Consider the following 136,602-nt stretch of genomic DNA (forward strand, 5'->3'; position numbering starts at 1 on the left):
ATGGGAGTCACAAAAGGCACAGTTTAAATTTAGATCATCAGATCTAAGATGGCGCCGCGGACGGTCGCCTCGGAGTTTCTCTCCACCCTGTGGACTATCTTTTTTGTAGTTTTTGTTAGTTTTCCGGTAGTTTTCTCATTTCAATACACCAGAGAAGAACTCTTGAGCATAAGAGATACATCTCTACCCAATTTTCCACCACTTTTCCACAATTCTGGAAGTTTTCCGGGGTTTTTGGTCAGAGGCGCAGCGGCTCTCTATGGAATTACGCGGAGATGGAGACGCCGTCGGGGGAAGCGCGCAGGAGCGCTCGTTAGGCTGAGGCAGCGGGGGTTACGCACGGCGCTCCCGTCTATTCACCTGGCAAATGTTCGCTCCCTGGCAAACAAAATGGACGAACTGCTGCTTCTAATCTCCAAAAACTCCGACTTTAGGAACTCCGCCGCTCTGTGTTTCACTGAAACCTGGCTCAGCGAACACATCCCGGACGCTTCTCTCCAGCTGCCCGGCTTCCGGCTCTTCCGTGCGGACCGCAACTCAGAGCTCTCTGGAAAGAAGAGGGGAGGTGGAACGTGCTTTTTTGTCAACAAAGGTTGGTGTGAAGATGTCACAGTGTTAAGGAAATCATGCAGTCCTCATCTTGAGTCTTTATTCATAAACTGTAAACCATTTTATTCACCGCGGGAGTTCTCCTCGTTCATCCTGGTCAGTGTTTACATTCCACCTCAGGCATGTGTAACGGAGGCGTTACAACATCTAGCTGACCAGGTATCAGACATGGAGGCTAAACATCCAGACTCCCTGCTCATCATTCTTGGGGATTTTAACAGAGCAAACCTCAGCCAAGAACTCCCAAAATACAGACAACAGATAAAGTGTCCCACCAGGGATGCTAACACACTGGACCACTGTTATACTGTTTTAAAGGACTCCTATCGCTCTGTTTCCCGTGCTGCTTTGGGACTCTCTGACCACTGCATGGTCCATCTCATCCCAACCTACAGGCAGAAGTTAAAATCAGCAAAGCCTGTAGTGAGGACAATTAAGAGATGGACAGCTGAGTCAAAGCTGGAGTTACAGGCCTGCTTTGACTGCACTGACTGGAGTGTCTTCGAGGCTGCTGCCACAGACCTGGACGAACTGACTGACACTGTGACATCCTACATCAGTTTTTGTGAGGACTCATGTGTGCAGACCAAAACCTTCTGCACATACAACAACAACAAACCATGGTTCACCAATAAACTCAGGAAGCTGCGCCAGGCTGAGGAGGAGGCCCACAGAAGTGGGGACAGGGTCCTGTACAAGCAGGCCAGGAACACACTGACGAGGGAGATCAGAGCTGCAAAGAGGTGCTACTCTGAGAAGCTGAAAAACAGGTTTTCAGCCAACGACCCTACTTCAGTGTGGAAAGGCCTGAGAGACATCACCAACTACAGGAGCCCATCCCCCCACCCTGTGGGTAACAAGGGACTGGCAGAGGAGCTGAACAGCTTCTACTGCCGCTTTTCACACCCTTCTCCCACCCCATCCACAACACTCAACCTCTGTGCCATACCTGACACCTCCCCCTCCCCCCTCAACTCAGACCTCCTACCAGCACTGAAGGTCAATGTGGAGGAGGTGCATCGGCTCTTCCAGCGGCAGAAGACCAGGAAGGCTCCAGGACCTGACGGGGTGTCCCCCTCCTGCCTGAGAATCTGCGCTGACCAGCTGGCACCCATCTTCACCCAGATCTTCAACAGATCTCTGGAGCTGTGTGAAGTACCCTCCTGCTTCAAACGTTCCACCATCATCCCAGTCCCCAAAAAACCCACCATCACGGGGTTGAATGACTACAGACCCGTCGCCCTGACGTCTGTGGTCATGAAATCCTTTGAGAGGCTGGTGCTGAACCACCTGAAGTTCATCACAGGCCCCCGGCTTGACCCCCTGCAGTTTGCCTACCGGGCAAACCGGTCGGTGGATGACGCAGTCAACATGGGACTGCACTTCATCCTCCATCACCTCGACACCCCAGGGACATATGCCAGGATCCTGTTTGTGGACTTCAGCTCTGCATTCAACACCATCATCCCAGAAATCCTCCGCCAGAAGCTCTCACAGCTCACAGTGCCGACCTCCACCTCTCAGTGGATCTACAACTTCCTCACTGACAGGAGGCAGCAGGTGAGGCTGGGGAGCATCACCTCCAGCACCAGAACCATCAGTACCGGCGCCCCCCAGGGGTGTGTTCTTTCCCCGCTGCTCTTCTCCCTATACACTAACGACTGCTCCTCAGGGGACCCGTCCGTAAAACTACTTAAGTTTGCGGACGACACTGCCTACAGACGTGAAGTAGACCAGCTGGTCCTCTGGTGTGGTCAGAACAACCTGGAGCTTAACCCGCTCAAGACTGTGGAGATGACAGTGGACTTTAGGAAGAACCCACCCACCTTACCTCCTCTTCCCATTTTCAACAACACAGTGTCTACTGTGGACTCCTTTAAGTTCCTGGGAACTACAATCGCCCGGGATCTCAAGTGGAAGTCCCACGTAGACCTAATCAGGAAAAAGGCCCAGCAGAGGTTGTATTTTCTGCGACAGCTGAAAAAGTTCAACCTGCCTCAGGAGCTGCTGACCATCTTCTACACCTCCATTGTCCAGTCTGTTCTCTGCACTTCCATCACTGTCTGGTTTGGATCGGCCACCAAACAGGACAGAAACAGACTGCAACGGACAATCAGGTCTGCAGAAAAAAATCATCGGGGCCGACCTGCCCTCCACCCAGGACTTATACCAGTCCAGGGTCAAAAAACGGGCAGGAAGCATCACTGCAGACCCCTCTCACCCTGCACACAAACTATTTGATCTGCTTCCCTCTGGTAGGCGTTACAGAGCTCTGTATGCCAAGACTACCAGACACAAAAACAGTTTCTTTCCCCAGGCTGTCTCCCTGATCTCCCCGTAAACCACCTGCCATTGTGTGAACCATCACACTGTTTGCACTACCTCATTCCACTGTTTGCACTATATATATATATATATATATATATATATATATTTTTTTTTTTTTTTTCTCTTGTAAATATTTTATTCTTCTTTTTATTATTATTATTGCTATTTTGTATTTTGTATGGTGCACAGGACAGAGAAAAATCCGGAGTCAAATTCCTTGTATGGTCACACATACTTGGCAAATAAAGCTGATTCTGATTCTGATTCTGATTCTGATATTTGAATTTGATAAAAAAGGATTTAACTGGGTAACACAGATGAATAATTTTAAATGACACTTCTTTCACTTTATTAATCACAAAGAATTTTTGAGGCAGGGACCAGATTTTAGTTAAGTTATTTACATGACTATTCCAATAAGATATTCCATGTGAAATAGAAACAATATTACTTTGGAAAAGAGCACAGATCTTACGGTTATTCTTACAACTAGATGGATTGCAGCATACTTTACCAACTGGTGAGTCAGTTAGAGCTGTAAAAGGGACATCAGGCATAGAAACAGACATATTATTCTTGAATAACATAAGAACACCAGATGGAATAGCATCGAAGACTATAGCATACTGTTTAGGTGTTACAGGTATCCCATAGTGTTGAAGGAACTCTTGATAAGAAAATAAAACACCATTGCTGTTGAATTAAGAAGAATTAAGAATTAAGAATCACTTTATATTATTTTTACATACACACACTGAATTTGTCTTCTGCATTTGACCCATCCTGAGTTGAACACACATGCAACACCAGGCAAATTACATGCAGTGAAACACACACAGGAGCAGTGGACTGCATCAAGCACCCGGGTAGCATATTGGGGGTTAAGTGCCTTGCTCAAGGGCACATCAGCCGGCTAATGGAGGGGGGGAGCAATTTTTTCACATTAATCACTCCACCACACTCAAATTTTTCCTGCCCGTCCGGTGGGGGAATCGAACCAGTGACCCTCCGATCACAAGCCGTTTCTCCAACCTGTAGGCCACGGCTGCCCCGTAATATAGTTGTTTTACCCAGGTAAAATTATTGTTAAACCATTCCTCAAAGAAAAAGGATCTGTTTTGGTAAAGCAAATCTTTGTTATTCCAAACAGAGTAACAGTGCGGTGAGTTCATTTGATTAACAGTAAGAACCGCTCTTTAATTTCAATTCAATTCATTTTATTTATATAGCGCCAATTCACAACAAAAGTTATCTCATGACACTTTCCAATTTGAGCAGGTCTAGACCAAACTCTTTAATTAAACTGTAAATACAGAGAGCCCAACATTCCCCTTTGAGCAAGCACTTGGTGACAGTGGCAAGGACAAAACGCCTTTTAGAAGGCAGAAGCCTCGGAGCAGACCCCGGCTCAAGATGGGTGGCCATCTGCCTTGACCGGTTGGGTTGAGAGAGAAGGAGAGAGAGGGAGGGAGAGAGAGAGAGAGCAAGGGAGAGAGGGAGAGGGGGTGGGGTGTGAGAGAAGGAGCACACAAGCAGAGATGCATAGCAGCAGTAATAATACCAGAAGTATCGGAAATGTAGATAATGATAATGACAATGAAGTATACAGAAGGTATTATGGTGATTTTGATAACAGTAGTAGTAACAATAGTATAGCTATGGAGTAGTAACAATAATGGTAATAGCTGTACAGAGTCGTAACAGAATTGAATCAGATTATGACTAAAACAGTAATAATCGCAGTTTTCGAGCAGGACGACAGCAGGGGCCGCAGCAGGAGGTCCAATCATGATCGATAGGAATCAGCGGGACAAGAAAGCACAAGGACTCAAATCAAGGAATCAAATCAACCATCACCTGCCTCAATGACCACCGACCTGTCGCTCTGACCCCGGTTATTATGAAGTGCTTCGAGAGGATCCTCCTGAGATACATCAAGGACGCCATCCCCGTTGGCCTGGACAGTCTGCAGTTCGCCTACAGGGAGAACCGTTCTACGGAGGATGCCGTCTCGCTAGCACTTCACATGGCCCTGACTCACCTGCAGCATCCTAACACCTATGTTAGGATGCTATTTGCGGACTTCAGCTTTTAACACCGTCCCCCCGGATATGTTGGCCCTGAAACTCCACAACCTGGGTTTGTCAGAATCACTCTGCTCCTGGATCAGGGACTTCCTCACCAACAGGCCCCAGGTGGTGAGGATAGGGGAGTCTACATCAGCCCCACTGATCCTCAACACTGGCACGCCGCAGGGTTGTGTACTCAGCCCTGCCTTATTCACACTCTACACACACGACTGCTCTGCTATCCACCCCACAAACATGGTCGTTAAGTTTGTGGACGACACCACTGTGGTGGGTCTCATATCTACCAATGATGAGACCCACTACAGAGACGAGGTCCAGAACTTGACACAGTGGTGTTTCAGGAACAACCTCATCCTGAACATCAGCAAAACCAAGGAGGTCATAGTGGACTACAGGAGGTCCAGGAAGACTGATCACGCTCCCGTCTGTATACTTGGGGAGGCGGTTGAGCGGGTGGACAGCATTAAGTTCCTGGGCATCCACATCTCCTCTGACCTCTCCTGGTCAGTGAACACCTCACACCTGGTGAAAAAGGCCCAACAACGGCTTTTCTTTCTCAGGAAGTTGAAACGGACTGGACTGTCTACTCAGCTGCTCATGAACTTTTACAGAGCCACCATCGAAAACATCCTGTGCCTCAGTGTGACTGTGTGGTATGGCAGTTGCACAGTACAGGACAGAAAGGATTTAGCCCGGGTGTTGAGGACAGCACAGGGGATTGTGGGCTGCAGTCCACCAGATCTGGACTCAGTTTACACTGCCCGAGTCCAGAAGAAGGCAAGACACATTGCCACAGACCCCACCCACCCGGGCAACGAACTGTTTGTACCGCTTCCATCAGGAAAGCGCTGTTTGTACCGCTTCCATCAGGAAAGCGGTACAGGAACATTAAAACCAGCACCAACAGACTCAGGGACAGCTTCTTCCCCAGAGCTGTTAAAGCAATAACCCCCCTACAGTGAAACACTCACGTCCCACCCCATACAGGACTTCACACATACACCCTCCCCTGTCTATCTGCATACACACACACAGCATACACATAGTCTGGCACTAAGTGCACTTTGTTTTTATCTACCTCATTTTGTATTTTGTATTTTATATTTTTATATTTTTTTCTTAAGTGTGCAATTTTAATTTTCTCTGACTATTTATAAGTGTGTTTTTAAGCTGAGAATCTGCACAAAATTTCGTTATGCTTGCATAATGACAATAAAGACTCTTGAAGGACTGGACAGGAAAGTTTTCTACTCTTAAATATAGAGAGGGTGTCCGCCTCCCGGGCCGAAACTGGAAGATGGTTCCATAGTAGAGGAGCTTGACAACTAAAGTGTCATGCCTGGTGGTTTTTGGTTATGCTTTGTCTTTTGATTTCTGTCCATGTGTCATGTTCCATGTTGTCTTGTGCTTCCATGTATTATGTTAAAGGTTTTTGTCATGTCCTGTTTTATTTTGAAAGTGTCTCTTCCCCTGTGTGCCCTGTTTTCGTGTAGCTTTGCTTTAGTTTTCTTGATTGCTTTCTCCCTCCTGATGTGTGTCACCTGTGTCTCATTGTCATGTCTATTTAGTCCTTGTCTTCCCAGTCACCTTTGTCTGAGCGTTGAATGTCATTTGTATCATGCCAGGAGTTTTTTGCCTTGTGCTTCCATGCCATGCCAGGAGTTTTTGTCCCACAGTCACAGTAAGTGTGAGTTTGTTTTAGTTAGGTTTTTGTTTTCTAAATAAAGACAATTGTTTTTTGGACCTCCACCACGCCTGTCAGCTCCTTTTTGACTCTGCATCGGGGTTCAGCTAATTTCTGCGTCAGCGACGCCGACTTATCGTGACAGAACGCTCAGACCACATTGAACCCCGCAGAGTCTCCGTTTTGGGGCACCAGACTGGCAATCAGGCCCCCTCCCAGTCTGGGCCACCTCTGGAAGGTGCACATGTACCGCTTGAGGTCCAGGGGAGGCCTGCACCCAGCGACAGGCTCCTGCTCCGCGGACCGAGCCGCCTGCCGCCGCGGAGGTCACAGATCCTGTCCCTGCTCCGCGAACCAGGCCGCCTGCCGCCGCGGAGATCTTCGTTCCTGTCCCTGTTCCTGCTCCACGGGCCGGGCCGCCTGCCGCCGCGGAGGTCTCCGTTCCTGTACCTGCTCCGCGGACCAGGCTGCCTGCCGCCGCGGAGATCTTCGTTCCTGTCCCTGTTCCTGCTCCGCGGACCAGGCCGCCTGCTGCCGCGGAGGTCACAGATCCTGTCCCTGCTCCGCGAACCAGGCCGCCTGCCGCCGCGGAGATCTTCGTTCCTGTCCCTGTTCCTGCTCCGCAGACCAGGCCGCCTGCCGCCGCGGAGATCTTCGTTCCTGTCCCTGTTCCTGCTCCGCGGACCAGGCCGCCTGCCGTTGCGGAGGTCTCCGTTCCTGTTCCTGCTCCGCGGACCAGGCCGCCTGCCGCTGCGGAGGTCACAGTTCCTGTCCCTGTTCCTGCGCCGCAAACCAAGCCGCCTGCCGCCGCGGAGGTCAAAGTCCCTGTCCCTACTCCGCGGACCAGGCCGCCTGCTGCCGCGGAGGTCTCCGTTCCTGTCCCTGCTCCGCGGACCAGGCCGCCTGCAGCCGCAGAGGTCACAGTTCCTGTCCCTGCCCCATGGACCAGGCCACCCGCCGTCTCAGGACGCCATGTTTCAGCTGAAGGACCGCAGCCCACTGTTCCAGGTCTGGGTCCACCAGCACCCCAAGCTACGCCAGGACTCCATGCTTCAGCTGATGGCCCGCAGCCCACTGTTCCAGGTCTGGGTCCACCAGCACCCCAAGCTACGCCAGGACTCCATGCTTCAGCTGATGGACCGCAGCCCACTGTTCCAGGTCTGGGTCCACCAGCACCCCAAGCCTTGCCAGGTCTTCACACTTCACACCCATCTTCGTCGAAGTGTAAGTTAAGACTGATAAAAGACTTCATCTGTACTTCATTGCCTGCTTCTTTCGACCCCCTCCAGTTCGCCTACCGCACGAACAGGAGCACCGACGACGCCATCAATCACGTCCTCCACTCCACCCTCACCCACCTGGACAGCGGTCTGGGGAACTATGTGCGGCTGCTGTTCATCGACTACAGCTCCGCATTCAACACCATAGTTCCCCACAGACTGGTTTCTAAGCTCAGGGACCTGGGGCTGAACTCCTCACTCTGCTCCTGGGTCCAGAGCTTTTTGACTGACAGGTCACAGGTAGTGAGGATTGGTAAACACACCTCCAGCCCACGCACCCTCAACATCGGCGCCCCCCAAGGCTGCGTCCTGAGTCCTCTGCTTTACTCCCTCTACACCCATGACTGTAAAGCCATGTACCCCTCCAACATCATTGTAAAGTTCGCCGACGATACAGTGGTGGTAGGTCTGATCTCCAATAACAGGATAACGGCCTACACGGAGGAGGTGGATGCTCTGGCATCATGGTGTCGTACGAACAATCTAGACATGAACGTCCACAAAACCAAGAGGTTGATTGTGGACTTCAGGAGGGAGAAGCAGAGGAGCCATCATACCCCTCTCAGGATTTATGGGACACTGGTGGAGAGAGTCAGCAGCTACAGGTACCTCGGCGTCCACATCTCCGAGGACCTGACATGGACCACCCACATTTCCACCCTGGTGAAGAAGGCGAGGCAGCGGCTGTATTACCTCAGGCGACTGAGGAAATTCAGGGTCTCCACAGCGCTGCAGAGAACCTTCTTCACTGCAGCCATACAGTCTGTGCTCACTGGGAGCATCACTGCCTGGTATGGCAACTGTACGGTACAGGACAGGAAAGCTCTGCACAGAGTGATCCGCTGTGCTGAACGGACTACCAGGACAGCATTGCCCTCCATGCAAGAGGTGTATGCCAGCAGGTGTACATCCAGTGCACAGAGGATTTTGAAAGACACAAACCACCCGCACAATAGACTCTTTCAGTGGCTGCCATCGGGGAAACGTCTCCGGTCCCGCGTGGCCAAAACTGAAAGACTGAGGAAGAGTTTCTTCCCCCAGGCCATCAGGACACTGAACTCTCTTTCCCCCACTTAACTCACCCCCCCATACACACACATGCATACTTGTATACTATGTATACGATATGTATATTTATGTATATTTACATTCCCTCTGCCACTGAGGTTTAGATCTCTATATATACTTTATATTTTGTATTTTTTATTTTATTCTATTCTATTCTATTTTTTAACTTTTTATCTTTTATCTCATGTAAATTGTATTTTTTATTACTTTTGCACAGTTGTAAAAAGGAGTGTTGTTTTTTCATTTCACTGTGGATGCACATCCACATGTGACAAATAAAGAATTCTGATTCTGCAGTGGACGGGCCGCAGCTCACCGTCTCCGGGCTGGGTCTACCTGCCTCACCACGTCTTGTCGCCAAATCTCCACGTCTCGTCACCAGGTCTTCACGTCAGATCGTCAGGTCTCCACGTCTCGTCAGGTCTCCATGCCTCGTCGGGTCGCCACAGAGGCGGCTCATGGCTCAGCCCTCGGTCCCGGCCCAGCATTCAGGTAGACCGCCTGAGGCCTCACGTTGTGTCCTGGCCCAGCATTTGGGCAGACCCCCTGACTTATCAAGCCCCACCTGGGTGTTGAACTGGGGCCGCCCGCCCGAGATTGCAGGTTGGGCCACTGCCCTACACCAGGGCTGAATCCCTGACTTTGTTTTTTCTTGGTTTCATGCCTCTTTGGTTTTCCCCCCCTCCAGCCACCCAGCCTGTGTTAGACCTGTGTTTTCTTTTTTTAAGGGACATCTGGGATCTGTCCCTTAAGGGGGGGTTCTGTCATGCCTGGTGGTTTTTGGTTATGCTTTGTCTTTTGGTTTCTGTCCATGTGTCATGTTCCATGTTGTCTTGTGCTTCCATGTATTATGTTGAAGGTTTTTGTCATGTCCTGTTTTATTTTGAAAGTGTCTCTTCCCCTATGTGCCCTGTTTTCATGTAGCTTTGCTTTAGTTTTCTTGATTGCTTTCTCCCTCCTGATGTGTGTCACCTGTGTCTCATTGTCATGTCTATTTAGTCCTTGTCTTCCCAGTCACCTTTGTCTGAGCGTTGAATGTCGTATCATGCCAGGAGTTTTTTGCCTTGTGCTTCCATGCCATGCCAGGAGTTTTTGTCCCACAGTCACAGTAAGTGTGAGTTTCTTTTAGTTAGGTTTTTGTTTTCTAAATAAAGACAATTGTTTTTTGGACCTCCACCACGCCTGTCAGCTCCTTTTTGACTCTGCATCGGGGTTCAGCTAATTTCTGCGTCAGCGACGCCGACTTATCATGACATAAAGGCTCTGGATCCCAATCTACTTTTGAGGACTCTAGGAAACACAAATATCCCTGCATTTTGGGAATGCAAAGCTCTGGTGGGATAATAGGGTACTATTAACTCTTTAAGATAGGATGGTGCCTGACCGTTCAGGGCTTTATATGTGAGGAGAGTTTTAAAATCTATCCTGAATTTTACAGGTAGCCAATGTAGAGAAGCCAGAACAGGAGAAATATGATCTCTCATGCTGGTTCTTGTCAGTAGTTGTGCAGCAGCGTTCTGGATTAGCTGGAGAGTTTTTATAGATTTATTGGGAAAGCCTGATAGAGTTACAGTAATGAAGTTACAGCAATCCAGTCTAGAGCATGAATGCATGGACTAATTTTTCTGCATCTTTCTGACTCAGGATGTGCCTAATCTTTGCGATATTGCGGAGGTGAAAGAATGCAGTCTTTGAAATATTTGTTATGTGCGAGTTAAAGGACATGTCCTGGTCAAAGATAACTCCTAAATTTCTTACAGTGGAGCTTGAGGCCACGGCTAAGCCATCTATCAATGCAATATCACTGCATAATTTATTTCTAAGGTGTTCAGGGCCCAGAACAATAACTTCGGTTTTGTCTGAATTTAGAAGTAGGAAGTTGCTGGTCATCCAGGTTTTTATGTCTTTAAGACATGCCTGAAGCTTGACTAGCTGATTTGTTTCATCTGGCTTCATTGATAAGTACAATTGTGTGTCATCCGCATAACAATGAAAATGTATGGAGTGTTTCCTAATAATATCACCAATGGGGAGTATATACATAATATTGGCCCAAGGACAGAACCTTGGGGAACTCCATGACTAGCTTTTGTGAGTGTGGATGATGTATCATTAACATGAACAAATTGAAATCGATCTGATAAATAAGACTGAAACCAGCTTAATGCACTTCCTTTGATGCCAATTAGGTGTTCCAGTCTGTGCAGTAATATAGAGTGGTCAATGGTGTCAAATGCAGCACTAAGGTCTAACAGTACAAGGACAGAGATAAATCCCTTGTCTGATGCCAGGAGGAGGTCATTTGTGACTTTGACCAATGCTGTTTCTGTGCTATGATGAGCTCTAAAGCCAGATTGAAAATTTTCAAGTAAGTTATTATTTTGAAGAAAGTCACATAACTGATTGGCAACTGTTCTTTCAAGGATCTTGGAAAGAAAAGGGAGGTTAGGTATTGGTCTGTAGTTGCTTAAAACCTCTGGGTCAAGTGTGTGTTTTTTAAGGAGAGGTTTGACTACAGGTACTTTAAAGGACTGGGGTACATAGCCTGTTATCAGGGACAGATTCATCATGTCTAATAGACAGGTGATAAGTAAGGGTAAAGCTTCTTTGAGGATGGGGTCTAAGAGGCATGTTGTTGGCTTGGATAAATATATGAGGGAGTATAGCTGATGGGGATTAATAGGTGAAAAGCAGTTAAAATGATTATCTGTTTCTGCTGTTGGTTCTAAGACATTAGTGTTTGATGTTAGATCAGTACCAGCTGAGGGCAGTAGGTGCTGAATTTTGTCTCTAATGTTTAAGATCTTGTCGTTAAAAAAGGTTATAAAGTCGTTGCTGCTAAGGGTCACAGGGATGCAAGGCTCGATAGCACTATGGCTCTCTGTCAGCCTGGCTACAGTGCTGAAGAGAAACCTGAGATTATGCTTGTTATCCTCAATTAATTTCGAGTAATAGGCTGCTCTGGCAGTCCATAGGGCCTTCCTATATAATCTGAGACTGTCTTGCCAGATTGAGCGAGATTCAATAAGTTTGGAGGAATGCCATTTCCTCTCAAGTTTTTGCACGTTTTGCTTTAATTTGCGAACCTCTGTATTATACCAGGGTGCAAGTTTCTTTTTCTTTATGAGTTTCTTTTTTAGCGGAGCAGCAGAGTCTAAAGTTGTCCTTAGTAAGCTTGCAGCATTGTCCACGAAATGGTCTTTAAATGACATGGACAAAAATTTCAGTAGTAGCTTGCCATATGTTCAATGTTAATAATAATAATGATAATAATATGCTTAAATAATAACTTCTAATGAAGATTGAAGAGAATTTGTTGAGCAGTTGAAAGAAAATGGAGTAAACGAAGCTCATAGTTCACAATATATATACAAGGAACCTATGGCTGTCTATAACAAAGCAATACGTCTGACAAGAAAGGACTGCTTTTCCAAGATTATTACAGAGAATGCTGGAATAAGAGGTGGGCATTCTATGGTAAGTATGTGATCTCACTTCCTGTTGTTATGTGTTACTGGTAGCATACTTTGTTGTTCTATAGCTTGGTTTTATTCTCCACTATATTCATGAATTACCTGCTATATTATTGAACTACCATGTAAAAATGTATTTTTTTACATTTTCCTCTGTCTCTTTTCATGACACATATACTTACTTACATGTACATATTTGCCACTTTGGAGGCAAGGCTAATGGAAATATGGCTCTACACCACACAAACTACAGGAGCTCATGATTTAGCTGCAATAGTTAGCCCACCCCCAGTAGCAGGTGCTGACTGACCTGTGGTCTCGGTGCACCTTATTAGCTCCAGAGCACCCAGAAAATGAGGAAGAATTTTTTGCAAATTTATTAATATATATATATATATATATATATATCATGTACATCGGTATTCACACCCTGTGATCAATACTTTGTTGAAGCCCCCTTGGCAGCAATTACAGCCTCAAGTCTTTTTGAGTATGAGCCTATGACCCTTGGCACACTTATTTTTTGGGCAGTTTCTCCCACTCTTCAGTGCAGAACCTGTCAAGCTCCATCAGGTTGAATGGGGCACGCAGTGCATAGCCATTTTCAGTTCTCTGCAGAGGTGCTCAATAGGGTTCAAGTCTGGAATCTGGCTGGGCCACTCAAGGGCATCCACAAAGTTGTCCTGAAGCCACTCCTTTGTGACGTTGGCTATGCTGAGGGTCGTTGTCCTGTTGGAAGATAAAGCTGTGCCCCAGTCTGAGGTCCAGTGACCTCTGGAGCAGGTTGTCAGCATGGATGTCTTTGTACATAGCTGCAGTCATCTTTCCCTCGACCCTTATTAGTCTCCCTGTTCCTGTGCCGCAAAACATCCCCACAGCATGATGCTACCACCACCATGCTTCATAGTAGGAATGGTATTGGCCATGTGATGAGCAGTGCCTGGTTTTATCCAAACATCATGCTTGTCATTCATGTCAAAGATTTCAGTCTTTGTTTCATCAGACCAGAGAATTTTGTTTCTTATGGTCTGAGAGTCCTTCAGGTGCCTTTGGTGGTTCCAGACTTCATCCACTTGCAGATTATGGAGGCCACTGTGCTCCTCGGGACCTTTAATGCAGCATAAATCTTTCTGTACCCTCTGTATCTGTGCCTCGACACAATGCAAAATGCACACAATGCAAAACTGTACAGACAATTTCTTTGACTTCATGGCTTGGTTTGTGCTCTGACATGCACTGTCAACTGTGAGGGCTTTATATAGACAGGTATGTGCCTTTCCAAATCATGCTCATCAACTGAATTTACCACAGGTGGACTCAACTCAAGTTGTAGAAACCTCTGAAGGATGATCAATGGAAACAGGAAGCACCTTGGTTCAATTTTGAGTAGCAAAAGGTGTGAATACTTACAAACATGTTTCATTTTTTGTTTTTCATTTTTAATAAAAAAAAAAGTTCAAGCAAACCTGTTTCACTTTGTCATTATGAGGTATTTTGTGTAGAATTTTGAGGGAAAAAATTAATTTAATCCATTTTGGAATGAGATTGTAACATAACAAAATGTGGAAAAAGCGAAGCGGTGTGAATACTTTCCGGTGGCACTGTATCTATGGGAGCAGAGCGGGTGACACTGAATCAAACTTAAAACTTCTGGCTGAGGATAACAAAAATACAGTAAGAATGTAATACATCAAGTCAAGTTAAGTGGGTTTTATTATCATCTCAGACAAGACAGTCTATGTAATCTAAATATACACATTTAGGACACGGAGAAAGGAGAAGACTAATAATAGAACTGGGTTTTTTGGGGGGGTTTTTTGTAGAGTAAGTTCGATAACTAGCAGCAGATTATATACATAGCAGCAGGATATATAAATAGCGGCAGAGAGTATATATAAGTATATGAATATGAATAGCAACAGAGGTGAATATACTATATGCAGAGTATATACATTATATGTAAAGTATATATAAATGTATAAATAGCAGCAGGGAGAAATATATGCAGAGTTGTATATGCAGAGTATTTAGCAGTATATGCAGTATATAAAAATATACAGATATATAAATAGCAGCAGAGTATTATGTAGAGAAGGGGACAGTTCAGTACAGTCTAATGTTTGTCCATGTTGAGAGACAGGTTGTTGTTACTACATCAGTCGCTGAGTTGTACCACCTCTCTGTACAGGGCCCATTATCACTGCTGATCAAACCACGGTCGTATCATCCGCAAACTTGATAATGTGGTTTGAGCTGTGTGTTGCCACACAGTCATGGGAGAGAAGCTCATGCAGAGATTGAGCACCCAGCCTTGAGGGGCTCCAGTGTTCAGCACAGTTGTGCTGGAAGTCCTGTCCCTTAGTCTGACTGCCTGTGGTCTCCCCACCAGGAAGTCTTGGATCCAGTTGCAGAGGGTGGAGTTTAGGCCGAGCTTTGCCAGTTTCCTTACAAGCTGCTGGGGGATGATGGTGTTCAGTGCTGAACTGAAGTCGAAAAACAGCTTTCTGACATAGGTGTCCTTTCTGTCCAAGGGTGTGAGAACCAGGTGAATGGTGGTGGTGGTGATGGCATCGTCTTTGGACCGGCTGGGACGATACACAAACAGCATTGGGTCCAGTGTGGCAGGTAACTGTGCCTTGATGTGTTTCATGACTAGCCTCTCAAAGCACTTCATGATGGTGGATGTAAGTGTGACTAGGCGGTAATCGTTCAGGCAAGTCTCAGTGGATTTCTTTGGTAAGTGGATGATGGTGGTGGTCTTGAAACAGTTAGAGATGACAGTGGTGCTTGAAGAGATGTTGAAGATATCGGTCAGGACATCTGCCAGTTGGTCTGCACATTCTTTCAGCACATGGCCTGGTATTAGGACTGGTCCAGCAGCTTTCTGTGGGTTGACTCTGAGCAGAGCCTTCCTCACATCATAGTTAGACAGGCAGAGGACTCATTAGGAGGAGGGATGTCTAGAAGGGCCCCCTAGAGAAGCTGGGAGAATCCAGGACAAACAAATGGTTAGATGGACCATTACCTGAATCAGCCTGTTGGGTCTGGGCCTGTTCTACAGTGACTCAGTATCCCATGTGACATCAGAAACAAAACAGATGGGTCTGTTATTTGGTGAAGGTTAGAGTGAAATTTAAACTGCAGAGAAAATAGAAAATAATTCATTAGTTTAGCAGATTGGAGGTCGTGAGGGCTTGTGGTTTGTCCATACCGGGAAGGATTTAGCGAGTGTACTTTCAAAGTGGGTCAGTAAATTTAGTCCGGGCCAAGAGAAAAGGGACATACTCCTTTTAACTGTGGTCTGCTGAGCTGCAAGAGCTGCCGGGAACTCATTAACTGGACAGTTCAATTTGATAAAGGCTTCACACTATCCCCATATAATGTCTCAACTTGTGCATAAAATCAGCTTTAATTTTTCTTCAATGGCAGCTACAAGCAATTAAAAAAAACTGGGGAGCAACTCCAGAGTATCTAATTGACTATGGGCTCTGCTAGAGTTGGACAACTTCAACCTCTCCATCACCATGCAGTCACCCCTATCTCCCCTCCCCTGATGGAGGAACTGGAAGACATTTTGCTGGGTGCACACTCGGGAGTCTCTACTATCATCTTCCTCTCTACAACTACCCTGCCAGAGACAGGTTGTTTTCTCTGGGTTCGCATGGAGATCATCAAGAAGGTGACTCACCTATAAAGAACTCACTGTTCCACCATAAAAAAAAATAGCTGTTACCTCAAATGATATGGCTGGAATTTTTCCCCTTGAACCTAAGAATGTGAAAGCACCTTTAAAGGCAACGGCAGCAGCAAATAGCATTTTGTCACTTGCTTTTTTTTTCTTTTTTTTTTGCTGATGAAGCTAACTGCTCAGTCAGCTATTCTGCCTCCTGAACAAGTATCAGAGATCAGCAGCTTGGCATACTGTTTTATTATGCCAACTTAAACTTTCTCTCATCCTCTCTCCTCCTGTGACACAGAAATTATTGAAAACAGGACTGTTACACCCATTTCCACTTTTATTTAAATACAAGTAATTTTGCTGCCTCAACAGTTTTTTCTCAATTTTTTATTTTGCTGCCAACTACAAATACTGGGCTCTCTGCACATCTTTATGGAGCAAGAGCACACTGCTCTACACGCACATACACATACACACATATATACAGATTTTATCACACACAGAGGAATGTCTGTAGAAGAAATTCATTTCTTGGTCTTCCCCTCCTTTTGTCATTGTTTTAATCTAACTGCTGCCTCCTGTCTCTCACTCACTCTCCACTGAGTTTCTGTCAGAGTAATTAATATTTGAGGAGTCCGCTGATGCTGTCCATACCTTTTCATGCATAAGGAGCTGCCTTTCTTTCCTACACTGCCAGGTTAGAAACTGCATTATTCTCACTCTAATGAGCAAACTGAATGCATAAAAGTGACCTCAGATCAGTTCTGGTGAATACACATGCAGCAGTATTTTGGATTATCTGAAGAGTCTTTAGAGACTTCTTGAGGCAGCCTGTAATAGAGTTGCAACAATCCAGCCTGAAAGTGAAGCATCTTTCTGAGGCAGGATGTCAAGACAAAAGATACAAAATAAAATTTGATCTTTAGCATTATTAGCACTATTAGACTAGGCAAATCCACAACATATTAATAATAGTCAATAATATATAATGTAAAATGTAAAATAGAAGAGAGCACAAAAAGGAGATGTCTCTGGCAGTCATATCATGGGGAGGATGTCTATGAGTGTAACGTCACATACATTTTTATTGGATTTAATTAAAAGTTCTTTACAAACTAAAAGTGAAGTATTTCAGTGCTGGTAAGATGGTCTTCTTAAGAAACTGGTCTGTCTGAGCAGTAGAAGGAAGAAAATGCACTGCACCGTACCAAAAATGCTCTGGTTGGTGGGTGTCATACTGTTAGGCTGTGCTTGGTTTTGACCTGCCTGAATGGCAGTCAGCTGCTAACAAACAACAATGCAAACACAATTAACTATGTACATTTTTTGTCATTACCTGAGTTTACTCTGATGACTTGCACTGAATGCAATCATCCAGGGATGCATAGTCCGGACAGTAGCTGCTGACAGCCGGCCTCAAGCACACTTCCTAATGTTCATCAGTCATGGTGGAACGGTACTTGGACTTAATAATCTTCATGTGGGAAAAGGCTGACTCACATAAATAAGTGGAGCCGAATAATGCAGTCAGGGAGGTAGCACATTTCCTCATGTTGGGGTACTTCACCTCTGTGAGTAAGTTCCAGAACTGTCTATGAGCTCTGGACTTCAGCTCAATGTCAGCTTGCAGTGTCAAAAACTCATCTTCCACTTGAGAAGAGTTCAGGTTCACCTGGAACGACGCTTCAGTGGCGGCTTTCGCTTTTGAAGTATGTTGTGAGAGAAATGACTGCTGTCCGGACAACTGGCATTTTAGTTCCTTCACCTTTCTCTTTCTCATCTCGCTTTTCGGCGGGAAGTCGGTGGTGTACGTTTCTATGTACAGTCCGAAAATGCCGCTTCACATTTCCCTTCTTTGGTATTGCGATCGTAGACTGGCAGATGAGGCAAACGCACTTCGAAAATGTCATCAAAACTCCTCCTCCCATTCCATATGAAAGTGATAAGTTTTTATTTTATTTACTTGGTCCAGATTCCCCACTCATTTTTATACCCTTTTAAGTTTAAGAGGAAAAAACGAGGGCTAAAAACTCGAGGTAACTCGCTAGCTAGCATGTTACACAGCTGTGGAAGAGAACACAGCAGGTGTTACTCTAGTTCTGGGTAACATAAAAGCACTGCTCATATATGTGGCAGGCAAGTCCACGACAGAAGAAAACGAGACAGAGTGGTAGCAGGAAACATGGCTAACAGTGTGAGGTTCAATGGCTTTCTAATGTGGTGTGGGCAGAGCTGAGGAAACAATTTCCAGAGAAGATGGACCCCTCTAAATCAGAGGGAGAAGATAAGATAATCCTTTATTAGTCCCATAACTGGGAAATTACAATATTATAGCAGCAAACAGGATATAGAGGGTGCAAAGCATGCAAGAATAAGGGAAGGATGTGCATTCAAAAAGAATAAATACACAGGAAACAAGTACCTGCATTCAAAAAGAATAAGTGTGCATTCAGAAAGTACAACAAGTACCTGCAACTGCACACTATACAGAAAAGAAAAAAGACTATTTACACCAGAGTCCCTCAAGTTATGATTAGTGGATTGATTAATTATTGTACAGATTTGTTTCAGGGACTAAGTAAGTAGGTACTGATCCTTGTAGTAGTGTTACATGAGTAAGGATTATTGCACAATTATTACTACACATGTATTATTGCACAGGTCTGGTGTGACCATTTTCTCCCATTATTGCACGATTTATTGTCCAGTTAACACATTCATTATGCTTAAATGTCCAGTCTATCAGCTGTGAATGTTCAAGATTCAAGATTCAAGAGTCTTTATTGTCATTATGCAAGCATAACGAAATTTTGTGCAGATTCTCAGCTTAAAAACACACTTATAAATAGTCAGAGAAAATTAAAATTGCACACTTAAGAAAAAAATATAAAAATATAAAATACAAAATACAAAATGAGGTAGATGTTGTGGAGTCTGACAGCAGTGGGCAGGAAGGAGCGCCGGTACCCCTCCTTCACACAGCGCAGGTGGAGCAGTCTGTCACTGAAGGAGCTGCTCAGTGCTGTCAGAGTGACCTGCATGGGACGGGAGGGGGTCTCTGGGAATGGATGACAGTTTGACTATCGTCCTCCTGTCACCCACCTTAGCTAGCCGTAGCACCTTTTCCCCTCTCTGATCCTCCTCCTAAGCTGGCGTTGCACAGACTTCAGCTCCTCTCTATTCCATGACACGAAGGCCCTCTTCTTCTCCTTCAGGAGAGCCTTGATGTCGGGGTAATCCAGGGTTTGTTGCTGGAGAAGAACCGTACGGTCCTGGTGGGTATGGTGTTCTCCACGCAGAGGTTGATGTAGTCTGTAACCATATGAGTCAGGCTGTCGATGTCCTCTCCCCGTGGGCATCACTGAAGACTTCCCACACAGTGGAACTTTGCTGTAAAGCCTCCTCAGCTTCATCAGACCATTTCTTCACTGTGCGGGTCACAGCTTGCTGCCTGTGTACCAGAGGTTGGTACACAGGCTTTAGGAGCACCAGGCTGTGGTCAGCTCTGCCCAGCGGGGGGAGGGGAAGTGATGTCAAGTCAAGTCAAGTCAACTTTATTTGTATAGTCCATTTTTACAAGCAGTTTGTCTCAAAGGGCTTAACATAACATCAGCAACATCCTCTGCCCTTCAACCCTCACATCGACTAAGGAAAAACTCCCAGAAAAACCTTTAACAGGAAAAAATGGAAGAAACCTCAGGGTGAGCAACAGAGGAGGGATCCCTCACCCAGGACGGGCAGACGTGCAATGGATGTTGTACAGGCAGGAAAGCAGTTAACAACATGAGAATGACATTACTAAAAAGACAAGTAAAACAAAATCTCAACTGTTTAGTTTCACTTTTGCTACCACCTCAATATGATTTTAACATTTCACAAGACTGAAATTATAATAATGAAATTATAATGAACTGCTGTAACATTCATGTATTTTTTATGTGCTGTTGAAAATCACTATCCTATCAGTTCAATTTCGGCCCGCAGGGAGAACCACCCCGCCGATAGTCGGTGCACAGAAGAATGACAGGCAGATGTCAACAGTAGACATTGGGTTGGTCATAGAGCTACAGTTCAACTTGAAGATCTGGATGAAGAGATACCTGCAGAAAGATATATATATATAGAGAGAGAGAGAGAAAGGGAGGGAGAGACACAAAACTACGAGGAGAACTGGACACACAGTTAGTGACATAAAATAATGAATTTTATGTTAATCTGACGAAGGGAGAGGATAGAAGAGGAAAAGGAGGAGGGGAAACTGCTTGGTGGATCATGTTTGTGTCCCCAAGCAGCATAGGCCTATAGCAGCATAGCAATGATAGAGATTTAAAGATTAACAGTTAGACAGACCTATTCTACCTGTGGCTATATATCATGAGGTGAGTGTAACTATGCCTACCAGTCCTACACACTTTATTTGGGGCTAACTATATGCATTACTAAACAGAAAGGTTTTAAGTTTAGTCTTAAAAGTGGTATCTGCCTGTCGAACCCAGATTGGCAACTGGTTCCACAGCAGGGTTGCCTGATAGCTAAAGGCTCGTCCTCCCGTTCTACTGTTATGAATTCTGGGAACTGCAAGTAAACCTGCACTCTGTGATCTGAGTGATCTATTGGGAATATATGGGACTATTAGATCCTGCAGGTATGACGGGGCTAGTCCATTTAGGGCCTTATATGTAAGTAGGAGAATTTTAAAGTCTATTCTGAATTTTACCGGAAGCCAGTGGAGAGAAGCTAAGATGGGGGAGATATGATCCCTTTTACTCATTCCTGTTAAGACTCTAGCTGCTGCATTCTGGATCAGCCGCGGGCTATTAACAGAGTAATTTGGACATCCTGACAATAGTGAGTTGCAGTAGTCCAACCTAGAAGTAACGAAAGCATGGACAAGTTTTTCAGCATCACTCTGAGAGAGGACGCTCCTAATCTTAGCAATATTACGGAGGTGAAAGAAGGCGGTCTTAGAGGTCTGTTTAATGTGATGGATAAATGACATGTCCTGATCAAAGATAACGCCGAGGTTCCTCGCAGTCGTACTGGGGGCCAACGTAATGCCGTCCAGAGAGACAATATTATCAACTATTCTAGTTCTAAGATGTTTGGGGCCTAGAACAATGATCTCAGTTTTGTCTGAGTTTAATAATAAAAAATTGGAGGTCATCCAGGCCTTTATGTCCTTAAGACATGTCTGGAGTCTGGCTAACGGCTCTGTTTCTTCAGACTTTAAGGATAAGTACAGCTGAGTGTCATCAGCATAACAATGAAAGTTTATGCCATGTTTCTGAATAATATTTCCTAGAGGAAGCATGTATAAGGTGAACAGGATCGGCCCAAGCACTGAACCTTGTGGAACACCAAGGCTAACCCTTACATATGAAGAGGAAACATTATTAACGTGAACAAAGTGAAATCTATCTGTTAAATAATAATATTTGAACCAGCGTAGCGCAGTCCCTGTGATCCTAGTGTCATGTTCTAATCTGTGTAATAAAATGCTGTGATCTACAGTGTCGAAAGCAGCACTGAGATCCAGTAAAACGAGTATGGAGACAAGCCCGCAGTCTGATGCCATGAGGAGGTCATTTGTGACTTTAACCAGTGCTGTTTCTGTGCTGTGATGAGCCCTGAAACCAGACTGAAACATTTCAAAGAGACTGTTCCTGTGTAGATGATCAATTAACTGATTTGCAACCACTCTTTCAAGTATTTTAGATAAAAACGGGAGGTTGGATATCGGCCTATAGTTTGCTAAGATGTCTGGGTCAAGTGCAGGTTTTTTAAGTAAAGGTCTAATGACAGTGGTTTTAAACGCCTGTGGTACATAACCTGTTGTTAAAGATAAGTTGATCTGATCTAAGAAGGAAACGTCAATCAAGGGAAAGACGTCCTTGAGGAGCTAAGTTGGGATGGGGTCTAAGAGACATGTAGTTGGGTAAGATTTGTTAATGCTGGGGGAGGTCTATGGGCAGGAACCTGTCCAGAGATGGAGTAGGATTAAAAGAGATTTCTAGAGATGGCACTATATCGGCTATTCTGGGGAGATCTTTATTGATTTTTTCTCTAATGTTATTGATTTTATTGGTGAAGAAACTCATGAAGTCTTCACTACTAAGAGCTGCAGGAATACAAGTGTTGGGATCTCTGGCCATGCGCTCTGGAGAACAATAGAGCGGCCTACATGTAACCCATAAAGCCTGAGTTAGAGTGACCAACTGTTAGAGCCCCCACTCATGATGTGCAACTAGTCATAAATTCCTGAGTTTAAACTCAGAACCAGCACGGACATTGGCTGCGTGCCAGCCACCTCCACGGGGGTCCGAAGTGACGTCACTCAGGTAATAAAAGGTCACTGCGACCATCAGCATGCGCTTTTTCCCCGTGCGTGCTGTGACAGTGAGAGCTTCTCCAGGCTCTCCAAATGTCCAAACCGCCAAAAGGGAGCAACAATCAAACGTTTTGATTAACATCATTTTAGATCCCGGGTCACAGTTCTGCAACTCGCAGGCCGAGAAACAGACTGCTGTATTTTCTCCGTAACTTTTCCTTTTTTCCTTTTACCGACGTGGATCGCTGGGCAATCAGCTGATCGCACGTTAACGAGCCACGCGCCGACTTTGTTAAGGACGAAACAAAGTTTGTTAACTTTTCATCGGTGATTTTCTCCGCTGCCGCCGAGAGATCAACACTCCGCATCATCAGAATAACGGACCGCCAGCATCCCGCCGAGGACGACGCTGCGAACGTTTAAGCGGATCATCATTTCAAACTCCGAATGATCGGAGCAACGCAACGTAAGAGGCTTATGTCTGGGCAGAGATAGTGTAACGTAGGGTTGTTTACACATGCTTTCTGTAACTTTTAAGTGCTGCATTCATTGATTTTGTTTTCCGGTCGGTCATTTCCGCCGTTTCAGCGAGACCGCGCGTCACCAGTTAAAGGGCCAATAGCTGAGCAGATAAGCTCCGGTTTACTGACTCCGCTATTGTGTGGTGACACGCGAGTTTCTAAAGAATTAGAGTGAATTCTTTTATTGGGTTGTGTTTCTTGTATTTTTCATTTCTATCTTTCCTCACACTGTTCTTTCTGAACGGTGAGGCGAAAGTCCGAGCACGCGATCACGAACCGTAACCAAGGGGTACGTGGCGCTCAAAGGCTTCCGCCCATCGTTCTCTTCTGTGACCACATAAGCAACATCACATTGGTTATCACCATCTTGGCTCTGAATAATACGGCCGGCGTATTCTTCCGTAGTCATTTTGGGTTTTGCTGAGTCATCACATGCGTGTGACTAGTTTTGTTTGCTGAGTCATCCTTTATGTGGTTGTTCATCCTGGTGTGCTGACCCCTCCTCATGTAGTCCTCCACCATTTTGGTTGTAGTTTCCCCACTCGCCATTCTGGTTGTAGCTCCTCCCCTCATGTGGCCATCCGCCATCTTAATTGTAGTCAGCCACTAGCTTGTTGTTAGCTGCTATCTTGTTAGCTGCTATCTTGCTAACCGCCATTTTGTTTGTTTTTAGCCTGTAGCTTGTTAGCCACCCTCTGGCTAGCTTGCTAACCGCCATCTTGTTTGTTTTTAGCCACTAGCTTGTTAGCCGCTACCTGGCTAGCTTGTTAGCCTCCATACTTTTGTTGTCATCTGTCTCTCTCACACACACCCACACACACACACACACACACACACACACTCCTGTATATAGATATACTCTAGTTGCTGTACCTGTGTTATCTTAGTTAATAGTTAATGTGTGTTGATAAAACTTAGATTATAATAGTGTTTATTACAAAGTGATGCTTATCTATGGATGGTTGTTGCTGTTTAATAAATCCTGTTATAGTTTAACCTGTCGTTGTCTGTGGTTGTTGTGTATGTACTGGTAACAACAGCTGAATTCATGACAGCCAGTGCTCGGATTCATCCTTCACAATTTTAAGAGACTGTTTTCCCATTAATTAATTTGGCTATTGGTCCCTGGTAACAGGGTGGTGCCCCGATATTTATGTGTATTAAGCATACACTGATTTTACTTTGATGATTATTTTCCATAATCATTGACTCTTCGCCAATAACCAAATTGCTCCTACTAAGTCGCACAACACAAGGCTCAACAGAGCTGTGACTCTTGGTCAGCCTGGCTACAGTGTTAAAGAGAAAACGTGGGTTGTTCTTGTTTTTCTCTATTAATATTGAATAATAGGCAGTTCTGGCTTCACGGAGGGCCTTTTTGTATGCCAATAGACTGTCTTTCCAGGCTCTCTGGGATTCAGCTGATTTGGAGATGTGTATGCCTCCTTGATGTTGACATAGAAAAGGTCCAGTATTTTATTGTCTCTGGTGTGACAGAAGAAGCGGCATGATTGAAGTCTCCAGAGATGAGGAGCAGGGCGCTGTTGTGTTGTGTCTGCAGCCTGCTCACAGCTGAGGGCAGGAGGTCACAGACTGCTTCGTCGTTGGCAGGCGGAGGGATATACACAGTTATCGCAATAATCTGCGTGAATTCCCTCGGGATGTAGTAGGGTCGCATGCTAACTGCTAACAATTTGATGTTCTTGCTGCAGAGTTGTTCTTTGATAGTGATGTGCCCTGGGTTACGCCATCTTACCGCTCTCTTTCGTCCTGTCAGCCGATATAAGTTGGAAGCCGTCCAACTCGACAACCGTGTCCGGATTCCCCGTCATTAGCCACAACTCCGTAAACAGCATTGGGCTAGCCTCGTCCATCTTGTTGGGGAGAGATCTTACATTTCCCATTATGACAGAAGGGAGGACAGGTCGATAACGTCTCCTCCTGGTGCGGCGCGCGGCCTCTGCTCGGCACCTCCATCTCTTCTGTCTCAGCTCACAGGGAACGTTGGGTCTCTCTCCATACAGTAGCCGGGTGTTAGTCCGTATTGCTAACAGCTGATCTTTAGTGTAAACAATGGAGCCGTGGCTCCATGTGGAATCCCTGTATGTGGTCGTAAAAAGTGCAAGAACGAAAAGGAAAACTAGTGCAAACTGCACGGACGTAGCGTCCATGTTTACACAGTTAGGGTCTGAAAAAAGAAGAACACACAAAGAGAAGATAGAATTACAAAAAAAAAACACAAGAAAAGCTCAACAGTGAGCCGGAGCTGCTGCAACAGGCCACCACTCCCGCAGTTTCTACACAGCCACATGATGAACCAACTGTTGCTGTTATAACACACAATCGACAATATAACTTTATGGTAGACACCGGAGCCACGTACTCGTACTGGCAGTGAAGGCTCCATTCTTCCTCTCTCAGGCCAATCCATCAAGACTATTGGCTTCTCTGGGATGGCTCAAGTAATTCCCCTGACTCGACCATTGCACATGATCATATCTGATGAGACCATAACAGCGCCTCTGTTGTATTCAGAAAACATACCCATCAGTCTTCTAGGACGTGACATTTTATGCCCATTGAAAGCCACCTGTACTCACAAGGGCCTCATGCTGGAGTTTCTAGAAGAACATGTCCCCAGAATAATGGCAACCGAACACTCATGTGCATCCAGCAGTATACTGGATCCAATGGCCAGAAGGTTCAGAACTGATGCACAAATGGTGTAACCCAGGGCACATCACTATATGAAGAGTGTGAGGAAGAAGAGCTGCCATTATACTGCACTCTGTTGTTTCATGAAAAACAACAGAATGCTGATTACAAAGACTGTTGGACAGAACTGATCACTGGCGAGATATTCTCAATGATATGTCAAGACCTGTACATTGGACCACAAGGAGCTGCAGCAGCAGTCATTTTGCCACAAGAACTGTGTCCCTGGTTTCAAATACCTGACTCCACCCCTCATGTTGTTGTAGCCTGCCCGTAGGATGTCGACGGGTCAGGTCGGGTCTGGGATTAAGTTGATAGGAGCACAGTTTGAGTACTGTGCTCCAAGGTTGATTAGTGTCTGTCTGTCGTATGTGTTACAACCTACAACAGGATGGCTTAACAAGTTAAAAATTACGCTAAAAACGACTATATACAAACAAATTTCAGGAGCAGGTACGACAGCGGCCGACCTCACCAGCGCCATCTTGGACAGCCGCACAGGCAGGTCCATATGCACATTCAGCATGGCTGAAAAGTGGGGCATTAAGAACCACTGAAGAAGGTCCCTCACACCGGCTATGGCGCAGTGCGCATGGCCGTTTTGTTCTCCCTCTCTTTTTAATACAAGTCGCTATATGAAGTGCACATGGTCAAGACCATGAAGTGTTGAGACGACTACAAGGAGTTTGGTGGTCGCCATGTTTAACGCCCATGGTTGACAGAACATTACAAGAATGTGAGGTATGCATAAGAAAAGCATTTTCAGCGCCCATAGCACACATCCTGCCACCAGAAGGTCCTTTTCGACATCTGATGATGGACTACATAGACATAACGGAGCGAATAAGAGGATTCAAATACATCTTAGTGGTGGTTGGCAGGTTTAGTAGGTGGGTGGAAGCAGTTTCAACTAAAGGGCCAGACTTTAAATCAGCAGCTAAGTTTTTTTGTGTGGGGGGCAGCCATGTCCTAGAGTTGGAGAAACGGCTTGTGATCGGAGGGTCACCGGTTCAATTACCCCACCGGATGGGCAGGAAAAATCTGGGTGTGGTGGAGTGATTAGTGCGAAAAAATTGCTCCCCCCCTCCATTAGCCGACTGATGTGCCCTTGAGCAAGGCACTTAACCCCAAATTTGTTCCCCGGGCGCCTGATACAGCTCACTGCTCCTGTGTGTGCTTCCCTGCATGTATTTGCCAGGTGTTGCATGTGTGTTCAAGGATGCATCAAATGCAGAAGACAAATTCAGTGTGTGTATGTAAAAATATATATACTGGCAATAAAGTGATTCTTCTTCTTCTTCTGTGTGAAGTTTTTCCAAGATTTGGTTTACTGAATTATCAGTTCTGATAATGGACCTGCATTTGTAGCAGATACAATGAAAACAGCCTTGAAGATGCTAGGCATTAAGCAGAAGTTTGGTTTTGTTTATCATCCACAGTTGCAAGGAGCAGTGGAAAGAGTGAATGGTACGCTGAAAGCAACATTTGTAAAGATCATGGCAGACAGCCAATATAAGATTAACTGGGTAGATGCACTAATGCTTGCTTTAATGTCTATGTGCATGCAAGCTAACTGACTAACACATCTAACACCACACGAGGCACTCACTGGCAGACCAATGCCGGTCCCCTTTTATAGAGGACCATATGAACGACCACTGCTTGAGCAATGTGAAAGAGAACTCACATGCTATCTGCAACCCTTAATGCAAGTACATAAAGCTGTGTTTCAACAGGTGAAAGCTGTGTCAGAAGACAAAAATGCTGAAATCCCAGAGCAGCTAAGGAAAATTGAACCTGGAGAGTGGGTCTATGTGAAGGTATTCAAATGAAAGTGGGATCAACCAAGGCGAGAAGGACCCTTTAAGGTTATCCTAGCTACCCCTGCACTGAAAGTAGAGGGTAAGCGATTTTGGTTTCATCTCAACCACTGCTGCAGAGCAAGGGATCCAGACGCACCGCACAGGGACGGCGAAGCCTCCCTCAGCACAAAAGAGCTAGGCACATCGCACAGGAACGGTGAAGCCTCCCTCACCCCAGCAAGGGAAGGTGATGCCTCCCAGGTGGAAGATAGGCAGCACCGAGAGCCTCAAGGAGAAAGGAGATCACCGAGACTGGCTGAAAGGCGGAGATGGGAAAGTAGAGACTCGGCAGCAAACAGTTGTTCACTGCCAAGTAGACAGAGTCCTGAAGATATTACAGATGGGGGTACCCCTAGATCCAGACCGTCCCCTGAAGACAGCACAGGGAGAGGAACAGAAAGCACCCCAGAAAGTAGTGCAGGAGGAGAGACTCCAGACACCCCTGGATTAGAAACAGGGGCAGGGGAAGGCATGTCAGCAGGAACACTTCCGCCAGAATGTGACCCGCTTAGCTATTACAGTTGGGAGACAGGGAGATGGCACAGGTCCACGGATGATTAAGGGAAGAACCCTAGCTATGTTAGCCATAGGGATAACCTTAGCATTTCTCATTATAGAAGAAGCAAAAAGAAGCCACACAGGGCAAGATTAGATGATAGAGTGTGCTCCAGCAGCCACCTTGATGGCAACTAATCAAGGGAAGATTCCGCTAGACAAAGCTATCTCCTTCACATGTGTAAGATCAGTCCAATCCAATCAAACACTGATATTAGGACCACATCACACTAAAATAGACACACATACAGTTCATGAACAATGTCTGACCGAGGGGATAGTGGCGGCAAAAGTACGATGTTTGCAAAGTCAGTGCACAGAGTTAAAGCGGCACCAAATGATGACTGCTGAAAAAGCAACCAAATTGACCTAAAATTATGTGAAAGATAAAACAAATTGGTTTCATCAGTGGATGAAATACTCAGCCAGGCAGGTCAGTCAACAAGTTTGTGTTACATGTTACAACCCAAAGAAACTGCCAGAAATAAAAACTATTCCAGGAATAAATAAGCTAACATGCAGTAATTGAACGACCTGCTTTGCTTATAGTGCAACAGTAATGGCAAGCTGGGAGAGCTGGACAGACGAAAAGTGGACAGAGAACACAACAATCTGTCCCAGGTGATTGAACAGTGAGCTCGAGTCATGGACACCGCCATTCACTAAAATAACAAAAGAGGTAGTACATCTCCTCTGGATAGCGAGAGGTGATGAAATTAAGAAAAAAAATGACCGCACTCTCTAAGCAAGTGATGCAGAAAACTAAAAATGTAACCCTGCAACACCTGGGGGTAACAATCTTCAACGCTAGCGAACTTGGAGTGATAGCAAGTGCAACATCAAAAAAAGGTCTGTGGCCTGACTACCAATGGTATACCATTGCAAAGAGGACACGACCAGCATTATTGTTTGCTCTATTATTTGTTTTGCACTACGGCAAATGCAACAATACGATGTGAGTACAAATAGTAGTGGACAGTGGATCAACACTGAAGATTATAAAAAACAAAACGTTCCATGCTCAGTTTTTCTCATTTATCAATTGGACAATAGCTTCATTGTAGGGAATTAATGTGCAATTGCATGCCACAACTCAGATGACCCTATAAAACAGATTTGCAATAGTCAGACTGATGGCTGAAAAACAACAAGTTTGTAGCTATTTTGGAGATGAATGTTGTACAGTTATACCCACAGTAACAGGAAGAGACGTTAATCTGACAAAGCTGTTGGATAACCCGAAGGCCCTAAGAGATGAACATGTAGCAAAATCCAATTGGAACACCAAGAACCACACCTTGTCCAAAATATGGGATCAGCTAAATAATCTGTCATGGCGGAAGATATTTCAATTCATAGGAATACTCCTAGGAGGATTCCTACTGATAGTGGCCATCCTCATGTCTTGTATACTTCCTATAATCTCAGCAATGATAAAGAAAACGACCAGGTGTTTTACAGGACAGTTCCCTCTCCAAGTTCAAAACAACATGAATGTAGAAGTGGCAGTGTCAAATAGCAATTATGCCCACACCTATGAAAGTATGGTGTCCCCAGGAAAACCAAACATTTGACTAAAGATGGCGAAACAAAGACAACGGAGAGGAAAATCTAAATCGCAAATGTTACTAATGTACATTAGCTTTACTTCCTTTTGGCCCTATACCTATAATACAGTTTAAAACACATATATCATCAATGTCTCTGTGCACTCAAAAGCTGATTTTGCCTCCCACGCTATCCACCACCACCTCCACTCGGGCCAAGGGATGGTCCGATGCGAGCACCCCTCCTGAGGAACTCAATGATGAATGACAGACGAGGACCAGACAACACCTCCACTGGACACCCAGGAGAGAGACCCCATGCATCTCCACCAACCTTGCCTCCACTTCTGCCTGAAGGACCGATAGCCCAAGCCGTCGATGTTATGATTGCCCCAGAAGATAGGTCTGAGAACCGTCGTACCCCAGAACCTCCAGCACTGGCCTATGGGTATGAGGCTCGTGCCCATCAAGCTGGTACATTCGCTCAAGAGGAACCTGACTTACACACATTGGCCACCATTCCTCTGGATGAGTTCAAGACCCTCCTCCGTTTCAAAACACCTGCAGAGATGGTTTACCTTCTTGCTCAACGCCAAAGGGCAATTGCACGTGAGAAGGCTATTCATTTTCACCTTCAGAGGAAGCTGCATGCCGAAGGAAAAACAACAGCTGCTTCAGGAGAACCACCGCCTTGTGTGGGTACAAGATAACCTCTCCAGAAACCTCACAGAGAAAACTGAGATCATCCCACGGAACAAAGAGCTCATTTGTGAGCTAAAGCACGCTGTTCAAGTCAAGGATTCCTTCATTCGAATGCTGTGTGGAGACCTGCCTGATTGATCCTGTTCACCAGAATCCATCTATGACCCCACTAGTCCCATTGGCGCATGACTGTAAACACCTCACACAAGTTGTCTCTCACAGTCATTTATCTCATGTTCACTCAGCTACATCACCCCTCAGGTGTGCTACTGAACTCTTATGTTATGTGTTCTCAACCCTTGCCATTACACAGATCAAGTCTCTGCTGGTGTACGATCGCCAATTCCTTTTAGATCTTAGACATAATGCCAAGACATTGGGTGCGTTTGAGCATGGTGGACAGAAAACTGTGCCCCCGCTTCTGGCGGGGATCCCGACTCACCTGTGTCGGGCCTTGGCTCTACCTCCTCGGCGGAAGCGTCTCCGCCGCCGCGGCAAACGCGGTGGTCGGCTGGTGAAGCTTAAGGCCTGGCTGGCAGGATCTTCGACCATCTCCCGGACAGAACTGGGATTAATCCATCCTTTCGTTGTGCCCCGGCGTTTCCTCGACCCCATTGGTGCCTGCCTTGTACCTGTCACCGGATCGTTTGCGGGACTTCAGCCTCGCCGCTCCTGCCCTCCTCGGCTCTCCCAGCGCGGGGTGAACCTCCGGCTCCTGAAGACGCTACCACGGTCTCGCAGATCCACCGAACCGCAGCCCCCGGCGCCCGCCAGGATCGGCCTGGTGAACGCCAGATCTCTGGCGAACAAAGCGTTTATTTTGAGGGATTTCTTCAACTCTCGCGGCCTGGATTTTCTCTGCGTGACAGAGACTTGGATCGGTCCCGGTGAGTGCAGCCCTCTGATCGAACTTTTACCGTCCGGCTGCTCTTATTTTAACTCCCCGCGGACGTCGGGCCGTGGAGGAGGAACGGCGACTGTTTATAAAAATGATTTTAAATGTAGGCAGCGTGTCGTCTCATCCCCCTCTTCCAGTTTTGAGGCACATTTATTTGAGGTGGGCCGCTCCGATCCGGCCCTGTGTGCTGTAATCTACCGACCCCCCAAATACAACAAGGACTTTTTAAATGACTTCTCTGATCTGCTGGCTGAAATTATGACCAAGTATGATCGTGTCCTCCTTGTTGGGGATTTTAACATTCATGTGTGTTGTCCTGACAAGCCGATGGTGAAGGACTTTTTAAGCCTCATTGACTCTTTTAATTTGGTGCAGTGTGTGTCTGGTCCCACACATGAACATGGACACACATTAGACCTTGTCCTCTCCCATGGTTTGTCTGTGTCCAACATGGAAAATTGTGACAATGTGTTTTCTGATCATTTGCCTGTGGTGTTTGAAACTGCCTTTTCCTGCTCTGCAGTCAAATCTGCCGCTCCTGCTCGGAGCCGTCGGATTTTTAACCCTGCCACTGCTGGTCAGTTCTCGTCTGCTTTTAACCGACTGTGTGTTTCCTCTGGCTTACCATCTGCAAACACGGCGGAGCTAAATTCCTGGTTTCACTCCTCCTGCCGAACCATACTGGACTCTGTGGCTCCATTAAAAACGGTGCAGCTCAAAGTTAAACCCGAGCCATGGCTTAATGAGAAAACTCGCGCAGCTAAACAGGAGTGCCGAAAAGCTGAACGCAGGTGGAATAAGGACAAGCTGCAGGTCTCGTACCAAATCTTAAGAAACTGTTGGCGCTGCTACCAGAGTACTGTCAAGGAGGCCAAAAGACAATACCTGTCCAGGCTTGTTGAATCTAATCACCACAACCTGCGTGTGCTATTTAAAACCATCGAGGCTGTTCTTAATCCCCCCCAGGTGTGCATAGAGGCATCACCCAAAACGTGCAATAGTTTCCTGCAGTTTTTTATTGACAAGGTTACTACTGCAAGGGCTCTCATCCCTACTCCTGCATCTGACCCCTCTGACCTTGTCCCTTGCTCGGCTGTATTTGATTTGTTTGAGCCTGTGTCCCTGAAGGCCTTAGAAGATGTGGTTGACCGGATTAAACCATCAGGTTCTCCCTGTGACTCTATCCCGCCCCACTTCTTTAAAGATGTTTTCCCCAGTATAGGGCAGACGGTTCTGGCCATTATCAACAGCAGTCTGTCTTCTGGTGTTGTCCCCCAAAGTTTTAAACATGCTGTGGTACAACCCCTTCTCAAGAAACACAGTCTTGACCCTGGTGTGCTAGCCAATTTTAGACCCATTTCCAAACTGCCTTTCATTTCAAAAATCCTGGAAAAAGTTGTGTATACTCAATTGAAATCATTTCTGGATGAGCACGAGGTCCTGGAGGTATTCCAGTCCGGATTTAAAACACTACATAGCACAGAATCAGCTCTATTAAGAGTTTTTAATGATATCCTTTTGGCAAATGACTCTGGAGACTATGTGACCCTTCTACTCCTTGACTTAAGTTCAGCTTTTGATACCGTGGACCACAGCATTTTAGTGCATCGGTTGCAGCTAGTAGGCATCTCTGGTACCGCCTTGGACTGGTTCAGGTCCTACCTGGCAAACAGGACTATGTGCGTAAGCCTTGGTGGTTCTGAGACCCGCTCTGCTCCGCTGTCATATGGGGTTCCACAGGGTTCAATTTTAGGGCCCCTGCTTTTCTCACTGTACTTGCTGCCCCTGGGTTCCATCCTGAGAAAACATGGTATCTCTTTTCATTGTTACGCTGATGATACCCAGATCTATGTGCCACTGAAGAAGAAGGACGGGTTTTCCTTGAAACCACTTCTGTTATGTCTTGAAGACATTAAAGCCTGGATGTCTTTGAACTTTGAACTAAAATTTAATGAAAATAAAACAGAAGTGATGGTGTTCAGTCCCAGTGGCTCTTGTGAACCACTTCCTGTTGACTTAGGCCCCCTGCTGCCTTACAGGAAGCAAACAGTTTCAAACCTGGGTTTTAAGATGGACAGTGATCTTAAACTTGACCGGCAAATCGGTGCAATAGTTAAGTCCAGCTTCTTTCACCTTAGGCAGCTGGCAAAGGTGAAGCCCTTCCTTGCACAAAAGCACTTTGAAACAGTAATCCACGCCTTCATTACATCGCGGCTGGATTACTGTAACGCACTTTATCTTGGAGTCAGCCAGTCCTCCCTCGCGCGTCTCCAGGTAGTGCAAAATGCTGCTGCTCGCCTCCTAACTGGAACACGTAAGAGGGAGCACATTACTCCCATTTTAGCCTCTCTCCACTGGCTGCCTGTGCACTTTAGAGTCCATTTTAAGATTCTTTCATTTGTTTTTAAATCCTTAAATGGTCTCGCCCCGCCTTACCTCTCTGAGCTGCTCCGCCCATACACTCCTGCCCGGTGCCTCAGGTCATCTGAACAGTTGCTCCTGGAGTTACCAAGGGCTAAACGGAAGCTCAGAGGGGATAGGACCTTTTCTGTTGCTGGTCCCAAATTGTGGAATGACCTCCCATTATGCATTCGACAAGCCCCTTCACTGTCCGTTTTTAAAACACGTCTTAAGACCCATTTTTATTCCTTGGCTTTTAATCCAGCATGAGACCCTGTTTCTGTTTTTGCTTTAATATTATTTTAACATTGTTTTATCGTATATTATTGTTTTTATATTGTTCTTTGTTTTATATGTCTTATTTCATGTCCTATTTTATGTACAGCACTTTGTGTCAGCTGCAGCTGTTTTTAAAGGGCTTTATAAATAAAGTTGAGTTGAGTTGAGTTGAGTGTGGTTTTATCATCATCACTATGTCACAAATTTGTATACACCAATGTCACCTACTACACCACATTAGCTTAGTCTTTGAGCACCAACACATTGCACCCATGTAAACTCACTCATAATCAATTCAAATGCTGTGATGTTTTCTATGTGATAGCTGGACAATCTAATGGCTAAACCTAAAGGCTTTAACCTCACTAATTTAAGAGAAATTGTTATCCGTTCCTCAGCCCCGAGTTGGGCACCATTGTTGTTCTTAGGATCCCTGCTAGTAGGTTTCTTGCTGAGTGCACGCCTTGGCCAGGCATGCGTCCAGGGTGCAACCCCCTACATTTCAGGTGTCAATGACAGGTGTGACTCTATAGTCACAAAGAGGGCAATGTGGTATAATTTCTAAGCAAGTTGTGATGAGCTAAAGTTGTAATATGCAATGCCAATCATATGGCATTGCATATTACAACTTGTATGAAGTAGTCATGTTATGTTGTGATTATGATTGAAAGAAAAGCAAGATACAGCTGTATTAAAAAGGTACAACTGTTTAAGAGCCTGTAAGCTATGGAAGGTAAAAAAAACCAAAACTGTGTAGTTGTGAACTGTTTATGTTATTGAAACACTTTCTATGGTAGTAAAACACTTTCTATGTAACCTCATTATAATCACTGTAAGCCTGAAAAGAACATCTTACTGTAATCTTGCATAAAACAATTATTTTTAAAAAATATTATACAAAGAAGCCTAGAAATAATGGCATCTGAAGCCGGCAGTAACTTAGGCTAAAACTGGAAGCAGTCCAGGGAGAAAAAAATATTGGTGTAAACTGTGTTTAAGAAGTAATAAATATATAAATAAATGGAAAACCCCTGAAACAGCCAAGGAATAGACAAGCAGGTGCAAGATAAATCAAAAATGAGGCCCGTGGAAAGTTCCCAACTGACAAGGGCAAGAAGATAACTTAATGGTGTAAAAATAAAGATGGTAAAGGGATGGGCAATAGGCGTGGAAAGGTCCAGACCCTAAGGTATATAAGGTGAAGCCTCCAGCCATTTTATCCAGAGCCCTTCATCCTGTCTCCTGTTGATGATTCTACTGGACTTCGAGAGAAGATTTTTTCTGACCAACTAGACACAGCTAAAATTTAGAACTTAATGTTTTGTGGCCTTGAGCCTCGGCTCTGAGTCCACATGACACAACCACGATTCATGTTAACCTGCGAGACAAGAAAGCACAAGGACTCCCGCTGAGTTGAGTTGGTGATATGCATTAATGGGACATAAATGTGTGCAGAAGGAGAGGGAGAGGAAGAACGAGCTCAGTGTACCATGGGAGGTCCCCCGGCAGTCTAAGCCTATAGCAGCATACCTAGGGGCCGGCCTAGGCCAGCCCTAACTATAAACTTTATCAAAAAGGAATGTTTTTAGTCTACTCTTTAAAGTAGAGAGGGTGTCCGCCTCCTGGACCGAAACTGGACGGTTCCATAGTAGAGGAGCTTGATAACTAAAGGCTCTGGTTCCCAATCTACTTTTGAAGACTCTAGGAACCACAAATAGCCCTGCATTTTAAGAACATAAAGTTCTAGTGGGATAATGGGGAACTGTCAACTCTTTAAGATATGATGGTGCCTGACCGTTCAGGGCTTTATATGTGAGGAAAAGAATTTTAAACTCTATCCTGAATTTTACAGGTAGCCAATGTAGAGAAGCCAGTACAAGAGAAATATGATCTCTCATGCTGGTTCTTGAGAGTAATTGTGCAGCAGCGTTCTGGATTAGCTGGAGTCTTTATAGATTAATTGTCAGAAATGTACGGCATTGCTGACGCAGAGAGCTGACCCCCGATGCAGTGTCTCCAAAAAGGCAGGCAGGCGGAGGTCTCAAATAATAGTCTTTAATATAAATCAAGAGAGCTCAAAAAGGCACACTCCTGCTATGGCACTAGGAGCAACAAAAATTACAAAAAGCTGAGGCAAAACCTGGCGAGGCGAGACAAGATTATCCTGACTTGGACACATAGAGACAAAACAACGACCTGACAAAGAGTGACAGGGAAGATGAGGACTAAATAGACAACATAACGAGAGACAGGTGAAACACATTAAGGGAGGAGAAAGCAATCAAGATAAACCAAAGCAAAGCTACATGAAAAAGAGACACACAGGAGAAGTGACACTTTCAAAATATAACAGGACATGACATGACACATAACATAATACATGGAAACACATGACAAGACACACGAAACATGACACATGGATCAAAAGACACAACACAACTTAAACACAAGGCGTGACATTTATTAGGGTAACCTGATAGAAGGGAGTTACAGTAATCCAGACTGGAAGTAATGAATGCATGGACTAATTTTTCTGACAATGTATCATTAACATGAACAAATTGAGATCGATCTAATAAATAAGACTGAAACCAGCTTAATGCAGTTCCTTCACTCCAGACTCAGCATCCTGATGCCGTCATTGCTATATCTGGGGATTTTAACCAGGTCACAGTGGACTCAAACCTGCCCAAATTTTCACTTGTTCCGCAGTTTGCGGACTGCAGAACGAGAGAAAATGAAACACTGGATCTGCTGTATGCTAATGTGAAGGAAGCATACAGCACCATAGCTCTCCCCCCCTTGGGCAAATCAGACCACAACCTAGTTTACCTCAAGCCCCAGTACATCCCCACAGTCCAGCAGCAGCCAGTGACCACAAGAACTGTACGGAGGTGGCCACAGGAGGCTATCTAGACCCTGCAGGGTTGCTTTGAGGCGACTGACTGGGACGTTTCCTGTGATACACATGGGGAGGACATACACACACTCAGATTGTATTACAGATTATATTAACTTCTGTACGGATAATATAGTCCCCACAAAAACAGGCAAGTCTGCAGGCCTGGATGGCCTGAGTCCCAAACTCCTGAAAGGATGTGCGGCCCAGCTGTGTGATGTTTTTCAACACATTTCCAACTGAGCCTGAGCATGATGGTTGTTCCTGCTCTGTGGAAAACAACATGCCTGGTCCTAGTGCCGAAGAACAACCACCCAAACTCACACAGTGACTACAGACCCTGGCCTTGACATCACACGCTATGAAGTCACTGGAGAGGCTGGTCCTAAAAGCACATCTGATCAGTGGTGGAACCATACCTGGACCCCTACAGCTCGCATACCAGCCACGTATTGGAGTTGACAACACCATCATCTACCTGTTACACAGAGTCTACACGCACCTGGACAGGGCAGGCAGCACTGTAAGAGTCATGTTCTTCAACTTTTCCAGTGCTTTTAACACCATAAGACCTGCTCTACTCTGTATTAAGATCCTGGACATGCAGGTGAATGACTTGCTGGTCACCTGGATTGGGGCCAGCCACAGTACATCAGGCTGCAGAACACCACCTCAGACACCATATTGAGCAGCACAGGGGCTCCTCAGGGGACGGTTCTTTCGCCCTATCTGTTCACATTGTACACCTTGGATTTCAGGTACAGCTCACAATCCTGCCATCTGCAGTTTTTGGATGACTCTGCCATTGTGGGCTGCATCACCGGTAACCAGGAAGCTGAATTCTGAGGCATGGTGGACAGCTTCGTGGAGTGGTGTGGACAGAACCACATGCAGTTCAACAAAGAGAATACTAAAGAGCTGCAGGTGGACTTCAGAAAGAAGAGTACCCCCCCAATCCTGTCAACATCAAGGGTACTGAGGTGGACATTGTGGACTGCTACAAGTATTTGGGGGTCCACATAGACAATAAACTGGACTTGACAGCCAACACCAATACCCCTCTACAAGAAAGGGCAGAGTTGCCTTTTCCTTCTGAGGAGATTCAGGTCTTTCAATGTCTGTAGGACAAAGCTGCAGATGTTTTACCACTCAGTGGTCTCCAGTGTCATCCTCTTTGCTGTGGTGTGCTGGGGCAGCAGGGTGAAGACAGCTGATGCCAACAGGCTCGATAAGCTCATTAGGAGAGCTGGCTCTGTCCTGGTAGTGGAACTGCAGTTTCTGGCAGAGGTGTCTGAGCAGAGGATGCTGAACATCCTCAACAACAACAGTCGTAGACTGAGACCACGAGGTGCTCCACAGAACGTCACAGAAAATCCTTCCTCCCTGTGGCTATCAAACTTTTCAACTCATCCCCTTTCTCCACATAGGACAATAACAATTTATCCTGCACTACAATAAACACTTTAAGATTGCATCCACACCTTATCCGCTGCTATTCTGCATATTATTTTTTACTCTGTTATTTGTATATTTTGTTTGATTACTTGGTACTTTTGCATGCCTCTTTGTATTGCAACCCTGGCATAACAATTTCCTGTATAAAGTTCTTATCTTAATGCCAATTAGGTGTTCCAATCTGTGTAATAACATGGAATGGTCGATGGTGTCAAACACAGCACTAAGATCTAACAGTACAAGGACATATAAGTCCCTTGTCTGATGCCAATAGAAGGTCACTTGTGACTTTGACCAAAGCCGTCTCTGTGCTATGATGAGCTGTAAAGCCAGATTGCAAATCTTCAAATAAGTTATTATTATGAAGAAAGTCACATAGCTGATTGGCGACTGTTCTCTGAAGGATCTGAAGGACAGAACTCTCAAGGTTAAATATCAGTATATAGTTGTTTAAAACCTCTGGGTCAAGTGTGTGTTTTTTAAGGAGGGGCTTGACTACAGCTACTTTAAAGGACTGGGGTACATAACCTGTTATTAGGGACAGATTGATCATGTCTAGACAGGTGCTAAGTAAGGGTAAAACTTCTTTGAGTAGCTTAGTAGATGGGGTCTAAGAGGCATGTTGTTGGCTTGGATGAATATACGGTATAAGTGAATATAACTGGTGGGGGTCAATGGGAGAAAAGCAGTGTTATGCACTGTTGCATCATTTCTGCAGTGCTGAAGTTTCTTTCATATCTACAGCATAAGAAACAATACATGTAATATGTTATGCAGTCAGGCAGTACAGTGGTGCAGTGGTTAGCACTGTCGCCTTAGTTCCAGGTTTGAATCCCGGTCAGGGTCCTTCTGTGCGGATTTTACATGTTCTCCTTCTGTCTGCGAGAGTTTTCTCCCAGTACCCCAGCTTCTTCCCACAATCCCCAAAACATACACAATAGGTTAATTGACTACTCTACAGTGCCCCTAGGTGTGAATGTGTGAGATGTGGCTGTGGTTGCCATGGGTACAAGCACTTCAATGAATGCGCTAAATACTTACATTTCAAGTCTTGAAATGTAAGTATTCTGTGGATCCTTCTCACGCAAGTACACTGGAAGGGTGTGGCTTGGCCCAGCGTCTGATTCCAGGGCCTATTTCAAATCGATAAATTTTCCATATTAAAAGACTGACAACGCCATCTAGGGTTACTTCAGAACCTAGGACTCATAAAATACACAGGTTCTTTAGAGAGAGTTAACGACCATCAGGAGAATAACATTTAATTTAAAAAGTTTATTACAATAAAATGGTACTGCAAAATCGGTTTGGATCTTCTCACTCTGCACCAGCGTCTAGGCCCTCCATTGTTGCTGTGGGAGACAGAAAAGCAGGACGAGTAGTGTGTCCCTTTAACTTTTACCAACCCCACTCTTCCCCGCCTGACTCTATGCCCGCCTCGTAAAATCTTTTTTACTCACGGTCTTCCGTGACAGCAGATGTCCGTCTGCCGACCCAGGTCAGAGTAAAACAGCGTTGGTGGGTAGCGGCTGCTCCACGAAGCCAGTGGGGCTGCTCACTGCTCGTCGTCCAGGGCTGCTGTTACGCGGAGGTCCTCAACGTCCCCACACTTGCCTTCCGGATGCATGACGTCTCTCCTCCTGCACACACTTGCTCCACACGCTTCTTCCCCTGCACGCCGTCTGTCCGTGCTTGTCCTGCTGCACCCACCTTCTTACCCTGCACGCCGTCTGTCCGCTCTCCTTTGTGCCTGGCTCCTTTAAGCACCACTCCTGCACACCTATCGCTCGTCTCGTGATTAGAGTACTTTGTTGGAGTGTGGCTTCCCAGGTCACAGTTTGTTACAGTCTGCTTGCAAAATACTTCGAAAACATGTCCATCATAACTCAAAACTCATGATCAACACGTGTCAAAGCAAAAAACACAACACCCACAAAAGCATGCAAATTAAAGACATCACTCAAATAATCATACACAAAACAAACAGTATTTCCAAAAATGATCCAGTAAAAACATTCAAATTAAATCACTCCACCACACCCAAATTTTTCTGCCCATCCATTGGGGGAATCGAACCAGCGACCCTCCAATCACAAGCCGATCACACACCAGGACTGTCTTGACTGTTGGGGACTGGTCAGAGACTGTCTTGACTGTAGACTTTGATAATGACACGCCTACTTCCTCAAGAGTGTTCTTGACTTGGCTAGATAGATAGATAGATAGATAGATAGATAAATACTTTATACATCCCGAGGGAAATTCAAGCATCCTGTTGCCCATTATCGCAGTGTAGATTAATCAAAAGTGAGCAAACAAACAACTCTTAGTGGAAAATTGACTAAACATACTAAATAAACTAACATATGCTACACAATAGAGTGCAGAGAAAGCAGGTTGGCCAGATTGACTGTGTATAAAAAACAAGAGACTAAAAAGCCACAGTGTAAACATACGTAAATGGATTGCTACTCAGAAATGAGTTATAAAGTGCAGGTTAATTGTGCAAAAAACATTTAAGATAAGGTGCATAGTGGAATAAATGTCCAATAAATAAATGTGATTTTTTTTACGCCTGATGTGACTCAGGCACAGACTGTCGCTGGGATTGTGACCCCTGAACACCCAGAGATGTGTTGTACAGTCTAATGGCGAGGGGAACAAACGAGTTCCTGAGTCTGTTTGTGGAGCAGGTCAGAGACAGAAACCTGGTGCTGAACACACTCCTCTGATTGATCAGAGTCCTGTGCAGAGGGTGGGAGGCATTGTCCAGTATGGACAGGATCTTATCCAGGGTCCGTTTTTCTGCTACTGACACTACAGAGTCCAGCTCTGTGCCCACCACAGATCCTGCCCTCCGCACCAGTCTGTCTAGCCGTGTTGTGTCCCTCTTCTTGATGCTGCCTCCCCAGCACACCACAGCATAGAAGAGGACACTGGCCATTACAGTCTGGTAGAACATCAGCAGCTGTTTTTTGCAGATGTTAAAGGATCCCAGCCTACTCAGGAAATACAGACGACTATGAGTTTTTCTGTGGATGGGAGAAAAACAAGTGAAGGGTGGTGCACATATTACCATCCATTCACTAATATGGGGGTGTGGAGTGCAGGTGAAGAGCCCCACCACCAAACTACCTGCAGTCAAACCAGCCACACTTGCTGAACACCCCTAACTAAACAGAGTACCCTGATAACTAAAAATAGCGATTGAACAAAACACTAAAACTAACACAACACAAACAAATAAAACAGAAGTGTGACAAACAAAAGATCATACAGGCTCACCAGGCAGCAGAGAGAGCCTCAGCAGACTGGGGTAGCCTATATAGTCTTGCCCAGCCATTAGAAAATAGGTGTGGTTAACTCCTACCACCTGGAGTCAAGCACACCTACCACATCAGCACAAAATTTGTCTGTGCCAGTTGATCGGAGCTCCACCTGTTCAGGCATATGTGACCACCACCCACTGATTACTCTCGTCATCAGAGTTAGTCTGAGGCGAGCTAGGTTTAGTCACTGTGGTGGAATGATCACCAGAGTCAGGGGCTGGTTTCAGTTGGGATCGGTGAACATGACGCACCTCTTTTGGGGCAACTGCATACACTACACCTCCTTTGTAGGGAGGCCTCACCACTTGGAAGAGTTGGGGGGCCCATGCATCCTGGATTTTAGTCCGCCCACTATGGGAGTGGTCCTGAAGACAGACATATTGCCCAGCTGGCAACACCTCCTCCTGAGCCTTCAGATCAGCCCTCTCTTTCTGCAAGGTCGCAGCTTGCCTCATTTGCTTGCTGGCATTCTTCACTGCTACCTGCAGACGGCGCTGGTGCTCCCGGATCCAGTCACTGACGTCCCCTGGAGCTGGCTCCTCCACACGGCCCAGCAAAAAATCTGCAGGCAGTTGGGGTTCCTGACCAAACATCACCAAAAACACAACAGCCAGCCGTAGGTTGCATCATAAAAATTACATTTTGGGGCTACAGCTCCATAAGCCCCCTTAATTTTGGACTATCTTGCAATTGCCCTTTACATAACCAGAAGTGTAAGAGAGTGAGAGCTCTTCCAGGGGCGATTTCTCCCATAGGGCAATGGGGCAACACACACCCAAGCCTTAAAGTGACATTTTAGTGTAATCACAATCCCTTTTCTTATCTGGGCAGTTAATTATGGCTGTTTCGGAATATCAACAAATCAGCATCACAGATTGTTCCGCTGAGTATGGTGCTAGACCTGCCCCTTTTTGTGCGACTTGCACCCACAAATGTCTGATAGACTGTCATATCAAGGCGTTTTTGTTTTGTTTTTTTTAAATTAAAAGCGTTGGAATGCATTGTCAATGAGTTCTGGGGGGCTTGCACTGATGTTATTTCATCATACATAATCTTACAATTAGCGGGCGCAGCTGCAGCAAGCTAGCCAGAGTCAAGGTCAACATGGCTAGCGTTACCTCATCTCGCAACAACTTGATCTTCTCTCTGAGAGAAATAGCATTCATTCGCCGTAGTACTCAGGATAAATTGGAAATTAAAGAATTATGACCTCCCAAACGAATTTTAAATATAAAACAAGTGTCTACAAAGGCAGGGAAAACATATAATACAAAACAATTATATAGTCACCAAGGTGAATTGGTTTAGTCTTGACTGCTAGTCCTGAGTGACAGCGGTGGAAAATTTGTTGACTGTCGAGTGCCAAATAAACGCAGAGATGGACAGAAAAAGGTCAAAGCCATCAGGTGTCCAATTTAGAAAAAAAAGAAAAGAAGAAGAGGTGAAACAAGCAAAAGATAAAGGTATGCTATGTTCTCTCTGTATGATTACAGTATCCATGTCATGAATGAAAGGCTAATGTTAATTGGTGGTATAGGTTTGTTAGCCCTCTTGCTATGATGCTTGCTATGCTTATACAACAGTAAATCGTCTTAACAAACACCAGATCTAACTTCACCATAAGGTTGTGCTTTGCAACAAAACTGTTACAAGTTCAGTTATTATTTATTTCCATCACATCAGGTCCTGTAATTAGCCAACAGAATTTTCATATGTGTAGGTAGTTTCAAAGATGAACATTTGCCATTTGCTACAACTGTTAGGATTGTGGCCGTGTATTCGGCTGTACTTGTTCTCTTGTTTTGTTTTGGTTTTTTTTTCTTTTCCTTCAGGCACGCCGGGGACAGCGGTGCCGGCAGGACAGGGAATTGGAGTTGAGTGAAATCACCTGTGTCATTAAGCTCACCTGCTTCATACTTAAGGACCTGCTCTGCATCTACTCTCCGCCAGTTCTTCAGTTTTTCCCCGGGGTAGTACTACAGCAACCTTTGAAAGACTCTTTTGTCGTCTGATTATCTTTTCTCTTTCAGATCGCCAGCTCCAGTTCCCCGTCCAGCGGTGGTAGCTCCCTTCGTCATGTTTTCTCTGCCCGCTTTTCGAAAACCTCTTTTAAAGGACATCTTTTGTTATTTTTCTCTTGAGACTATAAATAAATCTCTAAGCGAGACTCTGCGTTTGGATCCTTCTTCTATTCAGAGTTTTCTAACAACAACTCTATTTTGTGACAAAACCTAGTTTAACCAGTCATAACTAAAAGTGTGCCAAGCATAAAATTGGAGGACTGGAGAATTGGATTTTGCACCAAGGAATTCCAAAAAGGTCAAGTTTTAGGTTTTTTTTTTTAGATTTTTTTAGTGTGCTGTTTGTGTGATGAAGGATTTGTGCTATTTAGAATATTTATTCTATATTTTATTTGTATATTATTCTTAATATTTTATATTATTTTGTTTTATAGGGATTGGCCCCAGCCCCCCCTCGACCCTGACAGATAAGTGGTATAGAAAATGGATGGATGGATGTTTTATATATCTGATTGTATGTATTTTTTGCCACATGTATGTATATAGAGTATATTTTTTTAAGTTCTGATAACTTATACTGTTTTGTGCGGAATTGTGTTAATTGTCTTTTTATTCCTTTTGTAATTGCAATAGTGGGGGGGCGCGCCACTCAGAGGTGGTCTTGCCCGGGGAGTAATTCAATGTAGAACTGCCATCATCCCCACCTCGGATACAACGGCCAACTCGATTGCCAGTGCAATTTTTGGAGAGACTAAACATTCTTTTCTCAGATGATGTCAAAGGTAAACTCATTGCCCAAGATTATGATGGGGCCAGTGTGATGAGAGGAGAGCAGGCAGGTGTGCAGCAAAAGGTGTGAGAGAAGTATGAAAATGTTTATTATGTGCATTGTTATACACACCAGCTGAATTTGATTATGCAGCAAGCCATGTCTCACATTGTGAGAGTTTTCTTTTCTGATTTAGGTGGCATTGCAAGTTTTTTTTTACCCAGTCACCAAAATGCACTGCAGTTCTTGATCAGATAGTTGCAAGAAGGCTGCCAAGACCATCATCCACAAGATGGCACTTCAACAGCAGACTTGCGAACAGTCGTTGAAAACCTTGATGACCTTAAGGAGTGTTTTGAATCCATCGTGACATCCAGCTGTTTTGATAGCGCCACAGTGAGAGAGAGAGAGAGAGTTTTTCTTGCAGCTATTGCATCAAATCATGCCCCTGCAGAAGGACATTGATGCCGTCTTCATCAAACATGCCCTTCAGAGATTCACAACCAGTGTGCAGTCCATAAAGTAAGGCTAAATAATACTGTTCATAACTGCTCAATATAGAACCTTGTAACATGCATATGCATGACGGTAGTTGATAACATGATGTTGTGCGACTTAGTAGGAGCAATTTGGTTATTGGCAAAGAGTCAATGATTATGGGAAATAATCATTAAAGTAAAATCAGTGTATGCTTAATACACATAAATATCGGGGCACCACCCTGTCACCAGGGACCAATAGCCAAATTAATTAATGGGAAAACAGTCTCTTAAAATTGTGAAGGATGATTCCGAGCATTGGCTGTCATGAATTCAGCTGGTATTACAAGTACATACACAATAACCACAGACAACGACAGGTTAAACTATAACAGGATTTATTAACCAGCAACAACCATCCATAGACAAGTATCACTTTGTAATAAACACTATTATAATCTAAGTTTTATCAACACACATTAACTATTAACTAAAGATAACACAGGTACAGCAACAAGAGTATATCTATACATAGGTGTGCATATATACAGGAGTGTGTGTGTGTGTGTGTGTGTGAGAGAGAGAGATGATAACAACAGTATGGAGGCTAACAAGCTAGCCAGGTAGTGGCTAACAAGCTAGTGGCTAAAAACAAACAAGATGGCGGTTAGCAAGATAGCAGCAGGATAGCAGCTAACAACAAGCTAGTGGCTGACTACAATTAAGATGGCGGATGGCCACATGAGTGGAGGAACTACAACCAGAATGGCGAGTGGGGAAACTACAACCAAAATGGTAGAGGACTACATGAGGAGGGGTCAGCACACCAGGATGAACAACCACATAAAGGATGACTCAGCAAACAAACAACTAGTCACATGCAAGTGATGACTCAGCAAAATCCAAAATGACTACGGAAAAATACGCCGACCGTATTATTCAGAGCCAAGATGGTGATAACCAACGTGATGTTGCTTATGTGGTCACAGAAGAGAACAATGGGCGGAAGCCTTTGAGCGCCACGTACCCCTTGGTTACGGTTCGTGATCGCGTGCTCGGACTTTCGCCTCACCGTTTAGAAAGAAGAGTGTGAGAAAAATAGAAAAATAGAAATGAAAATACAAGAAACACAACCCAATAAAATAATCCACTCTAATTCTTTAGAAACTCGCGTGTCACCACACAATAGCGGAGTCAGTAAACCGGAGCTTATCTGCTCAGCTATTGGTCCTTTAACTGGTGACGCGCGGTCTCGCTGAAACGGCGGAAATGACCGACCGGAAACCAAAATCAATAAATGCAGCACTTAAAAGTTACAAAGCATGTGTAAACAAACTCTATTTTACGCTATCTCTGTCCAGACATAAGCCTCTTACTTTGCGTTGCTCCGATCTTTCGGAGTTTGAAATAATGATCCGCTTAAACGTTCGCAGCGTCGTCCTCGGCGGGATGCTGGCGGTCCGTTATCTCAGACGATGCGGAGTGTTGATCTCCCGGCGGCAGCGGAGAAAATCACCGGTGAATAAGTTAACAAACTTTGTTTCGTCCTTAACAAAGTCGGCACGCGGCTGGTTAACGTGCGATCAGCTGATTGCCCAGCGATCCACGTCGGATGAAGGAAAAAAAGGAAAAGTTACAGGAAAAATACAGCAGTCTGTTTCTCGGCCTGCGAGTTGCAGAACTGTGACCCAGGATCTAAAATGATGTTAATCAAAACGTTTGATTGTTGCTCCCTTTTGGCGGTTTGGACACTTGGAGAGCCTGGAGAAGCTCTCACTGTCACAGCACGCACGGGAAAAAGCGGCGTGTGATGGTTGCAGTGACCTTTTATTACCTGAGTGACGTCACCGTAGATTCCCTAGGGATGGCTGGCACACAGCCAATGTCCGTGCTCGTTCGGGGTTCGAACTCAGGAATTTATGACTAGGCGTACGCCATAAAATAGATTTCTAACGGTTAGTCACTCTAAGTCAGGCTTTATGGGTCACATATAGGCCTCTCTATTGTTCTCCAGAGCACATGACCAGAGATCCCAACAATGTTTACACTCAAAAGTAAGAAACTGCCCTAGGCATCTGTATCTTTGAAAATAACAGTTAATGTACTATTTAACAGAGACCAACGGCCATCTCAAGAGCAGCAGCAAGTGGCAACAGGATGCTCATGATCAAGAAGGGCCCTGGATGAAGAAGAAAAGCAATGGCTGTCAAAAGAGATATAGGAATTTATTACAACTTCCAAAACTACTACTTACTACTTTAGTACTCATTACCATATTTACATTGGCCTACACAAGTTTTGGAAAATAAGCAACAGTTACAATTACATAAAGGAAGGTCATTCAGGGTTTTTACTCACAGTATTATACTCCTAACTTATAAGATAATTGTTTAATTTTGGGGCTACTCATCCAAGGGATATCCTGTTGTTTTAACTGACTATATTTAATTGCCAAAAGTACTGATAACAGTCCTGCTGTCCCATTTTTTGTTTTTTGGATATTTTGTTGAGACCATTTAGAGAGGTGCTGAGGGTTTAGTTTGTGCTGTTAGTGAGGTGTGTTGTTCTGATTATATTCTTCACCATTCATTTTAAATATTAGCAGGCTAATAATTAAAACATACCTCAATGTAATCATGTTCAACACAAACTACATCTCTGTAAAAGGTTTCAACAAAACCTGAATGTTAAAACATATTATTCACACACGACATACATAGCTTATTTTTATGTATGTATTTTTTGTTAACAGGTCTCAGAATCAAAATCAGAATCAGAAGCCTTTATTGTCATTGCATAAGGAATACAATGAAATTGTAACAGCCTTGGAGTGGTGTTATTCTAAATCAAAATTTAAGTATTTAAAAGAGAAGACAAGACAACTTTATTTGTATAGCCCATTTTTACAAGCAGTTTGTTTCAAAGGGCTTTACATAACATCATAACAACATCCTCTGCCCTTAGACTAAGGAAAAACTCCCAGAAGAAACCTTTAACGGGGAAAAAAAAATGGGAGAAACCGCAGGGTGAGAAACAGAGGAGGGATCCCTCATCCAGGACGGGCAGATATGCAATGAATGTTGTACAGGCAGGAAAGCAGTTAACAATCATGAAAATATGGCAGAGATGGGGATTCAGTCAAGGGAGAGCGGATGTCGAAATAAATAACAATAAAATAAATAAGGCGCAAATAAGTAGAACAATAGTGCAAGAACAGGGTGTTAATATGGATATAAATATTGTCTATGGATGGCTGCAGAGCTGTACTGCACATTGTCATATTACACATATATCGGGTTAGTGATACAATCCTGGCTCATGTCAAGGGGAGGTTCACCTTTACTGACCATCTTGTGAGTGCCACATTGCTACAAGGAGAGATGTTTGAGCAGCATTGTCACACATTCCCGGTTGAGGTCCTGAACACTACAGTGAGGACATATCCCACGCTCAACAAGACGAAGCACAAGAATGAACTGTCCCTCATGTGTGAGAGTCCTAAGTTCAAGTGCTGCTGCGGTGCTCTGGCACTGTACCAAGTTCTCCTGAAATACAACCTTCGGGAGACTTTTTCTGAGATGGCTGCACTTTTAAACATCCTGTTCTCCTGAAATACAACCTTCGGGAGACTTTTTCTGAGATGGTTGCACTTTTAAACATCCTCATAACCACTCCCATGATAACAAGTGAAGCTGAGAGGTGTTTCTTCATCCTCAAGAGAATCAAGACATTTCTCAGAAATACAATGGGACAAAAACAATTGAATGCATTGGCTATGCTCTCCATGGAGAGAGAGTTGGTCAGGAAAATGCCAAACTTCAATTAGAGGGTAATCGATCACTTTGCTCCCACGAAAGACAGACAAACAAAGTTTCAGTATAAGATGATATCAGTAATTGTCTATAACAGATATACACATAAAACAAAAACACATTTCTGTGTATTTACTATTGGTCACGGCTGTTCCTACAAGATAGGTTTGTTTGTCACACACACAATCATACACGGTACAATGTGCAGTGAAATTCTTTATGTCCCTGCTACCAAGTAAAAAAATGTAAATATTGTAAAAAAAGAACGCTTATTAAAAAAATAATAAAATTAAGAAATTAAGATTAACGCTCACTGTTGAGCGGATGGATGGCCTAGGGGAAGAAACTTTTTCTCATCCTCACAGTGTGAACCGACAGCCTGATGGCTGCAGGGAGAGAAGTGAGTGTCCGGGATGATGGGGCTTCCTGAGGATCTTCTCAGCTCACAACCTGCATCGTTTGATGTAAATGTCCTGCAGGTCGGATAGATTTGTTGTGATCATCCACTCAGCTGAGCGGACTACCCTCCTAAGGGTCAAGAGGTCCTACTTTGTGCAGCTGCCCATCCATGTGGTGATGCTCCCACTCAAGATGCTTTCAGTGGTGCAGGTGTAAAAGTTCCTGAGCACCTTGAGGGGAAGTCTCTGAGGCGTCTGAGGTGGAACAGACATTGCCTGGCCTTCTTAACAGTCCTGTCAACGTGCAGTGACCAGGACAGATCCCGTGTGATGGTCACACGGGATCTGTCCTGGTTTTGTATTTATTTATTATGATTAGTGTATTGTATCGACCATTATGTTTGTTGGTAATCCCCTCCATAATGGTTTGGACCATTTGGGCTCAACAAGCAACCCTATTTAAAGGAGCCTCATTTTGCTCTTGGTGTTCCTGGGGAGAACTACCATGTACTGCTGTGAGTGTTTGCCATTGGTGTTTAGTTCCTGCATTGTTCCTGCATTGTCTCTATCTATGGAAACCTTGTGCTCCTGGAAAATAAAAGGGTTTTTCCTGGCACCTGACACTTCGCTGCCTCCTGTTTCCAACCTCTTCCGCCTGAATCCGATCTTGCCTGGATCCCGTTATTTGGGGATACCACTCTGGTCCCTCACAATACTTCACTGATTTTCACGAGGTTTTTTTTTTTGCTACACACGTCCTACATGTAGCTATGATACAGGACACATGGAGAGAGAATAAAAATGTAGATTCTCAAGTTAAACACAAGAAATTGACCCCCCCCCCCTCGCCCCAAATCATATTTACACGTATGCACAAAGTTGCTAATGAAAGTTTTAATATTTAATTTTTTTTTAATCATGAAAGTTTTTACTTTTTTTTAAAATTTTCCCTCAAATCCCCCAAAAGACTCTTTACTGTGGTCTTTGCTCTCTTTTCTCTTGCCATGGCGTTCTCTCTCGTTCCAGACTTTCCACTCTTGCTAAGGCTTCATTGAGTCTGGCCTTAAGAGAGGTAGGAGAGGCAGGCAAGGCACAGCCATAAGATGGACATGATTCGGGGTCACGCGATGCGCTTGCACTGAGAGGATCGCTTTCGCCGACCTCCCGCTCCTTCAGCCGATAAACTCTGTTTAACCTCAAGATATCCTGACTACATTTGCTGGAGAACATGTCCAACGCTAAAGGGAATACTTCTCGAGCTGTCTCCACGTCGCAAATGCCCGTGCGAACCTTAACTCGTCAAGACACACGAAGGCACGCAACTAACGCTGAAGCTAACATGGAAGATGGCGGCAACACGCCGTTTGAGGAAAGCGTGGCTAACGCTGTTTCCAGTACAGTTACTAAACAGATTGGCGCTCTCATGGAACGGAAGCTCGAAGAGCTGCATTCTACTCTGGACAGACTGAACCGCTGTGTGGAAGACAACACAAAGCGGATCACTGAGACTGAAACCCGCATCTCTTACGGCGAGGACCGAACAGCTTCTCTGGAGAACAAGCTAGCTGAACTCGAAAAAAAAGTGAAGATATTAACCGACCGAGCCGAGGACAGCGAAAACAGGAGCCGCAGAGATAACATACGAATCATGGGCCTCAAAGAAGGCACAGAAGGGAATCAGGCTGTCAGGTTTTTTGAGACCTGGCTTCCAGACACATTGGGTCTGGAGACCAAGCGAGGCTCCATTAAGATCGACCGAGCACACAGAGCCTTAGGCCCGCCGAAGAAAAATTACAATCGACCTGTCATTATAAAGCTACACAACTTTAATGATAAACAACGGATCCTTGCTGCTGTCCGAGAGAAACGCGAAGTCATCTTCCAAGGAGACAAGATCTACATCCGTCAGGACCTATCGCCCCAGGTGAGGGAAGCCCGACGCCAATTCAACGGTGTTTGTGACCGCCTCATCCAGAGAGGGCTGCGGTTCCAGATGCGCTACCCGGCCAGCTTAAGCTTCATCCTGAACGGATAGAATCAGTCCTTCAAAGACCCACGTGATGCAGAGGATCTTCTGAGCAGAAGCGTTTAACTTCGGGCACGGGATATTGATGTCACTGAAGCGTTTAACACGGTCTACACAGCAGACAGAAATTAAACTTTTGCCGAATGGAAGATGATCAGTTCATACTCCATCCGGGGTGTGGACCTCATCGCTGGGAGTTTACTTTCAGAGCAACAGTGAGTCCCTCTCCCCTGACGTGATACAGGTATTTGTTGTTAACAAGCATCAGTGGTGGGATGCATGTGAACATTCCTGCGGCTGCTCTGCTCGTCTCTCTCACAGGTGGGAGGATACCTCTCTGCTTCACCTGCCCTAAGACTCTTAACACCTTTATAAGGATGTTCTGTGTTCTTGTTTTTTTGTTTGGGGGGCTCTATTGTGTTCAGGGTTCTGAGCCTCAGTTTGGGTTTTTACAGACAGCCGTAACTATGGTATTATTTTCTTGTGTGTTTGGCTTCAGTCCTTTATTAACTACCAAATCAGACATTGCATTGTTTCCTCCCTACTTCATGTATAGCTGCATAGAATACTTACTGCATAGAGGGCATAACTCTACATGAGCGATCTTAAGATTGTTTCACTTAATGTAAAGGGCATTAACCATGTCATCAAACACCAAAAAATCCTGTCCTTCCTTAAAAAAGAGAGATGCCAAATTGCCTTTCTCCAAGAGACCCACCTTTCAGACCTAGAACATATAAAACTGAGGAGAAGCTGGGTGGGTCAGGTATTTTATTCGTCTTATAATTCTAAAAGTCGAGGCGTTGCAATTCTCCTACATCGTTCCCTGCCTTTTACTCTTGACAAAACATTATCAGATAAAGAGGGACGTTATGTAATTCTGTCTGGCTATCTTCATGGAGAACATGTAGTCCTTGGTTGTATATATGCCCCAACAATATATGAAACCTCTTTCATTCCACAGCTTATTTCAGACTTAGCAACATTTTCTTCTCCAAATTTACTTCTAGGAGGTGACTTTAACTGTGCATCTAACCCAAATATTGATTTATCCCCCCCCAATCTACTTTCTCTAAGAAAAGTGCAAAAATGGGTGAATTTTGTAAGGATTTGGATCTATACGATACTTGGAGGGTGTTACACCCCTTAGATAAAGACTACACATTCTTTTCAATCCCCCACCAGGTTTTTTCTAGAATAGACTACTTTTTATCCTCAAGAACGATTTTGAACAGAATATTGAATTGCACAATCGGCTCCAAGTTTCTTTCTGACCACTCCCCCATTAGTGTAACTATCCCTCCTCCTTATAGAGATCCTGCTTGCAGACACTGGAGGCTTGATCTTACCCTTCTAAGTAACTACTCTGTTACAGAATATATTACATCTGAATGGCAGCAGTTCATCTCTATAAATAAAACCCCAGACATCAGTCCTTCTACGCTGTGGGAAGCCGGCAAAGCATATATACGTGGGGCTATCATATCGTATACGTCGGCGCAGAAGAGAGACGCTCTTAAAAGACAGTTAGATTTGGAGAAGACAATAGACAACCTAGAGACTCAGTTTAAGATATCTCATAGCAGCTCTCTGGCAAAACAGCTGGATGCAGCCCGTTCTGCTTTGAATCAGCTCTTAACCAGGAAGGCAGAGACACAGATTTTTTTTGCTATTCAGACTATTTGAATCAGGCAATAAATCACACCGATTATTGGCCCGCCTTGCCCGGGGTAAAACCGATCCCAATGTAATTCCATCTCTTATAGACAAAAACGGGACGAGGTGCCTCAAATCATCTGATATAAGTGAAGTAATGAAACTGTTCTATAAAGACCTCTACAGCTCTGAATGTACATTTTCTTCTGAGGCTAGAGCAAAATTTCTTAACAAGATAAAATTACCGTCTCTCTCAGACGTACAGAAGGCAGAGCTATGCAAGCCAATTACTAGAGAAGAAGTCTTGCAAGCCATACACAGTCTTAGGGGAGGCAAGGCTCCAGGACCAGATGGTTTCGGCCCGGAATTTTACAAAGCATTCAGACAAGAACTAGTTGGTCCTTTAACAGACATGTATTTGGATTCCTTTAATAGGGGTTGTCCCCCCCCCCACATTGAACACAGCTAATATCTCGGTTACCTTAAAGAAAGATAAGCCACCTGACATATGTGGTTCCTATAGACCGATCAGTCTGATTTCTGTAGACAGCAAAATATTGTCAAAACTTTTATCCTGGAAAAACTACTCCCCATTTTGATAAATCCAGATCAATCGGGATTTGTTTATGGGCGCTATTCAGCTAGCAATGTGAGAAGGCTTTTGAATATTTTACAATTTACCTCTCAATATAAACGGAAGGCTCTGGCCATTTCTCTAGATGCAGAAAAGGCCTTTGACAGGGTTGAGTGGGGCTATTTGTTTGACATATTGGGGAGATTTGGACTAGGGGGGGACTTCCTTAAATGGATCCAAACCATATATCACTCACCTACAGGTGTTGTTATAACTAATGGGCGAACGTGTCCGCCAAGGGTGCCCCCTCAGCCCACTCCTCTTTGCCTTAGCATTAGAACCATTAGCTGAAACTATTCGACTCCATACTGATGTAAAGGGAATAACAATAGGACATGAGGAACATAAAATTGCCTTATATGCAGACGATATTCTTTTGTTTTTATCCTCTCCTCAGCTTTCAATATCAACAATTATAGATATCTTCAATAGGTTTAGTAATATCTCTGGCTATAAAATTAATTTTAATAAATCTGAAGCTATGCCACTGGGAATCCTAGATATTACAGATGTTCAGGGAAACTTTCCTTTCAGGTGGTCAAGATCTGGCTTTACCTACTTAGGGATAAAGGTGTCCTCGGACCTGAGAGATCTGCAAAAACTGAACTTTACCCCTATATGTACCGCAGTCAAAAGAGACCTGGAGCGATGACAGAACTTACCCCTATCCCTGTTCGGCCGAATTAGTCTCATTAAGATGAATGTGCTCCCTCGACTCCTATACCCTTTACAAATGCTACCATTATATCTATCCAAAAAAAATAACCTAGATCTAGAGAAGGCATTTTCCAAATTTATCTGGCAAGGCAAAAAACCTAGGCAGAAACTTAAGATATTACAATTACCTACAAACAATGGTGGCCTTTCTATGCCTAATATACTGTTTTATAACTGGGCCTGCCATGCACGCCACCTCTGGCTGTGGTTACATTCATATATTAAGAGAGAGACCTGTATTGATGATTGGGCTTGCCACCCTCATTCCCTGTGGAGTTTAATCACTTGTGAAGCAAATAAGATACATCTGGAAATAAAATGTAATCCTATTATCTACAACAGTATCAGGATATGGCGTGATATATCCAAATACCTGGGAAGAAGAAGTGCAAAATCTTTACTGTCTCCCATAACCCACAACCCTGACTTTCCTGCGGTGTTAATTCACCTACATTCCTTTTTTTGGAGGGATAAGGGAATACATGTAATCGGCGATCTGTTGAAGGATAATACTTTTCTATCTTTCCAACAGTTACAAGAAACATTCAACATCCCCAAACAGCATTTTTTTGGGTATCTACAGATTAGACATTTTGTATCTTCACAGACCGCCTCTTTCTCTACCAACACCTCTTATAGTGATATCGAGAGGTTTCTTCAAGAGCGCAAAGATAGAAAACATTTTATAGCATCATTCTGTTCGCTTCTGGGTTCCTCTGTCACTTACCATTTACCAGACATCTCTCATAGATGGGAAAAAGACTTGAACAACGAATATCTAGAGCAGGGGTCGGCAACCCAAAATGTTCAAAGAGCCATATTGAACAAAAAAAACAAAAAACAAATCTGTCTGGAGCCGCAAAAAAATTAAAAGCCTTATATGAACGGAACACAGGCTGTAAGTGTATATTAGCTATATTAGCTTACCAAAATGACTAATTTGATGAATGAATCCTTCATGTACTCACCATCTGTGAACGGTTTTCCACGCGTCATTATCTCCCGGGTTGCGACGAAACTAGCAGCAGAAGTGGAGTTTGGAGATGCAATCCACTTCTTAAATCTATCTTTGCGCTCCTCTAATTTCTCCAAAAGTAAAGCAATCGCACTTTTTCTCTCTCACTCCCAACTGGGTGGTCTGCTGCAAATTTAGCATGCCTTCCCTGGAAATGTCTTTCCAAATCACTCTTTTTGTTATTTGACAACTTCTCATTACAAAGCAAATGCAGGCAATCCTTCCGCATCGGCAATGAAAGCAAATGATTCGGTCCATTCTTCCTTGAATCCTCTGTTCTCATCAGCTATCTTTCGCTTCTTCCCTTTGGGATCCATGGCCCATGACACACCCGCCGGTTTGTTTACAACAGCCACCTGCGTGGCACCACTGCGCCGCGCTGAAACGTGTGTCACAGGCTATGACGCACATCGTCGTTGACAGAAATGTTGAAATTTAATATTTATTATAAACATTTTTACAGCATTGGAAAACGTTAAGAATGTTTGTGTCATGTTTGTCCTCCTACAGAAAGCATATTAAAACAAAATATATATAACCCCCTATTTTTTTCCATTTTCATACATTTTTGAAAAAGCTCCAGAGAGCCACTAGGGAGGCGCTGAAGAGCCGCATGTGGCTTCAGAGCCGCAGGTTGCTGACCCCTGATCTAGAGGATGACTGGCTGTCAGCTATATGCCTGATCAAGTCCACATCTACCTGTAATCGGCTGAGAGAAACTCAGTACAAGATATTTCACAGGCTACATATTACTCCTATTATTTTAAACAAAATTGACCGTTCCATTTCCCCTCTATGTACCAAGTGCAACTGGGAAAGAGGAACATATTTTCACTATTTTTGGGAATATAAACTGATCTCCAGATTCTGGTCACTTATCTCAAAGGTACTCAGTGGTATATTTAAGAAAAAAATTTAAAAAGACCCAGGGGTTTTCCTTTTAGGCCTGCCCTCTAGAGACCTACATCTCACTACATCACATTATAAGCTTTTTGAAAAACTCCTTCTTGCTGCCCGAAAATGTATACTACAAAACTGGATCAAACCTCTTCCGCCTACTATCACCTTTTTTTACAGAGAGATCTTTAATACCCTCCCTCATGAAAGGTTGGAAGCTGTTGTGAAGGGCAAAGATGAGTTATTTATAAAAGTCTGGACACCATTTTTAGATTATATACCTGCAGGTCTGAAAAATCTGCTAATGATGGGCAGACAATTTTCTGAGTGGAATAGGATTTCCCCTGTGCAGGGACAATAGGCTGTGATTATGATTGTTTACTCTTAACTCGTAGTTGAATACTGACTGGAATCAAACCAGAACTGTAATTATTTTTCAATTTAATTTAATTATTATTTATTTCCCACTATTTATTTATTTATTATACTCTGTTCATTTAATTCTATATTTCATTTTATTTAGTTATTCTAATTTTACTTTTATCTATTCCTGGTTACTTTATTATTTTCCAACTTTATGTCATTAATATCACATGATGTAACTGCTTTGTTTCTTGTTTTTGTTTTTTTTCTCTCTTTCTTCTGGTATAACTTTGTAGTACATGTGCTGTCTGATAGGGGGGGGTTGGGGGGGTTGTTTCTGTGTTTTGTACTGTTTATGTTTGGAAAAACAATAAAATGTGTTTAAAAAAAAAAAGCCTCCACTGCGCCCAGGCTTAAATTTAGTAACAACAGCTTAACCAGCAAGTGTCTGAAGGATGGGAGTCCGTCAAAATCTTGTTCTGGCTTGTTAAAAAGTACAGAAGTGATTATTTTGTGGTGTCATGCTAATGAATAATTAAAACACTGGAATTAGAAATCATCCAGCACAGTGAGACTTGTGGAAGAATATTGCTCCTTTCATTGTACCATATGCAGCAAAGTGAAGTAGTCAAGATGGATCCCATCTACAACACCACAGACTGAGATTGTATCAGGTATACCACATGTGGTTAGCTTTTTTGCATCGAAAGCATTTTGGTTCAGGTTCGAGAAAAATAGTAGTTTTAGTTGAAAGTTAATTTTGTTTCAGTATCAGTAAGCTTCCTGCTGAAAGGTATGATATGTAGACCATTTCGGTTGCTGTTTGTAAATGCACAATTCAAAGAGAGATGGAGAGAGACAGCTGCAGTAAGCTTGTACAAAGCAGTGAGTCATTTTTTGATTGTTTCACAGCAGTTACGATTAATGCACAAATAAACACAACCACACGACCTTCCAGATTTTGTGTTAATACAGTCAAAGTCCTTTCATCCTCTCCCTGTGTGCCTTTGCTCAGCCTGCCTACCTGCCTGGAGCTCACACAGACGCTTAGAAATGCATCTCTTTCAGACAGATAGAGAGACTGCAAACTTCAGTTTCAGACAGACAGCACAACTGATTTGGAGGTGAATCGTGTTCTAGTTCGCTTACTCAGGTGTTGATGTGGTAACTTGGAAATCTTCAGTGTATATAAACTAAAAATGCACTTCTCAGTGACATAGTGTCCAGCAGATAAAGAGTCAAAATACTGTATAAAGCATAAACATAAAATTGTAAAAAACAATATTTTGTAATACTTGAGTTCATTGTTATTAAATGTTTTTTAATTCTCCTTCATTTTTCACTAACAGAGTTTATTGCAGGTCATTTTTATTTCATTCAAGCAGTTTTTTTTGGTTATTCATTCCAATAATTTGTAGCAGAATTTTTCTCACAGTCAGTGACTCTTTTATTTCATGATGCTACTGTTCATCAAAAAGACTTTTTCTACTAGTCATTTAAAAAAGATTGATGAATGGCACTGCAGAATAAAAACAGACTTTGAAAAAAAAAAAAAAAAAAGATGGACATGGTTCGATTGTGCGGCACGGTGGTGCAGTGGTTAGCACTGTCGCCTCATAGCAAGAGGGTTCCAGGTTCGAATCCCGGTCTGGGCCCTTCTATGTGGAGTTTGCATGTTCTCCCTGTGCCTGCGTGGGTTTTCTCCGGGTTCTCCGGCTTCCTCCCACAATACCAAAAACATGCATATTAGGTTAATTGGCTACTCTAAATTGCCCCTAGGTGTGAGTGTGAGAGTGTGTGGTTGTCTGTCTTTGTGTGTTGGCCCTGCGATTGACTGGCGACCAGTCCAGGGTGTACCCTGCCTCTCGCCCGTGGTCAGCTGGGATGGGCTCCAGCTCCCCCGCGACCCTGGCGGATAAGCGGTATAGAAAATGGATGGATGGATGGATGGTTCGATTGTCTCACTTCACACACATCAATTTGACACCACTAGAGTATGACCCACATTCTTTCTTGTAGTCATCACCTGTCAAAGTCACTGTGTGTGTGTGTGTGTGTGTGTGTGCCAGGAATGCATGTTCAACATGTCTTCAGTTGTGCGTGTATAGGTTTATTTGTGAGTGTGTTTAATATGAGTGGCTGCAAATAAGTGAGATTTTGTGTCCAGGACCATTATGATATGATGTTTAAAATAGAAATATTCATATCATTAGGTTGAGGTTGTGAGTGAGGTTGCAGTTATTGGGGCCTCCTGAGAGGCTCTTCTGGAGGTAGTCCTAGCCTTTTCTGATGCATAATACTTGAAAAGTAATATGATTGATAATAAAATATTTACATTTATGAATGCCAATAGCCTTATGATGATACAACTACTCTTTGGAGATGAATCAGGAAGCTGAAGATGGATGGAATAACACCATCTCTGAGTCGGACAATCTGGCCTGTCCTATCAAAATCTCCCTGCTTAAAATGATCACTGCAAAGCACGGATGAATCACTTCCAGTGAATCTTTCCCTCCTCAAATCCCACTCCTTCCTTATGTCTTCGCCTTTGGGAACCCTTCAAAATGAAAACGGGAAATTTGGGACAAACATTTTACAAAGGAAGTCAATCTTATTTTCTACCATCTTCTTCCATTTCAATTCAGTTCAGTTTATTTATATAGCACCAATTCACAACAAAAGTTATCTCATGACACTTTCCAATTTGAGCGGGTCTAGACCAAACTCTTTAATTAAACTGTAAATACAGAGACCCCAACATTCCCACTTGAGCAAGCACTTGGCGACAGTGGCGAGGAAAAACTGCCTTTTAGAAGGCAGAAACCTCGGAGCAGACCCCGGCCCAAGATGGGCGGCCATCTGCCTTGACCGGTGGGGTTGAGAGAGAAGGAGAGAGACAGAGAGAGAGAGAGAGAGAGAGGGAGAGGGGGTGGGGTGTGAGAGAAGGAGCACACAAGCAGAGATGCATAGCAGCAGTAATAATAATAGTAGTGGTAATAATAGTGGCTGCTGCCACAGACCTGGACGAACTGACTGACACTGTGATATCCTACATCAGTTTTTGTGAGGACTCATGTGTGCAGACCAAAACCTTCTGCACATACAACAACAATAAACCATGGTTCACCAACAAACTCAGGAAGCTGGGGCAGGCTAAAGAGGAGGTCCACAGAAGTGGGAACAGGGCCCTGTACAAACAGGCCAGGAACACACTGACATGGGAGATCAGAGCTGCAAAGATGTGCTACTCTGAGAACCTGAAAAACAAGTTTTCAGCCAACAACCCCACTTCAGTGTGGAAGGGCCTGAGAGACATCACCAACTACAGGAGCATCCATCCCCCCACCCTGTGGGTAACAAGGTACTGGCAGAGGAGCTGAACAGCTTCTACTGCCGGTTTTCACACCCTCCACCCGCCCCATCCACAACACTCAACCTCTGTGCCATACCTGACACCTTCCCCTCCCCCCTCAACTCATACCTCCCACCAGCACTGAAGGTCAATGTGGAGGAGGTGCATCGGCTCTTCCAGAGGCAGAAGACCAGGAAGGCTCCAGGAACCGATGGAGTGTCCCCTTCCTGCCTGAGAATCAGTGCTGACCAGCTGGCACCCAGCTTCACCCAGATCTTCAACAGATCTCTGGAGCTGTGTGAAGTACCCTCCTGCTTCAAACGTTCCACCATCATCCCAGTCCCCAAAAAACCCACCATCACGGGGTTGAACAACTACAGACCCGTCGCGACGTCTGTGGTCATGAAATCCTTTGAGAGGTTGGTGCTGAACCACCTGAAGTTCATCACAGGCCCCCGGCTTGACCCCCTGCAGTTTGCCTACCGGGCAAACCGGTCGGTGGATGACGCAGTCAACATGGGACTGCGCTTCATCCTTGTTGAAGCACACTTGCTTCCCTGAGTAGGTTGATGTGAGAGAGTTAAAACAGAGTCGTTGAAATAGCCTTAAAACAGAGTTATTTATTTAGAAACAAAGATCTTTGGAGATCCCACCTCAGAACACAAGTCTGCTTCAGCCAAACGCCAAGTGGGATCTAAAGCACTCAAGGAAGTACATTATCATATATACTTTAAGATATTACTGGTTGTTAGTCTCAACACCTTTCCACTCAAGCCGGAGGGGAGGGGTGGTGTATCAGTGTCTTCGCCCATCGGTCAGAGTGACTTGAGATATGGTGTCCTTCTCCTACTATGCATGATACCTCTGTCTCCCTCAGAGTGTGCAGTCCTGAGACAAACAACCAGTTCTACATGATTATAACATTATTAATTATACCATTAATAGTACAGCATAAAACATATAGCATAAAACAAAATAAGGCATGTTAAATATTTATTAATCCACATCCTCCATCACCTTGACATCCCAGGGACATATGCCAGGATCCTGTTTGTGGATTCAGCTCTGCGTTCAACACCATCATTCCAGAAATCCTCCACCAGAAGCTCTCACAGCTCACAGTGCCGGCCTCCACCTCTCAGTGGATCTACAACTTCCTCACTGACAGGAGGCAGCAGGTGAGGCTGGGGAGCATCACCTCCAGGACCAGGTCCATCAGTACCGGCGCGCCCCAGGGGTGTGTTCTTTCCCCGCTGCTCTTTTTCCTGTACACAAACGACTGCTCCTCAGGAGACCAGTCCGTTAAACTACTCAAGTTTGCGGACAACACAACAGTAGTTCTTTCTTTCTTTCTTTTCTTTCTTTCTAGTTGGCCTCATCAGGGACAGTGATGAGGCTGCCTACAGACATGAAGTAGACCAGCTGGTCCTCTGGTGTGTCGTCGGAAGAACCTGGAGCTAAACCCGCTCAAGACTGTGGAGATGACAGTGGACTTTAGAAGGAACCCACCCACTTTACCCTCCCTCACCATTCTCAACAACACAGTGTCTACTGTGGACTCCTTTAAGTTCCTGGGAACCACAATCACCCAGGATCTCAAATGGAAGTCCCACATAGACCTCATCAGGACAAAGGCCCAGCAGAGGTTGTATTTTCTGCAACAGCTGAAGAAGTTCAACCTGCCTCAGGAGCTGCTGACCATCTTTTACACCTCCATCGTCCAGCCTGTTCTCTGCACTTCCATCACTGTCTGGTTTGGATCGGCCACCAAACAGGACAGGAGCAGACTGCAACAGATAATCAGGTCTGCAGAAAAAATCATCGGGGCCGACCTGCCCTCCATCCAGGACTTATACCAGTCCAGGGTGAAAAAACGGGCAGGAAGCATCACTGCAGACCCCTCACACCCTGCACACAAACTGTTTGATCTGGTACCAATGGTAGGCGTTACAGAGCTCTGTATGCCAAGACTACCAGACACAAAAACAGTTTCTTCCCCCAGGCTGTCTCCCTGATCTCCCCGTAATCCACCTGCCATTGTGTGAACCATCACACTGTTTGCACTACATCATTCCACTGTTTGCACTACATGTATATATATATTTATCTTGGTTTTTTTCTTCTTGTAAATACTTTTTCTTCATTTTTTATTACTATTATTTGTTTTTTGTATTTTGTATGGTGCACAGGAGAGAGAAAATCTGGAGTCAAATTCCTTGTATGGTCACACGTACTTGGCAAACAAAGCTGATTCTGATTCTGATTTTATTCACAAAGTACAAATAATAATAACGTTCAATTTCACTTGTGAAAATTAATCACATGGCACTACTCACAACAATCGTATTACAACAGCAACTAAAAAACACGCATTCTTAACGTATGCGATGGTTTACTAAACTTTCTCAAAATCGGACTGAGTTAGAAGACATTCAAAATACATAACGCGTTTGCATAGAAGGACTAGTCAAACATGCATTGCAACATTGTGGAACTCAAAATTACATTGAGATATAAGAACGAGGGCTTTGGAGGGGAAGATAAAGCTTGAATTACAACCACAAAAAAATTACATTACCATGTGAATATCAAAATCCAAGTGGTGGAGATGCTGATTTTCGAAAAGTTCCAAGAATGTCTGGCTGCAGAACCTTCTCTAAAGTTCAGAGTAGTTTATGTCCTACAGGCGGCATTATCCATTTCCTCCAGCCAACGAGGAGCGTTTGTGCTGCGTCCCACACCGGGGGGTCAGGCAACCTGGGCAATCAGCATTTTAGATGACGTCGATGCCTATGATTGAAATGAGAGAGCGGGGTTTACGGAAATGTCCTTTGCTGTGTTTGACAGTAGTATATCAATTATAGTATATATAGTCTATAAGTTATTCCATTCATAGGCTAAAAATGCTATTCACAGTTTAAACGTAGGCTACCTCATATAATGATACAGGTTGTATCATAGTACCAAACATTTGTTCAAACAGACCTGTAGATATTTCATGATGGGTCGAGCTATTAGCCTATTAAGTATTTTTATAATCGATAGACCCATTCTATTAAACTTTACTAATATAGCCTAGTGCTATAATGTGCAGCCCAACACCCAACAAAGACTTAAATTTTTCTACTTCTTCTTCTTCTTCTTCTTCCTCTTCTTCCTCTTCTTCTTGAAATGGCGGATGGTAACTACTGTATGTGATGCATTAGTGCCGTCACTGGACTGGAGTGTGGAACAAGAATTGCATCCTAGCTATCAAATTAATTGCACTTCATGGCAACATTTATTGGCACCCTTGTTAACCTGGAACCCTCTTGCTATGAGGCAACAGCGCTAACCACTGCCCCACCGTGCCACCCTACTAAAAATCAGATTTTTGTAATATGTCTTCTAATTTAAATATAGGCTATATGTAGAGGAAAAATCACACTTTTATGGGAATCAGTTAGTGTTGTGAAATAATGATGCATCACATGCCGTGCCACACAGTGATGCAGGTGCAGAGGACGCTCTCCACCGCGCAGTGGTAGAAACTCCTCAGGACTGAGCTCCCAAGCCCAACTCGCCACAGCTTCCTGAGGAAGTAGAGACGCTGGTGGGCTTTCCTGACCAGCCGGGACGTGTTGGTGTTCCTGATTCCTGATGGGATTCCTGATTCAGTGCATGGCAAAAAACAGAAAATGTCCATAAGATTTGATAAAAAATACCCTAACGATAAAAAGATAAAATAATAAAAGTGGGCTATAAATGGAGATCTGCCTGATCTTTTTTAATTAAAATAAAAGATCAGGCAGCCTAAGGTAGCTAAGGTGTCAGAAAATAGCTCTGTTTTTAGTTTTGTTGGGGAATCGCACTAATAGTTCTCAGCTCAACCAAAAGACAACCAAACTTAACGGTGAGTGGAAGTAACGGTGCAACCAGGAGAACATTTCAGTTGGTTGGTTCCCTCAATGTTTAGGGAACTTTGGGCATTGTTAGGTTGCTGTATAACCATTAGGGAACATTCCCTTAACGTTAGTTCTTGGTTAGGTTATAACTAACCTTCAGAGAACCATAGGCTAACATTATATATGCATTCTGTGTAACTAGGGATGCACCTGACTGAGGCATATATGTAGATATATATGTCTTACATGACACATATATTTCCTATATATCCACATACATATATTTGGATATATATTCATATATTTCCTTTCTGTGTGGGCTACCCCCATTTTGGTGGCTCATAAATGATGGGACAAACTAACATAATTACAAATATAAGGATTGTTGTTAATACTTGGATGGAAATCCTTTGCAGTCAAGTCTGGAACCCATGGACATGGCAAAATGCTGAGTTTCCTCCTTTGAGATGCTTTGCTAGGCCTTTACTGCAGCTGTCTTCAGCTGTTGCCTGTTTGTCGCTCTTTCTGCCTTCAGTTTCGTCTTCAGTAAGTGAAAAGCATGCTATGTTGAATTGAGATCAGGTGACTGACTTGGTTAGTGAAAAATATCTCCTTTCTTTGACTTGAGAAACTCTTGGGTTGCCTTTGCTGTATGTTGCTGCAGTATGAAGGGCCTCCTATCACTTTTCAGCATTTGGCAGAATCTGAGCAGAAAGTATAGCCCTTTACACTTCGGAATTCATCCTGCTACTTTCATCAGCACTTTTCTCTTCCCATCATTCTGGTACAAGTTAATCTTGGTTTCATCGGTCCAAAGAATCTTATTCCAGAACTGAACAGGTTTTTTTAGGTCTTTTCTGGAAAAATCTAATCTGCCGTTTCTGTTCTTGAGCGTTACCAGTGGTTTGCACCTTGTTGTGAGGAAGAAAAGATTTATTGATTTTTTTTGTTTTTTTTTTTTACACATGTACATACCTGTATTTTTAAATTTTTTTTAAAAATTTGAACACATTGTAAATACCTGTACTTTGAGATTTTAGATTTATGTAAATACCTGTACTTTTAGATTTTTGATTTATACTTATCTTATTTTGTTTATCCTATTTTTATACCTTTCACTTTTCGTGCTTGGTCGGGAATACTGCAAGTGCAATGTCTGTAAGAAAAAGAATTTCCCTTCGGGGATAAATAAAGGAATTCTGATTCTGATTCTGATAGATGGGGAAGGAACACCATGGACCCAGCATTGTATCTACAGCATGCAGTTAAAATAAAATAATAGAAGTAAAGCGTATTATAAAGAATAAAATGAAGGAAAGATGGCAAACACAATGGAAAGAAGAGAGGAAAGGAAGGAAAGGAAGAAGAGAGGTTTTATGAGATTTTTTTTATACTTTCTACTTTTTTATAGAAAGTGGGTGAGTTGAGGAGCGCAGGGAGAAAGAGAGAATATATATTGCTATTTATGTTGCTATTGCTTTTTTTATTTAATTGCATCGCATTGGTACTAAGGTGAGAGAGAAACAGTACGGTAGTTATCTTCCTCTGTCCTGCACATACAGTGAATTGACAATAAAAAATCTCTGAAGACTTGAAGAAAGGGTAATATCAAGACTTAGGCTGGTCTAAACATACTGGTCTAAACAGCACTTTACATAGAATGGGGAAGCACGCTACAGGTAGAAGTAATTTTTGTGAGCAGGAGGAAATGATAGAACATATAATGGTAAGTTAATTAAAAGTCTTGGGAAAGTAAAAGTTCAGTGTGACCTAATAGAGATTTTAAGGAAGAGCTCAGGAGACGTTTGTTATCAAATGCAATTACGTTATCTTGCAATATACGGTCTAATTAAGAAAATATAGATTGTTTTGTTTGTTAGTTTTCATTTTTTGTTTTGTCTTTTCCCCCCACACTCCATACCAGTGGCGGTAATGCACCTTAACGTTGTTTGCCAACCGCCAATAAATGCCAAAAGAAGAAGAAAACATCAAGCACAAGACGAAGAAGAAGAGGACGGCGGCGGTAACTATAGTGGCTGTGTTAGTAGGAGACGGAGAAAGAGAGGACGCTATCATGAGGGAAATATACACTAGTCGATAGTTTTACTTTTGAAAATGATTATTCTCATTATGTAACTAGTTGATGAATTTTACAGTGCTAACTTGAGCCTTCGTGTTTGTGGTTAGCAGAGTAATACAGTAACGTTACGGCAAAGTCAAGGGGTAGCCTAGCTAGCTTACGGTGTGCTAGCTAACGTTGCTTAACTTTGCTAAATCTCTAGCGTGTTAGCTTAACCAGCAAAAGCTATTCATATTGAAAGCGTCGAAAGTGGACGAAGGTAATGTATCCTATGTTGTAATGATCATGTAAATAACGTTATAATAAGTAATGTTAGAGTTCATAGTGCATTAGAAAACCCAGTGTAAATTGCAAGTTATTAAAATGTTATTTTTCAGCCTAGATCACTTCAAGAATTTAAAAGCTATAATGCAGTGTTATATTTTTTAGGCTAAAGGACTATAGTGGGACATTTTGAACTGAAGTTATCAGGACAAGGACTAATGTATATACATATATACACATACATACAATATATATATATATATATATGTGTGTGTGTGTGTATATATATTTAACACTGTAAATAGCATCATATCTATTTTTATATTGTTTTGTTTATTCTTACTTTATTGTATGATTACACTGTTTGCACTACAGAGTTGGCTTTTAATCTCATTGTACATGTGTATAGTGAGAATAAAGGAATTCTATTCTATTCTATTCTATTCTATTCTATTCTATGTCGTGTGTCTCCACTATTCAGTTGCTACATTGTTCTACATAGCTCACTCTTAGATCAGTGCTTTTCTTCCATAGCATGTCAATCAAATCAGGAGAGGAGCGTCTGAAGGAGATGGAGGCTGAGATGGCTCTGTGAGTACAACCACTTTTGTTGGGTTTGTTAACCCATGTCGCAAGAAGAAGAATCTTCTAACATGGCCCAGCTTATACTTAGTAATAGTAACAGTGCTAACAGTGCATTTCTTTGTTATTGTTATTATTATTATTATTATTGTTATTATTTGAAGTAAATGCCACTCAACTATACTTTCCAGGATAATTGAAATGTTCGCTTGTTCTCCCAATCAGTACTGAGTATGCATCTCTCAGCAGAGATGAGAAAAAGGTCAGATGGCTGACCCCTTAGGTATTTTGTCATCACCTCTGGAAAAAAATGTTTCTGGATTTCTAGCCTGAAGTGGCAATACAACCACTTTGGTTAAATTTGTTTACCCATATCGCAAGAAGAAGAAGAATCTTTGAATGTGACCCTACTGATACTTAGTAACAGTAACAGCACTAACATAGCTTTTCTTGGTTATTGATATTATTAATTGAAGTACTTGGAGTGTTTTGAGGTACTTGAAAACTAAACATGTCAAGGTCAGTGATTCTAGCCCTCATTGTACTTTTGACCTAGATTTGTGAAATTTGGTAGGCACATGTAATGCCCCAAGACTTAAAAAAAAAAAAGTCTCTTGGTGCCATGACCTAAACCCAAGAGGAATTCCAATCATTTTTTATTTATGTTGACATTTTTTATGTTTTTTGGACTATTTGCAGAGGGCATATTTTAACAGGCTCCTCCTAGGGGCTTAATCCAATCAACTTCAAACTTGGTGATCTTATGCAAAAGACCCTGACTGTGTAAAGTTAGTTTTTGGCAAAACTAAGTGTGGCCATGCTGTTGTGGTGAATTTTGATGTTTCACCATTAAACAGGAAATTGCTCTCACTCAAGTATGTCTTATCCAATCTGCATCAAACTTGACAAGTTGGATAATAGTGCCGTTCTGAAGACATGTATGTGCTACTCAGCACCACCTGCTTGCAGCAGGAAAGCATATTTTAAAACTTGTGTGCTGTTTGTTTTCTGGATGACCTACAACCCAGATGCAGTCAGGAAAGCCTCAAGACCTTCATGATAAGTTTTCAGGGATTGTGGCATAGCAAATTTCAAAGCTTCACTGTGTAACAGGAAGTTGTTGGCACTCAAGTATAAGCTGTCCAATCTGCATCAAATCCAGTACAGGAGTACACATGCTTATTATGCTTTATCTTTGGCAATATGTACTATAAATGTTCAGTAGTCTACCCTGTGAAGCGCACTTTCAGCTAGCTGGTTCATTTGGGTCTGAATTAGAATCCACACTGATCTATTAACTGTCTGACTGGAGAAATATTTTGTGTCACAGTGAGGGTTTGGGAATGGCAACTGAATTTGAGCTTTTTGTTTTACTCCTTACATTGTTGTGTGACAAACAGAAGCAGAATGCTCATATTTATGTGCTCATGTAAGGCAGTTAGCTTAAGAGTGCACTGCTTGTAGAAGTGACAGAGGTGAATCATGGACAATGATGTGTATGTCTACAGTTGATGCAGATTGATAAACCACTACTTTAGGATAGTAGTCTCTACATTCTAAGTGGGCTGCTGTACTGTACCATTTGACGATTGCATTCACAGTAGAACTTCCATTCCCCGTTCAGTTTCTCAGGGAATCAATGTTCAGCTTTTCTTATCATTTTCTTTGTTGTAGGAATTAAAAACCTGTTGTCTCCAGCATATGTAAAACAGCTCTATAAATTTATCTCTATACCTTTCTTGCTGTAGTTTTGAGCAGGAAGTTCTTGGTGGTCCAGTACAAGTAACAGGAAGCCCACCTGTTATGGAGGCAATACCTGTAGCTCTTCCTCTTCCAACGGTTCCAGTAGTGCGGCCCATTATAGGCACCAACACCTACAGACAGGTTTGTACCACTCTAATTGTATCTGGGTAGTAAAGCATGTCCAGACTGCTCATTGTAGAATCATGATTGTATAGAAACAAATGTGATTTAAATGTCCTCAGACTGAGGGGGTAATTGTTTTTGTTACAGTTGCTCCAACCAAAATTTGAATTCTACTGGCCAAAGAATTATAATAAAAACGAAAGCAAAAAATATATTTAGAATATAAAAATAAACATAGACTAAATATATAAAGTATGCATGCAGCAGTACAAGTATGTGGTGACGCTTGCAGAACCAGTCTCACAGTCTGTTGACGCTAGAGTGTCTGAAACCACCTGACATCCACTACCCAGAGCCTGCTGCCAAAGCACACAACAGCAAACAGGTTAGCATTGGCTACCACCAAGTCAGAAAATATCCTCTGTACTGTCCGGCAGATGTTAAACAACCTCAGTCTCCTCAGGAAATAGAAGCGACTCTGGCCCTTGGCATTGTTATTCTTAATATAGTCCAGGTTACTGTCTATGTCCACTCCAGGTATTTGTATTCCTCTACCATGTCTACAGTGGTCTCCTGGATGAAAATGGGTTTCACTGGAGCCATGGTCCTCATTAGGTCCACTACCAGTTCCTTAGTCTTTGTCACATTTAGCTGGAGATTTTTTTGCTCACACCATGTGAATGTAGTTCGACTGATGAAGGAAGTTTCTTGAGAATTTTTTTCTGTTGTTTTTGCACATGGTTCAGCTTCAGCCTCTCTCACTCTTTGTACCAGCTCTGTTTCTCACGCTGTCTGTTTCTCTTAGGTCCAGCAGACATTAGAAGCCAGAGCAGCTACTTTTGTTGGTCCTCCACCACCAGCATTTGTGGGACCAGGTGAACATTAACTCTCACACACATACACTAACTAAGGTTTGGCAGTAATATACGGTGTAGTAAATACTCATGTTAATGTTTGAGTACATTCACAAATATCAACAAAGCTAAAATGAAAATGAACTGACACAAAAGTTTGATGCTTACCAGTGATGGCCATGATCAGAGGCATTATTATTTGGGGTTGTCTGTCCCATTCTTGTGAACATGATATCTGAGATATCACAGTGTGATATCTTCATGTAATTTCTTCAGATTTGGCTCAAGGCTGAACTCATTAGAATTTGGTGGTCATAGATAAAGCCATTGTGACCTCACAAAACACCTAACTCAAGAATTCATATGCTAATTATGACAGATTTTCTCACAAATGTTTAATAGGATAAAATAATTAATAATTACATTTTATTTTCAAAAAGTCGCTGTTTTGCCAGAATACTTATCTGGCCATTATTCAACACCATAACTCAGGAAGAAGGGGAGATCATGGCTACATATACACTATATAGAAAAAGGTATTCGGACAAACCTCTTTATTATTGAATTTAGGTGTGATATGGGGCGGTTTTGCAGGGGTTGGGCTTACTTTCAGTGAAGGAAAATCTTAATGCTTCAGCATACCAAGACATTTTGGGCGATGCTATGCCTCCAACCCTATTGCAACAGCCCGAGGAAGCCACCCCTTCATGCCAGCACAACTGTGCAGCACACCAAAGCCCTGTTCATATGAAGGTCAGGTGTCCCAATACTTTTGTCTTTATAGTGTATTTTGACTCTGAACAGACAGCTAGACTGGTGAGTGGAGGCATTCGTCAGCGAAACGGTAATTCTAGTTCTTATATGTAGGCTATAGCCAAAATCTTAGGAGTACTTTTGTACCTCACACACATCAGTCATTTTTTAAAAAAGCTGAAATCCTTGCATTGTCTTTTTTCAAAGAAGAGAAAAGATTTGATTAAGATTATCTTAAAAAGATGTATTTGCATATATACTGTACTATGCAAAAGAGTACAGTAGCCACAATTAGATTTGTTGTGTTAACAAAGTTTTAATGACCATTTATATTTATTTCTCGGTCTCATTAATAAGATATAAACATAAAAAAAGATTCAGAACAAATAACTTCTACAGGCAGTATTTAGTGTGACGTCCCTTGGTACTGAGCACATCTTGAACTCTTTTTGTTTTCTAAAGTAATCTTCTGGTATATAATACCAGGCTTCTGGCACTTCTCAGAGTTCTTCTTTAGATTTAGGCTGTCTTTTATTTTTTTCTCTGTCCATGTGATACCATACTGCCTCTGTAATATTCAGGTCCAGACTCTGGAGGCTATTCCATGACTCTTTGTTTTATCAGCTGTTTTTATCACCATATACACTCACTGGCCACTTTATTAGGCACATCTGTCCAACTGCTCGTTAACGCAAATTTCTAATCAGCCAATCACATGGCAGCAACTCAATGCATTTACGCATGTAGACATGGTCTGCTGCAGTTCAAACCGAGCATCAGAATGGGGAAGAAAGGTGATTTAAGTGACTTTGAACGTGGCATGGTTGTTGGTGCCAGACGGGCTGATCTGAGTATTTCAGAAACTGCTGATCTACTGGGATTTTCACGCGCAACCATCTCTAGGGTTTAAAGAGAATGGTCCGAAAAAGAGAAACTATCCAGTGAGTGGCAGTTCTGTGGGCGAAAATGCCTTGTTGATGCCAGAGGTCAGAGGAGAATGGCCAGACTGGTTCGAGCTGATAGAAAGGCATCAGTAACTCAAATAACCACTCGTTACAACCAAGGTATGCAGAAGAGCATCTCTGAACGTACAACACGTCGAACCTTGAGACAAATGGGCTACAGCAGCAGAAGACCACACCGGGTGCCACTCCTGTTAGCTAAGAACAGGAAACTGAGGCTACAGTTCGCACAGGCTCACCGAAATTGGACAATAGAAGACTGGAAAAACATCGCCTGATCTGATGAGTCTCGATTTCTGCTGCGACATTCGGATAGCAGGGTCAGAATTTGGCGTCAACAACATGAAAGCATGGATCCATCCTGCCTTGTATCAACGGTTCAGGCTGGTGGTGGTGATGTAATGGTGTGGGGGATATTTTCTTGGCACTCCATGTCCATCCCTTTATGACCACAGTGTACCCATCTTCTGATGGCTACTTCCAGCAGGATAACGCGCCATGTCATAAAGACAGAATCATCTCAGACTGGTTTCTTGAACATGACAATGAGTTCACTGGACTCAAAAGACCTCCACGGTCACCAGATCTCAATCCAATAGAGCACCTTTGGGATGTGGTGGAACGGGAGATTCGTTTCATGGATGTACAGCCGACAAATCTGCAGCAACTGCGTGATGCTATCGTGTCAATATGGACCAAACTCTCTGCGAAATGTTTCCAGTACCTTGTTGAATCTATGTCACGAAGGATTAAGGCAGTTCTGAAGGCAAAAGGGGGTCCAACCCGGTACTAGGAAGGTGTACCTTATAAAGTGGCCAGTGAGTGTATAATTTCACTGCATTGGCAGTGTGCTTGGGTTTGTTGTCATGCTCAAAAATAAAAGCAATCAGGTGCTTTCCTACGGTGGCCGACAAGTACAAACGCGCTGCATATACAGACAGGCGCTGCAAATAAGAAAACCTCCATACTTCCAAGTTGTGAAAATATTTCCCCTTTTTCATTTGTTCCCACATCTATGGTTATTCCATTTGTACTGAAACAGCAAGGCTAATCCACCTATTTCATTGTAAATGTCTGCTTGCTACCATGGTGACGGATAAGTAAAGTGCCTCATTTAGAATCAGCTTTTCGTTTTGTTGCATCCAGCATAATAAAGATGACTCTTAAACTCTATTTGGTACTATCGTATATCCACATTTTTCATTTTGCATGCAATTGCTACTGCACTGCAAAGCACTTCCATAATGATCAACAATGCCCCTGTTAGGGTGGACCTTTTAAGATGTTTCTTTTACACTCATTATGTGACTTGTGTGTCCCAGTCCCTCCAGTGCGTCCTCCCATGATGAGACCAGCTTTTGTCCCCCATATCCTTCAGAGACCTGGTAAGTTTACCTATAGACTACAGTTTACTGATTTATTCACTCACTGCAGAATTTCTTCTTTTAACTGCATCAGCAGAAATGTTCGAGTTAGGTACATATATGTTGGGACAAGCATAGGTTTTTTGGCATTTGGTAGCTGTTCACTGGAGCACTCAGCATGAGGTCCAAAGAGGTGTCTACACAAATGATGTGTAAACACCTGATGTTAACATTAGGCTGAAAAAACAAAAGCCTATTGGAGAGATATCAAAAATATTGTGAGTAGTTGACCTGACTGCTGATAAAAAGTAGCAGGATAAATTGTGAAGTGTATAGGGCTACACTGTCTGCTCTGATTTTGCCAAATACTGAAAACTGATAGGACACCACTTCATAATACAGATGGATAATGACCCAAAACATACAGGCAACCCAAGAGTTCCTCGAGGAAGTCCAAAAGTGCATGCTTTTCACTTACTGAAGACGAGACTGAAGGCAGCTGCAGTAAAGGCCTGGCAAAACATCTTAAAGGAGGAAACTCAGCATTCAGATATGTCCCTGGCTTTCAGACTTCAAGCAGTTATTGACCACAAAGGATTTTCATCCAAGTATTAAGAACAGTCTTTGTATTTGTTATTATGTTAGTTTGTCTCATCATTTTTGATCCACCAAAAATTGGAGTGGGTGTGTAAAAAATCCTAGTAATATAATTCCTAAATGTGTCAGTCAAACTAACTGTGTAAGGGCCATGGCCTTTCAGTTGTTTTTTTTTTTTTGCCTTAACTCAATGCATCTAATTGTGCTCATATTTCTTAGGAAGCACTTGCGCATAATTTCCAATTATTGTGCCAGGTTTTGTGTTTCTAGCTCATTGAGCTCACAGCAATGTGGCAGACAAATAAATCTCAATAAACCAAGACAATATGCCATAAGACTACTTAACTCTACATGATCACTTCCCCTCCTCCCCCACACATACACCACTCAGGACTACAGCCCATTTATTTACCGTGCAATATATTTATATTCTGTGCAATCTACAAAAGTACTGTTTATTACAAATACTCACTGTGCAATAATAATTACATATGTATATATGCTGACTGACTTTTTATACAAAATATCTCATTTTTCAAGTACTTTTTACTGCATATTTATTGTGTATATATTATATTTTTTACTTTTTTTCTTTTAAAAGAATATTGTTGGTAATTCCTGCTATGCTTGAGCCACTGTACCGAAATTTCGTTTGCGATGAAAATCCAAATGACAAATAAAGAAAGTCTAAGTCAAACACAAAAGGAGCTCTAATAACAAACTCAGGTTCCTGAAGGGTTCCAGAGCCTTTGGAGCTTGAACCTTAAAAATAGAAAAATGGGTCGACAGTACGATATTTTTAAATGTGTCAAAGCTTCCCTTATAGGGTTAATTGGATTTTAAATTCACATGGAATTTAATTCTGCAATGTGTAATGTACTATATAGGAGGCAAACAAGCAGACATTGTCCTATTACCTTTTTAAATGACATAACTTGCTTTTCAGCAAAATATCAATTTTTGTGTAAGCGCACCTTTGCTACTGCAACTATAATATATATGGTGAAATTCTGTTAACTGCCTTTTATGATCTAAGAGGCTCTTTTGTAAAGAACATTGAGTTGGACTTTTGTTGTACCCAACTTAACCTATATCCAAATTAGCTAGGTTAAATGCAATTTCACATTAAACTAAACAAAGTGATAGTTAAAAGCAGAGATTCTGCTAACTGGCCCAATGGTCGGTGGACCCAGGAGCAGCTTGTCCAATAATAACGATTCTACACACCTGTGGCCTGTGTTTGGGAATAGACCTACCAAAGCATCTTTTGCCTGAAAGGGGGTGCCACAAATACTCAAAATTACATATCCTAACACTGTCTTAATAGGTAATCAGAGGCTGCAGATGATGCGTGGACCTCCAATAGCGCCTCCTTTACCTCGGCCTCCTCCACCTCCTCCTATGATGCTCCCTCCTACCCTGCAGGGCCAGACACCTCAGGGTGCTTCTCAGCCCATCCAGCACATGGCTGCTGCACCTCAGGTGAGAGCTCAAACATACAAATTGTGTTGGTGTAACATTCAGCTGGCAGATTTTCCATCACATCAGTCTTCATCAGCTGCCAAATGCATCATCAGCACAGTATTGTGCTGTCTTACTATGACATTGTCAGCAGTTACAAAAGCTAGAAACAGTGTAGTAAAAATAGGTATAAAAGTATAAACTTAATTTCTCTACACACTATTTGTAATATTTTGATTGGACTGCAGCAACGTGGGGGCCAGCCCTATAAACACAAACTGTGACTTAGTGAACGACGTCTCCCTCATTTGATCTAGACTTTTGGACTTTTCAGTTGATCCAAATGACATTTCGTCCAATGACTTGATAGAAAGACAGGTGGAAAAACTCAAAAATTCCGATAGGTCTAATTTATTTTTCAAGAGGATGTGAAATAGAGGAATATGGACTATAATGTACAAAATGACCATCATGCTGTATTGACGAAAACTTGAATTCAGTAACTGAAACCGTACACTCATTAGGAAACTATTTACTGAGGTAATAAACCAAATGAGAATTAGGGTAATTTTCTCAAAGTTTACATATAGTTGGACGTTCTTTGTTTCTAAACTAGTAGGGTCGTCCTCTGCTGGCCAAGAATGCAGATTGAAAGCACTTTGACGCTGACTTCACTTTTCAGACCTGGAAGCTCTGTTCATTTTTGGTGTGCACCTTGGCCTGCACTTCCATGTTTGAAAATGCGAGTGAGTGAAATTACACTATTTATCAAGTATTGGAGTTTCCCCATTATTAGCTATTGTTCTTGGAAATGTACATAGATTAGGTTTCCAACTATTCTTAGGCTTTAATTAGTCCTGCACTGGGGAAATTATCTTTCATCTCTTTGTGTCTGTTGGTGTATTCCACTCAGGTTGCTGATATGGTCCCGATGGTGTCAGACCCAACTGCAAGACAGGGAGCCCTCCCTCCCGTAAAACTGACACCATCTGTCATCCAGGCAGCACCGACTGTGTACTCTGCTCCTCCTGCCCCTGTTGGACATAAAAGAAATGATGTTAGAGCTCAGAGACAAGCCAGAATGGTATTTGCATTTTAATTAGTAACAAAGTAATGTCTAGGTGCTCTGCTAAAAGTATTGTCTTCTAATGGCTTGTTGTATTGTTGTTGTATATTCTGCTTGTGTTGCCTAACTGTGTCTTTAAAAGTAATGTGTTTATGAAGAAAACAGAATAGAATTGGAAATAGAGTGGAGCACGTATGAAGGTATGCTGTATAGATGCATCGATTGATCGGCAAGGGACTGGAGTTGGTCAGTTTTCAGCATGCTTGGATCTGACTGAAGACCAGTCATTCTCCCATATCTGATTCCAAGCGAATCCATTTTATGCTTGTGGCGCAGGCATGCTAACAAGTTCTTCACCATCAGTGAAGAAGACACAAAGCTCACAATTCTTTCTACAAGGGCAAAGTAACTATATGGGGACTACCACAAAAATGTTTGAAACAACAAATCTAATGAGATGCTTAAAACACTGTTTCTCAGCTGAACATGCCCAGTTTGAAGACGCCAACCACGTAAAAGTGGCTACAGCTAAAGCTAGCTAGAGCTCAGTGCCAGACACAAGCTGGCTGCCTCTCCTATCTTTCCTTGGTATGAGCAGTGAAAAGACCAAAGCAATTATGAGGAAAATTATGGAATTCATGACCCTGGTTGATCAGCTGCTCTCCATAGTTGAGAATAGAGGCCTCAGAAATCTGATAAATTACCACAGCCCTGGTGAAATTTATAAGCATGCTGTAAAATGATTTAAGTAACTGACATTTGTTTTGTTAAATAAATCTGTTGCACCTGCTTTTGTTTGGTAAAGTAAAATATGTCAGATAAAGTTGGGAGTACAGCTCATTTTCAGGTAATTGTTATTTGTAGCTCTTTCCATTTGCTTTATTTTGAGAGGAAATTATAAAGTTTAACTTCTTTTATTATAAAGCAAAAATTTTACATTGAAGAAAAGTTGACTTGTTTGTATATGCTATCAATTATAGTTTCGAGAAAGAAAATTGGAATTGGCAAAAATCAGTATTGGAAGGTTACACTTACCAAACAATTGGAAATCGGAATCGGCTGCTAGTATGCTGCTGTTGTTGCATCATATTGTCTGTTCATGAACCAGTCTGTGTCTAACCTGGATATTTCAGGAAGAACTGGCGGCACGGGTTGCAGAGAAACAGGCAGCAGTCATAGCAGCAGGCCTACTGGACAAGAAGGAGAGTGAAGATGGCAGCACTGTCATTGGACCCAGCATGCCTGAGCCTGAGCCCCCCCACAATGAGGTGCAACTGTCTGCTTTCACACTGTTCACACTGAAGCTCTCATGATTTGTTTTATCCTCAGGCTTTAGTAAGGACGTAGGAAATCTTCAAGTGCACGGGTTGGTCAGGTCCCCGCAGGTCAGTCCACCACATGAAATAGAAAAATCATGTCCTTTTGTACCTGGCTTTCATCATGAAAACAAATCAGGATAAATGGACAAACAAACTGTCCACTCAGAGTCAAAGGAACTGTGCTGTGTAAAATATCATCTGTGACAACATACCTTTTGCATTATAGCACATATGGTTCATATGGTCACAGCAGCTGCATCCATTGTCATTGTACAGATGACAGTTATTTTCTTTAGTAAGGGCCCTACTAAGGTGAGGAATTGGCAGTTGATTACATTATTAACAATTTCAAATGCATTTACAAGTTAGCATTCATTTCGCTCCTTTTTCCCTATTGACAAAAATGTCAACACAATATTTTTGGGAAGATCACATATAACTCAATAATATTTTAGTGACTGCACAATAAAAGCAAAATATTATTATTCACTGATAAAATAACAAAGCTTGAGTATTTATCCTGATTTTACAGATACTACATTGGAACTTGATCTATCTTTTCTTAACAAGTAAAGGCAACACATAAATGACAAAAAAATAAAATGATAAAATGATAATTATACCAACTTCTCATCTGAAAACACTATATGGGTTTTTTTAGCGCCCATTCCGACACAGGATTCAAATGTGGTATGCTTGCTTCAAATGGTATTTTAACATAAAGTGGTGTTTTTTTTTTCTCCTCCTCCAGCTACCCCACCTACAGATACATATATACTGTATGCTGGGGCAAGTATAATTTTTTAGCGTTTGGCCTCTGTACACCGTCACATTGATTTTGAAACGAAACGCTCAGGATGAGAGCAAAATGAAGCTTTCAGCTTTAATTCAAGGGGTCGAAAGTGTGGCATTAACCATTTAGGAATTACAGCCATTTTAACGCACCGACCGCAATTTTTGGTGGCTCATGAATGATGAGACAAACTAACATAATTACAAATAGAATTGTTTTTAATACTTGGGTGAAAATCCTTTGCAGTCAATGACTGCTTGAAGCTTGGAACTCATGGACATGACCAAATACTGAGTTTCCTCTTTTGAGGTGTTTTGCTATTCCTGTACTGTGGCTGCCTTCAGTTGTTTTTTTTTTTTTGTCATTCTCTCTGCCTTCAGTCTCATCTTCAGCAGGTGAAAAACATGCTCTATTGGGTTGAGAGCAGGTAACTGACTTAGCTAGTGAAGAATATCCCATTTCTTTTCTTTGAGTCTTGGGTTGCCTTTTGCTGTATGTTTTGGGTCATTATCCATATGCGACATGAAGTGGCGTCCTGTCAGTTTTCAGCATTTGGCAGGATCTGTGCAGAGCGTACAGTCCTATACACTTCAGAATTCATCCTACTACTTTTTTCAGCAGTCAGGTGAACAATTAACACCCAATGCCCATGACAACACTGCCCCTGCATGTTTAACAGGTGATGTGCTATGCTTCGGATCATGAGCTGTTTGCTGTCATTCTCCATACTTTTCTTTTCCCATCATTCTGGTACAAATTAATCTTGGTTTCATCAGTCCAAAGAATCCTATTCCAGAAAGGGGCAGGCTTGTATAGGTGTTTTCTGGCAAAGTCTAATCTGACCATTCTTTGGTAGGGCATTACTAGTGGTTTGCACTTTGTTGTGAAGCCTCTGTATTTACATTCATGGAGCCACTCTCAGTGTTTTTGATATCTCTCTGATGGGTTTTTGTTTTTTGTTTTGTTTTTTGTTTTTTTGCAGCCTAATGATGTCCTCTTTCACTTGTGTCGACACCTCTTTGGACCTCATGTTGAGTGCTCCAGTGAACAGCTGGAAAATGCAAAGATAACCAACTCCAGACCTTTATCTGCTTGATTTGTTATGAACCACCGAGTTTTTGACCATTCTTAGCTTCTTAAATGCAGCTTCCTGTTTCATGGCAAAACATCAAACATTGTCACGCTGCCGTGGCCACAGCTTTCAAGTTTTGCACAAACCTTTAGATAACTTTTCATCATCAGAGTCTTTTGTCCAAGCTTATAAAGTCTCAAGTCAATCGGATTAATCCCCCATGACAAGTTTGTTCAATAATAATAATAATATGACACCTGTAAATGGCGCAAAACCCATAACAATTTAAACATTAATTCAAAATGGCCACCTTTCTGTTGGATTTAGGTCATGGCACCAGGAGATTTTTTTTTAAGTTTCGAGGTACATGTGGCAAACAAATTTCCTACATCTTGGTCAAACGTACAACCGAGGCTACTTTGTTGAAATTTTGTAGGGGGTGCTATGGAGTCATTTTGCCATGCCCAATACAGAAAACTGTATTAAATATTACTATCCTCCTCTTGGGACTAATGTGCCAAGTTTTATAAAGTTTTTAGTATCCCTACCCTCAAACACAACTCCCTGTTTCATGGCGAAGAATGCATTGCCATGACAACAGTGTTTGACGAAACCTCATGAATTCATACTGAAGGTTATAACAGTTTACTGTTTTTTGGCATCAAAAAGCAACAACATTGAAGTTTGCTGCAGTGCCACAGGAAGTGCATTTGACCAAACCTCACGATCTTCACTCACATGCATCACAAAGGTATTAAGACTTTACTGACCAAATTTGGTGTGGTTGCGTTGACCACAACCACTCCAAGGTGTAATAATGCAAAGTAAACAACATGCTACTTTCAGTTGCCGTTGAGAGGGGCTATGATTCTCAGCAAATATTGTTATGTTCTTGTACATTAGAGTGGAAGGGTGATCGTATGTCTAAAGTTTGATTATGATTGGACTCTGCATGATGGAGCTATGCAAAACTTCCTGTTTCCTTTGCGAACAATAGCAGACATCAAACTTTGGCTCCCTTTGACGACCACAGCGTGCAACAAAATACGAACCTTTCAAAAACTTTTGATTGTTAAAGCCCTGTGAGCACGCTGACCAAGTTTTACATTGATTGGATCAAGCCCCTAGGACGAGTTTGAAAAAGTGTAAGATGTGATTCTTGACAATTTTCGCAGAAAAACCAAAATGGCTGACTTCCTTGTAGAGAGTCAACCCAAGAGACATTATTGTAGGTGGGGAGGAGATATATATGCCTACCGAATTTCATATGTGTTGGTCAGACAGTTTAGCCCCCCAAACTCTTTTTCTATCAAAAATTTCAAGGGGGCACTACTAAGCCAGTTTTCTTGAGTTGCATCTGGGACCCATATCAAATTGCAGTTTTCGCTGAGTTTTCCTCCATGGGCCTCATTTTGCGCTCTGAGTACTTCAAATAATAATAATAACAAAGAAAAATCCTGTCAATAAAGCTTATTGAGGGCATAACTTTGTATGCATCATTTTCTCCTTGTCCTTAATATTCAAACGGAAAATCATAAAGCTAGCTGTTCTGTATGCAAGTTTACCATAGCTTGCACTTCACATTCTTTTCATTTATTTTGACAATGTACATCTAAATATGTATAAAATTTGATACCTGGTGGTCGCCATTCTGCCTCTGACATTAGATTAAGTGATGTCTGACAGAAAAATGTAAACTTATAATTTAACCAGGGTCCTTTTATATTTATATCTGATATAGAAGAAATGTGAGTAAATGGACGAATAGTGATGTAAGACTCATGCCCATCCTTAGTAAATATACTGTATATCAAATTTCAGCCATGCACACTTGTTACACTGACAGTGTGAAGGTCAGTCATAATCTCTCTCCTCCTGCTCTGCTGCAAAGGTCTGTTTGATGTTTTTATTTTGTTAAATTGCATACTGTTAAGTTACTTAATCGAAAATTGTTTAAAACCTTTATCCAAAACAAGTTACTACATTCTGGGTAAGCTGCAAAGGTCAGAGTGCACATGGAGACACACCATCTAGGAGCGAGATGCAGTGGTCTAGGCATGAAATGTCAAGAACATGGAATTTATTCTTCCTGATGTTACGAAGAATATATTTACAGGACCTGGTTGTTGCAGCAATGTTGGCAGCAAAGAACAACTGGTCAAGTGTCACATCCTTGCAGTGTACACAAAGGTATTGCAAGGGAATGCAAAATTAATTGCAAAAATATGTCTTGTCTCGTTTTCTACTGCTTATCTGGGTCTGGGTTGAGGGCAGCAATCTCAGCAAGGAAGCCCATACTTTCCACATAGGTGCTTCCACCAGCTCATCCAGAGGGAAACTAAGGTGTTCCCAGGCCAGAGAGATGTAGTCCATCCCTCGTGTCATGGGTCTGCCCTGGGTCCTCCTCCCAGATGGGCATGCCCAATACAGCTCCCCAGGGAGATGTCCAGGAGGCACCCTGACCAGTTGCCCAAACCACCCAAACTGTTTCCTATTGATATGTAGGAGCAGCAGCTCTACTCTGACCCTCTTGAAGCTCCTCACCCTGTCTCTAAGGCTGAGCCCAGCCATCCTGTGAAGGAAACTCATTTCAGGCACTTGTATTTTGTACTTTCTTTTATTCTTTCAGTCACCATCCACAGCTTGTGATCATAGATGGTTGGAACATAGATTGACTAATGAATTCACCTCTTGGCTCAGCTCTCTCTTCACCACAATGGACCGGTATAGCATCCACAACACAGCAGATGCTGCCACGATTCTCCTGTCAGTCCCCTGCTCCTGTCAATTTCCCTCACTCGTGAACAAGACACCGAGGCATTTGAACTCGCAAAAATATGTTTTGATATGTGTATGCAGTAACATATTTCACAATAGTGAAAAGGCAACCGATAAACTGATAAAGATCCATAACGCATTATTTACATGATATCAATATTTCATTTTTAAATGTGACTATTATGGTCAGTAACCAGTATATCACGGCACCCTTTAAGTGTCTACGTGTGTGTGTGTGTGTGAGAGAGAGAGTGAGTGTACACATGTTTGTTGCATGTTGTGTTTTGTGGGAATCACCTTCATTACAAAACCCAAGTCCCCTTAATGTAAATAATTACATTTCATTATGAAGACTTGATTTGGTTTAGATTAAGATCAGGCTTACGGTTAGAGTTATACAATTAATGGTTACAGAGAAGATTTAGTCTTCTTAGCTTTGAATGTAAGTACATGTAATGGCCAAAAATGAAGGAAATGTGTGTGTGTGTGTGTGTGTGTTCCAGCCTGTGGAATGTACAACGGAGGACAAAAAGAAGGCAAAGGTCGAGAAAGTGAAGAAATGTATCCGTACTGCAGCAGGGACCAGCTGGGAGGACCCTAGTCTGTTGGAGTGGGATTCAGGTATAAACTGCTGCAGGAAACACTGGACTGTGATTATGTCCTTAGTTAAAACAGCCTTAACCCTTGAACCTCTGATACAAGATTATGTAAGAGTAGCGGTGAAATGTTTTTTAAATCATTAATCCTTTCTGACAGATACTCAGTTGAAAAGAGTCACAAACACATTTCTGACAAGTTTGGACAGAATAGGATAAAAAAATAGAGCCATAGATATAAAGTCACATTATATAGTATTTATATATATATATATTTTTAATTTGGGCCTGGGTGAATATCAATAGCTGCCACAAAATCGTGATGATAATGTTGTCAGCATCGTAACAGTTCCACATCAATTCACAGTTATCTCAAGACACTTTACAGGTGTGTAAACAACACATTCAAAAAAAAAAAGAAGAGAATCAGAGAGAAACAGGTCCCAGGGCAAAACCATACACTGAGTTTTAAGTTTACTTTTAAACAAAGAGAGGGTGTCTGCCGCCCGAACTGAGGCTGGTAATTGTTTCCACAGAAGAGGAGCTTGATAACTGAAGGCCCTGGCGCCATATCTACATTTGGAGATTCGTGGTATTACCAGTAAGTCTGACTCTAAGGAACGCAACACCCTAGAGGGCTGATATGGTTCAATGAGATCAGTGATATATGATGGTTCCAGGATTGCAGTTATGTTATCTGATTGCTTTCAATCACACTTGAAGAATCGTTTACTGAGAGGTCTAGTGGTGTCCATGACTTGATGGGCAGGGCTGTTTTGTCAGTAATAAGTGGGTGGTCTCGATGTTATGGCTGATCAGTGTATATCTACATTTATGTAATTTTTTATATATATTATATCTAGATAGGTAGATACTATTTTATGTCTATTTTTATATTTCTTATATTTTTTATTCTTATTATTTTAAATGTTTCTCATCCTGTAACTCCAGTGCTGTTTTTGTACCCTGCTGTTGTAATTCTGCAATTTCCCCTTTGTGGGACAAGTAAAGGTTTTCTTATCTTATCTATTTCAACAGTCAGTCACAATCATAGTGTTGAACTGTTATTGTAAAGTATGCTTACACTGTATCATCTAGTGAGTCTTATTTTTGTTTCAGTGTTTGAGTTTCTTCGCCTGCAAAAACAATTTTTGCAGTGTGTGCATGCAGAATGTAGAATACTGGGAAAACTGCCAATCCAGTGCCTTAAGCCTTATTGGTAGAACTGGCCCCTTGTGGTTTTAAGGTGTTTTTTTTCTATGATTACCTGTTAAAGTTAATATTGTGACTATTTGACTATTTTTTTATCATGTTTGAATGAATCCTATTTTCCTTCCTTGTTCTAGATGATTTCCGTATATTCTGTGGTGATCTTGGTAATGAGGTCAATGATGACATCCTAGCCAGGGCCTTCAGCAGATACCCATCTTTCCTCAAAGCTAAGGTCAGGTTATTTTTCTTCTTTGTTGACTTAAGGTAATCAGTTTAAGACACTGATGACTAATGACAGGAGTTGTTTCTAAACATAAACATATGTACTCAGTGATACTTTTGACTAATCAGATTGTTAATGACATTTGCTGCTTCTGGGTCTCAGACATTCTATATCTGATAATTTGAGACAATAATTAGTAATCATTCTGGCACATTGCAGTACTTCAGTAAAAATGGTGAGTAATGTAGGAGGCAGTATGTCAAAAACACAATATTTAATTAACCCAAGTGTAAACTTAATTTTAATTAAATATCTACATCCATGCGACAGCGGACAATGGTATCTGGGCAACGCTTAAATTGAGCATGTGAAGATAATGGGTTAATAATAATAATAATGCTTAAACATTTTCTGACATCCGGAAGATGTTTTCAGACACCAGGAGACTTTTTGTGTCATGTGCTCATGAAATGTAAACCAGGGAGTCAACACGTGTTCTGTTGCAGCTGTGTCGTGTGTGTGTGTGTGTGTGTGTCAGTCACTATGTGGTACAAAAATTAAAATCATTCACAATAACTGTTATCATCAGGTGGTGAGAGACAAACGTACGGGAAAAACCAAAGGCTATGGCTTCGTCAGCTTCAAGGATCCGAATGACTATGTCAGAGCCATGAGAGAGATGAATGGTCAGTCTCTTCACAGATACTTGATTCCTCTTTAACTTTCCTGCTTTTTCAACATTTATGGACTTATGCTTGCAAGTACATTTGATGTGAATTTATTCCACTTCAGAATTGGATATTTAAATTGGAATTTAGAAAATTTAAAAGTTAGTGACTTTAAACTTTTACAGACAGTCCTCAGTTTTTCCACCCATCTTTGTATTCATATAGTGGCTATAAAAATCATCCCCTCCCTTGGATGTTTTCTCAAGGGATGAATACAAGGATAGATAGAAAAATAATGTCCAAGTCACTGAACATCCTTCAGTTAGATCTATCATTAAGAAATGGAAGGAATACAGCATGTGTAAATCTGCCTACAGCAGGGCGTCCTCGCAAACTGAGTGACCATGAAAACACCTATGACTATTCTGAAGGAGTTGAAAGCTTCAGAAGCTGAGATGGGAGAGACTGCATACAACAGCTGTTGCCCAGGTTCTTCACCAGTCAAAATTTTATGTGAGGAAGCTCATATTAAATCTTGACTAGAGTTCACCAAAGGCATGTGAGAGACTCTTAAGTTTAACTGGAGGAAGGTTCTTTGGTCTGATGAGACCAAACTCAGTGCTGTGGTTGTGGCCAAAGGTGTATCTACTAAATGCTGACTTGAAGGGGGTGAATATCTATGCCGGCCCAGAGAACAGATATTTATAAATAATTGACATTACTCTGTAGGAATCTGCTTTCACTTTTGACACTAAAGATTTTTTTTGTAAAAATGTCAAATGAAATTAACCATGATTCCATATGTAAAAGCAATTAAAAGGGGAAACGTCCAAGGTGGTGGATACTTTTTATAGGCACTGCATTTCTTTACCAGGATGTAAATTTGACTTTTACACTGGTTAATAATTTGGCTGTGTATCCCTCTCACTTTGTGTGTTTGTCCAGGAAAGTATGTTGGCAGTCGCCCCATCAAACTGAGAAAAAGCATGTGGAAGGACCGCAACATTGAAGTGGTTCGCAAGAAACAGAAAGAGAAAAAAAAACTAGGCCTCAGATAAATGTTATGCAAGTGGCAGTGTATGTATTGTGTTCCCCAGTGCACACACAAAAATATTGAGAGCGTGTCTGATGTTTTGATCTGTCCAATCAGGAGATGTACTGAGATAGTATAGTTACTAATGCTTTTTTCCTTTCTTAAATAAATCTGGAATTTCTAAATTGTCGGCTTGGTCCCCTAAATTTTACTTGATGTATTTACTTTGACATTGCAGTACTGCTAGTCATTGTATTTTTGTAGATTTTCATTCCAAATAAATACTTGTTGGAACCAGGCCTCTGTTGCTTCTTCTGTTGAGTCTCCAGCTGGATTTAACTGAAAGCATTTAAGTCCATTCATGTAAATTAGGGGTCTAAGGAGTGTGGACCCCTCCTGTTCTTGTTCTGGTGAATTCAGCAGGTCAGTGGCAATTCCACCCACTACATGCACACAAAAACTCAATGACCTCAAGGTGGCACTATAGCATTTTTACATTGAAATTAAAATTTTTTTAACCTGTGTCATAAAGTTCAAATTTGCATAAATGCTCTTAAATCAAATTTGATTCAAGGTTCATAACCAAACTTGTGTACTGGGCAGAACAAATGTTAAGTTTATATACCTCGTAATCAGCTACACGGATTCATGAAATTTGGTTTGCACACTCTCGAATCGTTGCTTAATAGGTACAAATTTTTGTAATGATTAAAGTAGGATGATTTATTGATATGATTTATTACAACAAATCTAAATTTCTAGACTCTTAGCATCCCAAACTTCAGTAAATCAAAATAAACCATTCATCCCACAGAGTGAAATTCCACATTTTTCAAAATATGCAAAATATAAACATCTTTATCTCTAAACACTACTGGAACAGGCGGCGCAGTGGTTAGCACTGTCGCCTCATAGCAAGAGGGTTCCAGGTTCGAATCCAGGTCTGGGTCCCTTCTATATGGAGTTTGCATGTTCAGTCCTGTGCCTCCGTGGATTTTCTCTGGGTACTCTGGCTTCATCCCACAATACCAAAAAACATGCAGGTTATTTGGCTACTCTACATTGCCCCTAGGTGTGAGTGTGTATTTTGTCTGTCTTTGTGTGTCAGCCCTGCGATTGACTGGCGAGCAGTAGAGTATTCTTGAATGGAATAACAGTGCTATTGGATACAGTTGATGTCAATAAATGCAGGTCATGTGCTTAATTCAGTTACTATGAGATCTTTGCTGCAAAAGAAACAGGCTATGAAGAAGGAATATGACAAAGAACTTATAGGTACAATAAAGCTTTATTTAAAGGCACAATAGGGAAATCAGATGCATTGAAAAGTAATAATCCTGTCTGTCTCTTTGAAACAAAATAATAGAGATCTAATATGGTGAGAACCCACACAATCTGGAACATTCAGAAACTGCATTAGCACAACCTATCATTATTTAGACATGAACATCACATATAACATTCATTATATATAGAAGGAAAAAGGACTTCACCATTCAGCTTCTTGCATAAAGTTTTCAAACTACTACCAGTGACTTTCTATGCAGCTTGCAGAATGATTTTTCAGTTTTGACCAGCACCATCAACCTTCAGTTCCCAACAGCTCCTCTACAGCTGTCCTTCCACCAAATATTACATCATTTACTGACACACCATCATAGGAGGAACCAATCAGAGATATGGAGAGATTATTCTTCCTTATGAAGCTACGTATGAACTCTGGAAAACAGACAGACACACATATTATGTTTTACTACACCTAATTTACTATCAGAATCAGAGTCAGAATTGCTTTATTTATCCATGAAGGGAAATTCTTATACAGTTTATGTTAATACTCACCTACTCTTTGAAAGTGTCCTTGATAATATTGAGGGATACAATCCTAATAAGAGGAAAAGCACAAAAAATTTCATCACTATTACATCATACCAACAATACTGTACAGATGCAGTATTACAAAAATGTATTAAGTTGTAATGTCTAACAACCAAAAAAATAATTAAATAGTAACATAACAAAAGAGACATGTTTTTTGAAACTAGTAACAGGTTTTGAATTAGCATTTATTTTGTATACACAATACTGTCATACCCTCTGCAGAGCAACGTGACTCCAGCTGGGGGCTATGGTGACTCCCAGATGGCAATGCACTGCCTCAATGGCTCTTTTTAAAAGACATTCTTCTGTCATTGCTTCTGGGGCCCCAAACACTTCCTGGAACCAGGCACCACCCATCATCACCTAGATGACATGGTCATGACCTTAAGTTAGAAGTGGTGGATGCACATACTGTTATGAAAACTTACAACTGGAAAAAAACAAGGTTCCAAAATTAAACTGCTCTGTCATGGTATATTGTATTATATTGCTTTAATTAATATTTTTATGTGAAAAATGGATGACATGACAACTGATGAAGCCACAGAAAATTGCAACAGAGGAGTCTCTTGTTTTGGATTTCCTGTGTTGTGTCAAAGTCTGTTTTGTTTTGTTATGAATACTGTACCCCTACTTTATCTCTACTGTATGAAAAGAAAACAGACTTTGACATAAGATAGCCCACAACTTCTCTCAACCTCAGCAAGAGCTGTTTCCAGGGAAGCAGCACTGTACACTACTTGCCTGGTACCAAGCAGAAGACAGACATAGTTAAAAATGAACTGCTAAATGGCACTATATTCTAGATACAAGAGATACAAGATCGGTTTATTTGTCACACACACAAACATACACGTACACGTACAATGTACAGTGAAATTATTTTTGTCCCTGCTACCAAAAAACAGGTAAGTAAAACAGAATGAGTAAAATTAAATATTATAAAATAGAAATCTTATAAAAATAATAAAAATAAAATGTGAAAATGTGTATTTACATGTACAGTATTTACATCTAGTACAGGTGGGAGTAGGACTGTCCAGTTTAATGCTCACTGCGGGGCAGACGGATGGCCTGGGGGAAGAACCTTTTCCTCATCCTCTCTGTGTTGGTTCTTAGGCAAGTGGAACCAATGGTCTGATGGCAGCAGGGAGAGGAGTGAGTGTCCAGGGTGATGGGGCTGCCTGAGGATCTTCTCCTTGTCTTCCAGTTAGGAAGCTGTGGATCCACCTGCACAGGGAGGAGTTCAGTCCAAGATCACACAGCTTAGTGACCAGTCCGGAGGGGACTATGGTGTTGAATGCTGAGCTGTAGTCCACAAACAGCACTCTCACGCAGTTCCCCATCCTAGTGTCCACGTGGGAAAGTGTCTTCTGCAGCATGAAGGTTATGGCGTCGTCAGTGGATCTGTCTGGGCGGTATGCAAACTGAAGAGGGTCCAGGGTGGGGGGGAGAGAGGAGGTGATGAATGTTTTGACCAGCTTCTCAAAACATTTCATCTCCACAGATGTGAGGGCTATGGGGCGATAGTCATTGGGGTTACTGGGCTGGGCTGTCTTTGGGACAGGGACAACAACAGACTTTTTAAAGCAGGTGGGAATCACACACTATGAGAGGGAGAGGTTGAATATCGTTGTAAACACCGGTGCGAGCTGTTCAGCGCAGGCTTTGAGGACCCGACCGCTGATGCCGTCAGGTGTTGCTGCTTTCCTGGTGTTTACACTTCTAAACATCCTCCTCACTTCCAGCTCTGTCACAGTGAGCGTCACCTCTCCTCCGGCTGGGAGTGCAGCTTCTTGCCTGCTCTCCGACTCGAAGCGTGCAAAGAAGTTGTTGAGCTCATCAGTAAGAGAAGCGTCGGCTCTCATCACGGGTGGGTGTGTTGCTTTGTAGTCTGTGATGGTGCGTAGTCCCTGCCACAGCGCCCTGGAGTTGCTCCCCTCCATCTGCAGCTCCAGTCTTGCAGCATAGCAGCATTTAGTCTCCTTCACAGCTTCTGGTTGGGAAAAGTTCTGATGGTGGCTGTTGGTGTTATGTCTTCCACCATTCACCAGATAAAGAACCAGATATTTTTCCCAGGAGTTGGAGGAGATCAAACTAGAGCTAAAGGCAAATACACTCCCTCTCCGTTTGTACACATTCATGTTCCATGAATGCATGTTACTAATTTGGCTTCTTCTTTGTGTTTTCTCATAACACAGTTTCAATGGATAATGGCTGGAACTTCTGCTGTGAAGTTCTGCTGAAGTTCCTGCTTTCTAAAAGGCAGTTTTTCCTCACCACTGTTGCCAAGTGCTTGCTCATGTGTCTCATGGGATTTTAAGACTAAATAAAGAATATGGTCTAATCCTGCTCTATAAAGAAACAATAATAATAAATTGAACTGAACGTGTACTGAATGTGAATATGAGTATTACATTCAGCAAGGCTTCAAATGATAACAGTAACCAGGGTGGTAATATATCAAATATTGTGTCTATACAATGTTGTGTTGCCCTTAGTGGCCAAAAATCTATTAACCTTGATGAGACTTGTGACTTTCAAAACAATTACTTAAGTTGAAGGTTGACTACATACCATGTTTTATTAACAAAGGATTTAAAACCCTCCACCTTAACAAGCTATTAACACTGGGTGGCAAAAGTCAGGCATGTTTCATTAGCTTCTCAGAGGCACTGCCCAAATAAACAGGTAAGTATATATTGAGTAGTACTTTAGAACTGTCACATCACACGACATGTGCAGAATTCTACTAATACTATCAGGAGAAAACCGAAGCGCATAATCCATATTTTCGCAAACATCTCATCATGGTTGTACCACGTGGTTCTACCCCCTTTATTTTTGAAACATTCAAAAAATTTTGATGCATTTTCTCTTTGCCTCCAGGCAAAATAAAATCTAGCAAAACACAAAATGTATAATTAAACAATTACAACCCATACCGATATTGGCATTTTTGACACACATTTTCAAGTGAATGAATCACAAATGGCACAAATTGCAGACACACTCTGGGAGAGTCTGTGTGTTTATGTGTATGTATATGTTTACCGTCAGTCTAGTTGTCTGACCATTAGGCTTATTGTGTTGAGGGAAGAGAACAGAATCATAGACCACCCCTAGTACACCCCGATCCTCTGATGATGGGAGCAGGTGTCCAAAACCCTGATAACACACAGACAATGAATGAATATATTATGATTTATTATGCGAATCACAATTTCATAATAGTTTGCCTTGATATTTGCACCTGAGGAGGGGTCAGTGCATCCAGTAGGTGAGAATGTGTTTGGTGCTACTTCACAGGGTTTATTTATACCACAACACAGAAGTCTCTGTGAATATAATGTACTTATACTTCAGACAAGTGAAATGCACAAACTCAGTCTTCATAGTTCAAAATAGAGTAATTTCCTAATCAGTATCATTAGGAAAAAAGGTGTTTTGTTTTGGTTTTCTATTATCTACCACTTTCAAATCCAATGATGTAACTGCCATATGCAAAACCCTATCATCCTACCTTTACAGGCAGGATGGAACCCTCATACTCAAGATTTACCACAGCGACTGTTACAGTGTGCATGTTCTGCAGCTCCCGGACAAGAGGATGACAGTAGAAGGGCAGGATCGAAGAGAGGGCTGAGGAGAAGGGCACAGGGAGAGGTATAATTTAAAGCATTTTTTTCCTTTTGTTTATTCTTAGTGGATTGTGTTACGAAAAAGGTTGGTATTATAGAAGACAGTGTAGACAAAACACTCATTAAAAACATATAATGACAAATTTAAAACAAACATATTTTGAACTGGATTTTTTTCTAATTCCCAGCCATACAAAATTCTTAGGTACATACTGACAGAGTTAAAACATGTTACACTGAAGCTGAAATAAATTTAGTTCCCACTACCTGAATGCATTCTTCACAGTTCCTGTCACATAAAAAGAAACATTCAAGTCAAATTCTATGGATGACTTGCCTTTAGCAGGCAGTGCAGAGATGATGTGGTCAGCTGATATGACTCCATCCTCCAAATGGATCTATACACACAGACATTCACTTGTATTATAAAAGCAGCCATACACTAACACAAAAAATGTTTTTGTTTAAAGGTCTGAAGGCTGTTATGCAGGTTATGGTGGATCACCGTGTCATTTTTTCTATTCATTGGTTGCTAATTGTCAAGAATGAAGGTCTTATCTAAACATGGACCTGTCAGAGGGTAGATACCAAAGCAAGGGAGGGAGGGAGGGAGGGAGAGGAGGAGGGAGGGAGAGGGAGAGGGAGAGAGAGAGAGAGAGTGAGAGAGGGAGAGAGAGAGAGAGAGAGGATTCCGTAGCAATCCACACCATAGCCAAGAAATTTCACTAAAAACTAAAATGCTGCCATAAGAGCAGAAAGACAGGGAATTAAAGATAGTGTACATTATCCCCTAAGGAGCATATGCAGAGATATTTCAGTCTGGACCAAGATAGAGCAACACCTCACATGCATAAAAGTGGTGTGCAAACTTTGTTGAGTTGAGTTATATATACATAAATATATAGTTTCTGTTAAAGCATTATTCAAGTTTTCTGTTCCTTGTTTTTCGTCTGTTTCTGAATAACACACCATGTTCAACCAGCCAGATATCACAGTCATAAGTCAAGTTCAGCATGTAGCCTCTATGCTAACCTTCCAGCCAGAGATTGAAGGACTGATGTGTTCAACAGCTGCCTCTTTGTGAAGCTGTACTCTCCCACTCTGTTGCAGGTACTCAGTGATGGATTCCGGGATGGACTCCACTCCTCTGCTCAGGGACCACTGGACCCATGACTCTTTAATAGATCTCTGAGCCAGAGGACCAGGGGGGACCACAACAGTGGGACCTGCAGGTTTATACAAATAAAACCTTTGTTGTGTATTACAACTATGTGTAAAACACAATGAAACGCTAAAAGTTGAATCAGCAGGAAAATTTAGGATGTAATACAGTCATTTAAGATCATCCAGAAGGTGGTTATTCAGCATAGCAGCTGAATGCAGCCATGTTTGGTTCTGACTCTGGGTTCTATGAGCTGACTATCCTGCTGTTTTGTTGGCATTTCTGTTGCTGTTTCCTGGCTCTGACACAGAAATGTGTCATAGACATTCTTAATGCAACCTACAAAGCTCTGATTGATTTCCCTGATATCAGACTGAACTGTCAACTTATTACCAGATCTAGGCAACTGAGGTAATATCTGTCAATGATATGATCGTGGTTGGACCTCCTGCTCCGGTCCTGCTTGAAACCTACTGTGATTACTACTGTTTAGTAGTAGCGTATTTAATTGTATTTTAATTCTATGACTATGATGACTACAGCTACCATTATTATTGTAACTATTATTTTTATCATAATCACCATAGTACCTTCTGTATACTTCATCATTATCATAGTTCCAATACTTCTGGTATTATTGTTGTTGCTACGCATCTGTTTGTGTGCTCCTTCTCTCCCCCCACCCTCACCCCGCCCTTCTCTCTCTATCTCAACCCATAAGGTCAAGGTAGATGGCCGCCCACCTAGAGCCAGGGTCTGCTCTGAGTTTTCTGCCTTCTAAAAAGTAGTTTTTCCTTGCCACTGTCGCCAAGTGCTTGCTCATGGGTTGGGTTCATGTTGGGTTCTCTGTATTACAAAATGTAATTAAAGAGTATGGTATTGTTTTGCTATAATTGGAAAGTGTCATGAGATAACTTTTGTTGTGAATTGATGCTATATAAATAAACTGAATTGAATTGAATAGAAACTGACTTGAATGAGCTATCTAAATCACAGAACAAATTAGAGATGCTGGTTTTGATTCTAGGCTAATACTCTTCTTTATTGCATATTCTAACAATGTGTATTTTGCATTTTGGCAGTCCACCAGAAATAATGTGCTCAAATGGCCTTTTTGTCTAAGACAAACAATAGACTACTGAACACATGAAATTTAGATCTGAGTTCAATAGATCACCAAGATTTGGCCATTAGTCTTTACAGCCCCAGAAAACATTGAGCTTGAATTTTTGGACTTCGTGAATATAATTATTTCTCATTTATTTAACTACTCAATACAATATAAGGGAAGACAGAAAGGTTATCAATAAACTGATAACCTTTAATACATGGGTGCATTCAGAAAAGTGTACACCTCTTGTATTCAAGTTGCTTCGACCCTCTCTGACATATTGGATGGTTCTGTACATCCATCCATCCATCCATTTCCTATACTGTTTATCCGTCAGGGTTGCGGGGGATTCTATACATTAACAAAGCAAATCAGCTCTCAACCCTACTAAAGTAAATGTTGCAGTGTACCTGAGCCCAGCAGCATGCCCAGTGTCAGTGAACCTCTGCGCTGCTCTGCATTGTAGAAGAGAGGAAAACAAGAACGTACACTTAACTTCCTGCAGTCCCCGGCAAACACACCACGACACAAACTGTCCACAGCTATGTCAGCCAGCTAGACACACACAGAGGAAAAGAAAAAACATATTTGTGGTCACAAGATGGGCTACAGATGACATTATTAAATGTAATAAAATTAAACTATCACCGTTTTATATATAATACAACACTACCTTTCAGGCAATGCTTTTGGCTAGGTAACACACACAACATGACACCAGGTTTCACCAGTGGATAAAACAATAAAAATGAATGAAAATCTTTAAGACAGAAAGTTCTTAGAGTTTCACCACACCTCTTTTCCAAGCCTTCTGGAAAAAAATGAGTGGACAGTCTCATCATCATTCTTGCCTTTTTTCACCAGTATCTCCATGGCCATGCTCAACAGGAGGGGACGAGAGAAGGGTGGGACAGTACGCAAAAGTCCACTAAAAGAAAACAGAGAAATGGGCAGAAAGAGAAAAAGAAGGAAATTTATATAGTAGTAGTTTATGCCAATAACACAAAGATGATAATGTTAGAATTCAGACCGCAGTATGTACGCCTGAAATGCTGCCTGTCAGATGAAGTGATCAGCAACACCGGGGCTCCACAGGGGACTGTCCTCTCTCCCTTCCTCTTCACGATCTACACCACTGACTTTACGCACTGCACAGAGTCCTGCCATCTTCAGAAATTTTCTGATGACTCTGCAGTGGTTGGGTGTATTACTGGGGGGGATGAGAGAGAGTACAGGGCGGTAGTGGACAACTTTGTCACATGGAGCGGGAAAAACCACCTACAGCTCAATGTGACAAAGACTGGTGGTGGACCTGAGCAGGACTAAGGCAGGAGGTGGAGGTGGTGGAGGAGTACAAATACCTGGGGGTGTACTTAGACCACAAACTAGACTGGTGCAAGAACGTGGACATGGTCTACAGAAAGGGCCAGAGCCGCCTCTACTTTCTGAGGCGGCTGAGGTCCTTCAACATCTGCAGGACGATGCTGAGGATGTTCTATGAGTCGGTGGTGTCCAGTGCCATCACATATGCTGTTGCCTGCTGGGGCAGCTGCCTGAGGGTGAGGGACACAAACAGACTCAACAGAATTATTAAGAAGGCCAGCCATGTTGTGGGAGAGGAACTGGACTCTCTGACAGTGGTGTCTGAGAGGAGGATGTTGTCCAAAATAAGAACTATACTGGACTTTCCCTCTCACCCTCTCCACAATGTGCTGATCGGCTACAGGAGCTCGTTCAGCAAAAGACTCTTACGGCCACGATGCATCACAGAGCGACACATTCCTGCCTGTTGCCATCAAACTGTTAAACTCAGCACTGTGACCGACACACTCACTCACTTTATATATACAATGCATATATTGGTTTTTTACACATGTACATACCTGTATTTTTAAATTTTCTTAAAAAATTTGAACACATTTGTAAATACCTGTACTTTGAGATTTTAGTTTTTGTTTTTCTATTTCTATTACTTCTATTATCTATTTCTATGTTTTTGTTATTCTATTTTTATTGCTTATCCTATTTTTATACTCCTCACTTTTCACCTTTCTTGGTCGGGAATACTGCATGTGCAATGTCTGTAAGAACAAGAATTTCCCTTCAGGGATAAATAAAGCAATTCTGATTCTGATTCTGATTCTGATTCCTGTACTAACTACCCTAACTGTCCTTTGAAATATATCTGATGAATCACATTTATCTCATATTCTACAAAAAATATTAAATAAAATGTTTAAGTGACAACATATGCAAATGGTCAAAGCTCATCTTCACTGTGACATCATAATGTTCCGGAAACCCTAACCCAACAAACTTTTCTGGCCATTATGCAACACCATAACTCAGGTACAGAAGGGGAGATTGTGACCACATTTTACATTTCATCAGATACTGATTTGGTGACACTAATCTTGGGTGCTGATTATATAGATCTTCTGTGCTGTAGGGTTGAGAATGTGTGTGAAACATTCATGTTTTAAAATATGTAGTTTTTGCATTGTATCAACGTAAATTTTATTGGTATTAAACATGTAAGCACATATAAGGTATTTTACTTTGTTGTTTGTTTCTTTCAATTAATTTACGCACAGTTGCCCCTACCTTACTGACAGTCCATTTATTAAGTTGGTTGGGGAATCAGTGCTTATGATTTAGACAGTGAAGTGAGAGAAAGCAAGACAAATTATGAGGAACTGACACAATGGAAGGTATTTTTATGTGGTTTTTCACTCAGATAGACTTTGACCAGGATAGAATTTGTATATCAGGTAAGAATTTCACATTCAAAATAGCAAAAAAATTTTCTCCTTAGTTCCCAAATGTTGTTGTTGTTGTTAAAAGTTGATGTAACACGACTTCCGGTTGGTGAGCGGAATAGAGTAGTGGTGTTTTTCTAGACTCCTGCCACGCATTTTCCATTTTGACTACAAATTATCTTAACGTTGGTGCATTTAGTAACTTCGACACATCAAAACCTGCTTTAAAGTGTCTTACAAGCCAACATGGCATCTAGGACGAGCAAACCGGACAAAGAGAAGAAAAAAACAGAACAAGCTTCTGCGGCTAACCCTGCTATCGATAATGCCACGTTGGCTAGCATGCTAGCCGACCTCCTTTGCTAACTAAACCGGACTCTCTTTCTGTCAGATTTGAAAACAAGCTTGCTGCCATTGATACAAAATTGGATGGATTGCAGTTCACGGTAAACAATCACGAACAGCGTATCTGCGATGTGGAATCTGGGCTGAACCAACTGCAACTTCTAGAAACACAGGTAACCTCTATGGCTGAAGATAACGCAAGGCTGAAAGCTAAGCTCACAGACCTAGAAGGGAGAAGCAGACGGTGCAACATTCGTCTCATAGGTGTGCCTGAATCAGTCGAGGGTGCAGGGCCAACGACTTTTTCTTGGTTGATGTGGGGAGAAAAGCCCAGGGCAGTGATCATCTGTTTTCACAAGTTTCAAACTAAAGACACTGTGATTCGTGCTGCCCGTCGGAAGCGAGGCGAGCTGAAGTATGATGGTAAGCCGATATACATTTACGAAGACTACTGCCCTGAAGTGCTGGATCAACGTGCAGAGTATAAAGACGTAATGAATCGACTCTACACCCTCCATCTCAAGCCTTCACTGCTCTACCCGGCACAGCTATTTATCAGGTCCGAAAACGGAGGAGGAAGACGGCGCCTGTCTTCAGTGAAAGCAGCTCAGCAGTTTTTGGCCGCGCACCAGAAACCTACTTCACCGATGGTGGACTGATGTTGATCAACGCCGGTGTTTACAGGTTCACCTTTCTTGCTACTGTTTTTTCTTGTAGTATGGACTTATACGAATCTGAATGCAGGAAAGTTGAGTAACGTTAACAATCTGAAAAAAGTAGGCCTATGTTACAAGTTTTTTCATTAGTGTTTTATTTCCTAAGATGCCACCGAGTGGCGCAGTTAATGATAGTCCTGTTGACTGAGTGTGTTGCTTTCTTATTGGAGTTACAGAATGCGTGAATTTAACCGATGTGACGTGCAAAGTGGGACTCAATGTTTTCTCTTGTCTTTCGCAAATCAGCTGTTAAGTTGAACCCCTTTAGATTCGTCATGTTCAGAATGGTTGAAATTACTGTTGCATTAATACTTTCAAATAATGTGTGGCGGGGCAGAAGAGAGTAGAGAGGAGCCCCGGGAGAATTTTGTTAAGAGAACATCGCACGTTTGTGCAAGGGTTGGGGAGGTGGTTGGGAATGGTGGGGGTGGGCGACTGCATGTTTGGGGTGGGGAGGGATGGGGAAGGGTTCTTATTTTATTTTTTATTTTTATCTCTCTCTCTTTTCTTTCTCCTCCTCTTTTTATTTCTCAGATATTGTGCCATAGCATATGTCTTCAGGCTTCAATATTATGCACATTTATATCATATACCACAACATGCATATAATACACAGTTAACTCCACTGCCTGTATGGAAAGTACAAACACTGTGAATAATATCCGTTTCATATCATGGAACGTCAAGGGGGCAAACCAAGCAACTAAAATAAATAAGATAATGTCACATATTCAGGATCTTAGAGGAGACGTGGTGTTTCTGCAGGAGACACACTTGCGTAGTGATGAAATTTTACGCATTAAGAGGGGTAGGTTTAGTCAATTGTATCACTCCAAGTTTAGTGCTAGGGCTAGGGGAACTGCAATCTTAATTCAAAATCATATTCCCTTTGAGTTAGAAAAAGTTGTTGCGGACTCATCTGGTAGGTTTGTTATAGTGTCGGGGAAGCTGTGCAATATCCCAGTTATCTTAGCTAGTGTCTATGCACCAAATTGGGATGATGAACAGTTCATATCCAGGTTCTTTACCTCCATCCCCAATATTGAAACATACCACATAATCGTAGGAGGGGATTTCAATTTTGTTCAAGATGCTGACTTAGACTCTTCCAGACCATATTCCCTTTCAAATTTGGCTAAACAACTTGCTTCCACTACAGCAGAGCTGGGTTTTTCAGACCCATGGAGGTTTAAATTTCCTGACAAAAAATCATTCTCTTTTTTTTCACACGTCCATCGTTCTTATTCTAGAATAGACTTTTTTCTCCTAGATAATCGATTACTTTCTACTATCCACTCATGTGAGTACCATAGTATTATGATTTCTGACCATGCGCCCACATCTCTAGACATACATTTTCCTACCTACAGACGTCCTTTAAAGCCATGGAGATTCAGTTCATATTTATTAGCTAATGACCCCTTTATTGAGTCTTTAACATCCTCCATACAGCTATTTTTTTAAATTAATGATACCCCAGATGTGTCAAGAGGCACTTTATGGGAAACCTTCAAGGCATATCTAAGAGGTCACATACAGTAATTTCCTACTCATCTCATCTTAACAAAATGAATATGGCCAGACAGCCAGAATTAACACAAATGCTTAAAAAAGTTGATGACAATTATTCTACAAACCCAGACCCTGCACTATACAAAAAACGCCTGCAACTTCAATCTGAGTTTGATTGTCTAACTACTAATGAAGCAGAACGACAATTGCTCCAATCTAGACAACGTTTTTTTGAGTCAGGAGATAAGGCTGGCAAACTCCTTGCCCAGCAGTCTAGATCTGCAGCTGCTTCTAGGCTTATTCCAAGTGTTAAGTCACCATCTGGCGTCACCCTTACTGACCCAAAACATATAAATGAAACATTTGCTAAATTTTATTCTGATCTATATGCATCAGATCATCCACAGATTAATACAACCAATCTGCTCAATACTATTGAATTTTCCAGAGTAGAGAGTGAGTTAGTAGAAAACTTAGCCAGCCCAATATCACCAACTGAGGTTGCAAATGCTATTAGGGCTTTACAAAGTGGCAAATCACCGGGTCCAGATGGATTTACGGTTCCCACTTCTCTCTAAGGCCCTCAGCGATGTATATAATGAGGCACTGTCTGTTGGTCGACTCCCTCCAACCCTAACTAACGCCACTATTTCTCTTTTGTTGAAAAAAGACAAAGATCCTTTACTTTGTAGTAGTTTCAGACCCATATCTCTCCTAAACGTGGATTACAAGATTCTAGCCAAACTTTTATCCCTCCGCCTCCAGCTGATTTTACCAAGAATCATTTCATCGAATCAAACAGGCTTCATGTTAGGAAGACACTCATTCCACAATACCAGAAGACTATTCAATATACTTAACATGCCCAGCTCCAGCACCCCAGAGGTTGTGGTATCGCTGGATGCTGAGAAAGCTTTTGACAGGGTGGAATGGGACTTTCTTTTTGAAATAATGGATAAATTTGGGTTAGGTTCAGGTTTTATTTCATGGGTCAAATTGTTATATTCATCTCCAGTTGCATCTGTACAAACAAATTATACCATCTCACCCCCTTTTCAGCTCCACCGTGGTACTAGACAGGGCTGTCCACTGTCCCCTTTATTGTTTGCCATAGCCATTGAACCTCTGGCAATCTGGTTAAGATCTGAACCTAGATTTCAAGGTATCCTTCGCCATGGCACTGTGCATAAGCTATCATTATATGCAGACGATCTACTCCTTTATGTGTCAAATCCCTCCACATCACTCCCGGTTGTCTTAGATATTCTAAATCAGTTCGGCCAATTGTCTGGCTACAAACTCAATTTTGGGAAAAGTGAGCTATTTGCAATAAATAACTTGGTTGGGGATCTCCCAAACAACATAGCCCCTTTTAAGAGGGCAGATGAAGGCTTTAAATATTTAGGGATATTTGTTACAAGGACCCTGGCAGATACTTTCAGTAAAAATTTTGTTCCCTTGCTTGGTAAGGTTGAGGAAGACTTTACCAGATGGTCCACCTTGCCTTTGTCTTTGGCTGGCAGGGTGAACCTTATCAAGATGGCTGTTTTGCCAAAGTTTCTTTACCTTTTTCAACATATTCCCGTACTTACTTCAAAAAAGTTTTTTGCTAAATTGGACAAATCAGCGTCAAAGTTTCTTTGGGCCAGTAAACCTGTGCGCATGCAGAAAAAAATATTGCAACTTCCTAAGAGAGAGGGGGGCCTTGCTCTCCCCAATTTTTTGCACTATTACTGGGCAGCTAATATTCATAAACTATTGTATTGGACTGACAAATCCACTACCAATCAACCTGCCTGGGTCCAAATTGAAATTTCTTCATCTCAAGCCTCATTGAGGTCATGGCTATGCTCTTCACTTTCTGTGTCAACCACTGATGTAAGCATTAACCCAGTAGTCAAACAGTCCCTTAAAATATGGTTGCAATTCAGGAGGCATTTTGGCCTGAAAGATTGCTCTATTTATGCTCCAGTATTACACAACAATAATTACAAACCATCAATTATGGACCCTGCCTTTCAGCTGTGGTTTGAAAGGGGCATAACCTCTATTAATGATCTTTTTGACAATGGTACTTTCATGAGCTTTGCTGATCTGTCAACCAAATTTAAGCTCCCTCCTTCCCACCTCTTTCGTTTTTTTCAAATTAGACACTTTGTTCAGAAAAACTACTCTGACTTCCCAAATCTCCCCTCAAAAACTTTGCTAGATTCACTTCTTGTGTTAAACCCGAATCAGAGAGGGAATATTTCATATATTTTTAGAGCCCTTGATTCTATCACTGCAATCTTCCCCCAGCAAACAAAAAATCTATGGGAACAGGATCTAGGAATGACTCTTGAAGAAGACCAGTGGGCTAACATTCTAGAGTTAGTACACCATTCCTCCATCTGTGCCCGACATGGGTTAATCCAATGCAAATTCATACACAGAATCTACTACACTAATCATAGATTGTCAAAATTTTATCCCAATGTCGCAGACATCTGTAATAGATGTAACCAGTCTCCTGCCGATCTTATGCACATGTTTTGGTCATATCCAAAGCTGATAGACTTTTGGTCTAAAATATTTGATACTCTCCACATGGCCTATAATGTGGGAGCTGACCCCCACCCTTTACCAGCTCTTTTTGGTATTCCACAGACTAACGCCTTTACAAGCGAAGCACAACATAGTATAGCTTTTTGTACTTTACTGGCCAGACGCTTAATTTTGCTTAACTGGAAACATACACTACCCCCTTCCTATAGTCGATGGGTGAGGGAGGTCCTCTTCAACCTAAAGCTGGAGAGGCTAAGGTTTTCCCTCAAGGGCTCCCTGAGGAAATTTGATAAAACTTGGGATCCTTTGCTGTCCATTATAGACACATTAGATATTGAGGAGACAGATATCTGAGCTTACTTAAAGTTTTTTTTTTTCCCCTTTCTTTCCTTTCTTTTCCCCCCTTTTTTATTTTTATTTATTATTATTACCATTTTATTTTATTTTTATTATTAATATTATACCTTTAAAATCTATTATTATTATTGTTGTTATTATTATTTTTTTTCAACTAGGAGGGTGGGGGGTGGGATGGGTGGGTTGGGAGGTTGTAAGTTGTAAACTAAAAATGTGAGCATTTTCTTTTTCATATGGGGTTTTCATCCCCCGTGTCCAAATTGTATATTTGTACTGTTGATGCTCAATAAACAAATTATTAAAAAAAAAAAAAAAAAAAGTTGATGTAACACAGTGGGAAAAATGCCCCTATAACAATCACAATGAGTAGATATTTACAGAAAACAATAAAGTTTATCAGTTTGAACTTTACTGTGCCTTTTTTTGTATTTAATGGTCCACACCATTAAAAAAACCCAACAAACTTTCCTGGCCATTGTTCAACACCATGAACTTAACGACTTTCCCCAATTTGCGCAGCTCTTGACATACTTGTGGGTTACTTCTGGCAGTACCTGGCAGGGTTTTAAAAAATATCTATGTAAACAGTATTACCAAACAAGCTCTAATTTTATTGTTTTTTTGTTTGTTTTTTAAACAGATCTTAAATTCAGTAAACTCACACTGCCACTTTGGCTGAGGTCTTAGAGCATTTTCTGGTTAAGCATTGTGTTACCATTATGGATATCCAATGTTTTGAGGAATCAGTTCATATACTGATAGAGGCTAAGCAATACAATATTACTAATAGCAATCTTAAAAACAGGCAAACAGCTGTAAAAACAATAAAGTAGTAAAAGTAATCAGACATTATTAGATCACTGAATACAAGTGTTAACAAACAATAATTACAGTTACTGTTTTCTTAAGGGCGTTTCATGAGAAATCAGCAGCATCCGCAACAAGAGACAACTATCTGAGCGTTAATGTATGTTCATCACATATGCATTATGATTATAAAACTATTTTCGTTATGCTTGCCTAGAGTGGACTGTAAAACCACAGTGGACAGTTTGATGCAACAGATAACACATCAGATATTAAATTTCTACAGTTCCACAAATACAATAACATTCAAGTAAACCCTGCACTCATGTTGACTGCATTATTTTTGCAGTTTAGAGACAAGAAATTAATGCATGCGGCACATGCCAGAGCATAGCACACACCCTTTAGGCTACTACAAGTAAAAAATAATACCAGAAGTACTGGAACTGTAGATAATGATAGTCACAATGAAGCATACAGAAGGTACTATGGTGATTATCATAGCAATATTAGTAACAATAATAATGGTAGCAGCTGCAGCAGAGGAGTAATAGAATTAAAACCGATTATGACTAAACAGTAGTAATCGCAGTAAGTTTCAAGCAGGACCACAGCAGGAGGTCAAACCACTGTGGTTGAATCAAAAAATGGATCGTGGTTGAACCACCAAGAAAACAAAAAAAATCCAATATAAATACTCTTATCACAAAATAAAATTTCTGCAAATAAGTGAATAAATAATAATAATAGTAATAAATTATAAATACAACAATCAACATCAAGCATCAAATTTAAATAACCACACAGTTTGTACACAATAACTCCATACATAAGCCACATTTACACTATGCAATAACTACATACAAAATAAAATAACTATATATAAAAGCTATATAAAATACTTATATACAACTATATGCAAAACTAGGTGCAAAAAAGGCATTTTACAGACCTCTAGTGGCGCTTTTCTTTACTGCATCCACTAGAGTGATAAACTATGCCACTACCAACTCAACCTGCTACAACTGTACTTTTCTAGATTTTCTCCCAGCAAAGTCATCTATGACATCATCATATGACAACTCACTGGAGACCACATGATTTATGTTTATTATTGATAGTCCACAGAGACGAGTTTGCATCATGGTAGACCTCAGGAAAGTTTTAATGAGTTTAAGCTTAGAAAAGCTTCTTTCAGCAGCAGCCACTGTGCAACTCTGTCAGTTTCCTCTCATGCAGGAAAGTCAACAGATCCATGTTGGTCATATTCTTTGATGGCAGAGGTGGAAAATTGTACATTTCCATTGCAAGTTCAGTGCCATCAATGTCTGCCTTGCTGTCATGGGTCAGAGCTGTGCTCAAGGTTTGACAATGTTTTAGAATCTCTTCTTTTTTATGTTAGGGAAGTTGAAGAGCACTCCAAATTTGTCTTTTACCTCTCCCAGTTTCTGTTCTGAAATTTCTCATCAATAGAGGAGATGGCTGCATCTACAAGCACATTGAAAAAATGCAGTTTCCATTTTTCACAGTGCATCCTCAAGGGGCTCATCTTGAGAGTCATAGACAAAGTGCCTTTTTGTAGTTCTCAGCCCCTTTTGTTTTAGCTCAGCCTCTGTATTCATTTCATTACACATTGCCTTTGCAGTTGAATAGCCAGTGTTTCTGTAGGACAAGAGGGCATCTTGAGCTTTCTTCAGCAAGTCAACTGCCACATCTAGCCGCATGGAGGGTGAGTGCATGAAGAAGAAGAAGAAGATGAACTTTATTGATCCCGCAGTGGGGAAATTCACTTGTTGTGGCAGCTCACAAGGACAGAAGAGGAGTGCAAAAAGGAAGGAGTGTGCAAAAACAGTTACAAAAGAATGTAGAGGTAAAATAAATTAACAATTTACACGGTAAGTAAAAACAGTACACTATAAAGCTATATACAAGTCCTCATAAGGGAAGAAAGAGGACTAGATCATAGAATTATATAGTCTAACAGCAGCGGGAATGAAAGACCTGCGGTAGCGCTCCTTCCTACACTGAGGGTGTAGCAGTCTGCCGCTGAAGGAGCTGCTCAGAGCCTCCACTGTCTGATGCAGAGGGTGAGAGGTGTTGTCCATGATGGATGTCAGCTTGGTTAACATCCTCCTCTCACCCACCTGCTCCACGGAGTCCAGTGGGCAGCCCAGGACAGAGCTGGCCCTCCTGACCAGCTTATTTAGTCTCTTCCTGTCCCGGTCCGTGCTGCCTGGTCCCCAACATACCACAGCGTATTGAATAGCAGAGGCTACCACAGAGTCATAAAAAGTCCTTAGGAGGGATCTGCACACTCCAAAGCACCTCAGTCTCCTCAGAAGGTGGAGGCGACTTTGGCCCTTCTTGTACAGGGCATCAGTGTTATGTGACCAGTCCAGTTTATGGTTGAGGTGAAACTGTCCACAATCTCAATGTCTGAGCTCTGGATGTTCACCGGTGTAAGTGGTAATGTCTTTCTCCGGAAGTCAATCAACATCTCCTTTGTTTTACTTGTGTTTAAGCACAGGTGGTTGCACTCACACCAGTCCACAAAGTCCACGATGACTGACCTGTACTCCGTCTCATTCCCCTCAGACACACAGCCAACAATGGCTGAGTGGTCAAAGAACTTCTGGAGGTGACATCTGCTGGTGTTGTACATGAAGTCCGAGGTGTAGAGGGTGAAGAAGAAAGGTGAGAGTACTGTTCCCTGAGGTGCCCCCGTGCTGCAGACCACCACCTCAGACACACAGTTACGCAGTCTCACAAACTGTGGCCTGCTGGTGAGGTAGTCGATGATCCAAGCAGCCAAATGTCCGTCCACACCTGCTCTCTCCAGCTTCCCTCTCAGTAGCACCGGCTGAATTGTGTTGAATGCGCTTGAGAAGTCAAAAAACATGATTCTCACAGCGCTTCCAGACACTCTCCAGGTGAGTCAGCGCATGGTGCAGCAGGTAGATGACAGCATCATCCACCCCGATGTTTGGCCTGTAGGCAAACTGCAGCGTGTCCATCGCTGTACTCACCACAGAGTGAAGGTGACTGAGGATGAGCCCCTCCATGGTCTTCATCAGGTGAGAGGTCAAGGCGACAGGCCTGTAGTGGTTTTACTCACATGCTGGATCTTGCTGAGAACTTCATACCAAAAAGCTGTACAAATGCAAATACAGCAAGATCCAATCTCCTCAGCCAAAGACTGGGTCTCTCACCACAGGGTCTGCAGTTGCTTCCCTCACCTCAAGAAGAGCCTCTTTGAGTTGCCTAGCCTGATATCTTACCGCCTCAATATTTCTTATCCTACTTTCCCATCTGGTCTCTGCCCATGATTTCAGACTTGACATGTTTCAGAAGCAGAAGAAGAAGAAGAAGAAGAAGAAGAATCAGCTTTATTGACAGTATATATATTTTTACATACACACACTGAATTCGTCTTCTGCATTTGACCCATCCTTCATTGAACACACATGCAACACCCGGCAAATTACATGCAGTGAAAACACACACAGGAGCAGTGGGCAGCATCATGCGCCCAGGGAGCATATTGGCGGGTTAAGTGCCTTGCTCAGGGGCACATCAGCTGGCTAATGGAGGGATGGGGGAGCATTTTTCACATTAATCCACCACACCCAAATTTTTCCTCCCCGCCCGGTGGGGGAAACCCTCCGATCACAAGCCGCTTCTCCAACCTCTAGGCCACGGCTGCCTATGGGTGGAGACTGAAAAGAGCTGGAATAACTTTGTTAAATTCCCAAAGTAGTCAAAGGCATCTGGGGAGCTTTTCACAGCATGCAGCTGTTACCAGATTTAAGGTGTGGGCACCACATTGGACAAAAAAAGCTCTTGTGTTTACCTGAAGCACCGTTGTCTGAACACCTTTATTTTTGCCCTTCATGTTCCCATGGTCATAGGACTGGCCTCTGCAGTCCTCAAAGCTCCTCTAGCCTTTTTAGGATAAGAGATGACAAACCTTCCCCTGTTGACCCCTCTGCAACAAGAAAGCCTAAGAAATACTCTTTAACTTGAGGTACAGTATGTCTCCTGGTGTAACTATCCCGACTATGACAGAGAGCTGTTTCTTATGACTCAAATTAGCTGTGCAATCTAAAATGATATATAAAATATTGTATGGATGTATTGATGTCTTTTACAATGGCTTCTAGTATTTTTGAAAGACAGATTGAATTATTGCCACCAATCACTGTAAAACCTCACACCACCTTTTTCTCTCAGCCTCAACAAATGCCACCTCCTGTCTATCTACTGTCAGCCCTTTTACTAAACGGACCTCCATGTCTTTCCATGTTGCCTTGCTAACATTGTGCTCCTGGCTATCATCATGGAACTTGAACAAGTGGTTTTTTTCCAGTCCTTTAGTCCTTCCCTATTCAATATGTAATCTCTTTTTGAAAACATTTTGCAGCAGAAGCAGTGCAAGCTATCGTCCTTTTTTGAGTACACGAGCGAGCTTCTCCTGATTTTTTCCCCATTGACTAAGAATCTGGTAAAATATTCATGCTGACACCTTCGTCCGTCCTTTTGTTTTGGAAATGTGAAGCTGTTTTGAACTTGAAATGGACCTCTGTGAACTAACTTTCTTCATACTTGATCAGTTAGAGAAGAGGCCAGTCAGCAGGGTCCAATGGTGCAGCCTTTGTTCCTGATGCTGCATCACTGGGCTCCTCAGAGGTGGAAGGGACAGGAGTGCTTGAGGCTGCTGCATCCCTGGACTCTTCAAAGTTGAAGGGGACAGGAGTGCTTGAGGCTGCTGAAGTTGAGATATCTGTTGATAGCCCAACATCTGCAGAGGTTGGAGTTAAATATCTCAAAAGTGCTCTCAAAAGAGAGAGGGAGAGTGTTACAATGTATTTTCTTCTGATATGCATATTAGATTAGAAACAACTTTATTGTCATTACAGTGAAATGTTGATTAGCAGAAGCAAAGGGACTACTGGTCGCTCCTCGACGATCTCTGATTGTTGGGTAACGTATTGTGTCACCTCCTGTTTCTGCTCTGTCCTACTCATTCACTTGCCTGCGTTTGGTGCTTGATAGTGTGGATGTACTTCAATCGACATACTTTGTGTTAGCTTTCACTGTGGTTGATTTTGACAATTAAGTACACAAGCACTTTAGGAAAAGTTTATTAACTGCACGATCCTCTGGATTCTTTCCTTTCCCAATCCCCGTTCTGTCTGTCGCTCAGCTCAGCTTAGCGCTAGCATGGCTTTTTCCACTCGCTCTCCCTCTGCCTCTCCCGCTCCCATCATCTGCAAGGTGTGTCATCTGCCTTGTTTAGTGGGAGTGAGATGTGTAGAAAGTGCTTATTCGTAGCTTTGGAGGGTTAGGTTGGAGGGTTTTGAGCTATGATCAAAATTTATCAGAGGTATCAAATCAGCATTGACATCACCAGGTGTTCACTAACCAACAAGGAAAACACCTTCTGAATATGGCAGCAAGTCCTCCACTCAAGGCTGAAATTCCACATAAGCTGATAAAAGTATAATCATTCAGGCACAGTTCCACATTCCACAAAGGCAGCTGAAGTGCTAGAAGCAAAGGCAACGGGTTATCTTTGGGTTGTTGAAGACATTTCACCTTTCATCCGAAAGGCTTCTTCAGTTCTGAGACAGAAGGGGAAAATCCAGGTATTTAACCTCTAGTGGGGTTGTCACCTTGGGGGTGGTCTTGAGGGTCGTTGATACTTTGTGCAATCATGTGAGTCGTTATGGTCACGAGCTAAGGGGTGAGTTGTTGTCCCACTCCATCATGTGAGTCGTTCAGGTCACATGAGGGAAGGTGCAAATGTTCTATCTGGACATAGATGGCCTCTTTCACACCTGTCTCAAAACATTAATCTTCTTTGTCCAAAAATGTGAACATTAGAGTCCTCAAAAGCGTGTCCCTTATCCTTGAGATATGCAGCCGATTCTTCACCTGATGAGCTGACCCTCCTGCGCTGTGCCATGCACCTGTGGAGTGGTTGTTTGATTTCCCCTATAGACAGTGCATCCGGAAAGTATTCACACCGCTTTGCTTTTTCCAAATTTTGTTATGTTACAGTCTCATTCCAAAATGGATTAAATTAAATTGAATTAATTAAACCGCACTCATTTAATTTTTGTTACCGATCACCCAAATCCATCAGTTCCGTGAGCTTGCACGTCACCAGTTAAAAGACCAATATCTGAGCAGATAAACTCCAGTTTACTGACTCCGCTATTGTGTGGTGATAGTGTGAGACTCAAAAGAATTGAGGTGGTGATCTTTGCTGGGTTCTTAATTCTTTAAGTTCCTCTTCTATCTTTATCTCCCTCTCACATTTTTCCATGGGCATGAGTCCGAGCACACGATCACGAATCTCCTTACGAGACACGTGACACTCGAGGATCTTTGTTTTTGTAGTCTTTGTTTGCCACGTCAGCCACATTATGTGGGCAATCGCCATCTTGGCTCTGAGCTGCATGTCCTGGGTGCCACTCTATCGCCACCTTGGTCTTGCTGACGTCACTCATGCAACGACCCGCCGTCTTGGCTTCGAGGGACACGCCCCCCCACGTCCTCCCTCTGCCATCCTGGTCTCCACCGCTATTTCTCTCTCTCTCTCTCTCTCTCTCACACACACACACACACACACACACTCCTGTATATATGTATACCCATGTATAGATATACTCCTGCTGCTGTACCTGTGTTATCTTTAGTTAATAGTTAATGTGTGTTGATAAACTTAGATTATAATAGTGTTTATTACAAAGTGATACTTATCTATGGATGGTTGTTGCTGGTTAATAAATCCTGTTATAGTTTAACCTGTCGTTGTCTGTGGTTATTGTGAATGTACTTGCAATAACAGCTGAATTCCCTTTCCCTTTCCCAACAACAAGCCGTGGGTAACCAAGGACATCAAAGCCATCCTCAATGACAAGAAGAGGGCTTTCAGAGCAGGCAATAGGGAGGAGGTGAGAGCTATTCAGCGCACCCTGAGATCAAAGATCAGGGAGGCAAAGGAGAGGTACCGCAGGAAGCTGGAGTGGAAACTCCAGCAGAACAACACGAGAGAGGTGTGGAGTGGCATGAGGACCATCACAGGTTACGGGCCAAACAGCGGAGGAGTTGATGGCAGTGTGGAACGGGCGAACGAGTTGAATCAGTTTTTTAACAGATTCGACACAGGGACCCCAATTCACGCTTCAAACGACTCCTCAGCAGTACGGCTGCAGCAACCAGCCACTCCAGCCTCTCTCCCTCCACCCACATTCCATCTGGATGGCCTCGCTCACACCTCGTCCCCAGAAGCCTGGGTGGACCACTCTCACCTGGGTACCACAAGCACTCCTCCCCCACCCATCACCCCAACGATGACCTTCACAGCTGACCAGGTGAGAAGACAGCTGCAGAGACTCCGTGCAGGCAAAGCTGCAGGCCCAGATGGTGTGAGCCCCAGGGTCCTGAAAGTCTGTGCCCCCCAGCTAAGCGGAGTACTTCATCATGTCTTCAACCTGAGTCTGAGTCTTCAGAGGGTCCCCGTGGTGTGGAAGACGTCATGCCTCGTTCCTGTCCCGAAGACGCCGCGTCCCAGCGACCCCAAGGACTACAGGCCTGTGGCCCTGACGTCACACATCATGAAGACCCTGGAAAGACTCGTCCTGGAGCAGCTCAGGCCCATGGTCCAACCGCTTCAGGATCCCCTTCAGTTCGCCTACCAGCCCCGCCTTGGAGTGGACGATGCCATCATCTACCTGCTGAACAGAGTCTACACCCACCTGGACAAGCCGGCAAGCACTGTGAGAATCACGTTCTTCGATTTCTCGAGTGCGTTTGACACCATCAGGCCGGCTCTGCTGGCTGAGAAGCTGACAGCGATGCAGGTGGATGCCCCACTGGTGTCCTGGATCGCAGACTATCTGACGGGCAGACCGCAGTACGTACGCCTGAAGTGCTGCCTGTCAGATGAAGTGATCAGCAACACCGGGGCTCCACAGGGGACTGTCCTCTCTCCCTTCCTCTTCACGATTTACACCACAGACTTTACGCACTGCACAGAGTCCTGCCATCTTCAGAAATTTTCTGATGACTCTGCAGTGGTTGGGTGTATTACTGGGGGGGATGAGAGAGAGTACAGGACGGTAGTGGACAACTTTGTCACATGGAGCGGGAAAAACCACCTACAGCTCAATGTGACAAAGACCAAAGAACTGGTGGTGGACCTGAGGAGGACTAAGGCTCCAGTGACCCCTATCAACATCAAAGGGGACACTGTGGAGGTGGTGGAACAGTACAAGTACTTGGGGGTGTACTTAGACCACAAACTGGACTGGTGCAAGAATGTGGACATGGTCTACAGAAAGGGCCAGAGCCGCCTCTACTTTCTGAGGCGGCTGAGGTCCTTCAACATCTGCAGGACGATGCTGAGGATGTTCTATGAGTCGGTGGTGTCCAGTGCCATCACATATGCCGTTGCCTGCTGGGGCAGCTGCCTGAGGGTGAGGGACACCAACAGACTCAATAGAATCATCAAGAAGGCCAGCCATGTTGTGGGAGAGGAACTGGACTCTCTGACAGTGGTGTCTGAGAGGAGGATGTTGTCCAAAATAAGAACTATACTGGACTTTCCCTCTCACCCTCTCCACAATGTGCTGATCGGCTACAGGAGCTCGTTCAGCAACAGACTCATACTCCCACGATGCACCACAGAGCGACACAGGAAATCATTCCTGCCTGTCGCCATCAAACTGTTAAACTCAGCACTGTGATGGACACACTCACTGTATATATACAATGTACATATTGGCTTTTTACACATGCACATACCTGTATTTTAAATTTTCTTAAAAATTTGAATACAGTTTTTTTGTAAATACCTGTACTTTGAGATTTTAGTTTTGTTTATCCTATCTTTATTAAGTTTATCCTATTTTTTATACTCTGCACTTTTCTCCTTTCTTGGTCGGGAATACTGCATGTGCAATGTCTGTAAAAACAAGAATTTCCCTCCAGGGATTAATAAAGGAATTCTGATTCTGATTCTGATTCTGAATTCATTCAGCCAGTGAGTGACAGTCAGTGCTCGGAATCATCCTTCATAATTTTAAGAGAGAGTTATTTCCTGTTAATTAATTTGGCTATTGGTTCCTGGTGACAGAGTGGTGCCCCGATTTTTATGTGTATAAAACATACACTAATTTTTGCTTTAATGATTATTTCCCATAATCATTGATTCTTTTGCCAATAACCATATTGCTCCTACTAGTGCGTAACAGGGTATTGCTGGTTCTGAAGTGTGTCAAGATGTTGTGCTTTAAGAAAATCCTTCTGAGGGAACAACAACATAAAAGGTTTTTTAAAACCGAAGATGAAATTCAGCACAAAAGTTTTGTTGTATACAGAGAAAGCATTCACCGGCGCAGTATTAAGAGGACCAGAAGGATTATGGCCAGATGAGTTACTGGAATGAGAGCATTTGGATTCCTGCAGTCATGTTGTTTGTACGGGAGGGGGAAGTTTGCTGGTGGTGAGCAGAAGTGATCAGAGGACCAAAGGCTTGATGTTGCATGGGGGATAGTCAATGCGAGGGATAGTTTCAGACTGAGTAGTGTGTTATCAGAGATAATCAAAAATGACTAATAAGTAATTTATTTAAAAAATTAGCAAATTAATCAAATCAGTCTCACCCAACAAAAGTGATTAACCAGAAATCTTGGTAATTATTAATTAAAATTGTTGGTATTTAATGAAACTCTAGTTGAGTTATTGATGCACAGTCTTTTTAATACAACTAGGTTTAGGACACCAATGAAGAAACTATAAGAAATAAGAAACCAATGAAGAAAATATTCTAGAAAAAACGGGCGGCACGGTGGTGCAGTGGTTAGCACGGTCGCCTCATAGCAAGAGGGTCCCAGGTTAGAATCCCGGGCTGGGCCCTTCTATGTGGAGTTTGCGTGTTCTCCCTGTGCCTGCGTGGGTTTTCTCCGGGTACTCCGGCTTCCTCCCACAATACCAAAAACATGCACATTAGGTTAATTGGCAACTCTAAAAATTGCCCCTAGGTGTGAGTGTGAGAGTGTGTGGTTGTCTGTCTTTGTGTGTTGGCCCTGTGATTGACTGGCGACCAGTCCAGGGTGTACCCCGCCTCTCGCCCATAGTTAGCTGGCATAGGCTCCAGCTTCCCCGCGACCCTGACGGATAAGCGGTATAGAAAATGGATGGATGGATTCTAGAAAAAACAAAAACAATGCTGACTCCTTGTTAAAATATATTAGGACCAGAGTTGCACCGATCAACGGGCGTGAAACCAGAATCAGACAGTTTTCAGTGCAACCATTAAGTGGTTACATAAATATTCATCTCCTTCAAGTCAGTATTTAGTAGATGCACATTTGGCCGCAATCACAGCATTGAGTCTGTGTGGATAGGTCTCAGTCAGTCAGACAGCCACAAATTCCCTATTGGACAGAGGTCTGGACTTTGACTCTGCCACTCCAGAACATTTACGCTGTTGACTTTAAACCATTTCTGTGTAGCTTTCGCTGTATGCTTCAGGTCATTGTCTTGCTGGAAAATAAATCCTCTCGAAATTCACAGTTATCTTACAAATTGAATCAGACTGTCTTCCTGGATTTCTGTTTTTTTATCGCATTTATCTCACCCTCTGCCTTTACAAACCTTGCAGGGCCTTCTGCTAAGAAGCATCTCGACAGCATGACTGCCACCACTCTGCTACACAGAGGGGATGGTGTGTTTGTGATGATGTGTATTGTCTGGAGTCCGCCACACATAGTGTCTAGTATCATCGCTAGAAAGCTCCATTTTGGTCTACAGTGGCTTTCTCCCATTTTGACTGGTGAAGAACCTGGGTAACAGTTGTGTGCAGTCTGTCCCATCCCAGCTACTGAAGCCTTGAACGCCTTCAGAATAGCCATGGGTGTCTTTGGTGGCCTTCTTCACTAGTCTCCCTCTTACACGGTCAGTCAGTTAATACGCCCTACTCTAGGCAGATTTACACATGTGCCATATTCCTTCCATTTCTTAATGATAGATTTAACTGAAGCGCAGTGGATGTTAAATGACTTGGACATTTATTGTATCCATCCCCTGACTTATACTTTTCAACAATCCAATAACTTTTTCTCTGAGTTACCTGGAGTGTTCTTTTGTCTTCATGGTGTAATTGTAGCCAGAAATACTGATTAACCAGTGACTGGACTTTCTGGACACAGTTGTCTTTATACTACAATGACTTGAGACACATTCATTAAACTTGGGTGATCTTCATTTTCACTATTTTCGCTAGTATTAGGTCAGTCACTTTAAAGGGGGGGATATTTATGCAATCACTTATTTTCCATTACATATTTTTAATTCATCACTATGTAGAAATCCATATTGTCAAAAAATACAAATTACACAGACTATGATATCATTTATAAAAGCAATAAAAAAGGTAAAACATCCAACGGGGTGAATACCTTTTATAGGCACTGTAATGGATAACAAACAGTCCTACAAGAAGTGCAGTCCTACATCAGCCTATTTTATCCCCAGAGCAGTGTGTGTGCCTAATAAGGGGTCAACTAATTTGAGTTTTAATGTTGGCATTTTAATATCCCTTCACAATCTCAGCGTTGAGTGTGAAGTAGATTGAATGAGGCAAAGCAGTTGGCCCATTCTGAAAACGTACATTTTATAGCACTATTCAGTTCAATTTATGTAGTGCCAAATCACAACACTAGTAGTAATGACAATGATATTTGGAAACAAGATTCGTACTAGAGTTAAAAATGTTATGGACTTGAACAGCACTTAGTTACACAACACAAGTTGTAATGATGACGCAACTAAAGGCAGAATGGCGACAATTGTTGAGAAATAGAGATGTATTAAGAATTTGTGTTTTCATTTGCTATAGTCTATATAGCAAGTCTATAGACTTTTAGAAGAATATGTTCATTTCTAAGAGTGTTACCTTATTCCTGAAGGCATCCTGTGGAGCTGTTTGTTGACATACAGGTATCTGTTCTTGGAAGCAACATGACTGTGGGTAACTGGCAGAATCTCCCCTCCAAGACCCAGATCATCCACCTACACACACACACACACACAAAATATTCTGAATATCCTCAAAAGACAGAAGTTCACAGCTGCATCATAGGGTCTTGTTTGTTTTGAATGTGTAACAGTAGTAGTGTAACTGCAGACTGCTTGGGATATTTCTAAATTGGCATAGTTTTCCAAAACTCCTGCATGTCTCAGACTTTAGTATTCAGACAATTCTACAACATACATTTCAGATGCTGCTTTATCTGAAATCAAGCATCTCACAAATCAGTCTTGTAGTTTTTCTCAGGAAAGGACAGGAACACATTTAGACAAGATGAATGGGTTGAAAGTAGCGGTATCATTATCCCCTGCATTATCTGGCAGATTAGGACAGTGAATATTACTCATGTTTTCTGTTGATGGTCTGCTTTCAGTATGTTGATTTTCCCCAAGTCTACCTAAGAACCAATCAACATTAAGCTGCCCATTTCATGATTCAATATTATGTAAATTTGAACACATTGTAAATACCTGTACTTTGAGATTTTAGATTTATGTAAATACCTGTACTTTTAGATTTTCGATTTACACTTATCTTGTTTTGTTTATCCTATTTTTATACTTTTCACCTTTCTTGGTCGGGAATACTGCAAGTGCAATGTCTGTAAGAATATGAATTTCCCTTCAGGGATAAATAAAGGAATTCTGATTCTGATTTTGATTCTGATGTACTGTATTAGACATTTTTTTCCAATTCAGAAGGTGCTTTTCCTAAATATGCTGTTGATTTTAAAGTCTGCTTGTTGCTTGCTTGTTCAATCTACACACTGAAGTCATCATTTGACTAATAGCCACTGACTAATAGCTTCATTACTATTGTGGAACTCACCATATTGAGTGTGTTGCACCCCACTGCCCCAGAAGGTCGAATCCCTCTGGGTCCATGTTCAAACACTGCCCCATCTGACCTCCTAGTGGACCACAGCCAACCTCCAAAACGACTGCTGGATTCCAATACAATAATCTGGAGGAAAAAAAGGAATGAACTTTGCAAAGTTGCTTCAGCAACTACTGAATTAATACACGTATGTTCAACAGAAGATATATGTATGGCTTTCATTTGCTTTGCCACATACACTATATAGCCAAAACAATTGAGGCACCTGACACCAACAAGGGCTTTAATGGCACTATTCTATTCTAAAATACATAGACAGCTTTGCAGCTATAACAGCTTACAATCTTCTGGGAAGGCTTTCCACAAGATTTTGTGTTTCTGTGTTTATTTTAGCCAGTTCATACAGTACAGCAAAAGTGAGGTCACTGATGTTGGACAAAAAGGACTGTCTCGCAGTCCCAGTTCATCCCAAAGGTGTTTGATGGAGTTGAGGTCAGGACTCTGTGCCGGCCAGTCAAGTTCTTCCACCTCATTCAGTCATCTTTTAATGGACTTTGCTTTGTGCATTGGGGCACAGTCATGCTAGTATAGAAAAGAGCTTTTCCCAAAATTCCTCTTCTGAAATCATAATGTTTATCATAATTTCTATTCCCACCTAATTTTTTTACATCATTATGTACAACTATTCATTTTAACACTTTCTTACTTTAATTTGTCAAGTAGACGGGAACCAGATTTCATAACATAAACACTGTTAATCAATCGATCATACTCACGGACATAAAATCCATATGTCTCAACATTTTTCCACATAACTACAACTATTAACTAGTGGTTGAAGCTGGGCTGTATATAGTATAGCTTAAAGTGAGGAAGTGCTAGTTCACCACTATTTTTGGCTTCCTTCCTTCTCCAGACAAACAGATACTAATTTATCCCTTTCCTCTACTGACAGGGACTGAAACAAATACAACAGCCTTGACAAAATCTTGCTGCTGAAACGGAGTGGATACGGGACCCTCTGCTATACCACCTTTTAATCTCTTCTGAAGGCATAGAACTGAACAGAAAACTTTGAGTTTTTGAGATATTCAATTTATATTCTACACAGTAAATAATTTCCCAGCATCCTCAGGAAGGAGACGTTGATATCTGTGAGATATATCAAGATACAAGATACAAGATAGGTTTATTTGTCACACACACAATCATACACGGTACAACGTGCAGTGAAATTCTTTATGTCCTTGCTACCAAAAAATAGGTAAATAAAAAATTTAAATTTAAGTATTGTAAAAGAGAACGCTTGTAAAGAAAAATAATAAAATTAAAATTAAATTTAAAAAAAGTGAAAATGTGCAGTATTTACATGAATGGTATTTACATCTAGTGCATGTAGTGCAGGTGGGAGTGGGATTGTCCAGATTAACGTTCACTGTTGAGCAGACGGATGGCCTGGGGGAAGAAGCTTTTCCTCATCCTCTCAGTGTTGGTTCTCAGGCAGCAGAACTGACGGCCTGATGGCAACAGGAAGAAGAGTGAGTGTCCGGGGTGATGGGGTTGCCTGAGGATCTTCTCGGCTCTCGACCTGCATCGTTTGATGTAAATGTCCTGCAGGTCGGGTAAAGTTGTTCTGATTGTCCGCTCAGCTGAGCGGACTACCCTCCTAAGAGCCGAGAGGTCCTACTTTGTGCAGCTGCCCATCCATGTGGTGATGCTCCCACTCAAGATGCTCTCAGTGGTGCAGGTGTAAAAGTTCCTGAGCACCTTGAGGGGGAGCCTGAAGTCTCTGAGGCGTCTGAGGTGGAACAGACGCTGCCTGGCCTTCTTAACAGTCCTGTGAATGTGCAGTGACCAGGACAGGTCCCGTGTGATGGTCACACCGAGGTATTTAAAACTGTCCACCCTCTCCACCTCAGACCCGCTGATGCAGAGTGGACGGATGTCCTCCTGCTGCTTCTTCCTGTAGTCCACAATCAGCTCCTTAGTTTTGCTGACGTTCAGCAGGAGGTTATTCTCCTGGCACCAGCTCTCCAGGTGGGTGACCTCCTTCCTGTAGGCCTCCTCCTTGTTGTGGGAGATTAACCCCACAATGGCTGTGTCGTCAGCAAACTTTATAATGGTGTTACTGTCTGATGTGGACACACAGTCATGTGTGTACAGGGAGTACAGCAGGGGACTCAGCATGCAGCCTTGGGGGGATCCAGTGTTGAGGGTGAGGGGGGGTGAGTTATAGGGGCCCACGCGTACCACCTGTTGTCTGCCAGTAAGGAAGCTGTGGATCCACCTGCACAGGGAGGAGTTCAGTCCAAGATCACACAGCTTGGTTACCAGCCTGGAGGGGACTATGGTATTGAATGCTGAGCTGTAGTCCACAAACAGCACTCTCACATAGTTCCCCATCCTAGTGTCTACGTGGGAAAGTATCTTGTGCACGTGGGAAAGTGTCTTATCATCACGTGAACGATGACAAGGCCAATGCTATGCTCTCTGTCGCCTATAGTAAGTCTCTTCTGACGAACATATGACCACCCACACCAGAACACATACTCAGTCCTGTTGTGTCTTTAACCCTGCTGTAAATTAATAGCTCCATTAGCTGTTAGCTCCCTTAGCCAAACACATCAAAGCACTGACCAGCTACTAAAAGCTAACCAGCTCTCTTCCTGCCCATTTCAGTAAAAAATTGCATTGCCCTCTTGGTTTAACTAGCTTGCTCCTACAGCAAGCTGTTTGGCTGTCTGGCTATTTAGCATGAGGCCTCTGAAAAATATACATCCCCTCAGTCACAGTGTAATTGTAGTCATTAGCACACATGCACTGTTGTACAGTGTCTGTAACTCCAAATTCAAAGTACTTTTGCCTCCAAACTGTTCTCAGCTTAAGTACCTCTATTCATTTACTGTTAGCTTGTTAATGAGAAAATGCCCCCCCTATTAGCTGTCTGATGTGCTCCTGAGCAAGGCACTTAACCCCAAATTTGCTCCTCGGGCACCTGACAGTGACAGCCCACTGCTCCTGTGTGTTTTACTGCATGTAATTTGCTGGGTGTTGCATGTGTGTTCAACTAAGGATGGGTTAAATGCAGAAGACAAATTCAGTGCATGTAAAAATATATATACTGCCAATACAGCTGATTCTTCTATTCTTCTTCTTGTAATCTTTTCTATAATGCTTCATTTCCTTTGAACAGAAACTGTCAGTCCTGCTGTGTTTAGCTCCCCTGTAAGCCATTAGCTGCGTTTGCGCCTTCATCCAAACACACAAGGGGACTCTGCTGCTCACCAGCTGAAAACTACTAACTAGCTCTCCTCTTGCCACCATTTTTTTTTCCTGCCAGCAAGTTCTTTGTAAATGTCGGACAGACAGCACAGAAACATTTCAGAATCTTCCTATTTTTCACATGCTTGGCTCTATGAAACAAGCCAGTGACAGTAACATAACTATAGTAACAGCCCTTCTATGTGGAGTTTGCATGTTCTCCCCGTGCCTGCGTGGGTTTTCTCCGGGTACTCCGGCTTCCTCCCACAATACCAAAAACATGCGCATTCGGTTAATTGGCTACTCTAAATTGCCCCTAGGTGTGAGTGTGAGAGTGTATGGTTGTTTGTCTTTGTGTGTTGGCCCTGCGATTGACTGGCGACCAGTCCAGGGTGTACCCCGCCTCTCGCCCGTAGTTAGCTGGGATAGGCTCCAGCTCCCCCGCGACCCTGACGGATAAGCGTTACAGCAAATGGATGGATGGATGGATGAGAAGACGTGTTGCATTGCCTTATGGTCAGAGCTTGATTTAGGTTGTAATTTGCTGTTTGCGTGTAACACATCTTCTGTAGCCTGGTTGGCTGGGAATTCTGTCAGGGATGACGGGGTGCCATTCGAGTCATGCAGTCCACTATGGCATTTTACTGGAACGTAAACTGTGTCATGTGTTCAGTGGTGTCTCTGCATTGAGCAGCACACAGCAATTTGGCATTAAATTACAAATCTAAACTTGGTAAGGAGTAAATGATCACTGTTAGAAAACATTCAAAGCAATATTTCAGAACAGGGAAACCCATTGCTTGACGGTCATAACTTACTTTCAAAACAAAGGTCTATGTCATTCATGTGATAAATTGTCCACGTGATTCATTTTACTACCCTCCTTGTGGTGGCTAACATAACAGCTAGATGTTGGTTGAAAAGACCAATGGCAACGTCTCGACACATGTCAAATGATTCGCATTACATTGGGGCCATCTTCATCAGGCCCCACAGCTCATTATTGAAAGCACATTGAACATGGGCATACAGTTTTCAGCTGCTAACTTGCTTTAACAAACACAGATGAGCCAGCCCCATGCGCACCAAATGCTGTTAGCAGCCGTTCTGACTTTGGTGCAACAGACATTAAGATACTTGGAATGTATTACCAATGTGCAACCACTGGTGTATGTAATTAATACACAACAATATTAGTTAGTTGTGAAGACAAATATATATTGTTACATATAATATTAGACTGAATTACTGATCATGTCATGCAGTGCTCAACAGTGACATCTCATGGGGTCTGGCCCCACCAGCCCCTAATGTAAAGACACCACAGCATGTATTTATCTGATTAGCTCTTCTGATCAGTCAGTTGGAGCACCCTTATTTAAAGCTCTGGTAAAAGGTAGCCAGTGAACCTTTTCTTTAGCAGTGCTGCCCCTGTAATTCTACAGGCCTGGCAGGCTGTAATGTCATACATTTCTTTATTTTAAAATTTAGAGAGGTTTCGCAGGTTTCTGCTTCCTCACTTTCTTCCATTCATCCATTTTGCTATGTGATTATGCTGTTATAAGCAGTGTACTGCTACACATGACTGGTATAAAGTCTATTCTGCACAATAATTCAGTTTTCTGTATTTCATAATGTTGCACTGTCAAGTTGATATTAAATTCATTTAATGTACTGCTGCAATGTCAGCAATGACATTTTTCAGTAATTAGCCTTTTAGAAAACCTCACTAAGTCTTAAACTATTAGTTGCCTATATTACTATTACTGTGCAAATATACAGAAATTAGATGAAAGAAAAAGATGAAAGTGACATATTTTGTCATTGGAGGGAACTCACTCCAACGAAATTCGTGCTCTGCATTTAACCCACCCAAGTGACGTGCACACACACAGCAAACCCGGGGCAGTGGGCGACCGCACGCCCAGGGAGCAGTGGGGGTTAGGTACCTTGCTCAAGGGTACCTCAGCCATGGACACCGGTACGGGGAATCGAACCAGCGATCCACCGGTTACGGGTCCGACACCCTAACCGCTATACTTATACTTATAAGTGTAATGTGTCTGTAATGTGTTCATAATGTCTGGAAGCGTGGTCTGAAAAAGGGATAGTTGTGAAATAATATCTTTGTGATTTGTAGTAAATGAGCATGTGTTACCTTAGTAACCTGAGGGCTCTTGCAGAGGTAGTACGATGCTGCCAAACCCCCAATTCCCCCTCCAAGGACTGCTATTGTTTTCATGGGCTGCAAACACAAATCACAACCAATAGAGCTTTAATACAGAATTAAGAGAGGTGAGAGGATAGCAGAGCTGAATATGTAGCCGATGTGCTGTGACAGGGTGTGTCCAGTAAAGAAAGTCTGTTGAAAATGATATGGAGAAAGGTTTATCACACCCCTCATTCTGTCACCCAACAGTCCGTCTGAGGGGTAGAGAAGTTTCATGACTTTTTGGTATAATCAAAGACAAATTTTAAGGCACAGAAATTAACAAATTGAAGCTATCTATATGTCAACTTCATTTGCCCTTGTATGTGTTTCAGCTGTGGTCTTTCATTTCTCAGCGTCGCTCAAATTCACTCAATGGACCGAAGTTGCTACTATACCCATTTTTTGTCTGACAGCAGAACCCTCAACTTAACTAATTTCATTGTAACCCATCACACGTGCAATAACTGACCGACCAAGTTAACACGAAACAAAATTTGCTTAGTATGTTGCTATAAAGATAAGATAAAATTTCATCAATCCCACAGTGGATAATGTTTAATATTCTGTCACCACAAAGGTCACCAGGAACTTCAACTGACACACCAAAAATTTCACCGCATTATGCGCTACAAATTCTAAAGTTCTCCTGTGAATTTTGTTCTTACAAAAGATAGTGATGCCAATAACGAAAGTTTTAGCTTTCAAAACATGGTAGAGTTATCTAAAAGGAAGTCAGTTAGTAAAACAACAATGCTGGGGGACCAAAGCCTTTTCACTGGTCATTAGCCTGAAAGGCATACAGATACGAACTTACACAGCTGAAATTGAATAGACTTGGCTTTCAGGGTAGAGACAGAAAAGGTTCTGATTGTTGCGTATAAAGTGTCACCTGTCAGTAGACCGACTGACCTAACAGACAGCTAGAAGACAATATACTTACACTCAATGACACGGACACTGACTTAATTATACAATGAAGCTTGAAACTGTCGGGTGTTACCTTAAAACTGAAGGCACCACTAAAAAAGTGACAATCTTCTCTCGCGTGTCCGCGTGCTCGTTATCCACCCGACGACAGCAACAATAAGCTTGTTAGAGATGAACCAGATCTGCGCAGAATCGATCATTTGCTGGGTCTAGCATGCTGCACAATGCATTCTGGCTAGATTTCTGTCTGATTTGATCCTGACTTGCACTGACGTCACATCCGCGTGGGCAACGATAATCCCGCGAGATCAAATCGGCCGCAGTTTTTGAGCCAGGCGGTCCTGCAGTTGCTGACTATGGTTGCTCCACTATGTCTATGTCAAATACGCCTTTAGATTTAAGCTCTCTGACTGTCATTTTGTAAATTTATAGTGGATTATGATTTAGTGGTTTCGGTAAGCTTTAAAAACGGGTATATATCGTATTGCAACGGAGAGAAGTGATATGTAAAAACTCGGGGGTGGAGAGTTGGCTGGCCTTGAAGGCGCCGCGGAGGGAACCATACATAACGGAAGGTTTTATGTTGGAAAGTAACATGTTCGTAGGCTGCTGTTGCAGTGTGTTTCTAAGTTTGTATTTGTTTCTTTGGTGTGTAACCCTAGGTGTCTCATGTAGATACAGCTTTAATTAATATTTGTAATCCTGTATTTCCGAAAACTTCTGATACCAGAGGAGGGGCAATTACGACAGTGGAATACGTTATAGTATAATAATATATTAGCAGAGCAATATGGAGCTGTTTAAAATTGTAACTTATAAATATATGCAGAGACACCACTGAACACGAATTTATATATAGAAATATATATTAAAATTGTAACTTATAAATATATCAGGGTGCAATAATGTGGTCAAAAGGAAAAAAAATCCTTACATATCTGAAACAAAAAATAGTTTGATATAGCCCTCATTCAAGAAACTCATCTTGATGAGGAAGCGGCAAAACTGCACAGAAATATCATAGCACATTTTCCTTGAGAAAAAGAGGAGTGAGTATTCTGATAATACTATCAGGTACATAAACATGTCTCACATAAGGAAAGTAGATGGGTTATATTGGATGTCACTTTAGAGGGTCAAAGGATGACTGTTGCTAATATTTATGCTCCTAATTTTGTTAACCCAGATTTTTTCATGAAGTCTGTAACTTAATTAGAAATATGGGGAACAATAATATAATTCTAGGGGGTGATTTTAATCAAGTCAGGAATTTATGGACGAAACTTATCAATCCACTCAACCTAACACTGCTGGTGTTATGGCAATATATGTGTTGTCAGAAGAATTGGGTCTTGTTGACATTTGGAAACTATTGCATCCAAGTGAAAAGGACTTTACTTTTTTTCACATCCTCATTGAAGTTATTAAGTTATTATTTATTATTATTCTATAATGAAGTCTGTATAGAGGATCGTGGGGTTATGTGGGATGCTTTCAAATCCTTTCTGAGGGGGTGTATTATTTAAAGAAGTTCACTCATCAAAAAAGCAGAGAGTCAAAGGCTGCTTAAACTAGATCAAGAGATCAAAGAGCTTAAAAAGCAACACATGGAACAACAAGACTCAGATACATGGGGTAATCTGAATGAATTTAAATGTGAATTAAATGACATACTGAACAGCAATCCATTTTCTATACCGCTTATCCGTTAGGGTCACGGGGGAGCTGGAGCCTATCCCAGCTGACTACGGACAAGAGGCGGGGTACACCCTGGACTGGTCGCCAGTCAATCGCAGGGCCAACACACAAAGACAAACAAGCACACACTCATACCTGGGGGCAAATGTGCATGTTTTTGGTACTGTGGGAGGAAACCGGAGTACCCGGTGGGAGAAAACCCACACAGGCACAGGGAGAACATGCAAACTCCAAAGGGCCCAGACTGGGATTCGAACCTGGAACCCTCTTGCTATGAGGCGACAGTGCTAACCACTGCACCACCGTGCCACCCGCATACTGAACAAAAAAACTGAATTTGCCCTCTTCTGTACAAGACAGAAATAATTTGAGCAGGGACAGCGAGCTGGTAAAGCACTGGCACACAGAGTAAAACAAATGCAATCTCTAAATATTATTCCATCAATTTTCAATATAGACAATAACCTTATTACAAATAAAAGAGATAAATACCATATTTAGGGAGTTTTATCTCATACATCTCGGTGGGATAGACAAAAACAAATTAGAAAGTATTTTTTCCTCAGTTGAAATCCCAGCTATAACACAGGATGGGAAAGCACTTTTGGAGCATGATATCTCCGTAGACGAAATTTAAAAAGCAATCAGAGGCCTAAGGATAGGAAAGGCCACCGAAAATGACAGGTTTTCAGTAGAGTTCAGAAATTCATAGAAGACCTTGACCCTAGATTTCTGGTCGTGGCGCCATCGGTCCACACACGCACATTACGCACAGCACGTAGGGCACCAAGTGGCTCCGTGTGCACCAAAAAATCAGGCTTGTGAAAAATCATCACAATAGACTAGGTTCTAGTAACGATAGATATATACAGTATATAATATGTGTAAAGCGTGTTAATATGTATAAGCAATACAAAAGCAACATACGCCAATTTGCTCGAGAAAAAAGTGACTCTCCTTTGCGGCCCTCTCTCCAGTCTCCTCCTGGTGCCCCCCTGCCCCACCTGCCAGTGGTCTGTTCGATTACGCCTCAATCTCAATTTAAGTTTGGCAGACATCTGTTAGGACATGGCCTCAAAAAGGCATTAAGAGTCAGTAGCGGAAAAGAGAAAAAAGAAGAGAAAGCGAGATGATGCTCACGCGTCGCTTGCAGATAAGACAATGTTTTAAATTTAAAAAAAAATTCATTTTATAGCCCTTGCATGCGTGTCTATGCTTGTGCCAGGTAATACTGCTACTACCGTCAACAAACTTTGTAACGTTAGCTCCTACTAGCCATGTTCAGACTGTGTTAACAAGTGTTGCAAATGATTGATGCTGACTAGCTAGTTTACGTAGTGGATATGAATATGGATATGGATTACTGAAAAAAATTTATCATGGTCACTCGACTGTTTTCGGTTAACGTTATTTATTCTATAAATATTCTAAATAGCACAAATCCTTCATCACACAAATAACACACTAAAGAAAATCTAATCATTACACTATTGCAATAAGAACAGAAAACACAAACTAAAACTAAGACCTGACCTTTCTGGAATTCCTTGGTGCAAAATACAGTTCTCCAGTCCTCCAATTCTATGCTTGGCATGCTTTTAGTTATGACTGGTTAAACTATGTTTTGTCACAAAATAGAGTTGTAGCAAATGGCAAATGTTCATCTTTGAAACTACCTACACATATGAAAATGTACGTGATGGAAATAAATAATAACTTTAACAGTTTTGTTGCAAAGCACAACCTTATGGTGAAGTTAGATCTGGTGTTTGTTAAGGCGAATTACTGTTGTATAAGCATAGCAAGCATCATAGCAAGAAGGCTAACAAACATATACCACCAACATTAGCCCTTCATTCATGACATGGATACTGTAATCATACAGAGAGAACATAGCATACCTTTATCTTTTGCTCGTTTCACCTCTTCTTCTTTTCTTTTTTTTTCTAAATTGGGCACCTGGTGGCTTTGACATTTTTCTGTCCATTTCTGCGTTTATTTGGCACTCGACAATCAACAAATTTCCCAACGCTGTCACTCAGGAGCAGGAGTCAAGATTAAACCAATTTACCTTGGTGACCACATAATCGTTTTGTATTACCTATTTTTATTTAGCCATTGCACACAATTCAGAAAAACAAAAACGTGCAGGAATTATAGGCCTCCATTTATAATATTATGAATGAAATGTGCGTTATATGGAAGAAAGTCAAGGTGGAGACTGACTTAAGCTATTTTATACAGTGGATTCCCCCCCGGCCGTTCAATTTTGGAGAAACCCAGAGGTGAACTGCCTCCGCCACTCCTTAACTAATTCCTATCTCGGAGTTAACTTACCTCCCTTATTGAAACGGTTAACTCAGGGTTTCGCTAATTTCCAGCTTAACATACTCAGAGTTACCACATAACCTGCTTCATGAAACAGGCCTCTGGATATCTATAAAGACGCATATTTATTTATGCGGTTGCCCTCTCATTTACATGTAAATGATTCTTGTCGGTTTTCAGGTTCATAGGTCAAGGGCGACATCTGTCGGTGAAACTGTAATATGAAAAGAATCCATCTTACAGTTATGTAGATTTCCCCCCCTCGTATTCGTATGAAATTATGTACAGAATTTTTATATTGTCCCTTATGAAACCGTAAAATAGAGTTTTGAAATTTGAAATGTACCAGTGATTTACACATAGGTCTACATAAACCTAATTAATATATGCAATTTTTTTGTTATATGGTTCAAAATTGTATTTCAGTAGAATCCCTGAATATTTGGTCTTGTATTTCTGAATGCAGGGTCAATGCTTAAATACGTGCCAGGAAGAAGATTTAGATAATTAACCATCCACCAGCAGTTCAAGCCCACAACATCAACCACTAACCAGCTGGTCTGTAGAGTCTGCAACAGCTCCCAGCCCTGACCAGCAACAACCATCAACTACCAGTTCAGGTACAGATACAACTCCACACGCAACCACCGCTTCTGAAAGCAAAGCGAGTCCTGTCACTGAGAGGCCACCAGCAAGTGACACTGTAGAGACATATGTGCCCCCTCCAACTGATCCTGCTCTATGGTCAGCTCACATTTTAGATGCTGATCGTGTGGAAATTGTGCGGAGAGGTCCTTTTAAAGTCAGCTCTGGTGGTTTTGAAAATGTCTGTAACAAAGTTCTATTGAATAGCAGAATCATCTCTGTACAGAGATGGTAAAGTCCCTCTCTGTTGAGTAAATTCTATTGTGCAGTTATTGTTCTTATGTACATTATTTACAAAACAAATTTGCACATTATTGCCTACAAGGGTATATACTTAATTAATTTGTTCTGTGTTTACAATGTTCAGTTCAATGTTCAGTCTACAGTCATTGTATAAATCTTTGTTTATAATAATGATGGTGGTATTTATTTATTATTATAACCTTTTTTAACTTCATGTTTGGTGTCATTATTAATTCGGAAATATTTATTCAAATCATTTGGAAATAAAGCAAATCGCACTGATAAATTCTGAATTGTTGTTCATTCTGGCAAAAAAGCATTTATGCTTAGGGGCACCCATATGGCTAGCAACGGCCCTGGGTAAACTACCTGAAAGCATGAAGGCAGCGGTTATTACGCTACTGAATAAAAAGGGAAGAGATCCACAGCAGTGTGCTAATTATCTCCCTATACCTTTAATTAATGTGGATGAAAAAATTGTGGTCCCATTTCTTATTCATCAGGATCAGGTGGGATTTATACAGGGCAGGAGCTCTGCAGACAACCTTCGAAGACTTTTACACATTATGTGGATGACAAGAAATTATGACACACCAACTGTTGCTCTCTCATTAGACGCTGAAAAGGCGTTTGATAAAGTGGAATTCCCTTTTTTGTTTTATGTGCTAGAAAAATTTGGATTTGGACCAATATTTAGGAAGTGGGTGGAACTAATGTATACTGATCCATCAGCTACAGTCTTAACTAACAGGATTATGTCACCTGAAATCAGACTAAACCGTGGCATTCGACAAGGATTGCCTCTGTCACCTCTAATCTTTGCCATGTTTCTAGAACCCCTGGCCATAGTCTTACGGGCTAATTCGATCATACGGGGTGTGCAGGCAGGTCAGGAAGAACAAAAACTTCTTCTGTATGCGGATGATGTTTTATTGATATCCAGTAACCCTGAATCCTCAATCCCATAAATTTGCTCAGTTATAAATCTGTTTTCAGAGATATCTGGATATACTGTTAACTGGGGAAAATCAGAAGCCATGCCATTATCCAAATTGTGCCCCCCAGATATCAGAAGGAACTGGAAATTCAGATGGATGCCAGATGGATTAACATATTTGGACATCAAATTAATGCCAGGTCGAACCTCGGATCCAAGAGGAACAATGCGGTTTTCGTCCCGGTCGTGGAACACTGGACCAGCTCTACACCCTCCGCAGGGTGCTTGAGGGTTCATGGGAGTTTGTCCAACCAGTCCACATGTGTTTTGTGGACTTGGAGAAGGCATTCGACCGTGTTCCCCGTGGCATCCTGTGGGAGGTGCTCTGGGAGTATGGGGTCCGGGGTCCTTTGCTAAGGGCTGTGCGGTCTCTGTACTCTCGGAGCAGGAGCTTGGTCCGCATTGCCGGCAGTAAGTCGGACCTGTTCCCAGTGCATGTTGGCCTCCGGCAGGGCTGCCCTTTGTCACCGGTCCTGTTCATTACTTTTATGGACAGGATTTCTAGGCGCAGCCAGGGGCCGGAGGGTGTCTGGTTTGGGAACCACAGGATTTCATCTCTGCTTTTTGCGGATGATGTTGTCCTGTTGGCTTCTTCAGGCCAGGACCTTCAGCGTGCGCTGGGGAGGTTCGCAGCCGAGTGCAAAGCAGCTGGGATGAGAATCAGCACCTCTAAATCCGAGGTCATGGTTCTCGACCGGAAAAAGGTGGTCTGTCCCCTTCAGGTTGGAGGAGAGTTCCTGCCTCAAGTGGAGGAGTTTAAGTATCTTGGGGTCTTGTTCACGAGTGAGGGAAGATGGGAGCGTGAGATTGACAGGCGGATTGGTGCAGCGACTGCAGTAATGCAGTCGTTGTACCGGCCCGTCGTGGTGAAGAGAGAGCTGAGCCGCAAGGTGAAGCTCTCAATTTACCAGTCGATCTACGTTCCTACCCTCACCTATGGCCATGAACTTTGGGTCATGACCGAAAGAACGAGATCTCGGATACAAGCGGCTGAAATGAGCTTTCTTCGCAGGGTGGCGGGGCGCTCCCTTAGGGATAGGGTGAGGAGCTCTGTCACCCGGGAGGAGCTCGGAGTAGAGCCGCTGCTCTTCCACATCGAAAGGAGCCAGTTGAGGTGGCTCGGGCATTTGTTCTGGATGCCCCCTGGGCGCCTTCCTGGGGAGGTGTTCCGGGCATGCCCCTCCGGGAGGAGGCCCCGAGTAAGACCCAGGACACGCTGGAGGGACTATGTCACTCAGCTGGCCTGGGAACGCCTTGGGGTCCACCCGGAAGAGCTGGAGGAAGTGTCTGGGGAGAGGGAAGTCTGGGCATCCCTGCTCAAGCTGCTGCCTCCACGACCCGGTCCCGGATAAAGTGGAAGAAGATGGATGGATGGATGGATTAATGCCAAGTCTGAAAAAATAATGGAAGCCAACATATCTCCAGTTATTCAGAAAACCCAAATCCTGTTACAAAATAGGGATAAGTAGTGTATTTCCCTGATAGGCAAACTCAGTTTAGTTAAAATGATTTTAACTCCCAAGATTAACTACATCACTTCCATGTTACCGCTACATCTTCCTTCCTCACTACTGAAAACATACAATGGGATGATAGAGAAGTTTATATGGGCAGGAAAAACCCATATTTAATCAGACTAAGTTATATGCTGCAAAAGACAATGGGGGATTAACACTATCACAAATAGACCAGTATCATTTGTCATTTTCTTTATCTCAGCTTGCCTCCTACAAGGACCCCTCTGTGGGTTAGGACAGAAGAGCAATTAGTGTATTCTTTTTCTGTGGAGGCCTTCCTTTCACAAACAGATAGACCAGTTCCCTCCCAAGATCCAGTAGTGGATTTTGCCAGAGAGTCGTGGAAAATTGCACATCAAATAACAAAAACTGATCCATATCCAAGAAATAAATTAAATAAATTGTTAATAAATTAAAAACTGTTTCTTTTGGGATAAATGGATTAGGTCTGGTATTCACATGCTTGAGGACGTGATGGGAGATGATGAATTCAGATCCTTCGAAGAAATTAAAATAAATATAAACTGTGTAATTCAAAATTTTGGAGGTACTTACAAATTAGATATTGCATTTTTTCAAATAAAGAACATATTAAGCATGTTATACCTGAAAATCAGGAAAAGACGTAAGATAGGAGATAAAAACTGAGGAGCATCAAAGTTCTATGAATTTATTAGAACTACACAAGTGCCAAAACTGGATGGTCTAAAAGTATGTTGGGATAGGGACCTGACTCGGGAAAACTATGTGCATCATGGCACTGTTACTCATGTGAAACACAATCACAGCTCATTTGTTTTAAGACATTAAATAGATCCTACTGGACTCCTAAATTGACAGGACCGAAACTTAGAAACAGTGATATGTTGGAGATGTAATACAAAGTGCGAAACACTGGTGTATATGTTATATGAGTGTGACAAAACTAATGACACGTGGAATGCTATAATATTGTTTTTGAATAAGATGTTGGGTACACACTTGATCAAAAACCCTGCATTATGTCTTTTGGGATTACTTCCAGATAATATTCAAATGTCAAAACGCCAAAAATCATGGTGTCGTTTAGCTGTGATGTCAGGATGCAGAATAACTTAACGCCACTGGAACTCTCCCACCTTGTCCATTTTTAAGGAGTTGATAGAGGTTCTAAGCTCAATGGTGAGTTATGAGCAGGTCACCTATAGAGTAACTGGGAAGGAGGATCTATTTAATGAAGTATGGGGACCGTTCCTAGATCCAGCCAACTGCTGGATATGAAAGGATGCCACTACTTATCTCTGCATATTTTTCTTATTTGGTTCAGGTACAGGATGTATATACTATGTAGACTACCTAGGGTGTTGTATTTTTCCTTTACTTTTTGTTTTGTGTTGTAGATGTGGCTTGATTTGTATGTTGTTGCTGACTGCAGACCATTTTTTTAATTCTTGTTTTGTTATTTGAAAAAAAGAAGACTGGGCAGATACTGAAAAAGCACACAATGCATGATTTCCTTATTCTGTATTATGTAACTACATAATAAGACTAATATATCTTATTATGCATGTGCTACAATGTAACAGTTGAATCTGTTTGTATTTGTCTGACCAAAACATCAATTTAAAAAAAAGAGCGTTGACTTGGCTAGATATCGTCAAAGGGTTTTTCTTCACCAGTGACAGAATTTTGCGGTCATTCAATTTTACAGTATTCCATGGTCTACCAGGCCTTTTGGTGTTGCTGAGTGTTGAAGCCCACTTGCTTCCCCGAGTAGGTTGATGGGAGAGAGTTAAAACAGAGTCGTTGAAATAGCCTTAAAACAGAGTTATTTATTTTAGAAACAAAGATCTTTGGAGATCCCACCTCAGAACACAAGTCTGCTTCAGCCAAACGCCAAGTGGGATCTAAAGCACTCAAGGAAGTACATCATTATATATACTTTAAGATAACACTGGTTGCTAGTCTCAACACCTTTCCACTCAAGCCAGAGGGGAGGGGTGGTGTATCAGTGTCTTCGCCCATCAGTCAGAGTGACTTGAGATATGGTGTCCTTCTCCTACTATGCATGATACCTCAGAGTGTGCAGTCCTGAGACAAACAACCAGTTCTACATGATTATAACATTATTAATTATACCATTAATAATAAAGCATAAAACATATAGCATAAAACAAAATAAGGCATGTTAAATATTTATTAATCCACATGAGCTTGATAATTCCCTAATTTTAAGCATGTTTCAAACTGTTGTTTTTGGCCACTCACAATGCTTTTGCTATCTCTCTTTTTTAGGTCTTTTCTGGCAAAGTCAAACATGGCCTTCCTGTTCTTGAGCATTACCAGTGGTTTGCACCCTGTTGTGAAGTCTTTGTATTTACATTCATGAAGCCACCTCTTTACTGTAGACTTTGACAATGACACGCCTACCTCCTCAAGAGTGTTCTTGACTTAGCTAAATGTTGTCAAAGAATTTTTCTTCACCAGTGACAGAATTCTGGGGTCATTCAATTTATTTGTTTTCTGTGGCCTATCAGGCCTTTTGGTGTTGCTGACCTTACCAGTTAATTCCCTAATTTTAAGTATGTTCCAAACTGTTGTTTTTGGCCACTCACGATGCTTTTGCTATCTCTTTGATGGGTTTATTTTGTTTTTATCAACCTAACAATGGCCTCTTTCACTTGTATTGACACGTCTTTGGACCTCATGAGTGTTCCAGTGAACACCTACCAAATTCAAATGTAGCACTCAGAACCAACTCTAGATCAAGCAGATGAAGGAACAGGCCATACCTTGTCATGAAACTGCTTGTCATATATAAAAATTTCTGCAATTCCTAAATGGTTAATGCCACACTTTTGTCAAACCCCTTGAATTAAAGCTGAAAGTACACTGGTGGTGTACAGAGGCCAAATGCCAAAAACTTATACTTGTCCCAATATATATCTAACTGTACATGTATGCTATGTTCTTCCAATGGAATTCTTTATTATTATGCTGTTTTTTTGACACTTAAAACTCCTTCCGCATCTTTCCTCACAGAAACTTAATTCAAACTTCAAAATATTCAGCTCAATTAAGATATGTTTTAGAACTGTTTTAGAACTTTTTATACTGTCTGAAATGTGCATCATCCACAAAATTCCATTCAAAATCCATTTAAAGGAATGGATGGAATGTAAAAAATTATATTAACATATATATATTAACATAATTTTAATATAAAATTTTAATTTTTACAGTTTTTGATCCATTTTCAACTCTTATCTTCAGCCATACTTTAATCTAGAAACTCTTCAAACTCTCAAACTTTCAAATGTTCCATGTCTTTCAGACACTTTAGGTATAATTCAACTTTCAAATCCCATTTAAACTTTTCTAAATATTTAATTTGGCCTACAAAGCCGTGCATGGTCTGGCACCATCATATATCACTGATCTCATTGAACCATATCAGCCCTCTAGGGTGCTGCGTTCCTTAGATTCAGACTTACTGGTAATACCACAAATCTCCAAATGTAAATATGGAGCCAGGGCCTTCAGTTATCAAGCTCCTCTTCTGTGGAACCAATTACCAGCCTTAGTTCGGATGGCAGACACCCTCTCTATGTTTAAGAGTAGACTTAAAACCCTCCTTTTTGACAAAGCCTATAGTTAGACCAACCCCTAGTTATGCTGCTATACGTTTAGATTGCTGGGGGAGATCCTTAGACACCGAGCTTTCAGAGCAGGGGGACTCACTCATCATGTCCCATCACCGGTACAGTACTAACTCGCCCTCTCCCCCGGAGCTCTTGTGCTCCATCTTTCCTTAGCACTTCCGGAGCAAGTTGCTGGATCCAGAATCTCCTACCCCGCCCTCCTGAGGCCTGGCACTGATGCTGTATCCTGAGCCCTCTATGGCACTGCCTACTGCACTGATAGTGTTGCTGGATCCAGAACCCTCTCCATGGTTTGTCTGAATCCTGCTGCTCCTGCTCCTGCTCCTGCTCTGCACTGTTCTCTATCCTCTCTCTCTCTCCTTTTTCTCTCTCTCTCCCCCTCTCCTGTCTCTCTCCATCTCCCTGTCTCTCCACTCCCTTCTCTCCCTAACAGGCGGTCAAAGCAGAAGGCCGTCTGCACTGAGTCTGGTTCTGCTCGAGGTTTCTGTCTGTTAAAGGGAAGTTTTTCCTTGCCACTGTCACCATATACTTACTCAGTGTGGGGTTTTGCCCTGGGACCTGTTTTTCTCTGATTCTCTTCTCTTTGGTTGTTTGTGTTGTTTACACACTTGTAAAGTGTCTTGAGATAACTGTGTTATGAATTGGCACTTTAAATAAAATTGAATTGAATTGAATTGAACTTGAAACTTGGTTACATTGAAGAGCAATCAAAAAAACCTTCATACCCACTACTTTTCTGCCTCTTGCCATTCATTCACAGATTAATTTAGAGACTTAAAACAAACTTGAAAATGTACACCACCTGTGGAACTTTCTCTCTTTAATTACATGTTTTCATATCATGGTGTCCTTTTTCTGAAGATATTTATTTTAGAGAATCCATTTTCTTTGCATTAAAGAGAATGGATTAACATTAACCTTGGCTAAATTAGATTTAGATCAGAGATACTGTGTATGAGGTAGAAGGTGGAGTGTTTAGACTCTCACTCTCTGAGTCAGGAGAGCATGGCAGTTAAGGGCCTCTGAGAAATAATGCAACAATGACACCAATATGCTGACACCCATTATTTTCAGTGGTTTACATCATGCCATAATAGCTTTTTATTACGTAGAGCAAAGTGGGGTTGGTGCCGCTTGGTGCAGTTCAACCAATCAGGTTGTCTTTTCAACTCATTTCTACTCATTCATGTTTTTAGACATTCAGACATTGTTGGTATGATTAAACTTACAAGGTCAGTGATGCAGTTTAGCTTCAGCTTTTCAATTTATTTCAATTCAATTTTATTTATATAGCACCTTTTGCAGTCAAAACTATCTCTCAGTGCTTTACAAAAACCCAGAGCCTGAACCCCTGAGCGAGCAGACAGTGTCAAGGAAAAACTCTCTTTTAACAGGAAGAAACCTTGAGCAGGACCCGGCTCACAAGGGAGAACTATCCTGCTGATAGTCGGCCGGGCGAAGGGAGGGGGAGAAGAGGTAGACAGGACAGAGAGGATGAATGAGAGAGAGAGAAACATACATACAATAAACATCATACATTACAAAGGCCAAACATGACAGGTTGTTATTATTGGAATTCTGAAAGACTATGTATTGCATTTGTTTTTTTAGCTGATACATTGTTCAGTTAGTTATAATAGCACTGCATAGAAGAACGACATAGGCAGATGTTGACAGTAGACACTGGGTTTGTCACAGGGCCGGATGCAGTTCAACATGTAGATCTGGTTATACCTGCAGAAAGATACAGAGAGAGAAAGAAAGGGAGGGAGAGACACAAAACTACGAGGAAAAATGGACTCACAGAGAAATAAGATAATGGATCATATGTTGACCTGATGAGGGAGAGGAGGGGAGAGGAAGCAGAGGAGAGAAGGTGGTGATGTTGAAGACGTGGGGGAACTGCTCGGTGGATCATGTTTGTGTCCCCCAGCAGCATAAGACTATAACAGCGTAGCTATGATGGAGATTAAAGACCAAGAGTTAGTCAGACATATTCTACCTGTGGCTGTATATCAAGAAGTGACTTTAACTATACCTACCAGCCCTACACACATTGTTTGAGGCTAACTATACGCTTTACTAAACAGAAAGGTTTTAAGTTTGGTCTTAAAGGTGGAGGTGGTGTTTGCCTGTCGAACCCAAATTGGCAACTGGTTTCACAGCAGGAGTGTCTGAAAACTAAAGGCTCGTCCTCCCATTCTACTCTTAGGAATTCTGGCAACTGCAAGTAAACCTGCACTCTGTGATCTGATTGTTTTATTGGGAATATATGGGACTATTAGATCCTGCAGGTATTGTGGGGCTAGTCCATTTAAGGCCTTATATGTAAGTAGGAGAATTTTAAAATCTATACTCAATTTTGCCAGTGAAGAGAAGCTAAGACAGGGGAGATATGATCGCGTTTGCATATTCCTGTCAAAACTCTACCAGCTGCATTCTGGATCAGCTGCAGGCTATTAATAGAGTAATTTGGACATCCTGATAATAATGAGTTGCAGTAGTCCAGCCTTTTCGCTGAGAGAGGATGCTCCTAATCTCAATCACAGAGGTGAAAGAAGGCGGTCTTAGAGATTTGTTTAACATGTTGGTTAAAAGACACATCCTGATCGAAGATAACGCCAAGGTTCCTCACAGTTGTACTGGAGGGCATAGTAATGCCGTCCAGAGAGAGAATATATGATCATATGATATTGATCAGCTATTCTAGTTCTGAGATGTTTGGGGCCAAAAACAATGACCTCAGTTTTGTCTGAGTTTAATAATAAAAAATTGGAGGTCATCCAGTCCTTTATGTCCTTAAGACATGCCTGCAGTCTGACTAATGGCTCTGTTTCTTCAGGCTTTAAGGATAAGTATAGCTGGGTATCATCAGCATAACAATGAGAGGTTCTGTCCTTGGGCCAATATTACTCACCCTTTATATGCTCCCTATCGGTGATATTATTAGGAAACACTCCATACACACAATTGTACTTGTCAATGAAACCAGAAGAAACAAATCAACTAGTCAAACTTCAGGCATGTCTTAAAGACATAGAAACCTGGATGACTTGCAATTCCCTACTTCTAAATTCAGACAAAACTGAAGTTACTGTTCTGGGCCCCAAACACCTTAGAAACAAATTGAGTGATATAGCAATGCTTATAGCAATGCTAGATGGCTTAGCCATGGCTTCAAGCTCCACTGTAAGGAATTTAGGAGTTATCTTTGACCAGGACATGTCCTTTAACAAAAATTAGGCACATTCTGAGTCAGAAAGATGCAGAAAAATTAGTCAATGCATTCATTACCTCCAGGCTGGATTATTGCAACTCCCTTGTATCAGGTTGCCCCAACAAATCTATAAAGACTCTCAAAGACTCTCTAATCCAGATTCTCCAGCAAGATTACTCACAAGAACCAGTATGAGAGGTCGTATTAATCCTGTATTGGCTTCTCTACATTGGTTACCTGTAAATTCAGGATAGATTTTAAAATTCTTCTCACATATAAAGCCCTGAATGGTCAGGCACCATCCTATCTTAAAGAGTAGATAGTTCCCTATTATCCCAACAGGGCTTTGTGTTCCCAAAATGCAGGGCAACTTGTGTTTCCTAGAGTCCTCAAAAGTAGATTGGGAACCAGAGCCTTTAGTTATCAAGCTCCTCTACTATGGAACCATCTTCCGGTTTCGGTCCAGGAGGCGGACACCCTCTCTAGATTTAAGAGTAGACTAAAAACTTTCCTCTTTGATAAAGCTCATAGTTAGGACTGGCCTTGGTCGGCCCCTAGTTATGCTGCTATAGGCTTAGACTGCCGGGGGTCCTCCCATGATGCACTGAACTCTTTCTTCCTCTCCCTCTCCTTCTGCACACATTTATGTTCCATTAATGCATATCACAAACCCAGCTTCTTCCCTGGAATCTTTGTGCTTTCTCTTCTCGCAGGTTCCCATGGATCGTGGTCGGACCTCCTGCTGCGGTGCTGCTCGAAACTTACTGCAATTACTACTGTTTAGTCATAATCTATTTTAATTCTATTACTACTCTGCTGCAGCTGCTACCATTATTATTGTTACTAATATTGCTATCATAATCACCATAGTACC

The 136,602-nt window shown here is 42.3% G+C and overlaps 2 protein-coding genes across 2 annotated transcripts; one reads left to right on the plus strand and one right to left on the minus strand.

Annotated features, from left to right (window-relative positions):
- Positions 1-65,712: 65,712 nt before the first annotated feature.
- Positions 65,713-85,568, plus strand: rbm42 (RNA binding motif protein 42). Its single transcript, XM_046400390.1, has 12 exons — positions 65,713-66,066; positions 66,606-66,662; positions 68,402-68,537; positions 69,325-69,394; positions 72,411-72,473; positions 74,377-74,531; positions 75,424-75,594; positions 76,710-76,844; positions 82,042-82,159; positions 83,481-83,578; positions 84,159-84,255; positions 85,183-85,568. Exons 2-12 carry the CDS (start codon positions 66,607-66,609, stop codon positions 85,293-85,295), a joined length of 1,212 nt encoding a protein of 403 aa, XP_046256346.1. The 5' UTR covers positions 65,713-66,066; position 66,606; the 3' UTR covers positions 85,296-85,568.
- Positions 85,569-86,544: 976 nt separating this feature from the next.
- ppox (protoporphyrinogen oxidase) lies at positions 86,545-121,682 on the minus strand. Its single transcript, XM_046400388.1, has 13 exons — positions 121,516-121,682; positions 120,462-120,548; positions 115,034-115,168; positions 114,071-114,186; positions 93,861-93,993; positions 93,476-93,620; positions 91,825-92,018; positions 91,130-91,190; positions 90,675-90,793; positions 90,206-90,319; positions 87,365-87,514; positions 87,113-87,155; positions 86,545-86,989 (listed from the first exon to the last, which is right to left on the minus strand). Exons 2-13 carry the CDS (start codon positions 120,543-120,545, stop codon positions 86,853-86,855), a joined length of 1,431 nt encoding a protein of 476 aa, XP_046256344.1. The 5' UTR covers positions 120,546-120,548; positions 121,516-121,682; the 3' UTR covers positions 86,545-86,852.
- Between the last annotated feature and the right edge of the window lie 14,920 nt (positions 121,683-136,602).

The sequence above is a fragment of the Scatophagus argus genome, chromosome 9, assembly GCF_020382885.2.
Source record: "Scatophagus argus isolate fScaArg1 chromosome 9, fScaArg1.pri, whole genome shotgun sequence".
Lineage (NCBI taxonomy): Eukaryota > Metazoa > Chordata > Actinopteri > Scatophagidae > Scatophagus > Scatophagus argus.

Bases quoted from the DNA above. Each gene is read 5' to 3' on its own strand.
- ppox (XM_046400388.1), bottom strand. From the start codon at position 120,545: ATGAAAACAATAGCAGTCCTTGGAGGGGGAATTGGGGGTTTGGCAGCA. The intron at 114,187-115,033 runs GTGAGTTCCACA...GTGTGTGTGTAG, and splicing joins GGTGCAACACACTCAATATG to GTGGATGATCTGGGTCTTGG. The intron at 90,794-91,129 runs GCAAGTCATCCA...CCTTCTCCTCAG, and splicing joins CTCTGCACTGCCTGCTAAAG to CCCTCTCTTCGATCCTGCCC.
- rbm42 (XM_046400390.1), top strand. From the start codon at position 66,607: ATGTCAATCAAATCAGGAGAGGAGCGTCTGAAGGAGATGGAGGCTGAG. The intron at 74,532-75,423 runs GTGAGAGCTCAA...TATTCCACTCAG, and splicing joins ACATGGCTGCTGCACCTCAG to GTTGCTGATATGGTCCCGAT. The intron at 76,845-82,041 runs GTGCAACTGTCT...TGTGTGTTCCAG, and splicing joins CTGAGCCCCCCCACAATGAG to CCTGTGGAATGTACAACGGA.